Source organism: Schistocerca gregaria, chromosome 7 (assembly GCF_023897955.1).
Source record: "Schistocerca gregaria isolate iqSchGreg1 chromosome 7, iqSchGreg1.2, whole genome shotgun sequence".
NCBI classification, from domain to species: domain Eukaryota; kingdom Metazoa; phylum Arthropoda; class Insecta; order Orthoptera; family Acrididae; genus Schistocerca; species Schistocerca gregaria.
Window position 1 is genome coordinate 318,731,879 of NC_064926.1, and position 144,179 is coordinate 318,876,057.

Below are 144,179 nucleotides of genomic sequence, written 5' to 3' on the forward strand. Positions count from 1 at the left end.
TGGATAGACGCTGTTAACCAGTTTAAGTGTACTCCGAGAGAAATATGTAACCCAATTATGTGTGGCCAGATCGTAATGAGAAAATTTGCTAACGGAAAAATTCCACCTCGTTATGATACATTATAAATATGATTAATGGAATCTGCAAACAACTAAATTAAACGTAACTGCTGAGACTGGTTTATAAAGGCACTTCCTTAATTACTTTTATAGGATATTGCGTAATGTGTGTGAAAGTGCGTTTGAAGTTGAGACAGTTCCCAAATGTCATGTACTATAGGTTTTATAGTTGTCGTTACTTTCTGTTTTTAATCGGTGAAGATCTCCATGCACTGTGGCTGCCTAGGTTTCTTTGTTTTGGGTTTTCTTCATATCTCAAACCACAGATTGGTCGATAACAATTTTAGTCCTCTATTTATCACAGGCTTCCACAAATCTCTTCAATGCGGAACATTTTACCAATTTTAGATGTGCCTGAAGTGTTAGAGTTTCTCTCACACTCTTCTATCAATTACTTTTCTATATTATGTATTATAAAAGAGAAATGTCTATAAATTTATCCTGCCCACAACCTTACAGCCCAGCATTAGTTTATTCTTCAGTCTTATTAAAAAGTTGTTCATTTGTCTATCTATGAATTATTCATCAGTATTCCAAAACACATTCGTTCAAAGACCTGCAGTCTTTTCTTCGTGACCCTTACCACCCAGCAACATGAAAAATGTGGATGTAATCAAACTCGCACTGAGGGCACAACTTGAAGTTTCACTTCAAACGCAGACAGCATTGAGTATCACGGGTAACAGCACTAACCATAAATCATGGATAAACAGTAAAAAGCGTCCCATTTCTCGACAACGTAGTGTTGATCGTGTATACTAACGTTCCTACTCACTTTTTAGCTCAGACTATTCTCATGGAATTTTGAATATGTCAGTATTACAATGAGGTGACAAAAGTTATTGAATAGCGATTTTCACACGTGCAGATGGCGGTAGTATCGCGTACAGAAGGTATAAAATGGCAGTGCATTAGCGGAGCTGTCATTTGTTCTCAGGTGAGTCGTGTGGAAAGATTTCCGAGGTGATTATGAACGAACGACGGCAATAGACTTTGAAACGCGGAATGGTAGTTGTAAACTAGACCCTTGGGACCTTTCACTTCGAAAGTAGGGAATTCAAACTTTCGCGATCCACAGCGTCAAGAGTGTGGCGAGAATACCAAATTTCAGGCATGACCTCGCACCACAGATAACTCAGTGACCGACGGCCTTCGCTTAACTACCGACAGCAGCGGCGTTTGCATAAAACAGTCAGAGCTAACAGACAAGCTACACTGAGTGAAAACAGTGTGACATACGACGAACGTATCCGTTAGGACAGAGCGGCGAAATTGGCGTTCATGGACTATGGCAGCAGACGGCTGATGCGAGTGCCTTTGTTAACAGCACGGCATCGCCTGCAGTGCCTCTCGTGGGCTCGTGACCATATCGGTTGGACACCAGGCGACTGGAGGACGTGGCGTAGTCAGATGAGTCCTGATTTCAGTTGGTAAGAGCTGATAGTAGTGTTCGGGTGTTGCGCAGACTCCACGAAGCCATGGATCCAAGATGTCAAAGAGACACTGTGCAAGACTGTGGTGACTCCGTAATGGTGTAGTTTGTGTTTACATGGAATGGACTGAGTGCTCTGGCCCAACTCAACCGAGATGGCCTGGAAATGGTTATGTTCTGATATTTAGAGACCTGTTGCACCCATTCATGGACTTCATGTTCCCAAACAACGATGAAATTTTGATGGGTGACATTGAGTCATCTCACCAGGATATGGTTGTTCATGATTGGTTTGAAGAATACTGTGGGCAATTCGAGAGAATGGTTTGGCCTCCCAGATCTCCCGATATTATGGGACATAACTAAGAGGTGATTTCGTGCATAAAGTCCTACACCGGCAACACTTTCACAATTATGAGCAACTACAGAGGCAGCTTGGCTCAGTATTTCTACAAGGGACTTTCAACGAGTTGTTGAGTCCGTATCACGCCAAGATGCTGCAGTACGCTGGCTAAAAGGAGGTTCGACGTGACTTTGAATGGTATCCCATGATTTTTATCGCCTCTTTGTATTCTTCAATTGGATTGTGCTTAGCTGGTTGGGAGGATTCACACGTGTAATGATTTTGTGGTCCTTTTGTTTATTAATTCCTTTAAAGGCTGTAAGCCTATTGCAAAATAAGAAAATTACCGCTCTGTACATCAGCAACGGATCCTGTTAACAGTAGTGTTTGCGCGGTACGATTTAGTTCAGTCGGCTATAAGGAAGTTATCACGGCTTACGCTGACACGATGCACTCTTGTGCTTCCTTACTTTTTCAGTGATTCGTTGAAGCTGAAGATTCAGTTTGAAATAGTTGTCAAATCTGTGGCATGAAATAAATATTTACGTAATATTCGCATCCGCAGATTGCCTTGAATAAGTAATCAGTAAAACGCAGTCGTTACCCCTTTGGTTCTATATGTCTTCGTTGGCCATGTCATTTCCAGTTTGTCTATAGGCCTATAAACAAATGGGTGAGAGGAGAGGTCTTTAGGCAAGACACGAGTCACGTAAAGAGACCTTTGTTGTTGCTTGATCTTTCTTTCTCAAGTCAACATTGATTTTCACAGTGTATTCTTTCTTCACGTTATAGTCTGTGACAACCTCTTAGTTCCGTGTTACTAATTGCAGTTTATGTTACGGATCATCCCGAGTAACCACCAAAACGTATCAATAAATTTGTGTTAGAGGTAATGCAGACTCTTCTTCTGAGGACTCCTACAACTCGTATGTGTGAACAAGGTCCAATGTTTCTAATTAATTACACTATTTTATAAGTCGTTTCTTGATGTAAGTATTAATGTTGTCTGGTGTCAGTAGTTTCTTCTTACTGTCTTATGCTGTTTTAGTATAAAGAGTTCTGTACGGAAACTGACTGTGAGTTACCAACGAAAATATATTTTCATGTTACATATTTTTTGAAAATCTGTTATACTTGCAACCTATAGCCTTCTGAAAATTTAATTTTATTCAGCTATAACTGTTAATTTGTCTGAGAATTTAAGAACCTACATGTTTATCCTGTCTAAAACTGCTATTTTATCACTCGTTTCTTCATGTTTTTTCTTATAATTTCATCTTAGGCGTTGAGCTGTAGGGGGGAAGCTGCACCTAAGTTAAACACAGTCCCTTTAGCCTAGTTGCTGCAATAGGTGCGTTGTTTTCCTTTCTCTACTAGCCAACGTAATGCAGTTCAGAATCTGTATCGCGTTAGACTACACAGACGAAAGCGATTTCTTCGCCAAAAGAATCCGCAAAAATTTAGAATTTTTTGTCTAACGCAGTTATAGCTTACCCTGTACGTTACTCAATCATAAATCTATATTGATTTTCAGTCAAGTTTTGATGTCGAATGTATAGAACAGTGGGGGTGGTAACATTCTGTGACACATGCATGACAGTAAAGTATTAGCAGAAAACAGAACTCATAATTTACTACTAAAGGAAGCTAATACAAAAACAATATAATTCCATATCATAGTAATTCAATTTTTATTCACAGTACGTTCTTAGTAAGTTATATATTCTGAGACACTCTTCGAAAACAATGTAACATTTGGAAAATCTGTCAATCGCATCTCCCATTGTGTTGTAAATAAGAGTCATCAGTTAGTGATCTTTCGGACGAACTCGTTGAGTGCTGAAAACTATCAGGTCTTCATTTTACATAGGAATGTTCTCGTGCCAGAAGTCCATGCGCTCCTGGTCTTTGTTCTGCCTCAGCTCGTAGTCCGTCGTGATGTACAAGTAGTTTGTCGACGACACACTGAAAGGCTCCCACACGACGCTGTCGTTAGCGTAGTTTGGATCTCTGAAACATTACACTAGTGTCATTATCATAAACTGATTAGCACATAGATTCGTTCAACAAAACTCAATTTTGAGAGGAAAAGAGTTGCAGAAATGTAATCAGAAATAATATCTTTCAGGTGAAGTGTGTAAACTACGAAATTGTACTTCTCCATTCATATATCGTTCTTTTTTTTCATTCATTACATGTATAACACGTATAGAGAAGTAAACCTGTGTCTGTGACACGAACTGTAAATTAAATTTTGACGACATAGTCTACGGAGAGTTGACTGAAAAGTAATGCTTCTACATTCGTAGCTCTTCAACAGTTGGCAGCATTGGTATGCGGCAGGTACTGGCTTGTTCCGTAGCATCTTCTCTACAGCTCCAGTTGGCGGGAAGGCTTAGCATTGAACGATTGTGTTGTTACAGTGTAAAGTATGGAACCTTGAGCAGACGGTCAGTCTGTGCGATTTAAGCAGCGTGCAGTCATTGAATTCTTGACAGCAGTAGGTGTCACCCCAAAGGAGATTCGTCAGAGAATGAAAGCAGTTTATGGTGATTGTGTTGATGTGAATACTGTGCGTAGTTTAAAGATGTTGTGGCGGGAACATCTGACCTGCGTGACAAACAAAGAGTTGGACGCCTTGTGGCAGCAGCCACCGAGTTTCACAAGCAAGATGTTGACACATTGATTCAGGACGATCGTCGTGTCACTCAGAGAGAAATTGCAAGCACAATCGGCATTTCACAAGAACGTGTGGTTTAGTTATTGCTTTGCTTGGCTATCGGAAGTTCTGCGCATGATGGGTACCCCTGATGCTGACTCCTGAAATGAAAGCGCACTGACTTGAAATTTGCCAGGAGCTTCTTTTGCGTTAAGAGAATGAAGGTGACGCCCTTCTCCATTCAACTGCGACAGGAGACGACACATCATTACACTTCTGATGAAGACATTACCAGCGGTTATGTCATCCGGTCGTGAAAGCCTTCATTCTATGAACGCATGAAGACGGTTTTACTATATGGCCATAAAGCCCTATAAAGAAAAGACTAGAAAATTTCAAGAAACTGCGAAACAGTTTTTGTAAAGTATAGATGACATTTCAAACTGCTAGCAGTAGTAGACACGCTACACGAGTTGTTGATCAACCATTAACTTTTAGAAGCTTGCCGCAACACTTCCACGCGTTAATCTGTGAATAGCCATGTCCCTTCTCAAGTACTTTTAATGCACTATTTGGAAACCGTTTTCATCACAAAATTCAGAATATATGGTGTGAATATTAAACTAGAATTAAATAGATAGATTTCGGTAACTATTACGTAAGTTGACAGTGTTTGAACTTCAATATGTGTAGCAATGTTCAGCAAAGCAATACTAGGCTATCAGCTACATACTAGTGGACATGGTTTTCTGGGTTTGCTTTTTTTCTCGTCTTTTGTGTAAACGTACCCATATTTGATGAAACTGCTCCAGCTGTTCACCATTCTTTGGCTAAGGTCACCTTCTACTGTCCCTGGTTCCCATTCTATTGCACTGTCGTTTCTGTGGAAAATAAACGCTATTTCTGCTGCGTGTGGAGTACCTGCAAAAGAAATTTGAAGCACTGACTTTTCTATATATCTTACCAAGCAACTAAATCTTAGCACTTTAAACTTTGTTTTAATTTATATGAAATGACATTGTAATAGCTCATCGCTGGATCCATTTAAAAAGAGAATCCAGGATTTAGAGCCATCTATAACACGCAAATGGAAGGTGGTATCAAGAAAAATTGCTGAGTAGTTCATGACGAGAATGAGACTGGTTTCTGTTACACTCTCTCTCTCTCTCTCTCTCTCTCTCTCTCTCTCTCTCTCTCTCTCTTTCCCTATCTATCTGTCTCTCTCTCTCTCTCTCTTTCTCTCTCTCTATCTCTCTATCTCTCTTTTTCTCTCTCTCTATCTCTCTGTCACACACACACACACACACACACACACACACACACACACACACACACACACACACACACACAAGCACTCATACACAGAAAGTCAGTCTATCCACTCTCAAAAAAATGTGTATTATGTCTCACAAAATTTGTACTAAAATGAAAGCTAAAATAACAGTTCAGACACACAAGGTTTCATTATAACATAGACTGAAGCGCCAAAGATAGTGATAGAGGCATGCATATTCAAATACAAAGATATGTAAACAGGCAGAAGATGGCACTGCAGTCAGCAACGCCTATATAAGACAAGTGTCTGGCGCAGTTGTTAGATCGGTTACTGCTGCTACAGTGACAGGTTAACAAGATTTAAGTGAGTTTGAAAATTATAGTCGGCGCACCGGCGATGGGACACAGTATGTCCGAGGTAGCGATGAAGCGATGATTTTCCGGTACATCACTTCGTGAGTGTACCGTGAATATCAAGAATCCGGTAAAACGTCAAATCTCTGACATTATAAGAACGAGACCAACGACGACTGAAGAGATTCGTTCAATGTGCCAGAAGTGCAACCCTTCCACAGATTTTTGCAGATTTCAATTGTGGGCCATCAGCAAGTGTCAGCGTGCGAACCATTCAACGAAACATCATCGATACGGGCGTTCGGAGCCAAAGGCCCACTCGTGTACCCTTGGTGACTGCATGAAATAAAACTACGCCTCGACTGGGCCCATCAACACCGACAGTGGCCTGTTGATGACTGGAAACTTGTTGCCTGGTCGGACGAGTCTCGTTTCAAATTGTAGCGATCAGATGGACGTGTGCGGGTATGGAGACAACCTCATGAATCCATGGACCCTGCATGTCATCAGGGGACTGTTCAAGCTGGTGGAAGCTCTGTAATGGTGTGGGGCGTGTGCAGTTGGAGTGATATGGGAGCTCTAATACGTCTAGATACGACTCTGAGAGGTGACACATACGTACCCATCCTGTCTGATCACCTGCATCCATTCATGTCCATTGTGCATTCCAGCGGACTTTGGCAATTCCAGCAGGACAATGCGACACTCCACACGTCCATAATTGCTACAGAGAGGTTGCAGGAACATTAGTCTGAGTTTAAACACTTTCGCTGGCCACCAGACTTCCCAGGCATGAACATTATTGTCCATATGTGGAAGGCCTTGCAGCGTGCTTTTCAGAAGAGATCTCCACCCCTTCGTACTCTTACTGATTTATGGACAGCCCTGTAGAATTCATGGTGTCAGTTCCCTCCAGCACTACTTCAGACATTTGTCGAGTCCATGCCATGTCGTGTTGCGGAACTGCTGTTGCTCGCGGGGGCCCTACACGATATTAGGCAGGTGTACCAGTTTCTTTTACTCTTCAGTGTATAACACCACCATGAGATGATTCCTTGGAAGAAAGAAATGGGGTACCAAGTATACAATGGAAGGTCTAAAACTTTTTTGAAGGAGCTAGGTACTTTGAAAGGCGAAAAATAAATACTCTTAGTTTTTAAATACTTTGCAACATAGTACATTTCTTGTTGCTCCAAATGAGGTGGTCATGAGTTCCACTTCGGTCTTGCACTGGTAATTACTAATTGAATTAGTCACAGCATTCATAAAAGAGACATGCAATAGTTTAAAGAAGATGTAAAAGACAGTTTTCTACTGCATGGAGAACTAAATGTATGCTGGATTCTGACGCAAATTATCGGCTATATGTCTCATGATACAGTAATCACGCAGTTTTGTATATGTATCATAAGGAAATTACATTGTCGCCAAAATGGTGAAGGGCAATGTGTTATCCAACAATAAATTGACGACCAGGTGCAATAAGCATCATAACCTGCCGTTATGAGCAAACCTTCACAAGATACCATGAAGCATGCTCAGAAAATGAAATCCCAATGGTCTCGTCCAAATGGATCAGTCACAATCGTCCGACCGCCGAGTCGTCCGTGACGTCTGTGTCCTTGTGGAAGGACAGCAGTCAGCACTCTGCTCTTCCGGCCTGTGTCGGCTTCGTAGATCTTGGAGCCGCTATTTCTCACTTATGTAGCTTTACAATTGGCGTCATGATGCCGAGTGCACCCCATTGCAGTACTCCCATCAATCAGGAATCGAACCCGGATCCTACACATAGAACCCTGACCACTGAGCTAAAAAATAGAAATGGAGATTGCAACCAGTCACAATTTAAACAGAAGACTGTATCATCAATTTATTTGAACTTTGAGTCCCTATCCTTGATCCATGTGTGATATCATGTGTCGATATCAACTCACTGATGTATCAAGTTGGCAACAGAATTGCTAGTTTCTATCCAACACTGACCAGTTCTGCAGGATCCAGCGGACACAGTGGGGCGCACCCATTGAGCCACGCTTCCAGAAGCTTGCCACCACGAGCGCCCTCTGCCACCGCAATGCAGGAGGGCCAACAGTAGCGGCTCAGCCAAATCGCGTTCAGAGCCACTTCACTTCGTGTTGATTCGCACACGCTGCCTAGTCGGCACTATAGTTCGAACTGTAGCACAGGGAGGCAGGAAGCCTCTTCCGCGTGGACGTTATAAGCTGGACTCTATTTCTTGTTGCATCATTTACAACGAGTCTATGTACTCTTGGTGAAATTCAAGTTAAGTAAGTCTTCTGTTTGCTGACTTACTTGCTCACTAATCGTTTATGCTCCTGTCCACCTTCCCACGACGACAACCGCCGCACAACTCGGTAGCCCACCTCTCCTTACTACTGTGTGAAGTTATACACAACACCAAGGATAGTTAACACAGAACTGATCATTAAAATTGATACATAACTGGAAAATAGTGTACTACATATTTGGATATGCAGATGATCAGCATTTCACCACTAGTGCAGCTAGCAGGCAACTGTAATACCACTTACTTTCTGTGCATATTGGAAGATTACACTGTTTTTTTATCATTCAGAAACCGTATTTGATTGCTGATTGTTGACAGAAGATCCTGTTATACGTCGTATAAGAATGAAAAATCTCTACCATTTTGTTTCTGAATTCGATGTGTCGAGAGTACAGGTAATGGCTGCAAAATATTGCCGTTCGCGTTGATCAGGGTCCCATCCTATCATGCAGATATGGAACTAACGGCTCCAGAAGGACCATACCTAGTGCCATACAGGATATCAAAGGCCCACGTGACTAGCACCCAAGAGGACTGTGCAGGATCGTACAGTCACACCATTTAGCTTGAGACAGGAAATGGATTTGTTTGGAGCAAGACAAGTATACACACGGACAGTGCAACATATATGGAATACCATGGAATATGATCAAGGTGACCATTGTAGCAGTGTAAAAAGAGTGAAGGAAATAAGCCGCCGTTGGCGGTTGGCATTCGATTGCCCATCCCAATTGAAGACATAAATGTATCTAGCAAAACCTAGTCCTGCCAGTAGGTTTGATAAAAATGCGATTTAAGAAACGACGCTCTGGCAGGGTCCTAACGTTTTTTTTTTTTTTTTTTTTTAGCTGAAGCGTCAAATTGTATTCAGTTTACACCTCCACAATGCGGTATTTGTGTATTTATTTCTATTACTAGTACCTTTATTTAAACATTAAGACGTAACATGCACTTCTTGCAGACGTAAACGACCACTTTGTTTCATCCACGACACGAAAACAGCCAATAGAAAATAATACAACAACAGCAACATCTTCTGTATCCACTGAGGTACAAAAAACACAATAGTTATGCTACACTAGAATGCACATTGTGCTGATCAAGTAATCGCATTCTGTACGTTTGATATCCAGGTTTACTTCATAGAGCCGGTACGTACACGTTCGAGCAACCTTTTGTTTATAGAATATGTAAAAGCGACTCCCTTTCTTTTGCAAACACTTCGCCACTCGCTAGATCATACTTTGCTGGACCCTACGCAACACACCTGCTTCTACCACTGCCGAAGCGGCATGCACGCTAGCCATGAGATCGTGTACATCCATGGATGGAATACTATAAACTAATTCCTTTCCCTGCCCCCAGAAATAAAAACGTTGAACCTCCGTGACCAATCGATTTCTCTAGAATCACTTCATTTAAATAGTTATCCATATTACTTCCAGGTGTGGCCACGCACGGTCATGCTGAAACCGTTCCTCTCACCGTACACGAACTGGGGCGTTTTCTAATGCGTCGCGCAAAGTGATGCAAAGAAACGTACGATAAGGGGGAGCATTCAACTTGTCCAGCAATAGGTAAGGACCCGAAAGCACTCCACCCACGATTCCAGCCCACAAAGTTGTGTCAAAGCCTGCTTGAAAGCCACAGTGATGGGAGATACATGGGCCGGCCGGGGTGGCCGAGCGGTTCTGGGCGCTACAGTCTGGAACCGCGCGACCGCTACGTTCGCAGGTTCGAATCCTGCCTCGGGCATGGATGTGTATGATGTCATTAGGTTAGTTAGATTTAAGTAGTTCTAAGTTCTAGGGGACTGATAACCTCAGAAGTTAAGGCCCATAGTGCTCAGAGCCATTTGAACCATTTGAGTGATACATGGGTTGTGTTCCGAAAAATAATGGCTGTTGTGAAGTTTGAAAATACTTTCAAGAGTGAAGCTAAATTCTTCAGTCCATATCACGTTATTTAGAGGCCTATAAAATATTCGTTGTCTTCCACTTCGCGCAAAAACCATTCACAAAACTGTACCCGCTGTATGCGATTTTCTTGGCGCTGGCGTTGAGTTAACGTGTAGTGATATGGATTCAGTTCTTCTTCGTGTAACACTTCAACAACCAGTCTTTGAGATACCTCGAATTGCCTTGCAATTTCACGGGTACTTTGCCGAAGTTATTGGTGAACGGGTTCAAGAACTGTGTCCTCTGTGGAGTACGTCTACACCTTGAACGACCTCTGTCCATTACTTGCAGACGATGGTTACCAGTTCCCCGAAGGCGTTGCTCCAAACGACGAAAAACTTTCTTTGCGGAATGGCGTCTTTAATGGTACCACGCACCATACACGCGAGCGGGAGCAGCAGCTTGGTTGTCGGGTGCACCCAGCTCCAAAACGTAAGGACGTATTTTCGTTTGTGTTCTCCACTGGGAAGCCGCCTACATGAACATGATCGGACCAGTTATGGTTGTGCACTGTGCAGTTAGTAGACACATGCATTCAGTTTAATAGATCCCATTGTCACGTGCTAGGTTATTCTCATGTCACAAAATGATGTCCTGCTTATAAACGACGGGAGCGAGGGAACAGACATATAAAAGAATTTAAAAAAAGAACCTGACGAGGATTTGTACCGTAGCTTCATGATGGAGGTGTTCTTAATGTTGCAGCAGTCTACTCAGTGAGCTACGGCTGCTGGTAAGGTAGCGCACCTAACACAAGTTTGCTTGTACAGCCCGATGCGCTGCACGATGTGACAGTTGGCAGCTCCTAGTTTTCATACATGTGTTTTCAGAGTGCACCAGCTCTGATTGCACTAGATAAACGTTTGTCTTGAATCTTGATAAGGAATCGCTTGGCGATCTCCAAGTCCTACATCTTCTCTTAGCCCTGTATAGATCAGCCGAGAGAGGCACCCGAAAGTGGTGCACCCCACAACACTACACGTATTCTCAGATGAGTCCCAGTTCTTCGTAATGCATCACGATAGACATACCCGCACCGATGAGAAAAAATGTTGCCAGCGTGCATTCGTCTTTGTCATCGACTGAGAGTATGATGCGCCACTGGGTACACAACACGATTACCTCTGGTTCGCTCACACACTAATTTGGACAACTAGCTTTACATTTCTGACATTAAGGTCGTTGGTTGTGCTCTACCTTTCAGTTCTCCATGACGTTGTGTTTGAACAAGGCAACATCGGTTCGTATGTCGCCTGCACTGTGTAGAACTACGTCGATACCGTGGTATTTCCCTGATCAGCGAGTTCTCCGTATCTGTGTCATTGAAAACATCTGGTCATGGGTTACTGGCACAATGTCATTCGTCAGCCACTACGATTGATCAGCGATGGCATACGGATGCAGCAGCGTGGAATGGCGTACCAGTATCTGTTCAAATGATTCAAATGGCTCTGAGCACTATGGGACTTAACAGCGGAGGTCATCGGTCCCCTACTTAGAACTACTTAAACCTAACTAACCTAAGGACATCACACACATCCATGCCCGAGGCAGGATTCGAACCTGCGACCGTAGCGGTCGCGCGGTTCGAGAATGAAGCGCCTAGAAACGCTCATCCACATCGGCCGTCCATCCGTACCTGTTACCCAAACTCAGTTTGATTCGATGCCCAGACAGGTTAGAGCCAGTTTTGCTGCCAGAGGTGGTAACGCTTTGTCCTAATTTTTCACACACTCTAGACCCCCAAAATCACCTACAGATATAAACACATACTCTTCCTAGTACACACACGATAAGTTAAATTTCGTTACTTACTGTTCTTGTTTTAGTGGCTAGCAATGTAGTAGCTGAGGATTATAGATTTACTTAAAATATGAAAATTACAGTCCTGCCAACGAAATAGTAACCTCTTTCGTTGTTCCTTATTTTTGCTGGTATTATCCGCTATCTTCACAGTTTTGTTATGTTTATATTGATGTGGCAACATTAGTGGCAGTGGTGAGCGGATGTCCTTCCTATCGCTATCCGTAAGCCCCTCCCCCGGACAGAATTTCTGTACCCTGTCTGCGTGCTTCTAGTGTTGTCACATTTAAGAGGGTGAACGTCTTCGACATGTTTCTAACCGTATAACTGAGACGGGATATGGGTTCCAGTCCAGTATTCAGCAAGCCTAATGTGAGACGCCGACTAAAAGCCACATCCAGGCTGGCTAACATCGACCCCCGTCCTTAATCAGCCGGATGGATTCGATGCGGGACCAGCGCCTCTCCCCCAACGCCGGAGGCAACCTAATGACCCTCGCGTGGCTATCCGAGTGGTCCTCGGAATCGTCTACTGGTGCACTTGTGTGAAGCAGTATACATACCCTTAAAAATCTAGCTACACACATTATTGCCAGATGTTCGAAACATTGATGTAACAGCAAAATAAGACTTAGGGCATCGAAGATATTTCCGAACATTCTTCTAGATCCAGGTAGAGTTTCATAAATTGTAAGTAATTAAGCACGTACAATGAGGTGACAGAAGTCGTGGAATAGCGATATGTACACATACAGATCTCGATATTACTGCGTGCACAAGGTATACTCACGCGATACATATGAAAATGTTTTCAACATGGTTATGGCCGCACGACGGGAATTAACAGACTTTGAGAACGGAGTGGTAGTTGGAGCTAGACGCTTGGGAGATTCCATTTCGGAAAGACTTAGGGAATTCAGCATTCCGAGATCCACAGTGTCAAGAGTGTATCGAGAACACCAAAGTGCAGGCATTACCTCTCATCACGGAAAACGCAGTGGCCGACAGATTCACTTTATGACTGAAAGCGGCAGCGTTTGCATAGAGTTGTCAGTGTTAACAACCAAGCAACATTACGTGAAACTACCGTAGAAATCAATGTGGGACGTTCTCGGGTTCGATTCCCGGCGGGGTCAGGGTTGGAAATGGTTCAAATGGCTCTGGGCACTATGGGACTTAACATCTGTGGTCATCAGTCCCCTAGAACTTAGAACTATTTAAACCTAACTAACCTAAGGACATCACACACATCCATGCCCGAGGCAGGATTCGAACCTGCGACCGTAGCAGTCGCGCGGCTCCGGACTGAGCGCCTAGAACCGCGAGACCACCGCGGCCGGCACGGGGTTAGGGATTTTCTCTGCCTCGTGATGACTGGGTGTTGTGTGATGTCCTTTGGTTAGTTAGGTTTAAGTAGTTCTAAGTTCTAGGGGACTGATGACCATAGATGTTAAGTCCCATAGTGCTCAGATCCATTTGAACCATTTGAACGTGAGATGAACCTATCCGTTAGGACACTGCAGCGAAATTTGGCGTCAGCAGGCTATTGCAGCAGACGAGCTAGGCGATTGCCTTTGCTAACACCACGACATCACCTTCAGCGCCTCTCCTTGTCCCTACACGACTGTAAAACAGTGGCCTGGTAAGATGAATCCCGATTTCAGTTGGTAAGAACTGATGCGAGGATTCGAGTGCGGCGCAGACTTCACGAAGCCGTGGACCAAAGTTGTCAACAAGACGCTGCGCAAGTTGGTGGTGGCTCCATAATGGTGTGGGCTGTCTTTACATTTAATGGACTGGGTGCTCTGGTCCAAATGAACCGATCATTGACTGGAAATGGATATGTTCGGCTACCTACGAGACAGTTTGCAACCATCCATTGACTTCAGATTGCCATTACAGTCGCCATGTCACCGGCCCACAATTGTTCGCGATTACTTTGAAGGGCATTTTGGACTAGTCGGGCGAATGCGAATGATTTGCCCCCCTCCCCCTCCCCCTGGTCACCCGACATGAATCCCGTCGAACATTTACGGGTCAAAATCGAGTGGTCAGTTTATAAGCTCCCGTCTCCTTGGAGATTATTATGTTACATTCAAAAAATGGTTCAAATGGCTCTGAGCACTGTGGGACTCAACTGCTGTCGTTATTAGTCCCCTAGAACTAAGAACTACTTAAACCTAACTAACCTAAGGACATCACACACATCCATGCCCGAGGCAGGATTCGAACCTGCGACCGTAGCAGTCGCGCGGCTCCGGACTGAGCGCCTAGAACCGTGAGACCACCGCGGCCGGCTATGTTACATTCATCTTGTTTTAGTTGACGTGTATATCGAGTCTTCGTTCATTGTTAAATGCAATGGTGTGGTACTAACTGATGGAAACTTTAATTTATTTCCTTTATCACACTGCACAAACATAAACACACTATTATTCAAACTGTGTGCCACTACTATTAAACATAGAGCTAAATCCTTCGCTACGCAACCGCCCTTGGCTCACGCAGCCTACACCTTCCACAGCCCCTCAACAACTGCCTCTGCTTGCAACTCTTTGCACCACTGGGCGTTGTCGCTCTCCAAAGAACAACCACTTACAGAAATTTGTAAGACAGTTGTTATATACATACTGAGTAAGTAATATCTTCGCTTTAGTCCTGCAACACGTAAAGATATTCGAATATCATTTGGGTTCCATCGAGCCCGTAATTTGGCGGACTTCGAATATGATCTAAAGGTTTAAGACAGGTCGGGCAGGAGAAGTACCTACGTATACGAGAGTCTACTTTTCAAAGAGGACAGATGAGCCTGCGCTGCTTTGAAAATTTTGGTAAGGTTTCAGTACTTATTCTGGCAAGTAAAAGTATGATAGAGGACATGGTCGTTAATATCGTATTTTTACGAATTTTCTGAGAGTTTTATTAGCCAAATCGAAACTGCCCTTTTTATTATAAGTGACATTGTATGTTGCATCTGGTGCATCAGCCTCTGCTTAGAGATACTAGGTCAGTGACAGACGAATACGAGGCGAATATTTAACTGTTAACAGGCTGATTGTTTTGCTATTTCTATTCGGTAGGTCGCTGGTTTCATATGTGTGATGTCTGTTACTAACAATGTTTAGGTTCAATGGAGAGAACAGAAAAAGAAATACTAATATTCGTTCCAATAACAGTGCGCTCGAAAGGTGTACTTGCTGTTTAGCCCTGGCTTTGTCTCAGTACTTCTGACTTTTCTATGTGAAAATACCGTGCGGTTTTTTTGGCAAAGAACTGTCCTCATTCATTTGGACAACCTAGATTTGACTTGTAGAACAAACCTAGAAGGACTAACGAATAAAATATGTTTAGGGAGACGCACATTGCGTTTAAAGGGGATAGGACGTCAAACGGGCCGACTTGGAGCAGGAGAGGCACCACAGGACATTTTAATTTCTACTGTCTATACTTTTACAAATAAATTCATAAAACTTTAACAGCATGACCAGGAAGGATTCGTGATTCATACTCATAGCAGTGGAAACTCAAAACCGTAACAAAACACTTTTTTTTACATGCGAAATTACGTCATTTTTATGCTTACTACTGGCTGAATTTGTTGCTATAGTTACACTTTTCTTCCTAAGTAAGAGAGATTCTTCGATGACTGTGGCACAACGTACAAACCATAGCTACAGGTGTATGAAACTCTAGAAATTATTTAATTTATGAAAAAAAGAATGAACTGTTACATTTTAAACTTCACGTTTAGAAAAAACTCAAGTTTTATAGGTAATTATCTCAATCTTTTCCACAGTTTTTTAATAGCTTTGGAAAATTCTAGAGTTTCATACACATGTAACTACTGTTTGTATGCTATGAAAAATTCATCGAAGAATCTCTCTTACTTAGGAAGAAAAGTATACCTATAGCAACAAATGCAGCCAGTAATAAGTGAAAAAATGATGAAATTTCACGTGAAAAAAATGTATTTTACTACGTTTTTGAACTTCCACTGCGATGAGTCTGAGTCCTCAATCCTTCCTGGTCATGGTGACCAAGTTTTATAAATTTGTTTGTAAAAGTATAGACAGTAGAAATTAAAATGTCCTGTGGTGACTCTCCTGCTCCAAGTCGGCCCGTTTGATGTCCTACCCCCTTAATTATTACAGCTTTTTTTAAATTGGTTGTATTGCTCATTGCCCTCCACGAGAGAGCGAATTTGTGGACTTAATTGAGGTAAGTGAGCAATGAGCAAACCTGAAACCATTGCAAGCTTTTTCTCTAATTCCGTAATGTTCCAACATCCGGCACTAATGATTTCTATGTAATACCAATTGATTAAAAAGAGAGAGCAACAGAGGTTATGAAAGCGAGTTCGTTTCTAACGCATTTAAGTCAGCCAATCAGATCGTTCCGCGCGCAAATTCAAGCACTTGCACGCACTGAAATGCTGTAACGCACAGCCGTTTGTGGGTTAACATTTGTTCAAAAGTCCATTACCAACTACAAACAAATGGTAGGAAAAAATGAATTATGAGCTGTTTACCGTAAATGGCGTCGCTTGCATTGGCGCCACGGTAGTCGAAGAGGTAGTAGAATACTGGTTGGTCGGACAGCTGTGACACGTATCTCACCAGAGAGTCTGTCGGCTCTGCGAAGTGCTGGTCAGTCGCTAGCTGCAACACGCAAAAGTGTTTTCGTTTATTTATTTATTTTTAGCTTTGGGCAGCAAACATCACAGAGCCAACAGTGGTTACAAGAGTACCATATTAACATAACTGCAATTTCCACAGTATAACAACAAAAAAGTTCGATGTACAAACGTAAGTTCTTAATGTAAAATAAAAACACTCAAAGGCGAACACCACAGCCGTCAGTAGTTACAATAATGCCAAGTTAACATTAGTGCAATTTTCACAATAGAACAAGGATAAGAGTGTGAAGTACAATGATAAGTTCACCATATAAATTTAAAAAAAACCGCAAAAGTACGACCCAGGGTTCGAACCGGGACGGTTCCTGTGTGAAATGACATCCACATCAACTTATAATCGAAAACTGGACAACGACGTCGTTTATAACGATAAGTTCTTAACGCAAAGTAAAAACACAAAAAGATGTTCCACTTTTAGAACGAGCTGGTCCCATTACAGGACAAGATCCACAAAAGTTATAGATCAAATGTTGGGCATCGGCGTCTTTTAAATAGTTCGCGAGCAAATAATTCTTACACACTGACGGAAAAAATTGCAACATCAAGAAACAGTTGCGCGACATAATGAAAGTTGGTAGGCATGTTTCTACATCTGAAAGACGATGTCTATTCAAATTTCGCGCCAGTCGTATAAGAGTGGAACTAGTAGCGCAAATCATTCATCATCATTTTCTTTGGGCCTTTGTCCCGCTTCAACGCGGTGTCGGCCTTGTTACTACGAATGTGGCGGTGTTGGTTGCAAAGGGTGGCCAGACGGAATCACCGTACCCTAGCTGTCTGTGTCTAGTGTAAACCATGATAGTGCAAACGTTTTCAAATGTCTGCGAGTCGTGTAACTGAGGTGGAACGTGGGGACCAGCCCGGTATTCACCTATCGGGATGTGGGAAACCGCCTAAAAACCACATCCAGGCTGGCCAGCATACCGGCCCTCGTTGTTATCCTCCAGGAGGATTCGATCCGGAGCCGGCCACCTACCCGAGTCAAGGAAGCAACGCATTAGCGCTCTCCGCTATCCTGACGGTTTGGAGCTAATAGCGGAATTATGAGCATGCAAATCAGATTTATTTTAAATAAACGCTGTAAAGATCGTGAGCGTTAGTTACCTTTGAGACTGGGCGGGCTGAGTTTATGTTGGTCAAAAATGCCTTTAAGGCGACAAAGACGTCATTATCAACACCTTACTGACTTTGCAGGTAGTGTAATAGAGAAGCCGGATGGTCCGTGTGCGCTACTGCAGAAAAATTTGGCAGGAATGTAGCCACTTTATGTAATTCATGGCAGCTGTGGTCACGGGACTGTACAGTCGCAAGAAGATCGGGCTCCAGACAGCCATGTGGCACTACCAACACGGAAAATCAGCGAGTTCGGCTTACGGCTCTAGCGCATAGTGCTGCAGCTGCAGCAGCAATTTGAGCAGCTCCTGGCACCACAGTGACACAACGAACTCTTACAAATCGATTACGTCAAGGACAGCTCCGAGACCTGTGGTGCGCTATCCTCCGACCCCAAACCACACCATTTGCGACTTCACTGGTGTGGATGGTAGAGTGGAGGTCAGCTGGCATTGGCTCGGTGCCAGTGATGGCCGTGTGTTGGTTAGGAGGAGGTCAGTTGAGGACCTGTTTGCCAGACACAATGGACCTCCCCCTGGAGTTCCGGTCTGCAGTGTGATCTCGTATGACAACAGGAGCACTCTCGTCGTTCTCACACGCACCCTAATTGCAAATTTCTACGTCAATCTGGTGATTCGACCTGTCGTGCTGTCATTCATCAACGGCATTCCAGGGTGTGTTTTCCAGCAGAATAACACTCGCCCACATACCGCTGTTGTAACCCAACATGCTCTACACAGTATCAACACGTTGCCTTGGGCTGCTCGATCACCAGATCTATCTCCACTCGAGCACCTATGGGATATCTTCGGATCGCAACTCCAGCGTCATCCACAAACAGCATTAACCATTCCTGTATTAACAGAGGAAGTGGAATAGGCATGTAATTCCATCCCACAGCCGTACAACAAAATGAACGCATTTTTCCACACTCACATTCAACATTCTGGCTGTACTCCTATTTTTAAGGTACAATCATTTCACATTTGCTGTTGCCTGTCTCCCGCTTACGTTGACATGTGATCTTGCAAAGTTATTCGCTTAAATACGTTACCTAGACAAATGTATTCTCGTATTTTCGTTACTCTGTATTAATTATTTTGTTGTTGTTGAGTTCGTTTGTCAGTGTATATATCGAACAGGTGAGGAGGTAACAGCTCGTAACCAATTTTTTATACAAGGCCACCTGTGCGGCCGAGTGCTTTGTATACACCAGTACGATTTGATTCAGATCCATTGCCACCGTTATATCCTGATCACAGTGCTCAGAAGCTAAGATTTTCAGCCGTTGTAGGTAGGCGGGGTAACGCCCGTACCCAAGCCTCATGCAGATGAGAGATGTCACATGACGTCTGCAAAGCTTAACTGAGGTGAACCATGGCAGAGAAGAGACATTCGGTTGTATGTGCTGCAATGTGTGCCATTCACAATTCCGGTCGTGATAATCAGCTTTCTTGACCATGGAGATGAAATCCGTATAAGCGATTGGTGTTGCGTGGAACTGTCCTTCCGTAATACTTTTCTTAGCGAGGCGAATGCCTTGCCCCCCTTTTATCCAAAGTAAGTGGGCGTCAATGACCAATGCCTTAACGCCTATTACGTCCTATTTATCAAACGCTGGATGTTGTAGTTTCTGCAACACACTTTGGGAGTCCGTGAGGATAAATACAAGCCGGAAAGTCTGTGTTCCGGAAAAAATAGTCACCCTGATGTCAGGTAACTCCACTGTGTATATAGACGATTCAGGTGGCAGTGCAAACATTTTGCATGTGTCGCTAGAGAGGCTGAAGGGAAAAATTATTTACCTGTACTATTTGCAACAGATATTCTTAATGAGGAAATGAATTAAAGACAACTACAATGTAGGCTGAGGACAGCATCGATTTGCCGTTACAGGGATACCTCAGGTTACTAGAAACTTCTCTCTCGAAAGTGTACGAGATCTGCCAAACAAGATTCTGGTCAGATGATGACGGGGACGAGGAAAATATTATTTCGTAGTGGAGTGTTCATCCAACCGCATTACTAAAATATTATAATTATGCTAACCACATGTCTTTCGATCAATTCAGACATGTTGTGAACTAACTCTGTGGTCCAGCCATATGCCTGCTCTATCTCGTTACCAGTAGGCTGTAGTCACGCCACTGGAGAATTTCTCTGGCCGACACGTCGTACAGGGAGCTGCTGTTTGGACAATGTAGTTACATGTACTAAACCCTGAGCGGGCGTTGGCCATGTCTCAGCGACACAGGTACATCTTCGCTCGCGTGTAGTGGCCAATATGATAAGCATGATATGTTACAGCCGTCTTGAATAATTAAAGGAAAGCCATTAATTAACGTTTATTTGAGGAAGGCAAACGTACCGTCTTCCAGAAACCGACTTTGATGACTTCAAACAAAAATTAATCGTTTTGTGGCATAATTTGAAAGTCCCTATGCCCTCTATTAAGTACCGATTAAACTAACTTTACATAAAATCAAAGTTAATAACAGATTCGCCAAAGTGCCATTAGTGAAACGGGTTGTACCCAACACGCAGATTATCGTTTTATAAATCTTTTACTTTTTAGTTAAATAAATAATTAATATAAAAAAATTATTAAGAGATTTATCCTTTAGTCGACTTTTTGATCGTTGCGAATTTTGTACAATTATTTTCAAAACATTCTGTTCTGGTGCTACAACTGGAAGTGTGTTGCAGCGTCTCGGTTCTAGAGCTCCTCACGCCGACCATCTTTCTCTTTCCACATAGCCCTGTTACCGTTTCACTGACTAGCCAAAACATTATGATGAACAGCTTAATAGCGTGTTGGTCTACGGAGCTAGCGACCGATAACGTCCCAGATGTGTTCTATTATATTCGTGTCAGGCGAGTATAGTGACCAAGATATCAACATCATTACCACGCTACTCAACCACTGTAGAACGATTGTCGGCATATAACACGAATAATTATACTATTGGAAGATACCATCGTCGCAGGGAAAGATATGTCGTGAAGGGATGCAAGTGGTTCACAGTACAGTTCCCTCGGGCTGATGTCGTTTCTCGACACAACCGTCGATCTGGTGTACCAATAAAGGTGATTCGTCGAAGTACGTGACACATTTTCATTCATTCTCAGTACAATCTCAATGATCGAGCCCAATCCAATAGTACTGACGATGTCGTTGAGTCAACATACGGGTTGTCAGCTACGGGGCCTCATGATCAACAGCGTGCGCTTAGCGATGTGCTCCGAGGTACTTGTCCATGCACCAGCTTTGTACTCTATTGTCAGATCTGCCGCAAGTCGCCCCCTATCCTGCTGTACAGAGCGGGTAAGCCTCCGACATCCAACTTGTGATCATGAGGGAAGGTCGAACATTTTGTCACCTGTTTGTATTTTCACTGTCCTTCAACTACTTTCCATAAAATTTCACTTCATCCGTCCTTGCTAGGAGAGACGATGGAATGACAGCCGATCTTAGGGTGCCACATAAAAACACCGACAAGTTTTAGGGACAGGTTCCTTACACCATGACAAGAAAAAAAATCTGTTAACATGGACCCTAAAGCAGTGTAGAGTGACCGCGTGGTTCAAGGCCACATTTCACGGAGCGCGTGGCCCTCCCACCGGAGTTTCGAGTCCTCCCTCGGGCATGGATGAGTGTGTTGTTCTTAACATAATTTAGTTTAACTTAGTTTAAGTAGCGTGTAAGTCTAGGGACCGATGACCTCAGTAATTTGGTCCCGTAGGAATTCACACACATTTTTATGGACTCTAATCGCTCTGATGGCTCTGAACACTATGGGACTTAACATCTGATGTCGTTAGTCCCCTACACTTAGATCTACTTAAACCTAACTAAACTAAGGACAGCACACACATCCATTCCCGAGGCAGCACTCGAACCTGCGACCGTGGCAACAGCGCTGTTCCGGACTAAAGCGCCTAGAACCTCTCGGCCACAACGGCCGGCATGGGCTCTAAAAGGCATACCTTAAGATCGATAAGCAATTGTTCAATACAAGACATATGTCCCACACTAGTGAAATAAAGAAGTGCTCATAACTCCTAAAGCGTACATTGTAGACCCTACGTTTACTGTATATTTTTTTCTTAATTTGGGCCATACTATCTACTCCAAAATATGGGAAGCAAATTCCCTGCTGTACAAGAGATCTGTTTCAGAGTTTCGAAGATGAACAAGTGCTCATAGCTCTTAAGGTATTTATTTTAGAGTGCTAGTTTACTAGACATTTTCTCTTCTCTTCTTGTAAGGAACCAGTCCCTAAAACTTTTTTTTCCGTCAGTGTTGTGACTGGTTTGGTGCAGCCAGCCATAATTCCTCGCCTGTGCCAAATTTTTCATCTTGCCATTTGCAACCTACGTCCTCATTTCAATCGCTTTCTTCCACTGCAGTTTTTACTCTCTACAGCTCCCTATAGTACCAAGGAAAATATTCCCTGACGTTTTAACAGATGTGCTATCACCCGGTCCCCTCTTCTTCGTGTCTGTTTTCCAGATATTCCTTTCGTCGACGATTCTATACATAACCTTCTCATTCCTTGCCTTATCAGCTCACATAATTTTCAATACTCGTCTGTAGCACCACATCTCAAATGCTACTATTCTCTTCTGTTCCGGTTTTCCCAGAGTCCATGTTTCACTACCATACAATAGTGTGCTCCAAACGTATATTCTCAGAACTTCCTTCCTCAAATTAAGGCCTATGTTTGATTCTAGTAGACTTCTCTTGGCCAGGAATGCCCCTTTTGCGAGTGCTACTCTGCTTTTGATGTCCTCCTCGCGCCTTCGGTCATCGATTATTTTGCTGCCTACGTAGCAGAATTCCTTAATTTCAGCTATTCCGTGAACATCAATTCTGATGTTAAGTTTTCCTCTATTCTAATTTCTGCTACTCCTCATTACTTTCCTCTTTCTGCGATTTACTCTCAATCCATATCATGTACTCATTAGACTGTTCATTCTATTCAGTAGATCATGTAATTCTTCTTCACTTTCACTGGGAATAGCAATGTCAGCAGCAAATCTCATCATTGATATCCTTTCATCTTGAATTTTAACTCCATTCTTAAAACTTTCTTTCATTTCCACCACTGCTTTATCGATGAATAACCAGCAATAAATAAACCAACAGCTGTATTTTCATCTCTGATTTATTCCAGAGCCAACCGGTTTCGGGGTTCCATTATGCCATCATCAGGCCCTCTGTGGTAGCTTAAGGACTGAGCTTATATAGCCAGAAAAAATACAATGAGTAAAAGAACCAGTATCCGCACCAGCCTATGTAACACAGCTACACTATTGTGAAAATCTAAGGGCTCAGATTGTTAACTAATGTATAGCCGTGCTATATACGCTGGTGCACAACTCTTGGTTTTATACAGTTAATTTATGATAGCCTTGTGATACTAGAATGGTAGAGGTCGCCTGTATATTTCCATTAAAATGCACAAAAATTTAAGGAAAATGCAACAAAAAAGGCACAAAAGGAAAAAAAAAATCTGTCCTAACTCCAAGAACACTTTTTTTTTTTTTTTCATCTGTCTACTGACTGGTTTGATGCGGCCGGCCACGAATTCCTTTCCTGTGCTAACCTCTTCATCTCAGCGTAGCACTTGCAACCTACATCCTCAATTAATTGCTTGACGTATTCCAATCTCTGTCCTCCTCTACAGTTTTTGCCCTCTACAGCCCCCTCTAGTACCATGGAAGTCATTCCCTCATGTCTTAGCAGATGTCCTATCATCCTGTCCCTTCTCCTTATCAGTGTTTTCCACATATTCCTTTCCTCTCCGATTCTGCGTAGGACCTCCTCATTCCTTACCTTATCAGACCACCTAATTTTCAACATTCGTCTGTAGTACCACATCTCAAACGCTTCGATTCTCTTCTGTTACGGTTTTCCCACAGTCCATGTTTCACTACCATACAATGCTGTACTCCAGACGTACATCCTCAGAAATTTCTTCCTCAAATTAAGGCCGGTATTTGATATTAGTAGACTTCTCTTGGCCAGAAATGCCTTTTTTGATATAGCTAGTCTGCTTTTGATGTCCTCCTTGCTCCGTCTGTCATTGGTTATTTTACTGCCTAGGTAGCAGAATTCTTTAACTTCATTGACTTCGTGACCATCAATCCTGATGTTAAGTTTCTCGCTGTTCTCATTTCTACTACTTCACATTACCTTCGTCTTTCTCCGATTTACTCTCAAACCATACTGTGTACTCATTACACTGTTCATTCCGTTCAGCAGATCATTTAATTCTTCTTCACTTTCACTCAGGATAGCAATGTCATCAACGAATCGTATCATTGATATCCTTTCACCTTGTATTTTAATTCCTCTCCTGAACCTTTCTTTTATTTCCATCATTGCTTCCTCGATGTACAGATTGAAGAGTAGGGGCGAAAGGCTACAGCCTTGTCTTACTCCCTTCTTAATACGAGCACTTCGTTCTTGATCGTCCACTCTTATTATTCCCTCTTGGTTGTTGTACATATTGTATATGACCCGTCTCTCCCTATAGCTTACCCCTACTTTTTTCAGAATCTTGAACAGCTTGCACCATTTTATATTGTCGAACGCTTTTTCCAGGTCGACAAATCCTATGAACGTGTCTTGATTTTTCTTTAGCCTTGCTTCCATTATTAGCCGTAACGTCAGAATTACCTCTCTCGTGCCTTTACTTTTCCTAAAGCCAAACTGAACGTCACCTAGCGCATTCTCAATTTTCTTTTCCATTCTTCTGTATATTATTCTTGTAAGCAGCTTCGATGCATGAGCTGTTAAGCTGATTGTGCGATAATTCTCGCACTTGTCAGCTCTTGCCGTCTTCGGAATTGTGTGGATGGTGCTTTTCCGAAAGTCAGATGGTATGTCGCCAGGCTCATATATTCTACACACCAACGTGAATAGTCGTTTTGTTGCCACTTCCCCTAATGATTTTAGAAATTCTGATGGAATGTTATCTATCCCTTCTGCCTTATTTGACCGTAAGTCCTCCAAAGCTCTTTTAAATTCCGATTCTAATACTGGATCCCCTATCTCTTCTAAATCGACTCCTGTTTCTTCTCCTATCACATCAGACAAATCTTCCCCCTCATAGAGGCTTTCAATGAATTCTTTCCACCTATCTGCTCTCTCCTCTGCATTTAACAGTGGAATTCCCGTTGCACTCTTAATGTTACCACCGTTGCTTTTAATGTCACCAAAGGTTGTTTTGACTTTCCTGTATGCTGAGTCTGTCCTTCCGACAATCATATCTTCTTCGATGTCTTCACATTTTTTCTGCAGCCATTTCGTCTTAGCTTTCCTGCACTTCCTATTTATTTCATTCCTCAGCGACTTGTATTTCTGTATTCCTGATTTTCCCGGAACATGTTTGTACTTCCTCCTTTCATCAATCAACTGAAGTATTTCTTCTGTTGCCCATGGTTTCTTCGCAGCTACCTTCTTTGTACCTATGTTTTCCTTCCCAACTTCTGTGATGGACCTTTTTAGAGACGTCCACTCATCTTCAACTGTGTTGCCTACTGCGCTATTCCTTATTGCTGTATCTACAGCGTTAGAGAACTTGGAACGTATCTCGTCATTCCTTAGAACTTCCGTATCCCACTTCTTTGCATATTGATTCTTCCTGACTAATGTCTTGAACTTCAGCATACTCTTCATCACTACTATATTGTGATCTGAGTCTATATCTGCTCCTGGGTACGCCTTACAATCCAGTATCTGATTTCGGAATCTCTGTCTGACCATGATGTAATCTAATTGAAATCTTCCCGTATCTCCCGGCCTTTTCCAAGTATACCTCCTCCTCTTGTGATTCTTGAACAGAGTATTCGCTATTACTAGCTGAAACTTGTTACAGAACTCAATTAGTCTTTCTCCTCTTTCATACCCTGTCCCAAGCCCAAATTCTCCTGTAACCTTTTCTTCTACTCCTTCCCCTACAACTGCATTCCAGTCGCCCATGACTATTAGATTTTCGTCCCCCTTTACATACTGCATTACCCTTTCAGTATCCTCATACACTTTCTCTATCTGTTCATCTTCAGCTTGCGACGTCGGCATGTATACCTGAACTATCGTTGTCGGTGTTGGTCTGCTCTCGATTCTGATTAGAACTACCCGGTCACTGAACTGTTCACAGTAACAGACCCTCTGCCCCACCTTCCTATTCATAACGAATCCTACACATGTTATACCATTTTCTGCTGCTGTTGATATTAACCGATACTCATCTGACCAGAAATCCTTGTCTTCCTTCCACTTCACTTCACTGACCCCTACTATATCTAGACTGAGCCTTTGCATTTCTCTTTTCAGATTTTCTAGTTTCCCTACCACGTTCAAGCTTCTGACATTCCACGCCCCGACCCGTAGAACATTATCCTTTCGTTGATTATTCAATCTTTTTCTCATGGTAACCTCCCCCTTGGCTGTCCCCTCCCGGAGATCCGAATGGGGGACTATTCCGGAATCTTTTGCCAATGGAGAGATCAGCATGACACTTCGTCAACTACAGGCCACATGTCCTGTGGATACACGTTACGTGTCTTTAATGCAGTGGTTTCCATTGCCTTCTGCATGCTCATGTCGTTGATCATTGCTGATTCTTCCGCCTTTAGGGGCAATTTCCTACCCCTAGGACAAGAGAGTGCCCTGAATCTCTATCCGCTCCTCCGCCCTCTTTGACAAGGCCGTTGGCAGGAATGAGGCTAAGTCTTTGGCCGCCAATGCTGATTATTTATCAAAATTTAGGCACTGGCGGGGATCGAACCCGGCACCGAAGACGTTTTTGATTATGAATCAAAGACCCTACCTTTTTTTTCTTTCTTTTTAATCTCATTTTGTTCGTTTCAGTTCGCTGCAATTGTTCGTGGCGGACGTCCCCTGACGCCCATTGAAGTTCGTTGTTGATCCATTAACTCAGTTTTTTTATTACAGAGGGCAGCTAGCCCTCTGACCGAACACGCTGAGCTACCGTGCCGGCTGACCCCTAGACCACGGGGTCACACACACACTGCAGCCAAACTAGAGGAGTTAGTGCACGAAGAATGCATAAGTAACCTGCAAGAGTTTCATTAAGTTGCACGAAGTATTTCTTCAGAAAATGGATCATCAAACTGGCAAATTTAACACTAGCGGGGTAGACCATCCATACTCCCTTAAAATCCTGTTACTCATGACTAAAGTAATTTTATTTGTCATAAAATGATTAAAATGCAGAAAACCGCGCGGCGTTTTCGCGACGAGAACCGTCCCAATGCCATGAATGCGACTTTCACAAACGCATGTCTATATACTTCCGAACGAAACCCAATGCTCAACTGTAATGATTACAGTCTGAAGGTTTTGGGTGTTTGGAATTATGAAACGTGAGGTTCTGAATAGGCTAGGCTTGGTATTGTATCTGTGAAGTGTAAAAGAAGTCTTAAATATGCTTATGTCCTGTCGAAGTACAGCACCAGTAATCCATCGGCATACAGTACCACTTTGAATTCTACAACTTCGTCAAAGTAACGGCCTATCTCAACAGTATGACTCTTAGTTCGAAGGGTTGATATTAAATGGCGCACAAGGACATCTCGCCAGCTATTCGCTCGGAACAATTCCGTATTTTGCACTCTAGGTGATCGCATTCACCTCTAATGCACCTTCTATGTATTCGACTGACCCATAAGTGTAGTTTGATGGTCCGATGGAAAAGAGAATCGGTGGCACGCTACTGTCTGAGTTGATGAAACTTTGTAGCTGGAGGCATCTTTGTCTTGAAATTTTGAATACCTTGAAGAGTCAGGTAACTTTTATCAGTGGCGTACATTGACAAACTTGTTCTACATCCTAACACCGCCATTAGGTGCACTGTCGCCATCAGCAAGCATTGCTACTATGAAACTCAAACCAAAGACAACATTGGTGAGAAACTCTCGGGTTTTCAGCCAGATGGCAGCGGCTGGACTCCAGTGACACTTGTACGGGCTGTTGAAAATCCACAAAGAAGGCCTGTGGTTAATACTCGATTCCACGAATTCAAGCAATTACAGACTGACGAATTATCCGGCGACATTCTAAAACCCTTTCTTTGACATTGAAGTCATAACGTTAAGAACTTGGCTGATTTCGTGAAAATACGAGAGATATTCGGAAATTAAGTTCCGATCGATCAATAAATGGAAAGCACTGTGAAAATCTAATAAAGCTTTGGCAGATGTGTTGGACAGTGTCTCTAGTATGCCTGCCGGTTACATCACTTTGCTCTTTTCATTTCTGAGCGCATGGTGAGCACATAAAGACGCGTAGAAAATAGTGTCTCCCGCCAAGTATGAAGTCCTGGTGAGAGATATAGCCTGATGTTATGCAGCCCACATTGCACAACTGTCATACGGTTCCTACTTTGTGACAATTCTAAGGTCGCAATTTGCAGGGGCAATGAAAATGTTTGATCACAAGCACTACAGCCCGTAATTGGCTCCTTCTGTGTTTCATCTCTGCTCACATTAACTACTGGCTATGAAGACAACATTTTCGCACAGACAACGAGCTGGCGATGAGCGTAGAGAATTGGTGGGAAGCACAGGCTTCTGCCTTCTATGACGAGGGTTCTGGAAAGTTGGTACAACCCCACGACAAATGTCTAAGTCGGAGTGTTGACTATGTAGAACAGTGGCTGGAAGCTGTAGCTAACTGTTGCAAATAAAATATTTCTGATTTTCAAAGTTTTTTCCATTTCACGATCAATCGGAACTTAATTTCCGCATTGCCCTATTACTTAAGGACATGCGTTTACAAAAAGATGACTTACTCGTTAGGTCTTCTTGGCGCTCCTGTCTCATCATTTGGAGCCGCTGATAGTTATACTCTTTGAACATGCACTGACGACCACCTGCTTCCTGTACAATGGAGAATTTTATGAACAGATAGATGAAGTGGACATGGGATCTCCACTGGCTCCAGGGATCACAAACCTCAACATGCAGGTTCGAGTCCTCCCTCGGGCATGGGTGTGTGTATTTGTCCTTAGGATTATTTAGGTTAAGTAGTGTGTATGCTTAGGGACTGATGACCTTAGCAATTTAGTCCCATAAGATTTCGAACCTCTAAATGGAACTCTTTTGAGGACGCGGCTCTTCAAAACTTTCATCAGAAACCCAAGGACTTCTTCCGCTATGTGGATTATACTTTAGTGGTATGCGAGCATGGCACACAGGCAGTGAATGAGTTTATGGACCATCTTAACAGGGTACATCAAAACGTTGCTGTCATTATGGAAATAGAGAAGAACGGTAATCTCTCTTTTCTGGGCACGCTAATACGAAAAGAGGTAGATGGTATGCTAGACCATTATTTATAAAGGGTGTTCGATAACTTCCGTTACAAACTTCTAGCGCTTGTAGAGGGGAGTGAGGCGATAATATTTTGAATTGGAACCCATGTCCAGAAACGTACCGTTTCCGTGCTACAACCGTTTGAGAACACCTTGGTAAGGCGATCTCCTTTACAAGTTACTGATTACGCGTGACCCAGTATATCACTTGTTTTGTAATTCCACACATTAGTAGTCAAAGAAATTGCTCGTGTACTAGTTGACATATTCTCTTCGACGTGATACAGTACGGCTTCTTACAGTTCGGATGTGTGGTGTCTCGTTAGAGCACCACAGTCACGCCTGCTCACGGTAAAGGACCCCCTTTCTCGAATTCGTTGCGAAATTGGGGCGAAAAGGGTATGCGACGGAGTCGGACGTTGTTTCTTCGCCATTCAGAAGGACCATGCCGGTGTATTCTGGAAACGTGTAGTCAACCGTGCCGATCTAGCACTCACAGCCACGCGAATAAGTCACGAAGCGGGTCAAAGAGGTAAGATACACGTCAAATGACATCAGATGATCCGACGAAACCACCTCCCATCATGCCTACCTCCCAACATGACTACCCTGCTGCATACTCATCTAGGAAACGTGTTTTAAACGATGCAGCACGGAAAGGGTACGTTTCGAGACATGGCTTTCTGTTCAAAATGTTATCTACTCACTGCCCTCTACTAGTCACAGAAGTTTGTAACAGGAATTTCCGAGTACGCTGAATAGGAAGAAGACACATATAGACGTGTGCCAGGAAAAATCTACCACGATCCAGTGCAATAGTAGACAGTGCTGACCACCCTGCTATATAGAGCAGGCGTCATCTGCGATGAAAAAAGCCTGTCAGACGAACTGCAACATCTGAAGGAAGCATTCCGCAAAAATTGGTACAGTGAAGTGTAGGTTAGTGGAGCATTCAAGAAGATACAAGAAGCTTGAAACCGCGAAGAGGAAGAAGAAGACAAGATACCTGCTTTCCTTAGTACTTGGGGCTGCTCTCGGCCAAAATTGCGATGCTGCTTCAAAAATATACCACAAAAACCCCCTTGGGTCCAGTAACCTCCGTAGTGGCCATACACCATATTAAGAACCATAGCGCGCCGTTTATATTGTTCAGGGGACCATCATGAGTAGCGTTGACATGAATGTAATAATCGTCTCTGAATAAAAGTGTCAACTCTGTTCGTGTCATTGCGTATTTCTTTCAGTAACGTTCTGTACCTGACCGCAGGAATTCTTTTACATATTGTCCAAGTTTCATCGACATCGGCCTAGGTTACTTGACAGTGAAACATCATGCGAAAGTTGCTTTAATCCTTGAGTTTTGCTCACCAGTATACTAAATACTAATGTAAGCCAGTTATTATCATTATATTAAAACATTTTATATGTATTACCATTGCTATTATTAAATTCTAGGAACAGTAAAAGTAGGAGTGACAGAGAATTATGTTTTGGGTGTGGGAGAGGAGAAAGTAAGAAATTGTAAATCCCAGCTCTCTTCCCGCTTTGCCCCGTTCTCCCCTTTTCAATCCCTCCCCTCCTCAACCGTCCGCTCCTCCTACCTCTCCCTTCCCAACCCCACAGAACCTAACCCTCCATCCGTGTCTACTGTGATTGTCTTCGCTCGTCGCCGAAGAGATTTAAGGGAGTCGCTTCTTTCTCTAATGTAGCCGCCAATTGAACAATTGCTCTTTTCGCCGTGTGGGCACACTCCACAGTGATTGGCAGAGTATAAATGTATCCGCATTTCTAGATTTCAGGCAACACTTGCTTGACGGTCACCACGCGGCTAGAGGGAGGTGAAATCTCTGTTAGAAAGATAGCTAGTTTTGACATCGTGTCAATTGCCCATCGGCAGATTCAAATACGTAAGAAGATACGACAGTTTCCCTCCGTGGAATCAATGGGCATTCTTTATAAGATGGTCACGTAAAGTAGTCCATGTCTCATATAGTAATAATTAGGACCATCTCTCGCATTTTTTCCTATATTTAGTTATTTGATAAAATATAGAATCACATTTCATTGCCACGGACATGAGCAGAAAAAGATGAGACCAGAATCAACTATACATCTGTTTCTTTTCACGTACTAAGTTTGTTAAGTTAGGAATTGTCCTGAATGTTAGTAATTTTATCTGTTTCAGTATTTTAAGATCAATATTTGCTCTTTGCTCTCTTAATATAAACCTACTTCTGTACTGAGAGCCGGTCGGTGTGGCCGAGCGGTTCTAGGCGCTACAGTCTGGAACCACGGGACCACTACGGTCGCAGGTTCGAATCCTGCCTCGGGCATGGATGTGTGTGATGTCCTTAGGTTAGTTAGGTTTAAGTAGTTCTAAGTTCTATGGGACTGATGACCTCAGAAGTTAAGTCCCATAGTGCTCAGAGTCATTTGAACCATTTTTTTCTGTACTGGGAGTACATATATCTCTTGGTTCTATATTGGGCTCTCGAATTTTTTTAGTTGTTGTTACTATACCTGTTCTCCATAACTAAACACATTGTAAATAAAAATATTTATGATACGTAGACTTCAAAAGGTTCAAATAGCTCTGAGCACTATGGGACTTTACTTCTGAGGTCATTAGTCCCCTAGAACTTAGAACTACTTAAACCTAACTAACCTAAGGACATCACATACATCCATGCCCGAGGCAGGATTCGAACCTGCGACCGTAGCGGTCGCGCGGTTCCAGACTGAAGCGCCTAGAACCGCTCGGGCACACCGACTGGCACGTATACTTCAGAACTCAATAATCAATCATCAAAGGCCATTCGAATCATCTCTAAAAATTTGCGAGAAAATCGACTTTGAAGATTTCCGAGAGTTTTTAATACGGTATCTTAAATGAGAGTGGTAGAATGCTCGCGTGCCACGTAGGTGGCCCTGGTTCAATTCCTGGCTGTGAAATGCAAAATACGTAAGGATGAAAAACAATTTAATTTGTAGTGTTTCTTTTAATTTAAAGAATCCTTACTAACAATCTTTTATAAAATATTGGTAATTAAGTTTTTGTATTTGTTACGAAAATTTTATTTTTGTTTGAGACACGTAATTAGAAATAAAAAGATGTGCATCTTTCATAAAAATGGCAATTATATGTGTTAATAAGCATATATTCAGTGAATTTTATATTTAAAATCTTAGGCATTCGAACTGAACAGAAGAGAAAACGGAAAAAGTAATGATCCCAAAACGAGGCTTGTTCCAACGTTCGAGTGATAAGCAGTCTCGAGCGCTACTGATTTTTTCGATATTTATGTGTATCATGCTTACTAAAAGCTCATAAAAAATGCACCTTTGTTTCAAAATTTGCATTGGTCCGTAATCGGATCCAGAAACCATACGGAACAGGCGAGGATTCCACCACAGAGTCGAAAACTCTATCTTACTTTCGTGTGTTAGATGCTCTCAGAGACTTCCAAGTCGATTTTCTAGAGAATTTGTTAGAGTTACATCGCCATGCTTCGGGGAACTCAAGTCTCAGTTCTGGACTTCACGTACCATAAATATAAAAAATTAGAAATCCCGATTGCTGTGTGGCCTCGTTGGTAGTCAGAACCTCGACACAGTACTGCCGTACCTCAACACAGGACTGTGCTGCGAGATTCTCGGGACACCTCTACAATCGACGCCAAGAGGATCCAAAGTGGATGTTATACAAGTGATGTCAGTCACCGTTCACTGGATCTAGCACTATGATAGTGTTAAAGACAGAACAGTGCAAGTGAACACTGACCTATATTGACACGCGCAATTTTCACACTCCAGCTAAGTATTTTAAAAATTATTTCGATAAATCATTGCAAGTTGTTGCCTATCTGCATTGCCATCTATTTTTTTCATAGCTGTTGCCTAGCCTTATTTGTACCTGTGATGAGGCTGTATAGTTGCTGCAAGCGAGCTGAAGATTTCATACCAGTAACTATTTTCGTTGGTAGGGATCCAAGTGCATTTGATGAATACAGTAATAGTGATCAGAGCAACTACAGTCCGATCAAAATTACTTTATAGCTAACATTTCATGCGTTGGAGCTGGTTTCCTCCTATTAGGACGCTCAAGGTAGTACCAAAACTGTTCACCGTTGCCAAACTGCCACAATAATTATTGGCCAGTTCACCTCCAATTCTTTGTTTGACCAGCTTTCTTTCCCAAATCTGGTCCTTTTATTTCCTATTCCATCACACATGATAAACACAACTAAACCACACCTAAAACAAAACATCCACAAAGATGCTAGTGAAATTTACACGTTTCAACCACAGCAACAACCAACACTACTCGATCCTTTCGCACAAAACGATACTCAGCATCACATGTACATTTATTATAATCACAGGATTGGCTTACATCAGATCAGTTTCGCATGACACTAACAGAAGAATTTTTGAAGCCTGCAATTCATCGTTGCGATTGAGTCACTAGAGTCATAAATACTACTTTGTGGCGACATTAATATTTCGCCACAAAGTAACGCCTAAAGAAACGAGAGTAGTGCGTTTTAGCGTCAAGGACTTGTAAATCTGATGAACAGTTTTCGTTGTTTATTCCTTGGTCGTTTAGTCCTTGCTAGAATGTAAAAAAAAATGTAGCATGTTAGGTTATCTCGTGCCTTGATATTCTCACTTGTCGTAATTGGAAGAAAGTAACCACCAAAGTTTCCAACCACGTGGTAGCGTAGCGTAGTGAATAGCGCATATACCTGATGTGTAACAGATCGTGGGTTAGATTTTATACAAACGCGGCGAATTTTTCTTTTATTTCTAAATCTAATCAAAAGACTTTTATTACAATTTTTATTCAATGAATTCATTTAAATATTTCTTTTTATTATTTCGAACACTTTGGCGCGTCATTTTCATATAGTACTGACTTTTTTGTTCTTTCTAATTTTTCTTCCTATCTTTCCTTTTCACTTCGTATCTGCCTGTGTAGCAACCAAGTGACAACCAGGACTGCAAATTGGTTGGTAATGCGACATGTCGTGCACCCAAAGTGAGCATAGTCTCATGTAACCAAGATAACGAAAAATTGCAGTTTGCTTTCAGCACAGTGTCGTGTGACTAGAGCCAACCGTCGGGTAGACCGTTCGCCATGTGCATGTCGATGGGGATGAAATGTTGATGATTATGACAAAGCAGCACACAGTTCCTCAGCGGGGAAAATCTTTGACCCAGCCGGGAATTGAACCCGGGCCCTCAGGATTAACATTCTGTCGCGCTGACCGCTTTTCTTCTTTTTTTTGTTGAATGTTGTGGTTGTATGTTGCGGACGTCGCATGACACCCGTTTAAGTTCGTTTGTTGACTTTCGACTCAGTTTTTATTACAGAGGCCAACCAGCTCTCTGGCTGAACACGCTGAGCTACCGTGCCAGCTACCACTCAGCTATAAGGGGCGGGCGCTTTCAGTAGAATGTGCATCCATGTGCAGGGCCGGAATGGAAAGTATAAAAGACTCAGTAATATCGCTCCACCATATGATGTCCCACGCTGAAAATTATGTTGCTGCACAAATAAGCAAGGTTAGTCCAAGACGTGTAGAATAATAGTGTAACAGCGTGCCACACGAGAGGCTTCCTGACTCGTATTTACAATATGCCAAATACGAGTGCGAGGAAAAAACTCTGCCACATTTAATCGACAGAACTCGTCAAGCAGCGCGACCAGTAAAGCTTCGAGAAAATGCGATGTATGCAAAACTATCTTTCGTTTACTTCATTACTTTATCGTTTCGTGTATTTTGCGACTAGAGTACTTCCTTTAATCGAAGAAGCTAGGTGAAATCTTTATAAGGCAAACATTTTGCTTTAGCGTTAGTTTCATGTTTTCCTGACTTGTCTTTACAGAAAAGCACTGATAACATAGTAGTTATATCCGGTTTGCGTGAAAAATGCCACATAAGTTTTCATTCATTTCAGCGTTATCTGTACGCCCTTTGACTTTCCGTATACACTGAAAAGTCAGCCTGTATACGGTACTTGATCATACTATCCTCCAGACAGCATGTAATATGAGCATCATCTGTGGGATTATCTACATCAACATCTACAATTATACTCCGCAAGCCACCCAACGGTGTGCGGCGGAGGGCACTTTACGTGCCACTGTCATTACCTCCCTTTCCTGTTCCAGTCGCGTATGGTTCGCGGGAAGAACGACTGCCGGAAAGCCTCCGTGCGGGCTCGAATCTCTCTAATTTTACGTTCCTGATCTCCTCGGGGGGTATAAGTAGGGGGAAGCAATATATTCGATACCTCATCCAGTAACGCATCTTCTCGAAACCTGGACAGCAAGCTACTCCGCGATGCAGAGCGTCTCTCTTGCAGAGACTGCCACTTGAGTTTGCTAAACATCTCCGTAACGCTATCACGCTTACCAAATAACCCTGTGACGAAACGCGCCGCTCTTCTTTGGATCTTCTCGATCTCCTCTGTCAACCCGACCCAGTACAGATCCGATACTGATGAGCAATACTCAAGTATAGGTCGAACGAGTGTTTTGGAAGCCACCTCCTTTGTTGATGGACTACTTTTTCTAAGGACTCTCCTAATGAATCTCAACCTGGCACCCGCCTTAGCAACAATTAATTTTATATTATTATTCCACTTCAAATCGTTCCGTATGCATACTCCCAGATATTTTACAGAAGTAACTGCTACCAGTGTTTATTCCGCTATCATGTAATCATACAATAAAGGATCCTTCTTTCTATGTATTCGCACTACATTACATTTGTCTGTGTTAAGGCTCATCTGCCACTCCCTGCACCAAGTGCCTATCCGCTGCTGATCTTCCTGCATTTCGCTGCAATTTTCTAATGATGCAACTTCTCTGTATACTACAGCATCATCCGCGAAAAACCGCATGGAACTTCCGACACTATCTCCTAGGTCATTTATATATATTGTGAAAAGCAATGGTCCCATAACACTCCCCTGTGGAACGCCAGAAGTTACTTTAACGTCTGTAGACGTCTCTCCATTGAGAACAACTTGCTGTGTTCTGTTTGCTAAAAACTGTTCAATCTAGTCACAGAGTTGGTCTGATATTCCGTAGGCTCTTACTTCGTATATCAGGCGACAGTGCGGTACTGTATCGAACGCCTTCCGGAAGTCAAGGAAAATGGCATCTACCTGGGAGCCTGTATCTAATATAATAAGAGTATAATAAGATAATAAGAGTAGAAACTGCCGTCAGCGTCTAGTATGAAAGAAATGAAGACCAAGGTCGCACAGAAGATGAGCAACAAAGAGCAGAGAAGATTCGCTGGAGTCTGCTCACATCGACAAGCGACTGCGCATCGTCTAGCGTGATGTCTCCTTCCCCAAAGTAGAAGTCGTGCAGCAGCCACGTGGCGTTTATCCGCTCCTCCTCCGTTGGAAGATGGATGTCCGGCGCCGTGGCTACCTCGAACTTCTCGTTGAACGTCCTCAGGACTTCCGGGTCTGTCAGGTAGCCGTCACCTGCAGTGCAGAGGACGGGTACAGTACACTGCTCATATTAACTTCAGAACCAAAATAATTGGTAGGAAGTTCAATACGTTGTATTTAAAAAAAGAAAAGAAACATTCACATGCAACTACGTTTCTGCACAGAAATTCGCAGACATCTGGCCTTATCTAAAGTGTTTTAGAGGGAGTGAAAGTACGACTGCTTTTTTTCCCTCCGATCGGTCGCGAAGTGGGAATCACAGTTAAAACCAAAAATGTTTTATTTGCCACATTTGGCTACAACCTCCCGACTGCTTCTCTAAGTAGTCGCCTCCCTGACTTAGACATTTGTCGTAGCGTGGTACCACCGTCATAGAACGCAGCCACCTGTGCTTTCCGTCAATTTCCTGCCCTGGTCTGCAGTTCGCTGTGTTAGCCAAAATTATGTCCTCGCAGACAGCAGTTCATGTGGGCAGAAGCGAACATCAGAGGGAGCCAAGTCCAGGCTGTATGGTGCGTGGTCAAACATTTCCCATCGAAAACGCTGGAGAAGTGTCGTTGTTCCACCAGCAGTGTGCCGCCGAACAGTCTCATGAAGAAGGAAACACATGCAATTACGTTATGTAGGCTGCACGAAATGAGATGGAGCCCCTCAGTACCACTTCACACTTCGTGGGGTACTCTACGTACTCACTGAGCGCTCAGAATTGAAAATTGCGACGTGGCGCGGTCGAGGTGAGGCGAGGCGAGAGAGAGAGAGAGAGAGAGAGAGAGAGAGAGAGAGAGAGAGTTTATGCTTTTGTTTTCCGGTATAGCTCTGAATTAAATTCAACCTAACATGGTATGTATACGACACAGTATTAGAACACGATTACCGTAAGGGAACGACACCCAGTGGACCCCCTACAGGACGGGATGGCGCAGTGGTTAGCACACTGGACTCGCATTCGGCAGGACTCGCATTTGGCGGTTCAGACCCGTGTCCCGGCACTCAGATATAAGGTTTCCGCAATCTCCCTAAGTCGATCCAGGCAAATGCAGGGATGGGTCCTTTGAAAGTGGACGACCGATTTCCTTTCCCACCTTTGACAACCCGAGTTTCTGCTCTGTCTCTAATGACCTCGACGTCGACGGGACGTTAAACCATTCCTTCCCCATGAGAAGAGGTCAAAAACTGATGACGAACACTCATAACTCGAGAACGTCCTGAATAATTTGAATTAAATCTAGTTTAAGTGTTAACAAAAAGTCGCACTGGACGCCTGTGACCATTATGTGAATACTGATTACGCCTTTTTCACCGATTTTTGGCCGCTGAAATTTCGAGTCAGGTTAAAACTGTATGCTAGACCGAGTCTCGAACACAGGACCTTTGTCTTTAGCAGATAATGGCTTTACCAACTCAGCTACCCAAGCACGATGCACGATCCGTCCTCACAGCTTTACTTCCGCCAATACCTCATCTCCTACTTTCAAAACTTTACAAAAAATCTCTTGCGAAACTTGCAGGACTAGCACTTCTGGAAGAAAGGATACTGTCGAGACAACGCCTAGCCATAGTCTGGGAACTGTTTCCAGTATTAATTTTCATTCTACAGTGGAGTGTGCGCTGATGTGGAACTTCCTGGTAGGCTAAAACTGTGTGCCGGACTCTACTCGAATTTGGAACATTTTGTTGTGGTTGGCAGGAGACCCAACACCGTGTTACTAAAGGAGGCCGAAATGCACGCGTTTTAGCTAACGCAGGCTGGCGTGAGGTCTGGAACATGACAAGGGAATTAGAATTGAGAAAAACGGACGTAGCTGGTGGAATACTTAACTTTAATCCCTTAAAGATGAACGTCGCTCGTGACAGTACATGATTCACAATATCAATGGTAACTGAATATGGCGCCTTGCTAGGTCGTAGCAAATAACGTAGCTGAAGGCTATCCTAACTATCGTCTAGCAAAGTCGGCTGTACAACTGGGGCGAGTGCTCGGAAGTCTCTCTAAACCTGCCGTGTGGCGGCGCTCGGTCTGCAATCACTGATAGTGGCGACACGCGGACGTATACTACCGGACCGCGGCCGATTTAAAACCTACCACCTAGCAAGTGTGATGTCTGGCGGTGACACCACACTTTTCCCTATGCACACATAACACTCGAGTGTGAATACGTTAAAATGTGCATAACAATTCATAAACTGATTATTTTGTTCATATGTTACTGCGATATATCTCTGTAACGTTATTTTGTCAAATACAGTTTTGAGGAGAAAACAAATTTTGTCTGCAAAAGTCAAAGGTCCCGAGATCGAGTTTTAATCTACCAGGAAGTTTCATATTTGCGCACACTCCGCTACAGAGTGAGAATTTTTCATTTATGCGTTTCGGGCATATCCTCTGCTCAGAATATCTGGCAAAAGCATCACCAATTGTTATAAAAGTGCAAACAAAACTTCTGGACAACATTACAATTAACGTAGTGTCAAAACAGTTGACTTACCAGACAAAAGAAGACTTCACAAGGAATATGATGTCACATATGACACTGACTGGGCGTATTAGCGGTTGAACCGGTACCTAGAACGACAGAGAGGCTTCGCCTGCCATAGCCCTCAGTGGTTCACAACCCCACAACAGGCTACAGCAGTCCACTCACCCCACCGCCGCCCCACGCCGAATCCATGGTTATTGTGCGTTTCGGGCGCCAGTGGACCCCCCCCCCCCCCTCCCCGTCCCTGGGAATGTCTCATACCAGACGAGTGCAATCCCAAATGTTTGCGTGTTTGAGGAATTATGGTGTACGTGTACGTGGAGACAGTGCCTGCGCAGCAATCGCCGACGTAGTGTAACTGAGGCGGAATAAGGGGAACCAGCCCGCATTCACCGAGGAAGAAAGAAAACCACCTTAAAAACCATCCACAGGCTGGCCAGGACACCGGACCTCGACACTAATCCTCCGGGCGGATTCGTGGCGTGGACCGGCACGCCTTTCCGCTAGGGAAGCAGTGTGTTAGACCGCGCGGCTAGCCCGGCGGGCAACTGCCTGGGTACTGCCATTAGAAAAACTACATATTGTTACACGTCACCTGGTGGTGTAGTGGTAGTGGCGTTGGGATGTTGGAAAGGTCAACAGACCGTTATTAACAAAAATATTCGCAGAACACGATATAGCAGTGACCTACTCTAAAGGAAAATTAAAAATTACAGTTTAGAGTGGACAAACAGAAGTACATCACTAAATCATGTGATCTGCGTAAGGGAAGTGACGGAAGGAAGGACAGAAGGGTTGCTTCGTGATCTCAACCATTCTAAGAAGGAACAGCCTGCACAAAATTTATCTCAGTACTGTTTTAAGTATGTATCACTTTGTCGCCAACTTTATCTCTAATGATGATTGTATGAATTCCACATCATGAACGTGTTTAACCTGGCTCTCTATGCTCTTCCAAGACACCCTAAAGGCAGTATATACCAGCGCCCATGTGATGTCGTGTTTTTGACACAGACACTCGATACATTGCCGTACTATCGCTTAATGAACAAAATATCAGCGTATAAAATATTAGTTCATGTTTGTAATTGGATTGAGGAATTCCCAGCAACTAGAACTCAGTATATAATTCTTAACGAGCATAAATCACTGGACGTAAAACTTCTGGCATGTCTCAAGAGAATATTATAAGAGCATTTCTGTTCACAATATACACTGTAGTCCAAAATTAAAGATGTTTCCCCGCCCTATGTCTAATTCACGATGTAATCATACTAACTGTCAACCAGATGTCCGTTCGATCGTGTTCTGCGTGGAAGTTGGCATTCACGTCAACGGACAACCGTGCCAACGATTATGTCAGGGCACCTAGCAAACCAGATAGTGTTGCACAATCCACAATCGCTGTGTACACAGTTACAGGCGGTGCAAGACGGCTCAGAGAAGATTCCTACCAGACTCTCTGCAGTAGGAGGCCATACAAAGAAAGGAAGGAGGACAGTCGCAAATTGATTTGGCCTCATGGCTTAATGTGAATCGTTCTTTGTTCCTCGGATGTGGCGGCAGTTTATAGAGACCGAAACTGTGTCCCAAAGACCAGGATAGGGCCACCACGTGTGACTTCAGAAGAGAGGACCGTTTTGTGGTTGTAAGGGCAGGACAGTACCGACTTAATACTGCACGGCACCTGGCATATGACCTCGCAGCATCTACTGGACGTGTTGTATCGAGGTAAACGGGTTTGCAGAAGGCTTCAGTAGAACAACCTTTACTTTCAGAGGCCCTTTGTATGTGTTCCTCTTACGCGTCTTCACAGTCGGGAACGTCTAGCATGGAGTCATCAACATGCCACTTGGACAATCTAACAATGGACTGGAAAGTGATTCTCGAGGGATTCGCACATAGAGGGAATGTGGAACACGATTTCGGGACCCAAATATTGTGAAAGGAGACTGGTATCGTGGAGGATCCCTAATAGTGTAATAGTTACCTCTAGAACCCCTCTTCACAAAATTGTACGGGTGAATCGGCAAGGTTTAACTGCTCTCCGGTATCGTGACGAGATCTTGCGATCTCGTTTTCGGTTGTTGCGAGGTGCTGTGGGCCCAGACTTCTTACTGGTGGACCATAATGCTCGACCTCGTATGGCACGGGTGGTTTATTTTTCTTGGAAACGGAAGATGTTGCATGCATGGCGTCGCCTGCTCGCTCTCCCATTTTGAATTCCATATACGAGTAGCATGCCTGGAATTCACTAGGAAGATGGTTTGCATCAAGTCAGCATCCACCAACCACTCTCCAAGATTGTGAGCAGTTTCTACAGAAAGAATGGGCGTTACTGCCTCAACACGAGACTAGTGACATCATTCGCAGCATGGCCCGTCATTGTCAGGTCTGTGTATTGCTGCCATCATGTCAGTGCAAATCCCTTAAGTTGGAAAAAAACGAAGAACATTTTTGTCTATTCTGTATTCTTTACAGTGTTTCCACTTTACTATTACCTGTTTATATCCTTTTGTTACAAAATAAAACCAACCTTGCAAACTTTCCGTTTGTCGCTTTAATTCTGGACAACAGTGTATACAATAATCTACTGGAAAACGTCGTAAATTCCATGTGGTTCTTCTCGGAGGACACTGTTATATACAGAGATGTCGCAGCGCTAGGAAATTATATCAAAACGCAAGAAGACCTGCAGAGAGACGACCCTTCGTGCCGGTATTTTCACCCGACCCTCAACATAAACAAATGTGCTGTGTTGCGTACAAATAGGAGGAAAGAGCCGTTATTGTACGATTACGTGATTGCCGAAAAACCTCTTGAAACAGTCGCAGCCATTAAATAGGGGCGAGTATGCGTATGGAGTGCCTTGAAGTGGAACAACCACATAAAACTTATCTTAGGAAAGGCAGATGACAGGCTGAGATTCCTTGGGACAATCTTTGGTATATGCAGTCCACCAACGAAGAAGATTGCTTACGAAACGCGCTTTCGATCGATACTTGAGTACTGCTTATCCGCCTGAGACCCGTACGACGTAGGATTGATAGCGAAAATAGAGGATATCCAAAGATGAGTATTGTGTTTCATCACAGGTTCGTTTAATAATCGCAAAAGCATCAACGAGATTTTCATCCAACTGCAGCGGTTCTAGGCGCTACAGTCTGGAGCCGCGTGACCGCTACGGTGGCAGGTTCGAATCCTGCCTCGGGCATGGATGTGTGTGATGTCCTTAGTTAAGTTAGGTTTAAGTAGTTCTTATTTCTAGGGGACTGATGACCACAGCAGTTAAGTCCTATAGTGTTCAGAGCCATTTGAACCAACTGCAGAGGCAGATGCTACAAGGGAGACATTGTGCGTTACGTTTTGGTTTATTGTTAGAATTCCATCAGTGTGAGTTCCTAGAGGAGTCAAACAACGTGTTGCCTCTTCCTACGTGCATCTATCGAAAAGAACATGAAGGTAAACTGATAGAGATTCGAGATTACACGGAAGCTTATAAAAATTTGATCTCCCAGCGCACCGTCTGAAACTTTAACGGGAAAGGGGAGAAGTAACAGTAGAACACAATGTATCTTGCGCCAGACACCTCGAACTGCCCGGTGGTGTATTGATGCAGATGTGAATTTTTGGAGTAGCTTCACATGTGTTAAAAACAATTCTTACTTCTAAATTTGTTTCTTACTATTTGCTTGGCGTGTTCGATAGGTGGTATGTCCCACTCAAGCAGTTAGGATACGTAGCTCGACCTCTGGAAGCAGCTGAAGAGGATGACTCAGTCAGTCGTACAAATGTAAAGAGCAAAGCAGGGTAAATAGCAAAACTGGCTGGGATGATAGCAAAATCTTTAAGGGTGGGACACTGAAACTCATGGGAGTACCTCTTTCTTAGGCTAAGATCAGTGTCCAATGATTCAACTTTGAATGAAATTTAGCTTAATGAGAAGTTCAGGCTGGCAGTTATTAGAGATGTTAAAACATCAGTAGATTTTCATAAAAGTACAGTAAAAAATAATGTTAGCATGTCACGAGATTCTCGTAAAACCACAGTGAAAAATAATGTTAGTATATTTCATCAGAATATCAGGGGATTGAAAAATGAAGTAGGTGAGCTTCTTGTTTGTTTAGAAGATTTGGAAACTAAGGGGCTGTCTGAATATCATGTAATCACAGGTATGGAAAAGGTAAATGTAAGTGAATATATGCTTTCAGCACATGTAAGTAGAGACACTATGGAAAGAGGAGGTGGTTGCCATATATGTTAAAATCTGTCATAGTTTGAAAAATTTAGAAACTAAGAAATTTTGTGTAGGGCAACATATAGAAGCATGTGCGTATGAGCTTCAATTAAATAATGGTAATTTTATAACTGTAGCCGTGTACAGGTCCCCATTGGAAAATTTTCAGCTATTTTTGAAAAACTTGGATTATTTGTTGTGCTATCAGTCAAACAGAGGGAAGAAAATGATAGTTTGTGGGGATTTGAATGTAGATTTTCTGTAACAGTTCGATAGAAATATTGGCACTGAAGTATTATTTGGTTCTTTCAATTTGTCGTCAGTTACTGACTTTCCTACTGGGATGGTACAGGAAAGCACCGCAGTGATAGACAATGTTTTTATAGATCAAGATAAATTTAATCAAATAAATACTTTTTCTGTTAAGAATGGTCTGTCTGATCATGATGAACAGCTTGTTACAATATATGAGATAACTCCATACAGTACTGCAAAACAGTCCTCCAAAATACTGCGTTCAATTAATAATATAACAATTGAAAATTTAGGGTAAGCTTGTGACAGTTAGACTGTGATGAGGTGTACAGCGAACCTGGTGCTAATTTAAAATTTAACCTACTTAATTATACGTTTCTGAGTATAATTGAAAACAATTTCCCTAATAAGAAAGTGAAATATAATTGTATGAAACCATCTAAAAAATCATGGCTTACTGAAGGGATGAAAATATTTGTAAACAGAAGAGGGAAATGTAGCTTATAGCTATGAGGAGTAATGATCCAGAAATATTGAAACATTATAGAAACTACTGCACTGTATTAAGAAAAGTTATTAAAAGTCCAGAATTATATGCATTATATCTGAGAAAGGCACATCTGATAATAAAATTAAAAGGGCAACAGACAACTGAGGGCACAGGAAAACCGTATTTTTCTCAAACTCAATGAAGAGATTGTTAACAAAAAGTAAGACGTAAGAACATTTTTAATAATCATTTTTTAAGTCTTGTAGAGAAAATAGGATCCAGCTATTCATCAGAAAATGCAATACTTATGGAATTTATTAAAATTGAAATTCAACTCACCTCACCTACAGAAATTAGGAAAATAATAAATTCACTCAACAGTAAAAGCTCACACGGAATTGATGGCATTTCTAACACAGTACTAAAAGCTTGTTCACAACAGATGAGTAGGATTCTCAGCCACTTATATATATAGTAGCTCACCGAAATAGGGCATTTCTTCGGATAAATTGTAATACGCTACTGTTAAACCGTTGCATAAAAAAGTGGACAGGTTGATGCTAACAACTATGGCCATATTCCACTTCTGATTGCTTTATCCAAAATCCTTGAAAAAATAATGTATTCAAGAGTAGTGTAATATATTTTTGTAAAAATGAAGTATTAACAAAATGTCAGTGTTATTTTCAGAAAAGCTTTTCAATAGAATAAGTTATATATATTTTTTCACTGATCAAATATTAAATGCTTTAAGTAACCGAACAGCAACCACTGGAATATTATGCAATTTCTCAAAGGCATTTGACTGCATGAATCATGAAATTCTTCTAGATAAGCTTAAGCATTGTGATATGAGTGGGACAGTGCACAAATGGTTTAATTCATAATTAACTGGAAGAACGCAGAAGGTTGAAGTTAACAGTACAGGTAATGTGCAAAAATCAACGTTCTCTAACTTGGAAGTTATCAGGATTCAGTCGTGGGTCCCTTATTATTCTTAATATACATTAATCACTTACCACGCTATATTCATGAGGACACAAAGCTAGTTGTTTTTGCTGATGATGCAAGTATAGTAATCACACCCAACAAACAAGAACAGCTTAGGAAATTGTAAATATCGTCTTTCAGAAAATTATGAAGTTGTTCTCTGCAAATGGACTCTCACAAAAGTTTGAGAAAACACAGTATATGTAATTCTTTACAGCAAATGCCATATCACCAGTGATAAATGTAGATATGAACAGAAGACTTTTGCTAAGGCAGAATATACAAAATTTCTTGGTGTGTACATTGATGAGAAATTGAATTGTGAAAACATATTGCTGATCTGCTGGAACGGTTAGGTTTAGCTACTTATGCTGTTAGGGTTACTGCAAATTTTGGTGATAAACATATCAGTAAAATAGCCTACTATGCCTATTTTCATTCGCTGATTTCATATGGCAGGGTAATTCATCATAAAGAGAAAAAGTAATCAGAATAACAGCTGGATCCCACAGAAGATCATCTTGCAGACATTTATCTAAGTAACTTGGAATATTCACAGTACCTCCTCAACACATACAGACATCAAAAAGTTTTGCATCACCCTGGTTCCCAGAACTTCTGAAGATAGACGTTGACTCTGTATATTGTATCACAGACACAGTCCTTCTTACTATTCAGAGATGTCACTAAACCTACCCAAAGATGTAAACAACCATGCTTGAGCAGCACCTATTAGACGGAGGGGGTCCGACAGCCGATCAGTTCCAGTCATTCAATCAGGAAGGAGGTACACGGTTCGTGTTGCCTGTAATTCAACCATGCCTAGACGGTCAATATCGCGGCTCGATCGCGTCCGCATTGTTACTTTGTGCCAGGATGGCTCTCAACAATGGAAGTGACCAGGCGCGTCGAAATGAACCCAAGCGATGGTGTTCAGTTCGGGCATGGAGGAGATACAGAGAGACAGGAACTGTCGATGACATGTCTTGCTCAGGCCGCCCTAGGGCTACTAATGCAGTGGATGACAGCTACCTACGGATTATGGCTCGGAGGAACCCTGACAGCAACGTCACTATGTTGAATAATGCCTTTCTGGCAGCCACAGTAAGTCATGTTACAACTCAAGCTGTGCGCAGTAGGCTGCATGGTGCTCAACATCACTCCCGACGTCCATGGCGAGGTCCATCTTTGCAACCACGACGCCATGAAGCGCGGTGCAGATGGGCCCAACAACATGCCGAATGGACCGCTCAGGATTGGCTTCACGTTCTCTTCACCGATGAGTGTCAACCAGAGATTCGTCGGAGACGTGTTTGAAGGCAACCCGGTCAGGCTGAACGCCTTAGACACACACAATTGCCCCCCCCCCCCCGCAGCTCCCCCCCCCCCCCCCCCCCCCCGTGCACATCTTGTGAATGATTTCACAAGACATCGCTCAACTAGAGTGGCCATCATGTCCTTCAGACATGAACCCTATCGAACATGCCTGTGATAGATTGAAAAGGGCTGTTTATGGACGTCGTGACCCACCAACCACTCTTAGGGATCTATGCCGAATCGTCACTGAGGAGTGGGACAAACTGGACTAACAGTGCTTTAATGAACTTGTGGATAGTACGTCACGACAAATAAAGACATGCATCAGTGAAAGAGGACGTGCTACTGGGTATTAAAGGTATTGGTGTGTACAGCAATCTGGATCACCACCTGTGAAGGTTTGGCTGTATGGTGGTACAACACGCAATGTGCGGTTTTCATGAGCAATAAAAAGGGCGGAAATGATGTTTATGTTGATCTCTATTCCAATTTTCTGTACAGGTTCTGGAACTCTCGGAACCGAGGTGGTGCAAAACTTTTTTTTTTGATGTGTGTATATTCACTTAGGAAATTTGTTATTATTAACCCATCCCAGTTCAAAAATAACAGCCAAGTGCATAACTACAATACTAGAAGAAAGTATGATCTTCTCTACTCTGGGCTGAATCTGACTTTGGCACAGAAAGGGGTAAATTACGCTACCGAAAAAAATCTTTGGTCATTTGCCAAATACCATTAAAAGTCTGACAGATAGCTAACCAACATTTAAAAACAAATTAAAAGAATTTCTGAATGACAATAGAAGAATTTTTAGATAAGAAGTAGTAAGTGAAAAAGAAATAATAATTATATTGTGCAAAGGAAACTTATGTCAAAGTGACACGTTCCAAATCATTACGAAATGTCATATTCATGATCTATGGAACAAGTATTATGGTAGTGTATTATAATGTAATGTAACATAAAAATTTCGCCAATGGTTTCTTTATGTCACAATTTTTTTATCTTAGTATCAAAGCAGTTCCCTAGAATTCAAGATTATTCCAGTAAGATGTCCCCCGATGACAAGTGAATATAACCCAGCTTTTTTATTCAAACTGGTTTTTAATGTGTTCAAAAGGTGTCATACAATTAGTCAGTTAATGATTATGCTTACAAATATATGTGAAGAAAAAATTAGTACTTCATGAAAGGGAACACTCAGAATGAAGGAAAGATATTTGCCAGTTGTAACATAAAGACGTCAAAATTAGAGAAAGCCCATATTTACAGAAATTTTATGACTTCTATTACAAAGATCTTTTCATATTGTTAAGGACCACAATGTTACCAGTCGCCATCAGCATTGTAAACTGTTTGGGCCTGAGGCTGATATTACATATTTCTTCCCAAAAGCTATTTTTCCATCACTAATCGTATTCCCATCTCGACATTTATCTCATTTCCAATGCAGATTAGTATTATATACAGGTATTCAGTGGAATTTATTCCATAGGAATGTGAAAGCAAAATCATTAAGCCATAATTTCGTTGTTGGTGCTGAAGTTTCTTACGTTTTTATTGTGCTCTGTGTTGTCATTGTAACTTCTAACCGGGAAGTAAATTTTGTATGAAGTCCAGAGACACAACGATATTAGTAATTACAAACAAGTCACCACCTTAAAATTATTACACGAAAATTAATACGTCGACACATGGTTTTAATCAACTATTAAATTTTATACCTCAGCAAATTATTCTGACAATGTTTATTCATGTGTCGTTGATAATTACTAATATGTCAGATGTTCCTTGTGATTTCGAAAAATTTGAGGTGTGAGGTTCTGTTTCACCTGAATGGACATTGTTGATGGAATCAGTAGTGTCCATGACCAACCAATAATTGCAGAAAAGCCTTGTAGAACGCTCATCGGCCAGGATTCAGGATTCTAAGTCAATGGTCTGAGTCCGACACCTCCACAAAGCGTATCCAACAGCAGACTTACGGAATATGAAGAGAACGCCCTCGCCCGAGTCGACTCCAGTGAGAACCGGCACCTTGTTGAAGCGACCCTCTTTGAGTACAGTGATGGGGTGCTCTCTCACAAAAGCATCTTCCACCTCTGGTTCGACAACCGGAGCGAAGGCCAGATGCGATAGCTTCACCTTCTCCTGAAACACCAGCCATAAATGAAATTACTTCAAAACAAAAAAAAAAAACAAAAAAAACAGAAAGAAATTTTATGTAAAAAGTAAGTCAGGAACATTATCACAAACTTGTGGTATGCCACATTGTTTCACATCCTAAGACACACCTAATAGAAATCTACCTATAGTGTCCATGTAGTACTACGCGCCTTGAAAGAATGACTTTTCGGAACCCCGTAATTGTCTCCCATTGCGAAAAATAAGTTTTAAATTTTGTTGAAAGGTGCCTACGATCTTCTACCCTAATGGTGCATCACTTCAGGGCTCGACGACGGCCTCTGCTGACACCATCAGAAGTTCCAACCCCTCCCTAAGGACGTCGTGAGGCTGCATTCGCATTAAACGTGCTCTGACAACTTTGGACGGCAGCACGACCGTAAATTAAGCCCTCGTGTACAGTTTGGGGCCTTTAGAAACTGTTCAAAACCACTCGACGAAATTTGGACGTGACCTGTGGTAGGAAAGGGCACTTATGCATTTGCATCCCTTCTTTTTCGCTCCCTCTTGTGGCGTCATCAAAGGAGGAACGGGGGATGTAGGGATGCACCATTGAGATGTGCGTGAATTAAATGTCCCTCTAACACCCTCAAGTTTGGCAACACCCTGGGTGCCATTCACGCACCTTAGTGGACCACTTTACAAATGTACCTGTCAAAATCCTCCGCTCTCGCTCTTGGAAGGCGTTCAACAGACATGGTGCACCATACAGATTCTTCATTCTCCGATAAATGCCATGTGTCCTCCACCAGCCAAGAAAAGGATAACAGCATGCTGGTCCTGTTTGAACGCTTTTGGTAATAACGTCGGCGCATTTAAGAAACGTATGACGAAAGACACGAATGCCAAAGTAATCCCTTGCCGACACGTCGGTGTTTATTCACTCTCATTATAATTGCTCTACGTTGCATATACGCTGCAGGAATGAACCCAAACCGAAACTTTTTGTTTGCCTTTTACGAGGTGTGTGAGAATAGTAATGAGAAAGGTAACACTACGAGCGATCTGGCAACGCTGCGTTATTCTATTTGTGTAGACCGTTGTGCTCATTCTTCTTAGGTGCTCAGTCCGAGTTTAAGCTCCATAGAGCCATGTGTGATTTTTGAGAGCGCAACCAATGAAGTTGTGTTTATGTTGTGTGTGTAAGTAGGCTGTTTAGGTTTTTTTTATTGGTAACGCCGCCGCCAATTAGCGCTCTGTATGAAAATCACTGGTTGTGCCGTGTGCAGTCTGTGGCTGGTTGGCATTGTTGTAATATTCGCCATTGTAGTGTTGGGCAGCGGCAGCTGGATGCTAACAGCGCGTAGCGTTGCGCAGTTGGAGGTGAGCCGCCAGCAGTGGTGGACGTGGGGAGAGAGATGGCGGAGTTTTGAAATTTGTAAGAATTGGTGTCATGAACTGATATATATATTATGACTATTAAGGTAAATACATTGTTTGTTCTCTATTAAAATCTTTCATTTGCTGACTCTGCTTATCAGTAGTTAGTGCCTTCAGTAGTTTGAATCTTTTATTTAGCTGGCAGTAGTGGCGCTCGCTGTATTGCGGTAGCTTGAGTAACGAAGATTTTTGTGAGGTAAGTGATTTGTGAAACGTATAGGTTAATGTTAGTCAGGGCCATTGTTTCTTAGGGATTTTTGGAAGTCAGATTGCGTTACACCAAAAATATTGTGCTTCAGTTTAAGCACAGTTATGTATAATTTTTCTAAGGGGACGTTTCATGAGCGCAACCAATGAAGTTGTGTTTATGTTGTGTGTTATGAAAATGTAACAGTGGAATTTAGAGTAATGCTATGCAATCAAGTTTTGTGTTAAACCTGGGGAATCCGCGAGTGTGAGCTTTGAAAAGTTGAAACAGACCTATGGCGAACATTCCTCATCAAGAGCACAAGGTTTTCGCTTGTGAAGATCATTTTGGAAAGGCCGAAAACACAGTGAAAATGAACCTCGCTCAGGGAGACCTTCAACTTCAAGTTGTCGGAAGTTCCATGCGGCTTTTCGTGGATGATGCTGTAGTATACAGAGAAGTTGCAGCATTAGAAAATTACAGCGAAATGCAGGAAGATCTGCAGCGGATAGGCACTTGGTGCAGGGATTGGCAACTGGCCCTTAACATAGACAAATGTAATGTATTGCGAATACATAGAAAGAAGAATCCTTTATTGTATGATTATATGATAGCAGAAGAAACACTGGTAGCAGTTACTTCTGTAAAATATCCGGGAGTATGGGTGCAGAACGATTTGAAGTGGAATGATCATATAAAATTAATTGTTGGTAGGGCGGGTACCAGGTTGAGATTCATTGGGAGAGTCCTTAGAAAATGTAGTCCATCAACAAAGGAGGTGGCTTACAAAACACTCGTTCGACCTGTACTTGAGTATTGCTCATCAGTGTGGAATCCGTACCAGATCGGGTTGACGGAAGAGATAGAGAAGATCCAAAGAAGAGCGGCGCGTTTCGTTACAGGGTTGGTTGGTAACCGTGATAGCGTTACGGAGATGTTTAGCAAACTCAAGTGGCAGACTCTGCAAGAGAGGCGCTCTGCATCGCGGTGTAGCTTGCTATCCAGGTTTCGAGAGGGTGCGTTTCTCGATGAGGTATCGAATATATTGCTTCCCCCTACTTATACCTCCCCAGATTACGAATGTAAAATTAGAGAGATTCGAGAGAGCGCGGAGGTTTTCAGACAGTCGTTCTTCCCGCGAACCATACGCGACTGGAACATAAAAGGGCGGTAATGACAGTGGCACGTAAAGTGCCCTCCGCCACACACCGTTGGGTGGCTTTCGGAGTATAAATGTAGATGTAGAACATATGCGTGCTCTTGTGAGATCAGATCGACGTTTAACAAAGAAGATAACGGGTGACCTGTGAAAGATATTCATCATAAATCAAATTTTCACAGAAGTTTTGCGCATGCTGCAGGTTGTAATATTATTGGATTTCAGATAATTTGAAGATGAGATATTTGTCATAAAAGAGAGGAACAGCCATCGGGCTGTATTTAGTAAATATATTAAGTATCAGATCGCATGTGTAAAGAGACAAAATACTTTACAATGTGCGCCTACACCAAGACGCGCGTCCAGCGTTAAAATATTTCAAATAAACAATATGACCCGCTGGGTGCAGATATTTAAATCATTGCCACAGCGCGCGATAGCAATAAGCTGCGAAACATTTGAAAGAAAACTCCATCATTTGTTAAGAAATGTTCTAGAGATTTCACTACCGTATTTGCGTTTGGTTGCCGACTTATTAAGACGTGTTATGTAGCACCGCTACAAGTTATATGTTATTTAGTGTCAAAAACGCTGTAAATCACCAAGCAAAACGCTTCGGTAAGCTGTGCGCACGCCAGAACACTTAATTTTCAAGAAAACTCTGACAGACAAAAGCAGCAATTGTTGAACTGCTCCACGTGTGAGAAAATATCAAAACGTTAGTTTAATGCCTTTGTTCTTTGAGAATATATTGATGCTTCACTTTACAGAAAATCTCTGCTTATTCTTTTCTTTACGCTCACCATGATTTTTCAGTATATGTAAGCTTTGTTACAGGTTCGCTCTTCATCGCGGTATCTCGATTGTATTCGGGAAGACATTAATGTGTTCAATTTTCAATGTGATAACTTTTTACAAGATTTCACTGTTTTGCATTCATTTCCATTTGTTATTATTCAAATAGGTCCCTTAGGTATTTTCATCGAAGATTCTGATTGCGTGAAGGCAATCTGGGTCAAAGGTCAGTCACGAAACCACCTTCACGTAAACAAACTTTACGTCTCCTGAACACAATCGGGAACCGACACATTGGCGATCATCCATTAATTTTTTTCTCTTTCCAAGTCATACCAAAAACGGTAAAGCAGAACTGCAGTGAGTACGCAATCTAGTGTTATAGATTGGATTCTTTATCTTGTCGGCAAACATTGCCAGAAAAAATAATATTCTTCTCGGGTGTGCAGCCGGAGCATAACGTCATCTGGACACAATATTTCAGCCGTCCACCTGGCCGACATCTTCAGGTCAGAGTGCTGGTACACGATCTCGCCAGAACTGACTTCCGGCTAGATCGCGTACCAGCACTCTCACCTGAAGATGGAGGCCGGGTGGACCGTTGAAATATTGTGTCAATATGACGTTACGATCTGGCTGCACACCCGAGAAGAATTTTATCAATTATTACGCAGGGAAAGCCTTCGTAGTCACATTGCCATGCATTATCATAATTACTGTTATATTTGATTAAATGTGTGTGAATAGCAAAATCTATAACACCAGAAGGTCTGTGGCAAAATGGTGCCGTATATGCTCACAACTGAGCAGAAGGACAGTCAAAGAAATGTATGCTTTGAGCTGCTTGAGAAGATTGTCAATGACCACGAATGGTTTAGTTGAGTCATCACAGATGATAAATCCTGGATTTTTCAGTAAGATCGTCAGACAACACGGAAAAGTGAGAAATGGCACACTTAAAGACTTCATCGACCGAAAAAAGTTCGAATGAGCAAATCAAAGATCGAAACAATGCTGATTTTCTTTTTCGACATTAGGGGTATAGTGCATAAAGAATTTGTTCCTCCAGGACAAACTGTCTACTAAGTGATGTCCTCGAAAGGCTCAGCAAAATCGAGAAACGAGTGAGACCGAACACTGCGGACAATTGGATGCTGCATCATAACAATGCCCCATGTCACGCGGCCACTTCATCACGGAACTTCTGGCCTCGAAAAGCATTCCTGTTGTTCCACAGACCCTCTGTTCACATGATCTGAGTCTTTGTGACTTCTTCTTTTCTACGAAATTCATAAATATCTTAAAATGACCTCATTTTAGGACTCTCAAGAACATTCAAAAGAAGTGTCTGACATATTGAATGCCCTACTAGTTGAAGCCTTTCAGTGCGCCTGTAAAGACTGAGAACGACTCCGCCGGTGTAAAGTTGCCGAAGGGAACTACTTTGAAGTGGACAATATTTTTGGTTGAAAAAAATTACAACTTAGGTAGATAAAAAGTCTGCCTCATTGCTTTTCACACACATTGCAGCGACCGCAAGTCGCTACACTTCCCTCCAGCCTACACTCTCAAGTGAAGCGACTCCGGCAGCGAATTTCAGCGGCCTGGTACTGAGGTCACTAGCACCGCGGAATATGTTTCACATCACGCATCACGCGGAACTGATAGTGCGGAACTTAGTACCACTGGGCCCCAGGTCACGTGTCGCGTTCTGCAGCTTAGGCCGAGAGAGTTCCAGTGAGGTTTAGATTGACCGCCAGTTCCAGTTCCAGTTCCAGTTGTAGCCTCCACTACAAATCCAATCATTGCCCCTCAGCCATCTCAAAAGTATCGACCGCTCTTCGACAACACCTGACCCTCCCACAGCAGTGCCTACGCTGACTACTAGACTGTACCGTACAACCAATTAACTTAGCCTCAGACCAGGACTGTCACAGGCTAGGAATATTGTACAACAATCTCTTGAAGATAAGTATTTCTGTCTCACTGGATAAAAATGTGTTTTTGGAAATGGAGTTGCCGTTTCACTAGTTGTGTTTGTAGACAAGCGTGCCTGATATCTGACTGGGAGTACTGCCCTTGGCCGGCCGCTGTGGCCGAGCGGTTCTAGGCGTTTCAGCCCGGAACCGCGCTGCCGCTACGGCCACAGGTTCGAATCCTGCCTCGAGCATGGGTATGTGTGATGTCCTTAGGTAGGTTAGGTTTAAGTAGTTCTAAGTCTAGGGGACTGATGACCTCAAATAAGTCCCATAGTACTTGGAGCCATTTGAACCATTTTTTGAGTACTGCCCTTGTTTACACTCACATCAGTGACAATTCGGGGTTTGTTGTCAACATCCTTCGGTATTCACAAAGTGTGCCTACAACAAGCAAATCACGATAATAATGTTCGTAAATACTGTTTGTGTTTGTCACTCTCACAGATCCCTGCTTACCAACGAAAGTCAACCACATTTTACACACCACTGATTGTAATACCTCATTACGTATACATCAGAGACAATAACGGCAGAGTTATCGACTCAAAGATCCTTGAACGTTCGTTTGTCTGTCATGGAAAAATCTAAAAATAATCTGTGTACAATATTTGTATCTATTGAGATTTTCAGAAACATAATATTCACTGATGTACAGTATCATCCGACATACGCAGACCTTAGTCACCATTCAAATCCTCATGACAAAAAAATCAATTTAGAAAAAAACTCATACAGGATCTCCTCTCTAAGAGACGTCAGGCGTATTTCCTCTAATGTTTTGGTATGTATCTGAAATCTCGACTTTGCAGTGCGTATATGGGGTCAGCCAAACAAATACTGCTCATCACATCTTTCAAGCGAAGCCCAGCGCGCCGGCCGCGGTAGTCTAGCGGTTCTAGGCGTTCAGTCCGCGCGACTGCTACGGTCGCAGGTTCGAATCCTGCTTCGGGCATGGATGTGTGTGATGTCCTTAGGTTAGTTAGGTTTAAGTAGTTCTAAGTTCTAGGGGACTGATGACCACAGATGTTAAGTCCCATAGTGCTCAGAGCCTTTTTTTTTTTTTTTTTAAGCTCAGCGTTGACGGAAAATATCGCTTTGTTTTGCGTTACAAATAAAAGGATTTTTAAAGGGGAATTTGATAGAACAGTTCAAAATTAGTCTAATTTGATATTAGTTTTATCTACATATATTAACTGGTGCAGCAAAACACCAAGAATAACCAGGACTCTAGCAGCGACAGTGCCGCCCTGGCCTGTACTGACTGCAACCGGCATTAGGACGTTCCTTCTTTCCCCCAAAAATTTTTCTTTTCGAAAAAATTTACGCTCATCCTTTAAATGTTTTTTCTTTGGTTACATCTACTACGGAAAAAAATTCATCTCAGTGGGATGACACCCTTGTCGACTAGAGTGACATGTTTCAATATTGGAATTTTAGGTTTGGTAATTTTTCGTTAGTGTAATAGGTAGTAATGACTGGATAAAATGAAAATTAAACGCCTTTTTACCTCTTAGGATACGTTTAATGTTTTCTTTTCAGTGATTCTTTCTTGCCATCTAGTTACAGTGTACAATGTTCTTGAACGCAACAAAATATAAATTCTTTTTGCGCCACGTCTACAGTCAATAGTCCGTATAAATCTTGAATTAATATAATGCTCGTTTCTGCAGAGTCATCAACAACCTACAAGTCCTTAACTACACCTTTACCATCCAATTCTGAGATGCTGCTCATCCCTGTCGAAGGGCATTCTTGAATAAAATTAGTGTTCATGATCTTCAGGCAAGAGAACAGACCTCTGCTCTTGATTGACACGAAGTCGCTAATGTTTTCTCTGAAATGAAGATGAGAGTGCATTACGACAAGGAAATTGGCGAATTAAAACCACTAATAAATGGTAATTAGAATAACACTAAACTCAGTGCACTCAAGTCGGCCGGGGTTATACTGCTTCGATCTCAGCAAAATTTTATATGTGTATATATATATAGAGAGGGAAACGTTCCATTGGGAAAAATATATCTAAAAACAAAGATGCTGTAACTTACCAAACGAAATCGTTGGTATGTTGATAGAGACAATAGCAAACACAAACACACACACCAATTTCAAGCTTTCGCAACCCACGGTTGCTTCATCAGGAAAGAGGGAAGGAGAGGGAAAGACGAAAGGATGTGTGTTTTAAGGGAGAGGGTAAGGAGTCATTCCAGTCCCGCGAGCGGAAAGATTTACCTTAGGGGGAAAACGGGACAGGTATACACTCGCACACACACACATATCCATCCGCACATACACAGGCACATGCAGACATATCTAAAGGCCAATATCTCTGGTGGTGTCTGTATATATGCGGATGGATATGTGTGTGCGTGCGAGTGTATACCTGTCTCGGGACTGGAATCACTCCTTACCCTCTCCCTTAAAACCCTAAAACCCACATCCTTTCGTCTTTCCCTCTCCTTACCTCTTTCCCGATGAAGCAACCATGGGTTGCGAAAGCTTGAAATTGGTGTGTGTGTTTGTGTTTGTTATTGTCTCTATCAACATACCAATGCTTTCGTTTGATAAATTACAGCATCTTTGCTTATATATATATATATATATATATATATATATATATATATATATATATATATATATGAAAAATAAGGGACACCATAACCACCAAGCAGCAGAGCTGCTTCGTCGCTGTTGCAGTACCGGTTATTTTTGGTGTTTTACTGTCCCTGTTAATATGTATGTCGATAAAACAGATCTCGCGCTATACTAATTTGGAACCGGTTTATCGAATGACCACGTAAAATTCCGCATTAAAACTCATTTTGTTTGCAACTCTAAACAAACAGACGCTTACCGTCGACACTGAATGTCTCATGAAATACCGACACGAGCCGTATTTGCTTGGGTTGATTCCAGTGACACTCGGCAGAAACGACACTGTCGATGGTTGCTGAAACATCACAGAAAATACGCCTGAACGACTTAGGAGGGAGGGTCGGTACAAAATGTTACAGACTGCGCTGAAGCTTATGTAAGGAAGGAATGAGAAGGTTCTTCGTAGAATTGTCGAGGAAATGAATGTCTGGAAGAAACTAGAAGAAAGTAGAGCGTTAGTTAGGACATTAGGGATTAGCTTCCATCAGTACGTAACCGGCCGGCGAACTGATGTTCCCAACAGGATGCAGGACCTCCTGGGACGCCAGTGGGCCCAACGACAGCCAGCGCTGCGCGCCCTGGCTGCCAGCTATACTCACGTCGTCAGTGAGGATCTCGTTGCCGCGGTCGACGAGGTCGCTGGCCTCCTGCGCCCTGAGGAAGGCCGCCAGCTCCTGGGAGTCGTTGGTCTGCAGGCCGAGCAGAGCGCCCAGTCGGAAGGCCATGTCGCGGGCGTTGGGGAAGATCCCCCACGGCGACACCGACTGCCCGTTCTGGATGATCACCCCGCGGAACAGACCTGCGTACACGTCCGGCTTCTAAGGCAGCCGCTGCTTCAGCCCAAACGACATACTCCAAATTATCCCCGCAACCCACATCGGTTTACCACACGCCGTGAAACAAGGGTGTCCGTTAAGTTCACAGAAATTATTGACCACAAGGTTTTTGTAGCGAGACTGAGTACCCCGACATCAAAATCCATCAAAAACAAACGGAAGGCATATCAGTTTATAAAATACAGGTAAAAGCTCTCTCGACTGCTTCCTAAGAGACAATCGCCATTTCTTCCAAACTGTGTAAGCAGAGACCAAATGTGGCTCCAGGAAAAACAAAGCTCGCAGACATTTTGAAAAATTTCCCTTTGTTTGGATGCAAACCATGCGTAACGAAACATTTTCGTAAATACTGGTACCGTAATTTGTCGACCGTGCAGCTTCTCTAGAATAAATGATTATGAATCGAACCCCTCAGCTGCCGACAGGTGTTGTTGATATACCTCAATGGGGACAGCTGAAAATGTTTTTTTTTTTCTTCTCAATAGTTCGTTGCAGACGTCCCCTGACGCCCGTTGAAGTTTGTTATTGATTCATTCACTCCGGCAGCTAACCCTCTGACCAAACACGCTGAGCTACCGTACCGGCATACATCTGAGCACCGAGGACACAGATGAACAGACTTCAGGGACTTATCCCTTGTACGCTTCTCGTGGGACCCACATTCCCAACTGTCTACAATCTACATAAGTAATGTTCCCAATTGATATTTACCCATCCGCTCATTACTAAGGTGACGATTCTCGTACGAGTTCGGCCAACCTGTGCGCATTCGCACAGACGAAGGTCATTGGCTGGGTAGCCTTTAACTATATATGAAGATAGTTACTGTTGCCGAAAGAACAGATACCATAGATGACCGTGCACCTTCTCTAGAATAAATGATTGTGTATCTGAACCCACAGCTACCGACAGGTGTTGTTGATACACCTCAATGGGGACAGTTGAAAATGTATGCCCTGAGCGGGACTCGAACCTGGGATCTCCTGCTTACACGGCAGACACTTTATCCATCTGTCGGCAGCTGAGGGTTTCGATTGATAATCATTTATTCTAGAGAAGCTGCACGGTCATCTATGGTATCTGTTCTCTCGGCAACAGTTAATATCTTCATATATAATTAAAGGCTACCCGATCATTGACCGTCTGTGCGAATGAGCACAGGTCGCCAGAACTCTTATGCGAATCGTCACCATAGCTGGCGCGAGTAATGAGTGGATGGGAAATATCCATTACGAATGTAGATTGTGGACAGTACGGAATGTGGGTCTCACGGGAAGCGTGCAAGGGATAAGTCCCTGCAGTCGCGCTATTCATCTGTGTCCTCGGTGGCTCAGATGGACGCCGGCGCGGTAGCTCAGCGTGTTCGGCCAGAGGGTTTAGCTACCCTCTGTAATAAAAAAAAAAAAAAAAAAAACTGAGTGAACGGATCAACAAACAACTTGAACAGGTGTCATCGGATGTACGCCACGAACAAATTCAACGAACAATATAGAACAAAATGAGAAAAAAATGATGGATAGAGCGTCTGTCAGGTAAGCAGGACATCCCGGGTTCGAGTCCCTATAAGGGCATACATTCTCACCTATCCCCATTGAGATATATAAACAACACCTGTCGGCAGCTGAGGGTTTCGATTCATAATTATTTATCCAAAAGAAGCAGTTTCTCGTTCGTTGTCAATCAAAGATGTACAAGACTGAAGGATCTGGATAAAGCTTTTAGCTTGCCTGTAGAAACAGTAGTCGTATGATATTTCTTGTATCGATAAAAATTAGTAAACAACGAAATAACATTGGAAATTCAATAAGAGTTAGTGCGAATACACATGTGTTTTCATCGTATTACCTTTCAAATTAAATATGTGCGAAATAATACGAATAGTGTTGAAAATAATAATATAAATTAAAAGATGAGCAGAACTCGATCCAGCGATCCACCCATTACGAAGCTTCGGCGCTAAGCACATAACCGCTGCCAGTTCGTGGTCAAAAACTTCTCTTGTGATTTTCTCGAAACTATCTAACTAGTACGTCTTACTACTTGCACATTATGTTGTCCTAATGGAGTACTAAAAGTGTACAAAATTTGAAGTAAATCTATGATGCGAACGTCGTGGCCTTCCATTGTTACATGCACCAAAAGTGACTGAAGATACAGGGGGGGGGAAACGTAAATTAGTTACAAACTACTGCCTGAACACACTTTGGTTGGTTGGTTGGTTGATTTGGGGGAAGAGACCAAACTACGAGGTCATCGGTCTCATCGGATTAGGGAAGGACGGGGAAGGAATTCGGCCGTGCCCTTTGAAAGGAACCATCCCGGAATTTGCCTGGAGCGATTTAGGAAAATCACGGAAAACCTAAATCAGGATGGCCGAGCGCGGGATTGAACCGTCGTCCTCCCGAATGCGAGTGCAGTGTGCTAACCACTGCGCCACCTCGCTCGGTGAACACACTTTATTCAACATGTAAACGTCACTACAGATCTTCGGATTTAGGTTATGTCATGTTCGATATGCCTGCGATCATTGGCGATGATGTGGCGCAGGCGAATAGCGAAATTCTGCATGGCCCGCTGAAGTGTCGGAACATCGATGCTGCCGATGACCTCCTGAATGGCTGTTTCGGGCTCAGAAGTGGCTTTTGTTTTGTTGCTGCACACCTTGTCTTTAATATAGCCCCACAAAAGTGAGTCGCGTGTATTCAGATCCGGAGAATATGGTGGTCAATCGAGGGCCATGCCAGACCGCATTCTGGCTCTGGGGTCCCCAGAACCCCAAAGCCAGAATGCGGTCCCCAAAGTACTCCTCCAGACATCAAACCCTCACTTGCGTCGAGGGGTCGTGCTCCGTCTTGCACGAACCAGATGTTGTCGAAATCACGGTCACTTTGGATAATGAGAATGAAATCATCTTCCAAAACCTTCGCGCACTGTTCGGGAGTCAAGGAATATTAATTACACCGATTATTTCTTGACTGGATATTGCACACCACACAGTCACCCTTTGAGGGTGAAGAGACTTCTCGATCACGAAATGCGGATTCTCAGTCCCTCAAAGTCGCCAATTTTGCTCATTGACGGACCCATCCAAATGAAAGTGGGCTTCGTCGCTAAGCCAACCCATAATGTGCATACTACTTCCCACCATGACCGGCCGCCAACCGTGCAGTTTGAACGGCCGAACACAAATCGTTCAGGAGCTATGACAATTTTATTTCATTTAGTTCTGTAACTGTCACCCTGTATTACTCGCGAGCGTAAATCTTGATAGTGCTTGTGCAGTGTCGGCTGCCCCAACATTTACGTGTAGACGAAAAGTGATTCTGTGTTCGATGTTTAGAAATTAGGTGCGAAGTACTGAGGTTCAGTATTTTAAATTGTGTTCCTTTTATAAAGAGAATGCCAACGGTAACTTGTGCACTCCTGCAATTTAATTTAATCTGTAGATATTGCACCCATGGGAGAGATCTTACCGCAAACTTTTCTTTCTTTTGAACTGGCTGAAGTGGTCGTTAATTGAGGTGAAGTTCCTTTTTCTTTTGTCGATATGAATTATCTCTAGAGTTGAATTTATTTAACGGCATCGTTTGAGAGACAATTCCCCAGGTACGGTTCCCCAAGTACCACCTGATACCCTATTTAAATGTGCGCGACTGGGATAAAGGGACCCTGTGATCTATCGAGTTACCGGAGCTCTGATATAATGAATTGATTCATGCTACTGATTTGTGGATAAGGTGCACATTGGCTTAAATTACATGTAACTGTTTTAATATGTTATGGCATGCGTGGTAATAGGATCTTTTCTCTCTTTTAGGGCTCTAAAACCTAAACGTTTCTTTACACCTGTCTAAATCTGCGAAAGGCCTGCTTAGACAACATTCTGAAGGTTTTCAGGATGAGGCTGTTAACTTCTTTTGTCAGATATTGGTTTGCTGTTCTGATGCTGTAATTAAGTTGTTGACTGCAATATAACACTTGTAATCGGAATTTTGTCAGCTACTAGTTCTGAATTAATTGAACTCTGAGGCACAGACATCCTTTTCATAAAAAAATATTGTGATATTTAAGGCGTCTGATGTACTTGTTAGTTATTTTAAACTACTCAGTATTTACCTTATGAGTATTTAAAACCAAATATGCTCAGGCTACCAGCGTGTGCCTTGTATGAAATTATTAGTGTGAAATAAATTGTGAAACTTCATTTGCACTCCCGTATACCCGCATCCTCACCATTTCACTCTGATACTAAACGTAATCTAAAAAGTACCTCAACGTTATATAAGCATGTATCTAAAAGATGTACCCCTGAAAAATCGGGTGATTCTGCTGAAAGTAACTTTGCACGATCGACAACTCGCGCCTCGTCTCCTCGAACAGAATCTTTGGCGTGGAGATGGACGTGGCACGTTTGCCGCAAATGTCATGGAGGCCGTTTCCCAGGAGAGGCAGTGAGTGAACCAGCACGGACAGCGCAAGTATGCAAAACAACTACCCAGCTGTTTGTTCCACAGCCCGTGTGACTTCCAAGTTGACCTGGCTGAGCATCTTCCGGACACGAGAGACGTGCACCGGAAACAGGAGTGGACACATTATTCCTTTTGCCGACCGGGTCTGGAGGCGAGCGGTGGCTCGTCGTCCTCCACAAGTCTCGTGGAGTCTCCAAGTTTTTCCACTGTTCGTCGTCGCACAGCGGCTTTGCATGCTCGTTGAGCTACATTTAGTTCGTTGCTTCGGGTCGAGACCACAAGGCATTCGTAAAGACTGATCTTCCGCCCCAGTGACAGATGTGATAATTGTGGCTTTTCGCTTGCTGCACATTTTGGTGCCCTGCTTCTTCTACACTCCTGGAAATGGAAAAAAGAACACATTGACACCGGTGTGTCAGACCCACCATACTTGCTCCGGACACTGCGAGAGGGCTGTACAAGCAATGATCACACGCACTGCACAGCGGACACACCAGGAACCGCGGCGTTGGCCGTCAAATGGCGCTAGCTGCGCAGCATTTGTGCACCGCCGCCGTCAGTGTCAGCCAGTTTGCCGTGGCATACGGAGCTCCATCGCAGTCTTTAACACTGGTAGCATGCCGCGACAGCGTGGACGTGAACCGTATGTGCAGTTGACGGACTTCGAGCGAGGGCGTATAGTGGGCATGCGGGAGGCCGGGTGGACGTACCCCCGAATTGCTCAACACGTGGAGCGTGAGGTCTCCACAGTACATCGATGTTGTCGCCAGTGGTCGGCGGAAGGTGCACGTGCCCGTCGACCTGGGACCGGACCTCAGTGACGCACGGATGCACGCCAAGACCGTAGGATCCTACGCAGTGCCGTAGGGGAGCGCACCGCCACTTCCCAGCAAATTAGGGACACTGTTGCTCCTGGGGTATCGGCGAGGACCATTCGCAACCGTCTCCATGAAGCTGGGCTACGGTCCCGCACACCGTTAGGCCGTCTTCCGCTCACGCCCCAACATCGTGCAGCCCGCCTCCAGTGGTGTCGCGAGAGGCGTGAATGGTGGGACGAATGGTGTGGGGAGCGATCTCCTACACTGGCCGTACACCTCTGGTGATCGTAGAGGGGACACTGAATACTGCACCGTACATCCAACCGTCATCGAACCCATCGTTCTACCATTCCTAGACCGGCAAGGGAACTTGCTGTTCCAACAGGACAATGCATGTCCTCATGTATCCCGTGCCACCCAACGTGCTCTAGAAGGTGTAAGTCAACTACCCTGGCCAGCAAGATCTCCGGATCTGTCCCCCATTGAGCATGCTTTGGACTGGATGAAGGGTCGTCTCACGCGGTCTGCACGTCCAGCACGAACGCTGGTCCAAGTGAGGCGCCAGGTGGAAAAGGCATGGCAAGCCGTTCCACAGGACTACATCCAGCATCTCTACGATCGTCTCCATGGAACAATAGCAGCCTGCATTGCTGCGAAAGGTGGATATACACTGTACTAGTGCCGACATTGTGCATGCTCTGTTGCCTGTGTCTATGTGCCTGTGGTTCTGTCAGTGTGATCATGTGATGTATCTGACCCCAGGAATGTGTCAATAAAGTTTCCCCTTCCTGGGACAATGAATTGAAGGTGTTCTTATTTCAATTTCCAGGAGTGTATATCGAACTCAGTTTAGCCTCCTGTTGTTCCTTGTTCCTGCGTCTGGTCAGGATATTTGAGGAGCGTGTCACTCGTATCAGAACATAATAGCTTCTGTTTGGTACTTGACATAGAGCTGTGATTTGATTGTGTATTTTACAATATTGGGGTTTTATACATTTCTTTTCTGTTCAGTGTGTTATTAGTAAGGGCTTCCAATATACAGGGTGGTCCATTGATTCTGACTGGGCCAAATACCTCACGAAATAAGCGTCAAACGAAAAAACTACAAAGAATGAAACTTGTCTAGCTTGAAGGGGGAAATCAGATGGCGCTATGGTTGGCCCGCTAGGTGGCGCTGCCATAGGTCAAACGGATATCAACTGGGTTTTGTTAAAATTAGGAACCCCCATTTTTATTACATATTCCTGTAGTACGTGAAGAAATATGAATGTTTTAGTTGGACCACTTTTTTCGCTTTGTGATAGATGGCGCTGTAATAGTCACACACATATGGCTCACAATTTTAGATGAACAGTTGGTAACAGGTAGGTTTTTTTAAATTTAAATTTTTTTTCAATATAAAATAAAGAAATATGAATATTTTAGTTGGACCACTTTTTTCGCTTTGTGACGAACAGTTGGTAAAAGGTAGGTTTTTTAAATTAAAAATCACAAAGCGAAAGAAGTGCTCCAACTACAACATTCATATATCTTTACGTACTACACGAATATGTAATAAAAAAACGCGGATTCATATTTTAAAAAACGCCGTTGATATCCGTTTGACCTATGGCAGCGCCATCTAGCGGGCCAACCATAGCGCCATCTGGTTTCCCCCTTTAAGCCAGACGAGTTTCGTTCTTTGTAGTCTTCTCGTTTGATGCTTATTTCGTGAGATATTTGGCCCAGTCACTATCAATGGACCACCATATATATATATATATATATATATATATATATATATATATATATATATATATATATATATATATATATATATAGGCAAATATTGTTGCTCGTATTTTGGTGGGTCACATCGTACTTCCAACTTCCAAGCCAAGCTTGTGTTTAGGTAGTTGAGGTTCACCAGCCAATCGTTCGCGTCTTCAATCCACCTATGTTTTCATTCCCGCGCCAGTTCAGTATTTACCGTTTCCACCTCGTGGCGTGATTTGAAGCTGAATCTCGGTTGGCCGCTCAACTTCTTTACTATCAGGTGTAAGTGGGCGTAGAAGCCTTGTCCAATTGCTCTGTTATCTTTCAGTAACTTTTCACAGCTATTTCGTCTACGCTGCCGGCGTGTAATCCGGTAATTTACGTTTTTTACTCGTTTTGCTTAAATATTCGTTGTCTCTTCATCAGCCTAACATTGTACGTTTTTGCCTGAGGTTTGTTCTCACTGGACGCTTAGGAAAGGAGTGTGGTAAGCAGCGTATCGGGACTGCCCTAAGTAATTTCTGATCCATTCATCCTCACCATATTATCCGAAGCATGATGGCTTCATATCAAGCACCTTTAATTATTTTGGTTTCCTTTCAATGAAATCCTTTTTAGGAAAATTTGAATTATTTGTTCTGTTTTGGTCAAATTCATTCTAAAGATCTTATTGGCCTACTTGTTTTGAAGATTGTATGCTTAGAACTTTTAAAGAGGATGTTATCTATCTTAATTTGATGAAATGTTATCTTGCTTCTCTTATTGATATTTTTCTGTAAATATTTCAACAATAGTAACTAGTGACACACACAATTTCCATACTTTTGTAACGAGAATAATATTTGTTGTAAATTTATACTTTCATACTTCATATTCCCATGAATGGCTTTTGGAGAGTTGAGAGCAATTATTTCAATTAACATTACAACCGTTTTGTTATTTAGCCTCACAGAAATATTTGCTAACATTGTTGCTCAATTATCAGCAGTTGTTCTTAAATTTTTATGTAATTATTGGGTTGACCTAATTGATAAAATTATTTATTCTGAGGAGCACTAATAAAAATCTTAATATCAATAATGCTCAATCCTTATTTTGCACAGTCCTTCCACTCCCAGGCAACCTTATTCCAGTAATGCATGCCAATATTCCTATGTCTAAGTTCTGATTTAATCAAAGTTTCTATCTTCATTTTCGCACAACTAGCCATCTTGAAGAAATACACCCTCTGTAAACAGATAACCTGGAAGCCATTTCACTGGACAAGTAAATGGCTAGTGTAACGGTAAGACCCAAGAATCTGATATTTGAAACGCAGAGGAAGGGCTAGTAGTCTTATGCAGCTTGCTGAGCATCCTAATCAACATAGACAGTGATTGACTAAAAGCAGTGCGCTTTCAAAGTGTGTGTGGCAACGGGAGCCGGCATACCCGCAGACTGTGGAGAGATGAAGTGGTGCGAGGCGGAGCAACCGCCGGCGCTCTCGCCTCCAATGGTGACCCTGGCAGGGTCGCCACCAAAGGCCGCAATGTTGCGCTGCACCCACTGCAGCGCCATCTGCTGGTCCTTGAGGCCTGCGTTGCCTGGTATCACCTCATCCTCCAAGCTCAGGAAACCTGTTGGCAGATGGCGACAGAAACGTTTTACATAAAAGTGAAAGAAACATCCTTTTCTTGAAAGATGTTGGACTGTACCAGTATAAACTCAACGTCTCGGAAAATCAATCATACAGACATAGACGAAAAGGGATACTTTAGTGCCCCAGACAAAATCAGCATAGTTTTGGTCTTTTTTTAGCTCATTCGAGCTTTTTGCTGTCGAGGAGATGTCTCAAAATGCCACTACTCCTCACTTTACCACTTTGTCTCAGGATCATACTCAGAGATCAAGGATTCATCACCTGGGAACACACAACTGAACCATTCGTGGTCATTGGCAATCCTCTCAAGAAGATAGTCACACCCATTTCTTCAATTGTGGTTCTGCTCAATTGTGAGGTTCTTTGGCGCCATTTTGGCACAAACCTTTTGCATCTGCAAATCTTCAGTCAAAATCTGATTTACAATGAAGGTGTTTAAGCTTAACAGGTCTCCTATAATCAAATGGCTCTAAGCACTATGGGACTTAACTTCTGAGGTCATCAGTCTCCTAGACTTAGAACTACTTAAACCTAACTAACCTAAGGACATCACACACATTATTGCCCAAGGCAGGATACGAAACTGCGAACATAGCAGCAGTGCAGTTCTGGACTGAAGCACCTAGAACCGCTCGGCCGCATCGGCCAGCTGTCCTGTAATCCTTATCGATAAATATTTGTTGAATCTCACAAGAGCACGCACATGTTCGTCTGTTTTTGAAGTTGAAGGTCTCCCTAAATGAGTTTCATCTTCAACGTATTCCCTGCCTTCCAAAAATTGTTTGTGACAGCGAAAAACGTGTGGTCTTGATGAAGAATGTTCCCCATAAGCCTTATTCAACTTTTCGAAGGTCGCACTCGCGAATTTTCCAAGTATAACAGAAAATTTGATTGCATAATGTTGCTCTAAATTCTGCTGTTCCATTTTCGTACATACAATAATAACACAACTTGACTGATGGTGCTCTGGAAAATCACGTGATGGCTGCATGGAGTTGAAATTCTGAGTGAGCATCTGGAAGGAGCGAACACACCAGTCTACACAAGTAGAACAACACAGCATTGCCATATCGCTCGCAGTGTTGTCGGTCTCATTACTGTTGCCAGTACTGGCGCAAAGCGGTGATGACAGTGCAGTGGTGCCCAGTTGACTGTATGGAATCGTAGCAGTAAGATCAGTCGACTTGGAGATGTGGCACAGTAGCGCTATCGTGTTTGGACGTTCTCAAGACCACACAGTAAATAAAGTTTTTCAGCTGGTTTTTGTTTCGAAATGTACTGTCCAATACTGGGTTACAGTTTCAGAGTATTTACATTTCATTAGCAAGTAGATCGACTCCTACGTAAAAAGATTACTTATTACTGGTTTAACACAAATTGCAGTCTAATGTTCCAAGAAGAAAGGGGTGAGTCCTCATTAGTTACAAATTTTCTTTATTGTTTCTCTCCTTATTTATGACTCTTTGAAACAAATGTAATTATCGAATTTGAAGTGTCACTCCACCTATTCATACTGGGTACAGGAGAAACAAAGGAAAAACATTTATTCTATGTCCTTGAGTAATCACCGAGAAGACATTACATATAAGTGAAGAAATGCTATCCACTTTCATTGACATGCAGAAAGCTTTAGATAATGTAAACTGGCTGGTAATCTTTTATGCCCTCAAAATTGAAGGAAGCTACAGGTACTGAAGTTTACAGGTGGACATCGTGAAGGAAACTGCATGCAGTCCACTTCTGGACTGAAATACCTCGAAAAACTCCAGTACTCAACAATGGAGAAACTCAAAAGCAGCTGAGTGGAGGTATGTAGTGTGGGCTAACGAGTCGCTGCCGGCCGATGTGGCCGAGCGGTCCTAGGCGCTTCAGTGTGGAACCGCGCGACCGCTACAGTCGCAAGTTCGAATCCTGCCTCAGGCATGGATGTGTGTGATGTCCTTAAGTTGGTTAGGTTTAAGTAGTTCTAAGTCCTATGGGACTGATGACCTCAGATGTTAAGTCCCATAGTGCTCAGAGCCATTTAAAACTTTTTTTTTAACAAGTAGCGACTTTGCTCCTTTTCAAATGTTGTGGGGCGTCGAGTGCACCGACAGACTGATGAGACATTTTACCAGAGTGTGTAGAAAATGTATTTCAAGCCAGCCAGTTTTTTGGGAGTGTTTTTTCTGACCATGGCTTGAGTTTACTCATTTAGCTTACCATGAAAGTCAATTATCAGAATGTTTATTGCAACTTTTTCGATGACCAAGTGCTGCCCTTTCTTCTGCGTCTTCATTATGAGAATGCTCGGGGCTCTCCATCTTCCGGTATGACGACAACCGTGTGAAATAGGTTTCGCGCTTATGCTTCCAGTTTATGGAACACTCAGGAACACTATTGCAATTCGACTCACCCACTAACTCATCCAGTATTAGTCCCATAGAAAAGATTGAAAGAATGTGTGATGTTATAAAAGAAATTACTCATATTATTAGAACACTTCGTCATCAGGCCACAAGTGGCCCATCGGGACCATCCGACCGCCGCGTCATCCTCAGATAAGGATGCGGAAAGGAGGGGCCTGTGGTCAGCACACCGCTCTCCCGGCTGTTACGACGGTTTTCTTTGACCACGGCCGCTACTATTCGGTCGAGTAGCTCCTCAATTGGCCTCACGAGGCTGAATGCACCCCGAAAAATGGCAACAGCGCATGATGGCCCGGATGGTCACCCATTCAAGTGTCGGCCACGCCCAACAGCGCTTAACTTCGGTGATCTGATGGGAACTGGTGTATCCACTGCGGCAAGGCCGTTGCCCTCATATTATTAAGGGAGAATAACATTTAATTGGGATTGACTTTAATAGTAGCAAGAGCAAGAGAAGGAAAAATACTGGAGAAATAATAGTGGATTGATGGCAAAGAAATGGAACAGGAAGCGCAAGAAGCTGGTGGTGATAGGTTCCTATGGGACCAAACTGTTCAGATCATCGGTCCCTAGTAGGTTTACACACTACTTAATCTAACTTAAACTAACGTACGCTAAGGACAACACACACACCCATGCCCAAGGGAGGAGTCGAACCTCTGACGGGGGGGGGGGGGGGGGGAGGGGGGGAGCCACGCAAATTGTGGCAAGACGCCTAGACCGTGCGGCTATCCCTCGTGGCAGCACAGGAAGGAGTTTTGAACAGAGGGTAATTTAATCATCGCTGTCACTTGGTTAAAGAATCATGAAAGATGGCTATATACGTGGAGGAGGCCAGGAAACACGGAAGGTTTTAGACTGCTTATATAATGTTAAGATAGAGATACCGGAACAAGATTTGAAACAGTAAGATTTTTCAATGGTAAAGGTGAGCTCTGACATAATTTATTGGTTATGAGCTGTACATTACCAGTAAAGAGTTGGTAAAAAGGTAGGAAATCAAGAAGATGTGACCTGGGTAAGTTTCTTTTCACTTATGGACTTCGGTTGCATGCAAACAGCTAGTCCAAACACACAGTATCTTAAAAAGATAAAAAGCTGCAGGTCCTTGGTGAATGATATAGAGTACATTGTCATGGACAGTTCCAGCATAATAATACAGGCAGCAATACTTCGGCCCCTTACGATAACAGTCAGATTTCAGACACAAATAAACACCAGCACACCACACGCTTATACACGACTCGTGCCCAAACTCAACAGTTACAGTCATGGGTACTTTTTTATTTTTTGAATCATCAGTCTTCTAACTGATTTGATGCGGCCCACCGGGAATTTCTCGCCTGTGCCAACTTCTTCACCTCTTCACCTCTTCGCCCTCAATTACTTGCTGGATGTATTCTAATCTCTGTTTTCCTCTACAGTTTTTACCCTTTACATCTCTCTCTAGTAACACGGAAGCTATTCCCTGATATCTTAGCAGATGTTCTACCATCCTGTCCCTTCTTCTTGTCACTGTTTCCCACACATTCCTTTCCCCACCGATTCTCCAGAGAATCTCCTCATTCCTTATCTTATCAGTCCACCAAATTTGCAACATTTCTCTGTAGCATCACACCTCAAATGTTTCGATTCTCTTCTGTTCCGGTTTTCCCACAGTCCGTGTTTCACTAGCATGCAGTGCTGTGCTCCAAATGCATATCCTCAGAAATCTCTTCCTCAGACTAATGCCTATGTTTGACACCCGTAGACTTACTTCTCTTGGCCAAGAATGCCCTTTTTGCTAGTGCTAGTTTGCTTTTTTATGTCCTCCGTGCTCCATCCGTCATGGGTTATTTTGCCGCCCAGGTAGCAGAATTCTTTAATTTCATCTACTTCGAGATCACCAATGATGTTAAATTTCTCGCTGTTCTCATTTCTGCTACTTCTCATTACTTTCGTCTTTCTTCGATTTAACCTCGATCCATATTCTGCGCTCATTAGACTGTTAATTCCATTCAGCAGATCCCGTAAGTCTTCCTCATTTCCACTGACCAATGTCACAAGGGAATCTTACGATTGATATTCTTTCCCCTGCAGTTTATACCACACTTCTTCTATTTCAGTCATTACTCGTTGATGTAAATACTGAATAGTAGAGCGAAGAACTACATCCCTGTCTTACAGCCTTTTTAATCCGAGCACTTCGTTTTTGGTCTTTCACTCTTATTGTTCACTCTTGGCTCACGTACTTATTCTATATTACCGTCTCTCCCTATAGCTTACCCCTGTTTTTCGCAGAAATTCGAAAATCTTGTACGATTTGATCCCTATTTTTCCACGTCGACAAATCCTATGAATGTGTTCTGATTGTTATTTAGTCGTTCTTCCGTTATCAACCGCAATGTCAGAATTACCTCTCTCCTGCCGTTACCTTTCCCAAAGCCAAACTGACCGTCATCTAACACATCTTCAGTTTTCTTTTCCATGTTTCTGTACATCATTCTTGTCAGCAAATTGGATGCGTGAGCTGTTAAGCTGATTGTGCGATAATTCTCGCACTTGTCGGCCCTTGCAGTCTTTGAAATTGTGTGGAAGATGTTTTTCCGTAAGTCAAATGGTATACCGCCAGATTCATATATTCCACACATCTGTGTGGATAATTGTTGCTACTTCCAGCAATGATTTTAGAAATTCTGATAGAATGTTATCTACCCTTCTGTCTTAAGTCTTCCAAAGCTCTTTTGTATTATGATTCTATTACTGGATTGGCTATTATTTCTTCTTCTGTCACGTCATCAAACAAGTTTTCCCACTCATACAGGCCTTCAGTGTACTCTTTTCACCTATCCGCTCTCACCTCAGTAGGTAACAGTGGAATTCACATTGTAGGCCTTAAGTTACCACCCTTACTTTCACGTACATTAAAGGTTGTTTCTAATTTTCTGTGTGATTAGTCAGTCTTTTTGATAATCATTTCTTTTTCGATTTATTCCCATTTTATGCAGCCATTTCGCCTTAGCTTCCTTGCACTTTCTATTTATTTTATTCCTAAGCGACTTTAATTACTGTATTCCTGAATTATCCTGAACATTTTTTTTTTTTTTTTTTTTTTTTGCATTCTTCTCTCATCAATCAACTGAAATATTTCTCCTGTTACTCATACTTTTTCTCAGTTACCTGCTTTGTACCCATGCTTTTCTTTTCGACGTCTGTAATTGCCGCTTTTAGAGATCATTCCTCTTCAACTGAACTGCCTATTACTAATTTATAAAAGTCTAAATTGTTAGGAAAAAATAGTATTAGCATATGAGAAGGAAGCGTCTGATGCATCTGTAACCTACCATTCATATTCCGTTCTGTATCGAGGGCAGCTGAAGAAAATGTAATTTCCTGCAGCTCCGCAGAGTTGCAATATGGTGATGGTACGAGGAGTAGTCTAGAAAGGTGGTGTCAGTACCAGCTGTGATCGGGCTTCAACCTGGCAGTGACACTCCCATCTCATCTCCTATCCTAGATGCTCGCTATTCAACATACCACTGGGGCTTCAGTATATGCGAATGGACATGTTTGTACTTGATGCCCCAATGCAGATCTTCGGTCTCCCATGCCTTGTTCCATTAGTTTTTGGCTATGTCTCTAACTACTGGGAAGACACTGACTTGTGGGATGCATCGCTCTTGTACTCCATTTGTCGTTGCGTCCTTAGTAGAGATGTGGAACTGCCCTAGAGTGTCGTAAGTAAGAGCAGAATATGATAGTTTTCCTGGTAGCTTTGGTCAGTTAAGATCGCAACCGCAGCACCTGCTCATAGTAATGTTACATACAAATTGTGCGCTACTTCATTTCGATCGCTCCGTTTGCGAAAGCGATCAGTCTTTTACTATGTTCCCCTAAAAACTGAGAGCGGCGAGTGAGGATATATACAGGGCTGCATAACCTAAAGAACATTTTTCTCCTGCAAAGTTATCCTCCTGATAGTTATCGTCATACAGCGGTAGAAAACGCAATTTCCTCAGAAAATAGTAAAATAAATAAAATAAAAAAGGCAAAAGATATATATATCAAACACTTCAGTGCTTCGACGAGCTTAAGCATACGCACCTTTCGCACTTATCGATAGTATCAAGGAACTCTCACCTTTGATCAAAAAGAAGAATATTCTACTGAGTACAACACAATGACAATAATAACATACATTTTTTTATGTTTGCCCATCTAAACTGCACTTGCATCAAAAATAATTGCTTTGGTTACTTAAAAGCGCAGAAGTTACGCAGTCAACCAAGTGTATTACACATAAAATTCAATTTATATTGTATGAGGGAATAAAATACTCAATAGACTAACATCGTAAGATATGCGGTTCTAATTACGTGCAAAACAAACAAACAAAAAAGGAGAGAAGCGGTCGGATCAAAATTTCTCTCACGTACATTCTTCTACGTTTCTTTGCCTGCCAATGCTATTAATACTGCTGGTAATCCTACCATTTACCACGTCATCCAGAAATTGCCGAACTGTAGTTTCGGTAGAGCGCAACTCTAGTCCTTAGTCAACAGCTCGGCTTTCTCGTTCGCCATAATCCCAGCAGGGCTCTCGATCCAGCAAAATGACATCTCCGTAACGGTGTTGCGCATCTCTGATACATCAGCAGCTATTTGGTAACTCATATGAAAATCAATGCTACATTTTCTACGTGCATCCCGAGCCGCACGCTACGGACAGACGCGGCAGATCGAAGCTAGTTGCTGGCGTGTCACGTGGTACACTGCCCCTCTGTACTACGCATCGCCACACTAGTCGCCTCCTTTCGGCAACAGCTCAGCCGATGGGGACGCAAAGGAAAGTTTGCAGAAGTGACTCACCGAACGCGGCGAGCCGGTAGTTGATGGTGACCACGATGATGCCGTGCTCTAAGAAGAAGTCCGGGCCGAAGTCGGCCTGAGTGCCGCCGCCAGCTTCGTAGCCGCCCCCTGGGATCCAGACGAGCACGGGCAGCGGCTCGCTAGCGTTGGTGGCCGCCTCGTGGGGCACGAACACGTTCAGGTAGAGGCAGTCCTCGGAGCCGCCGCCCGCCTGCAGGCACACCGGGAAGTCGCGCTGCACCCTGCGGACGCCTTCCCAGCTGGCTGGCGGCCGAGACCTCTGCACCAGAGACGACTCGTTGGATTATTCAGGATGTGCGGATTATTCGTAAGGTGTTAATTGCCACCTCAAAAAATATGGAGTAAACCGTGAAAGGTGTGTGCTAAGGTCTGATCAGGGTAGATCCAGAAAATAAAGTCGGTAGTTGCCAATGCAAGGTGGAACGAGTATAATATCTTTGAGTAGGGGGGTCTTTGATGGTTAAGAGAGCCGGGCGTGGCAGTAAAAAACCGGGGAGTCGCAGATAGGTGCCCGGAGGAAGCAGACGTGTGGTGACAGCTTTAAGGTAGGACTCGCGCTCTCTGTGTAGTTACCCTAAGCAAACTTTAGCACGTACATCTACATCTACATCTACATCTACATCCGTACTCCGCAAGCCACCTGACGGTGTGTGGCGGAGGGTACCCTGAGTACCTCTATCGGTTCTCCCTTCTATTCCAGTCTCGTATTGTACGTGGAAAGAAGGATTGTCGGTATGCTTCTGTGTGGGCTCTAATCTCTCTGATTTTATCCTCATGGTCTCTTCGCGAGATATACGTAGGAGGGAGCAATATACTGCTTGACTCTTCGGTGAAGGTATGTTCTCGAAACTTTAACAAAAGCCCGTACCGAGCTACTGAGCGTCTCTCCTGCAGAGTCTTCCACTGGAGTTTATCTATCATCTCCGTAACGCTTTCGCAATTACTAAATGATCCTGTAACGAAGCGCGCTGCTCTCCGTTGGATCTTCTCTATCTCTTCTATCAACCCTACCTGGTGCGGATCCCACACTGCTGAGCAGTATTCAAGCATTGGGCGAACAAGTGTACTGTAACCTACTTCCTTTGTTGTCGGATGAGAGAAGATATATAATGATTTCAAATTGGTTTTTGTTACATAGTGTTCAGAGTTAGGATTTGTATGTCCAAGGTTCGACGCAGTAAGCGTTTTGTAAATTTTTTTGTAAGAGTGATTCGTGCTACAAAAATGTTGGAAATGGTAGGTTTTGTGTATGACTTAAAATTTTAACAATATATATATATTGAGATCAACATTGTGTTTAAATCTAACGGCCTGAATCATAATCCACATCCTTTGCTTCTACTGAATATGAAAATGAGTAGTAAAGTTAATGTAAAGAATGTAAATAAAATGAGGCCTCTAGGCAATCAATATATATGTGTAGTTCATGGTTTGAAATCGATTTTGGTATAACTAACGTTATCAGAGCAAAGTTATTTTAAATAATTAATTTTATGCCTTTGCACAATTGGCATTATTCAAGTAAAGATATAATTCATCAGGGCCAAAAGTTAACTTTCCAGTACCATGTTAATGCCATTGCACAAACAGCATTATTCTCTTAAACTTGATTGCCGAGTCAGATACGTGTTACATTTCTGGCAAAATTGAGGAGTGCAAGAAATAAGTTCACAACATACAGGTTTGTTGAATAATTAAAATTAGAACAATCTTATCATTGATACTTTCACAAATAAAAAAAAAAGGATACAATTTTGGTTAGATACTTTCAACCTAAGTCTGCATAAGTTCGTAGCGTTTTTCAAAAATGGCTCTTAGCATTATGGGACTCAACACCTGTGGCCATAAGTCCCCTAGAACTTAGAACTACCTAAACCTAACTGACCTAAGGACATCACACACATCCATGCCAGAGGCAGGATTCGAACCTGCGATCGTAGCGGTCGCGCGGTACCGGACTGAGCGCCTAGAACCGCTAGACCACCGCAGCCGGCTATGTAGCGTTTTTCCATATGTTTAATGAACACAACGGATATACATAACAGACTTTAGTCATCAATAACATATTGTAGTTTCCTTCACTATTTACAACAGCTTGTCAAAGCTGGTGTTACTTTTCGATTAGCGATTGTAGAAACCACGTGATTTTGAAGCGAAGAACTCTCTTAGCCATATTCGAAGAGCATTTTCATCCAGAAAGGATGTTCCGTGAAAGCTATTCTATAGACAGCAGAAAAGGTGAAAATCTGAGGTCAAAAAATTAAATGAATAAGGTGTGTGCCGAATGACTTCCCAACACAACTCCTTTGTATCTTTTTCTTTCACTCTACCAGAATGCGGGCGGGCGTTATCCTGAGGTAGCTTCACTTCACTCAGTATTCCTGATCGTTATCTTGGATTTCGACTGCGAGACGGCTCAGTTGCTGACTATAAATGTCAGCAGTGGTGGTTACACCTCGTGGAAGCAATTCGTGGTACTTAACACAGTCGCTGTTCAACCAGATGCAGAACGATATCTTTTGTGGTTGCGGGCAGGTCTTTGTACGGGAAGTTGCTCTTTTATTTGGGCTCTGCCAATTACTTTCTTATACTTACATTAGCTTCAGGAGACCATTTCTCGTCGCCAGTAACAATACAGGATAGGAACGTTCGATGTTTTTCACGAGCCAGTTAATGACAAGCAAACAGAGATGCACATATAGCCAGCCGCTGATTTATGTGATTTTGGCTTAGAGCTTGCGGTACCCACACACCCGATTTTCTAACCTTCGCCATTGCATGCAAATGTCGCACAATGGTGAAATGGTCACAGTTCGTCACATTTCCCAGTTCTCGAGTACATTGACGTGCAACATTGTGGATAAATGCGTTTAAACGATCTTCATCAAACACCGACTCACTAGTGTCAAAACGATCCTACTAAAGACGAGAATCCATTTTCTTGCCATCCTCTGTCCAATGGCAGTATTCCTATACATGGCGCAAGTGTTTCTAGCTGATTCCGCTTCTCTCACCCCTTTATTGAACTCAAACAGAAGAACATGTCGCAAATGTTCCGATTTCTCCACTTGTCACTCAATTTTCTAGCGTCCAGAGCTCTCCTCACTATCTCCAAATGACAAAATGACAGTACATAAACTCAAATAGCAGCAATATACTACATATTAAAATGACAAGCGATAAATAAACTCTTAGTAACCGTAATATCAACATGCAAAACAAAAATACTACGAACTTATGCATCAATATAATATTTGCCGTCTTCTGTACAGGGTATCTGAAGGGTTTCTTTTGAACTGTCTTTATTTCGTAATCCATTAAGACGGGACGGGCAGGTTTCATGTCTAAAACGAATGGCACAGCACAACTTAGCCCATTCCATAGAGGGCGGACTTGAAACAGGTGACGCCATCGGAGTTATTTTTACTACGCTATCTTCAGCCTATGATGCAATTCAGTATTGTATAGTGCTCCAGAGGACCTACATTATGACATTATTATGGCTTCACAAATATAACTGACACTTTATTGCACAATAAAAATTTCTTTGTTGGGTTTCAAAGAATACGATATCGTTGGAGGAACCAAGGATCATTTTTGTGTCCTGTACTCTTTAAGCGAGCGAGATGGCGCAGTGGTTAACTCATTGAACTTGCATTCAAGAGGACGATGGGTCGAATCCGCATCCGGCAGCCGCATTCAGCCATCAGATTTAAGTTTTTTGTGATTTCCCTGAATCGCCTTAGGCAAATACTGGGATGATTCATTCGCAAGGGTACGGCCGATTTCCTTCCCCATCCTTGCAACACAACGAGCTTCTGCTTCGTCTCTGATGCCTTCAGTGTCGACGGGACGTTAAACCTTAATCGTCCTTCCTTTCTTGTATTCCATAATGTATACACCAGCAACCAACCATGGCCTAAGGTGTGCAAAAGCTTCATATGCGTAGACGACCTTGTGTCAACAATCCAGGCAAATAAGTTTGAGGAGGCATCGCAAGAAAATATTTTGTAGTACAGGGATAAAAATACAGTTTTCATTCTGCATGTGTGAAAGTTTTACAGTGTGTAGATACATCCTTCCCGCTTGTTTTCAAACTTAGTTCAACCTGTTCCCGTGAGTGGGGCCGTCACAGCATGTCTTCAAGATGGCTGCTACACTTGACGTTCGTCAGAAGCAGTGCTGTGAAAAATAGACAGTGGGAAACATCCACAAGAGGTTGAAAAAGGTGTATGGAGATGCTGCTGTCGATCGCAGTACAGTTAGTCGGTGGGAAAGCAGGTTACGTGATGAAACCGGGCACGGCAATATTGAGGGTTGTCCTCGCAGCGGCAGACACTCCACACACTCCAAACAATGTGCAGAGTGTTAACGAATTGGTGACTGCTGACAGACGCATCACAGTGAACGAGTGAACGTTGGGATAGGGGAAGGAAGTGTTTGCAGGATACTGAAAGTGTTGGCGTTAAAAAAGGTTTGTGCCTGGTGGGTTCCCAGGATGTTGACAGTGGCTCACAAAGAAACAAGAAAAACGGTATGCAGCGAACTTTTGGAACAGTACGAGAATGGTGGATATGAATTTCTTGGAAGAATTCAGACAGATGATGAAACATGGCTCCATCATTTATCACCAAAGACGAAGAGGCAATCAATGGAGTGGCATCACGCAAAATTCAAAACCACACCTTCTGTTGGAAAAGTTGTGGATACTGTGTTTTCCGATTCCGAAGGACTCTTGCTTGTGGACATCATGCCAAGTGGAACCACCATAAATTCTGATGCATATATGACGACACTGAAGGAACGTCAAGCTGGACTGAGTCGTGTACGATCACATCGGCAAAAGCAGGATGTTTTGCTGTTGCACGACAGTGCACGGCCACATGACAGTAAAAAAAACCTGCCACAGCAAATTTGTGTTCGTGGGGTCTCTATTCTAATTCGAACGTTTGACTTACGCTATACGCATTCGATCGGAAAATCGTTTCTACGTCTTCCGTTAACTATACGTGGTTAACATTATAACAATTAATAACATTTGTGAAATACAACTTCGTTTGCGGAAAACATAATGATGTTCGAAGTCGACAGTTTTTCTATTACAAAAGACTTTCAACAACTTATTATATGCATAATTGTTGCAAATGATTGCCGGGAATTATATATATATTTGAATTACAAAAAACAAACACTAAAAAAAAGTTGCATGGCGCGAGATTCGATCCGGCGACCTTCGAGTCACAAACCCGAGCGCTTACCGCTGCCCCACAACACTGTAGAAAATTATTATTCGAAGAGAGTATTTACCGCAACGGTTTCTTTTAACTGTCGATTTTCTCGACAACGGCTGAGAAGTGCATTTTTGTGCTTTGCCACATTACACCTCTGGCCATGAGCTTTTATTATGCGCAGTATAAATCGAATCTAAATTTTACAATTGTCGGCCTCCCCTTGTAAGATTAATGGCCAGTTCTTGATTTCGTCGAGCTTATAATAGTACAGTCCAGTCACACTAACGTGACCACCTGTCAAAAACCCGAAAAATCACCTGTTGCAGCACAGACCGCTGTGTGTGAATTCCTAAGGGACCAAACTTCTTAGGTCATCGTTCCCTATACTTACACACTACTTAAACTAACTTATATTAAAAACAACACACACACACCCATGCCCGATGGAGGATTCGAACCTCCGGCGGAAGTGACAGACCGCTGCAAGACGTGCATGAAGAGAATCAATGAAGTTCTGGAAAGTACTGACAGGGATGTCGAGCCAAGTCGACTACAGCGCCGTGGCCAGTTGGAGGATCAGTGTCGCGAACAGCCGGATCGAGGTGGTCCCACGGATTGTCGACTGGGTTTAAATCCAGAGAGTGTGGTGACCAGAGGAGCACGCTAAACTCATCCTGGTGCTCTTCGAACTGTACATGTATACTGCGTGCAGAGTGACGCCATACGCTTCCTGCTGGTAGATGCCATCGTGCCGAGGAAAAACAAACTGCATATGGGGGGGAGGGGGGGGGGACATGGCTCCCAGGAATAGATGGACTCTTGTGTCGGTACACTGTGTCTTACATAATGACGAGATCACCCAGGGAACAGCACGAACATATTCCTCAGACCATAACGCATACAGGCTGTTTTCTTTCAGACGTTTCGCGAAATAGATGCCAACGATGGATCATAAAAAGTGGTTCATCTGAAAAAGCCACCTGCTGCCACACCGTGGACATCCCGTTGCGGTACTGGTGTGCAATTTCCAGCATTTGTCGCCGATGAACAGTAGTCAGCAAGGATGCGTATAAGAGGTGTCTGCTGCGGACGCCCTTAGGCAGCAACGTTTGTAAGTAGGCTGTTTAGGTTTTTATGTTGGTAACGCCAAGCAGCGCTCTGTATGAATATCACTGACTGTGCTGTGTGCAGTCTGTGGCTGGTTGGACTCATTGTTAGAATATTCGCTAGTGTAGTGTTGGGCAGTTGGATGTGAACAGCACGTAGCGTTGGGCAGTTGGAGGTGAGCCGCCAGCAGTGATGGATGTGGAGAGAGAGATGCCAGAGTTTCGAGAGGTTACTATGAACGTACGATCTGGACGTTTGTCTGTCAAAAAAAGGAAATTTGTAAAGATGGATGTCATGAATTGATAGATATATGTATGATGACTTTTTAACATTATTAAGGTAAATACATTGTTTGTTCTCTATCAAAATCTTTCATTTTCTAACTATGCCTATCAGTAGTTAGTGAATTCAGTAGTTAGAATCTTTTATTTAGCTGGCAGTATTGGCTCTGTATTGCAGTAGTTCGAGTAACGAAGATTGTTGTGAGGTAAGTGATTCATGAAAGGTATAGGTTATTGTTAGTCAGGGCCATTCTTTTGTTGGGATTTTTGAAAGTCAGATTGCGTTGCGTTAAAAAATATTGTGCGTCAGTTTAGTGAGGATCAGAATAAGTAAAGAGAGAACTGTCTGAGTACGTTCAGTTTTACTCAGCTACCTTTGTATCAAATAACGTAGAAGTTTAGTAGCACAGTCATTCATAATTATTCTAAGGGGACGTTTCACGTTATCTAGACGGTTGTTGAGGAGTCGTTGGTTCATCTGGACGGTTAGTTACTCAATAGTTGCACTTTTCCCGAAAATCAATAGTCCCGACCATTTCAACGTCAAATAAATCGCTCGGTTTCCACATCACGACAACGACTGCACTGTTTCCCGCGTCCTCTTGCACTTTATATACGCTCCACTGCTAGTGCTGCCAATTGCCGCCTGTGAGTGGCTATTGCATGTTGACTTATGTCATAGGTGGTGGTCACATTAATGTGACTCCACAGTGTAAATCTTTATAACTAACGCTCGTACACGAACTCACGAAGACTGATATTGTTTTCCTCTCTATAAGGCCAACCATGAGAGTAAATAAACAAGTAAAGGCTTTCTTTAAAATGAATTTTTTATTGCAGAAACACATTGCAAGTAATTTCATTTCTCTACATAGTCTCCGCCAAACTCTTTTCACTTGGTCCATCTCTAGTCAAGTTTCCAACACCGTCTTCTGAAGAACACTTGGATTCCTCCTACAGGAGCACCTTGATCTGGCACACATTGTGAAAATCACTTCAAGCTAGGTCAGGTCTGTATTCCAGGTCGAAGATTTTGAACGCAATGGATTGTTCTTTCAACTGAATGATGGCGGGTCTTATTCTGAAGCGAAATCACACCTTTTGAAAGATTCCCACACCTCTTTGTTTTGATTTTGGGTTTCAGATCTAATGCTAGCTCTCAGTACCTGCCACTAACCACCATTTAACCTTTAATCATGTAATGAACCAGCCAAGGATCTTTAATGTCCCGAACCACTGTCACCATCAACTTTCATGGAGAAGCTTAACTTTAGAAATTTCATTCTGAAAGCAGAGATGGAGGTTTTAGTTACATATTCTGTCGCTTACTCTATAATCTGCTTAACATACCCATGACTAACGACGTTTATTACGAGACTGAGAATGTCATCCTTCCTTTTCAAATCCCTTTAAATATGACTCCGACATTTCCATACGTTCCTGTTTGTGCTTGTACGTCAGTTGATGTGGTACCCAGAAATTACAAACTTTACAATACTTACAAAATTCACGGAAAACTGCATATGATGAAGTGTGACAAACGATCATCTGACTGCGCTATATCAGCAATTCTGGCACGACAAACATTTGCTCAGCTGTCTCGAAGTTACCGTCCGTTTTCTAAGTGGAGGTCTATCAGAACGCTCTTCGCGGCGGATACACCTCTAATTTTAAAGTGATTTGTCCACTGGTAAATTTTTAATCCGCTAACACAGCTCTCATCAGCCTTCGTATTCATTCCGTGTACAATGTCCACAGCTTTAATCCTTTCAGATTACGGAACACGAACAACTGACGCACATAACGAAATACCCTGAAATCTTTATAAATGAAGATACTCGCTGTACCGATTCACCTGACGCACGAGAACGATAGCAAGAGAAGATATGTAATTATTGAGACTTTGCTGTCAACCCGTGGAGCAGAAACATAAACTGCCCTCACTTACTGACTTGCCCTCATAGAACTTGTACAGAAACCAGACAGAATTTACAAGAGAGTTGTACGTAGGACATGAAAGGGAGGCGGTGGTTGAGGAGGGAGTGAGACACAGCTCCAGACTATCCTCAATGTTACTCAGTTAGTGTAATGAGCAACCAGTAAAGGAAACCAAGATAAACTTTGAGCCTAATTACATGTGGACTTATTCGAAAAGTTTACATTACAAATACATTTGTATTAACTCCATACTGAAATTAGTGGAGCTCTTAACCACATATGTAGAATTTTCACGCACACTACGTGTTTGAGGGCTCAGGTATATTGGACCGTTATTGTATAGTTTCACCTTTGTCAGTTATTGCTATGGAGTACGATAAAAACTTGCTTATTATAATGTCGTGAAATATATCTTCTGGTGAACAAAAATTGTTGGTTGAATGTATCACTAGTAAGGGGCGTATACTGCACTTAATCTCGCTGTCAATTTGTATTACCTCATATTTTATGCTTATTTTTGCTATAATTAATTTCTTAATCTGAGCCCGTAGTTCTCTTTTTCTGAAGGTTTATCTCCGAATCTCTCGCGGACAGTTATTTAGCTATTTTGTTTAGCTTGCGCCACAGCTATTAAACTCATGCAATGTTCTACAGTGAGGTTAAGGAAGTCACTGAATACCTACTGGTATAGGGTCCGACCTTCTTTTTCCCGGCTTAGTGCAGCAATGCGACATACCGTGGACTCAACAAGTCCCTAGAAATCCCCTGTAGGAATATAGAACCATGCTGGTTATATAGCTCTCCATAATTACGAAAGTGTTCTTTGTGCAGGATTTTGTGCACGAACTAACCTCTCTGTTATTCCCCTTAAAACTTCGATGGGATTCACATTGGGCTATCTGGATGACCAAAGCAATCGCTCAAATTGCCCCGATGTTCTTCACACCAATAGCGAACAATTGTTGCCCGGTGACGTGGCACATCGACATTCATAAAAATTCCATCGTTGTTTTGGAACATGAAGTCCATGAATGGTAGCAAATTATCTCCAATAACCGAATAATAGCACTTCGAGTCAATGATCGGTTCAGTTGGACAAGAACACCAAACCCATTCCACGTAAATATAGCCCACACCATGATGGAACCACTACCAGCTTGCACCGTCTATTCTTAACACTTGGGTCCAAGGCTTTGTGCGACCTGCGCCATATTCGAACCCTACCAGCAGCTCTCAACGACGGAAATCGGAACTCGTCTGACCAGCCACGGTTTTCCAGTCGTCCAGAGTCAAATTGATAGGCCACTGTCACCAGCCCAGGAAAGGCGCTGCAGGCGATGTCGTCTGTTACCAAAGGCACTCAGGCTGGTCGTGGGCTGCCATAGCCCCTTAACGTCAAATTTCGCCGCACTGTCCTAACGGATACTTTCGTCTCACATTGATTGCTGCGACTATTTCACACAGTGTTGCTTGTCTGTTAGCACTGACAACGCTACTAAAACACCGCTGCTCTCGGTCGGTAAATCGAAGCCGTCGGCCACTTCGTTCTCCATGGTGAGAGGTATTATCTGAAATATGGTATTCTCGGCACAATTTTGACACTGTGGGTCCCTGGAAAACTGAATTCCGAGATGAAACGTCCTATGCATTTAGCTCCATCTACGATTCCGCGTTCAACGTCTATTAATTCCCGTCGTGCGGCCATAATCACGTCGGAAACCTTTTTGCATGAATCAGCTGAATACAAATGACAGCTCCGCCAGTGCACTGCCCTTTTATACCTTGTATACGCAATACTACCGCCATCTCTCTAAGTGCAATTCGCAATCTCATGACTTTTGTCACCTCAGTGTATACTGTTCCACTCCCTACTTTAGCTCTTCCATATTCGGTAATGCGCCTTAAATGCATACAATCCCGGACAGTATGGTCTGGCGTTTGGACTTATCGAAGTCACAGTTACCTAATAATTCTCCGTCCTGTTCTGTTCAAGTACATGATGTAAGGCCAATGACCCACACGAAGTGCAGGGAAATAATATGCCATTCTGCCGAATATACCTCCGGGAAAGCCAGAAACAAGACCCAGAGCCAGACCATCCGTTGTAGTGCAGGTATTGTTACTCACCGCGAACCGCAGCTCCCCGACGGGCGGCTCAGCGAACGGAACGGCGATGAATCGGCGGTAGGTGGTCCCCAGTATGGTCTGCTGGAGCTCGCCTTCCAGTTCACCCTGCTCCACCGTAGCGTACACGTACTGCGCCTGGAAACGAATAAGCATTGCGTTTTACATGACTACCGCAACTGTAATCCGCTATCACACTGGTTAAATACCTGAGAAAAGTCCTTTAATAGCTTGCTTGATAGTGACCAATAAATGACGGTTGAAGCGTGCAAAGTTCTAAATAAAAATCCGTGTGAACTTATCAGCCCATGCAATACCTGACACTCTAGCATGAAAAAATATTTATTGTGACGAAAAAGAATACAGACTACTCCGTGAAAAACAATTAAAGCGTCACGTTTTCAAAACCACATAATTGTCTCCTGTTCCGACGTATAAGTTTGAAATTTGACTAAAAGTTGTCTACAATCTTCCTCCTTCATGGTCAAAAGTCTTGGCGTTATGATATTCACCCTTGGCCTCGGTGACGCTGCAAATAGCGAGCTACCAGCACGGGCAAATGCACAAAGAAAGGCCAGAGCAGTAACGTGGGTTAATGATGCCGCACTGGCACTAAATTTCACCACAACTCTCCCAAACGCCACTACGAACTTGTCACACATGGAAAGGTCGTCCCATCCTCTCTTTCCCATATTTTACCCCGTCTTTTGATGCTCCTGGGAGTCAGAACCAGGACATCCAGAACTGAAACCACGCTGTTTTCTTACAGGTGCCGAGGAAAACATCTCAGACAAGCCGCCACTCAAAATCGACACGAAAAGGCCTCAGAGGGAAGGTATGAAGGGTATCAATGAAATCATCTCATCACTTGTGGCGTTGGTTCCCAAACATTTTGAGATCGAAAACAACAGTTCGCAATGTAAGATTATTGAAATCTTTGAAAACATGGTAAGCGATATTAAAAATAGCTCAAATTAACATTTAAAACAGTCTTGATCGCAATCTTGTTAAATTATTTTTTTATTGGAGTGAGTGACCAGTTTCGACTCTATGAAAGAGTCATCTTCAGACTCCAGAGCGGTGGATGGACACTGCTAGATGAGTACTGCAGTTGCACGAGCGTCGAGGGTCGATGGAAGTCATCTTGCAGTGTCCATCCGCCGCTCTGGAGTCTGAAGATGACTCTTGCATAGAGTCGAAACCAGTCACTCACTCCAATAAAACAATAATTTAACAAGATTGCGATCAAGGCTGTTTTAAATTTTCATTTTAGTTCACAATGTGATAAGCATCAGGACGACGATCTTGACAACCTTTGACACTGTTGACATCCGTCTCCCCCCCCCCCCTCCATTCCCCCCTCCCCCCTCCCCCCCCGCCCCGGCCACCCCTGACAACTCAATACTTGTCTAAGGGCATCATGGGCCAGCAACTACACTGAATGTGGTCACACCTCTTTGGAGTGCAGTGCGACCGCAATTTTTGCTCTGGTGTACAGGGTGCAACCACTAGGGACCATCCAAAACCATTCGATGAAATTCGAACGGGTTCCGAAGCAGCAAAGGCTACTTTGCGTTTCCAGTCCTTCTGTTTCGTGCCCTCTTGTGGCATCATCCAGGAGAGTGCGACAGTGACACATGCATGAACAAAATGCCGAAAGGTCACTCGAAGAGCATCCAGATCGGCAGCACCCGTCCACGTTTTTTGAGTGCTTTAAGAATGTACCTACCTCTACAGAGACAACCAATTATGGAAGTCCTAGGTCCTCGCAGGCTACGCTGCTGCCCTTGCGCTTGCTGGTATGCATGTTGAATAGCAAGGATATCAAAGGGTTGCGTATATCCGAGCTTTATTCATGCATATGTCAACGTCGCACCTTTCCATTGCCAATCCGCAGGAGGGTACGAAACAGCAGGGCCGTGAAAGCATAAACATCTTTTGCTGCTTCGCATCATGTTGAAATTTCGTCGAATAGTTTTTAACGGTCCCTAGTAGTACCATCCTGTACAGCAGACCAAAAATTACGGTCGCCCTGAATTCCAAAGAGGTGTGTGATCACATTCAGTGTGGAAAGTAATACAGGTATTACCAATTCTTTAAGCATATGCCACAAATTCGGAGCATATCGTTCCAAGACTTACGTAACATAGTCGAAAACGATATCTTCTGCGTTTTTGGCACATGCTTAAAAACTAGTAATACCTGTACTACAAATGAGCTTAAATTTGGTTTTCTGTCCTGTAGGATGATTTGAAAATGGGTCTCGACCAGAAATTAGTCATCGAGTGAATAAAAAAAAGTAAAATTTGCAACTTTGGACTGGTTTTTCGTTGTAGTGATTAACGGACGTTCCTTACGTGCAGGTACTCCAGCAGGGTGGAAGTTCGTACGGAAATCTTTCCTGGAGGTGTTGTCGGAGGGTAACTTTTTACAGAAGTGAACTTGGACAGTGAATAGTTCAGACAAGAAGAGAATAGAAGCTTTTGTAGTTCATGATACAGAAGAAAGCTGAAATTTATAAGGGTAGATGAAGAAACTAATGTGGAGGTACTAAGTCGAACTGACAAAAAAAGAAATTTATGGCACAACCAGGTTAAAAGAAGGGATCAATTGATAGGATACATGCTGAGTGATGGAGGAGTAGTCCATTTGGTAGCGGAAGAAAGTGTGTGAGATGAAAATTGTAGAGGGAGACGAAGGTTCGCATACAGTACGCAGGTTCAAATGGATCTAGACTCCAGTAATTATGCAGAGATGAAGAGACTTGTACAGGATAGATTAGTTCGGAGAGCTGCATAAAACCAATCTTCAACGGAAGATCACGGCAACTATCTACTGGTATCATTCCATGTATTTGCTTCACATCTGATATAAACGTAAATCGCTAAATGCGGCCCCCAAAAGACACATGAAATAAAATATGAGTAACATACCATACAAACGAAGTGAATCGTGGTATGAACTATCTGTAGCTGAGTCACAGACCAAGAATTCTATGAAGGAGATGTGGCCCATGTAAATGAATTCAAGCATTTAAATAAAAGACTAGATATTGTGTAGTAAAGCATCGCCTTTTATTCACTGTAAATACGCATTATCAAAAACTCTATAGAGTATCAATGGACAGATGCTGGAGAAGGATATATCACGGAAGTCTAATTGTGAGAAAATCAAAATCCAGACAGAGATTCATTCGAAGAAACGAAAGTATAATTCATCCACGAACTGAAGGGAACCGATTAACTCTCGTAATATTGCTGTTGTTAGTAGTGCGCTTTGCAGGCAGCCATTCTGGTAATCGCTTGTAGTCGCTTACGGAAACCAATCAAATCTTTACTCTAGTTAGGGAGTCGAGATAAAGCAGTTTCATCTCCAAGTACGATAAGATAAAAGAAATAATTCGACGTGGCAGACAGATACTTCAGTAATGGTCAGAGATAGAGAACTGAATGACCTAACGACAAACAAGTAATTGAGGCAACTTCAACGTTACTAAAATCAGTGGAATTTGTGGTAGCTAGATGGCCATTTGATTTGTTATCCATCACCTGTGAGATAGACCTGTCACCGTCATATCACATAAGACAATTCAAGCCAATAACACATGTAAGTACTTTTTTATATTTCAAACTTTTAAATTACTGACTGGAGTAATAGACAAAGGAATACCTTTAAAAAAACAAAGAGTAACAGGACGGATATACTTGCGGCATCATAAAAACAATGAGTAGAAAGTAAAGTATGGCGTTTATTGACAAACGGAAGACAAACTAAAATTAAAGATGATTTTATAGCATCCGTTGACCTAGTGAAACACTTCGACTGTGCAAAGCTCAACACGATGAATCAAATCCTAGAAAGAATCACGGTTAAGTGCAGAGATCATCTACGATATCAACAGAAACCAAACTGGTGTTATTGCAGTGGACGAGCCTGTAGGATAACTTTCTATAAAACTACAGCGATCGTATGGCAGCTTCTATACAGTTCCTTTTAATTTTTATGCTTCAGGGAGAAGAGAAAAAAAAATGCATAGAATGGTATTCGGGCTGAGCTTTTTGGGTCAAATCCACATTCAAATAGTGATCTTTTTTCTCGGTAAGGAATCTACGATCGCTTGGTTCAGCAGCGGAACAATGAAAAGAGGCTGAGCTCAGAGAGAACAATAAATCTCGATCAAATGTGAAATGAACATTCTTATCCGTCGTCAAGTGATCTGGGGGCCAGCAGTACTGATGGATCCGACAGTGTGGCCATTCTGGTACAGAAAGAGTAGAGTAACTTGTATCACTCCTAAAACGGAATGAAGTGAACAGATAAAGATTTTCGTGAGGCAAGGCAGTACATTAGTAAACTATACATCCAGGAGAAATAGTCAAAACTAAATCAAATGATAATAAGGTAAAACAGTTGTTTTAAAGGTATAGTATTAATAATAGCAGCCTACATATCATTCGTGGTTACTGATGTAATAGATTCAATAAAAAGAGAGTCTTCTGTGGCATTTTCAGTAGCATTAGTAGAGGTAGTACTTGTAGTAGTAGTAGTAGTAGTAGTAGTAGTAGTAGTAGAATGGCTTTAGTCGTTACTTGCGTAATAGTCCCGACAGTAATAGCTGCCAAAACTTAATGTAAAATACATAAAAACGGATAGCTCAGAAAGAAAAGTCGTGGCTGTTTTTCTGTGAAAGGAAAATGACCTCCTTGTGGGAATAGAAAAGGAAAATGGTAGGAATAGGGGAAATCTGGGGAAGAAATAAGCTGTGTCCAAATTACAGAAACTATCCCAGAATTTGCCTCATGTGTTTTAGGGAAAACACGGATGACTGGACGGAGATTTGAACTGAGTCGACAGTCAGTCCAGTATACTAACACTGCACTACCTAACGGAAAATAAAGTGATACAGAACTGTATGTAGAGGTGTTCGGAAATTCCCGTTACAAACTTCTAGGACTTGTAGAGGGGAGTGAGTACGAATATTTTGAATAGGAACCGATTTCCCGAAGCCTACCGTTTCCGTGCTACAGGGTAGCCATGGTGGTGATGGAGAGGGGGGGGGGGGGGGCGTTACATCGGATGGGCTGGCGTCTTTTGATATCCATCCTACCTCTCTGACCTGGTTAGACCGCCATTCACGTGTCTGTGAGTGTTACACCTGAATTGGAAGAGGCCGTACTGCATTATGTTGAAGAAAGCTCAATAACAAGCACAGGAACAATTTCTTTGGCTATCAAAGAGCGGAATTGTAAAGCAAGTGATGTACCAGGCCACGCTTAATCAGTTACTTGTAAAAGTGGTCACATTACCAACATGTTTTCAAATGTTTGTAGCACGGAAACGGTAGATTTGCGGACATGGGTTCCAATTCAGAATATTTACCCACTTCCCTCTACAAGTCTCAGCAGTTTGTAACGGGAATTTCCGGGCACCCTAGAGATTAACGTGAAGACAGTAAAATGTTGGAAATACAATGCATTCAATACGAAAAAATACTGCATATTCAGGTTAAAATTTAGCACACAACTAATCACATTAAAATGAAAATGTAGTATTAAACAATCACATATGTTAAAATTTGAACTGCAATAGTCCATTATTGTTTTTGAGGAATCGTACTTCATTGAACGAATAGTAGTAAACACAAAGCAAACACATACAAACGTACCGTTTCTGGATGAAGAAAGGGAAAAACTAAATAGACCCACTGAATAGAGTAAATGGCTTAGCATACTGGCGGAAGTGGAGAAATTCCACATCAAAAAACTGCGATAATCTGTTACGTTAATATTCTGCCTCTCCCACCAGAAGACTTTGCAGAGAAGTCACTCCAAGCTGATGCAAGAAGCCACTGTTCAGGACGAGTTAGATGTCTTTTTCGTAAGACACTGTAAGCTGATTGTGCTGACACTGTAGAATCCGTTTCTGAGAACACAAGATTTGGTACGCAGGGCGTCCGCAACTGAGAGGCATCTGATTCAGTTGTACTAACATTTATTTGTACCACAAAGTGTATTGGCAGAACTGAAGAAGATCTCTATAAATTAATTATCGTTTCTGAACGGCTAAGTTACTACACAGCCAGAGCTACGGAGACACTGACACGACGGGGAAGCTGGTTGCGCAATGATTTTTCTTTGCGCTTTAATCCTGTTTTGACTTCGAGGGCAAAAGCCCCAGCTTGTCAAAAAGAACTACAGGCCAGCTTTGCATATACACTGACGGAAACTACACTCCTGGAAATTGAAATAAGAACACCCTGAATTCATTGTCCCAGGAAGGGGAAACTTTATTGACACATTCCTGGGGTCAGATACATCACATGGTCACACTGACAGAACCACAGGCACATAGACACAGGCAACAGAGCATGCACAATGTCGGCACTAGTACAGTGTATATCCACCTTTCGCAGCAATGCAGGCTGCTATTCTCCCATGGAGACGATCGTAGAGATGCTGGATGTAGTCGTGTGGAACGGCTTGTCATGCCATTTCCACCTGGCGCCTCAGTTGGACCAGCGTTCGTGCTGGACGTGCAGACCGCGTGAGACGACGCTTCATCCAGTCCCAAACATGCTCAATGGGGGACAGATCCGGAGATCTTGCTGGCCAGGGTAGTTGACTTACACCTTCTAGAGCACGTTGGGTGGCACGGGATACATGCGGGCGTGCAATGTCCTGTTGGAACAGCAAGTTCCCTTGCCGGTCTAGGAATGGTAGAACGATGGGTTTGATGACGGTTTGGATATATCGTGCACTATTCAGTGTCCCCTCGACGATCACCAGAGGTGTACGGCCAGTGTAGGAGATCGCTCCCCACACCATGATGCCGGGTGTTGGCCCTGTGTGCCTCGGTCGTATGCAGTCCTGATTGAGGCGCTCACCTGCACGGCGCCAAACACGCATACGACCATCATTGGCACCAAGGCAGAAGCGACTCTCATCGCTGAAGACGACACGTCTCCATTCGTCCCTCCATTCACGCCTGTCGCGACACCACTGGAGGCGGGCTGCACGATGTTGGGGCGTGAGCGGAAGACGGCCTAACGGTGTGCGGGGCCGTAGCCCAGCTTCATGGAGACGGTTGCGAATGGCCCTCGCCGATACCCCAAGAGCAACAGTGTCCCTAATTTGCTGGGAAGTGGCGGTGCGGTCCCCTACGGCACTGCGTAGGATCCTACGGTCTTGGCGTGCATCCGTGCGTCGCTGCGGTCCGGTCCCAGGTCGACGGGCACGTGCACCTTCCGCCGACCACTGGCGACAACATCGATGTACTGTGGAGACCTCACGCGCCACGTATTGCGCAATTCGGCGGTATGTCCACCCGGCCTCCCGCATGCCCACTATATGCCCTCGCTCAAAGTCCGTCAACTGCACATACGGTTCACGTCCACGCTGTCGCGGCATGCTACCAGTGTTAAAGACTGCGATGGAGCTCCGTATGCCACGGCAAACTGGCTGACACTGACGGCGGCGGTGCACAAATGCTGCGCAGCTAGCGCCATTCGACGGCCAACACCGCGGTTCCTGGTGTGTCCGCTGTGTCGTGCGCGTGATCATTGCTTGTACAGCCCTCTCGCAGTGTCCGGAGCAAGTATGGTGGGTCTGAGACACCGGTGTCAATGTGTTCTTTTTTCCATTTCCAGGAGTGTATACGCAAAACCAAGAAGTGGTTGTGCGACGTAAACAAAAGTTGGTGGGCGTGTTTCTACAGCTGAAAGATAACGTCTATTCATATTTCACGCTACTACCATAAGAGCGGCGTTAGTAGCGCCCCAATGAGGCTGCAGACCAGGTTTGCTTTAAATACGCTCTGGACGTGGTGAAGTAACGTTACCCAAGAAAGCCTTTAAGATGACAAAGAAGTAGAAGTAAATATCCTCGGAGCAGTGAAGCAATTTAAATCAGTTAAAAAACGCAAGTCGTGTGGCCCAGTCTGCATACCAATTAGGTTCCTTTCAGTGTATGCGGACGCATTACTTCCATACTTAACAATCATGTACGACCGTTCGCCCGACGAAAGATCCATACCCAAAGACTGGAAAGTTGCACAGGTCACACCAATATTCAAGAAGGGCAGTAGGAGTAATCCACTTAATTACAGGCCCATATCATTAACGCGATGTGATGCAGGATTTTGGAAAATATATTGTGTTCGGACAATATGAATTACCTAAAAGAAAACGGTCTATTGACAAACAGTCAACATGCGTTTAGAAAACATCGTTCTTGTGAACCACAACTAGCTCTTTATTCGCATGAAGTGTTGAGTGCTATTAACAAGCGATTTCAGATCTATTCCGTATTTCTGGATTTCGGAAGGCTTTTGACACTGTACCACACAAGTGGTTTGTAGTGAAATTGCGTGCTTATGGAATATCGTCTCAGTTATGTGACGGGATTTGTGATTTCCTGTCAGAGAGGTCACAGTTCGTAGAAATTGACGGAAAGTCATCGAGTAAAACAGAAGTGATTTCTGGCGTTCCCCAAGATAGTGTTATGGGCCGTTTGCTGTTCCTTATCTATATAAACGATTTGGAAGGGGGTTTGGTTGATTGGGGGGAGGAAACCAAACTGTGACGTCATCGGTCTCATTGGATTAGGGTAGGATGGGAAAGGAAGTCGGCCGTACCCTTTCAAAGAACCATCCCGGCATTTTCCTGAGGCGATTTATGGAAATCGCGGGAAACCTAAATCAGGATGGCCGGACGCGGAATTGAACCGTCGTCCTCCCGAAAGCGAAAAAAATAGCTCTGAGCACTATGGGACCTAAGATCTGAGGTCATCAGTCCCCTAGACTTGGAACTACTGAAACCTAACTAACCTAAGAACATCACACACATCCATACCCGAGGCAGGATTCGAACGTGCTACCGTAGCAGCAGCGCGGTTCCGGACTGAAGCGCCTAGAACCTCTCGGCCACAGCAGCCGGCTCCCGAAAGCGAGTCCAATGTGCTAACCACTGCGCCCCCTCGCTCAGTAGATTTGGGAGACAATCTGAACAGCCGTCTTAGGTTGTTCGCAGATGACGCTGTCGTTCACCGACCAATAAAGTCGTCAGAAGATCAAAACAAATTGCAAAACGATTTAGAAATGGTGCGAAAATTGGCAGTTGACACTAAATAACGAAAAATGTGAGGTCATCCACATGAGTGCTAAAAGGAACTCGTTAAACTTCGGTTACACGGTAAATAAGTCAAATCCAATGGCCGAAAGTTCAACTAAATACTTATGAATTACAATTACAAACAACTTAATTGGAAGGAATACATATAAAATGTTGTAAGGAAGGCTAACGAAAGACTGCGTTTTATTGACAGGGCACTTAGAAAATGTAACAGATCTACTAAGGAGACTGCCTACACTACGCTTGTCCGCCCTCTTTTAGAATAGTGCTGCGCAGTGTGGGATCCTTACCAGGTAGGACTGACGGAGTACATCCAAAAAGTTCAAAGAAAGGCAGCAAGTTTTGTATTATCGCGAAATATGGGAGAGAGTGTCACTGAAATGATACAGGATTTGGGCTGGAAATCATTAAGAGAAAGGCTTATTTCGTTGCGACGGAATCTCTCACGAAATTCCGATCACCAAGTTTGTGGTGTCACCGCCAGACACCACACTTGCTAGGTGGTAGCCTTTAAATCGGCCGCGGTCCGTTAGTGTACGTCGGACCCGCGTGTCGCCACTATCAGTGATTGCAGACCGAAAGAGAGACTTCCTAGCACTCGCCCCAGTTGTACAGCCGACTTTGCTAGCGATGGTGCACTGACTAAATACGCTCTCATTTGACGAGACGATAGTTTTGCATAGCCTTCAGCTACATTATTTGCTACAACCTAGCAAGGCGCCATGTTCAGTTACTATTGATATTGTGAATCATGTACCGTCAAGAGCGACGTTCATCATTAATGGATTAAAGTTAAGTGTTCCACCAGCTACGTCCGTTTTTTTCAATTCTAATTACCTTGTCCTGTTCCAGACGTCACGCCAGCCTGCGTGAGCTAAAACGCGTGCCTTTCGGCCTCCTTTAGTAACACGGTGTTGGCTCTCCTGCCAACCACAGCAAAGTTTCTCCTCCGAATGCGAAAATATTTTGTTGACACCGACCTACGTAGGAAGAAACGATCACCGCGGTAAAATAAAGGAAATCAGAGCTCGTACGGTAAGATATAGGTTTTCGTTCTTTCCACGCGCTATACAAGATTGAAATAATAGAGAATTGTGAAGGTGGTTCGATGAACTCTCTGCCAGGCACTTTAATTTGATTTTGCTGAGTATCGATACAGATGTAGATGTAGGAGAAGCCATTGCCAGCACCTCACTGAGTTTGAACGAAGTGGTATAATAGGGCTACGAGAAGCTGGATTTCTGCGACACAGCAGAAACACTTGGCAGGGATGTAATCACTACAAAGGATTGCTGGCAGTGGTGGCCACGCAAGTGTACAGTCGCAGAGGGAAGACAATCGTGTTCGGCGAATGGCTCTCGCGCATAGTACTACATCTACATCAGTAATTTAAGCAGCACTTGGTACCACAGTGACACAACGAACTGTTAACAAATCGATTATTTCAAGGACAGCGCTGAGCCAGGCTCCTTGTAGCGTGCATTCCACCGACCACAAATAACCGCCATTTGCGATTTCAGTGGTGTCATGCGAGAGCTCACTGGCAGGCACGATGGAGGACTGTTGTGTTTTCCGATGAGAATTGGTTTTGCCTCGGTGCCACTGATGGCCGTGTGTTGGTTGGACTGAGACCAGTTGAGAGCTTGCAACAAAGCTGTCTGCGTGCTAGAAACACTGGACATACACCTGGAGTTATGGTCTGAGGTGCAATTTTGTATGACAGCAGGGGCACTCTGGTGGTTATCCCAACCACCCTGACAGAAAATTTTTACGTGACTCTGGTGATTCGGCTTGTTGCGCTGCCATTCATGAACAGTATTCCTCTGGGTATTTTTCAACACAATAACGCTTATCCGCACACCGCTGTTGTAACCGAACATATTCTACAGAGTGCCAACATGTTGAGTTGATCTACACGATTACCAGCTAGGTCTCCAATCGAGCACGTAAGGGACATCATCGGACGACAACTCTAGTGTCATCGAAACCAGCGTTAACGATTCCTGTGTTGACCGACCAAGTGCAACTGCATCCCACAAACTGACATCCGGCACCTGAACAACACAGTGCACGTACGTTTGCATGCTTACACACAGCATTCCGGCAGTTACACCGCTTATTAAAGTACCAGCATTTCGGATTTGCAATGGCTTTCCTCGCGCTTACGTTAACCTGTGATCTTGCAGTGTTAATTGCTTAATCCTAGACAAATGTGTTATCGAAATTTCAATAACTATAGTGTGATTTTGGGGTTTTTCTCCGTCAGATTATATCGCCAGTTTTGGCATTATCAGTCACCACGTGGAGAGGGTTACAAGGGGAGGTTTACGTCAGCCTACGAGTTTCGTCCAAATTTATGGTATACGCAGGGGTTGGGCAGAAATGAACGTGATAGAATCTGGAGCTCCAAATCGCCAAGCGTCTACAAAAAAATTTTGGCGCGGTTTGGGCGTACTGTGAGCTATTGATGCTAGCGTAGTTCCCATGCAGCAGTTGGCGCAGCGTAAAAGGTACAGAACGATAAGACAAGCAACACTTGCTCGAGTCCCTCTGTCGAAACTTCTTTTTATTGTCAGAGTTTAAGTACCACCACAGACGTTTCTTGAGAATGACTTTTAGTCTCATACGGCTAGTTTCAGCGGCGCATTTTCGCCATCCTCATGCCCACTGCCAAAAGAGTATTAGATTTAATACGTTTGTTCTTTTTTTACAAGTAACAGAAGTATTAGATTTCCTTGGCGCATTTATTGTGGAGTCCAATGCTTTGGAGACAACAAGATGTTCAAGTGGTTCAAATGGCTCCGATCACTATGGCACTCAACATCTGGGGTCATCAGTCCCCTAGAACTTAGAACTACTTAAACCTAACTAACCTAAGGACATCACACACAGCCATGCCCGGGGCAGGATTCGAACCTGCGACCGTAGCGGACGCGCGGATCCAGACTGAAGCGCCTAGAACCGCTAGGTCACAGCGGCCGGCGACAACAAGGTGTCGAGCGGAGACTCCTGAGGTGAGTTAGCCCAAGTGTACCAGTAACATGCCGCTAAAAGTAGTTGTGTGGGACAATAAATTCATTCTCACGATACAGATATGTCAGCAGTTGAAGTCCCTCGGCCATGCAATAAGATGGACATCCAAAAATTAAAATTTAATCATTTCATTATTTTACAGCTGATGGCTTACAATGCTGGGGTGATATTCATCGTACAAACAGGGGAATCTATTCTTCGTGTGCAGCTGCTGAGGGCTGCTCGATGATCAAAACGAAACTAACATAATACAAAGGCCGTAATTACTATCCCCTCTTAGAAACTTATTTGCAAAGTCCTCGTGGGTGCTGTAAGTACAGTTCTCAGTTGGAAATTATTTGCTATTCCGAACTTTCTTCTGCCTTTCCTTTTCATGCATTTTATGAAGATGTTAAGTAGCACGATTTGTTGAGCATTATTTCTGTTTATCTGCATCGCAAGGAACGTAAGAATGGAAAGTAGAAAAAAGAAAAACGTACGTTTCCACACAGAGTTTCAAATCCAGGACTCAGGGATTACCGTTCTGCATTCTTTCGGTTGCTCGAACTGCTACCTTGAAACTACGCTAACATAAAAGGCTTGTGCTTCGCCTTCTCGTATCAAAAAAGTGTGCAGTTTTTCCTAACAGCTTCACCCCAGATCACTTGATCTGGGGATTCACCATCTAGAGCTCCGACTTCCGTCACTTTCATTTCTGGCCAACTCTTGCATGTATCATAAATCGATAGTGACGAGTAGGCTTGGATCCCTTGTAAGTCTGAATGGTGCTCATTTCGTGCCTCCCAGCCGGTGGGCCACATACTGGTTATCTTTCGACGACTGCTGGCCAAGTCTCACTACCTGTGCAGACAAACTCCGTGCGGGCAAACGCTGTTCCTGATCTTCATCGCCTGTCCATGTGTACCTCACCACCGTGAACTGCTGTCGGCCACGTTGGGGATTACAATTCGATTCTGCACTCCCCGATGAGCCTCACACCCGGGACTTCATATGAGAGGATATATAGTTATATTGCTTCCCTTAGGACTTCATTAGATGACTTATGAAATAATTAAGCGTCCTTAAAACGTTTTCCACTTAGTGAAATGAAATGGCGTGTGGCGAGGGCCTCGCGTCGGGTAGACCACTCGCATGGTGCAAGTCTTTCGATTTGACGCCACTTCGGCGACTTGCACGTCGATGGGGATGAAATGATGATGATTAGGGCAACACAACACCCAGTCTCTGAGCGGAGAAAATCTCCGACCCAGCCGGGAATCGAACCCGGGCTCTTATGATTGACAGTCCGTCGCGCTGATCACGCAGCTACCGGGGGCGGACTCCACTTAGTTATGAAGCATGTGCAACTCTGGGCGAGAGGTTGGAACTAGCAACGGCCTGAAGCGCGTGACAGATACGGAAAAGGCTAAAGGACAAAGTTGTTCCAAAAGTTATCGCTTTACACGTAAGACTGAGACTCAGATAAGCACGACGTGACCATCTGCTACCCTATCACATCAGATCATCACTAGATAACTAGAGTTTTCACATGCATCACACTTTCACTTTCTGATAACTAACGGGCTATGTAGCTGATAATGGCAATGTCTCTAGTGGGCCAGTAATTCTTTAGGAAATTATCTTCTTCGTTTTCTTCAGATATAACTCTAGCTTTCTTAGATTAAAAAACTCGTCACAGAAATAACTGCGTATTACTTTGTTACACAAAATCTATCCTTTTTTTTACGTAAGAAAAGTGCGCTGTAGGAACTGTCTTCATTGTTGGCATTTTTTATTTGGTGCAGTTACTTAGTTGCATCTTTAACCTTCAAAAGAGAAACGGTTGCCAGTACGAAAAAGTGAACGGTTCCGTTTGTTCAGCAAGTGAGCATTTTATTTAAAATGTATCTTGCGTCTTGCCATAATACTCAAATCAACGATGTGCATAAATGTCAATATTTTATTTAATCTATTACGACCAAATCATTCAATTTCGATTTGACCACGAATGAGTTCCTAATTTTTGTTACATCTAAAAAAATGCTGGGTACATGAAAAGGGTTCTCTCGTATAGACAGTTGCAGATTGTGCTGTGTCAAAACGCACGGGTTACGTTCGCCCTTCCTAGTGCTGAGCATCCTACCCCAAAAATTAATAATAACACCTGGTGCTTACTATAAATATACGTGTACGATGTGTTAAGAAAAAAAATATTTTGTTGATGATCCGAGAGCGTCGAAGAAAACACAGGTGGTGAGCGCGTGCGACTTTAGCGATGCAACAACTCGTCATCGCTGGGTCCTGAGATGCTGCCTGAGCTACGCGCGGCAGCCGGCTGCAGTGGTAGAGAACCGACAGCAACAAAGAATAATTAATTAATTGTCAAAAGTTGGCGTGGCGCTGCTTATTTGTTCGTTTTAAATGGTTCCTATGGTATGACATAAAGAGTTAGTTAGTTCCCATGTAGACCTCTCACCGACTAAGTAGATATATCCGTGTGCGTCTAGGTTTGATAGTAGAGCGACCCACTCGTGGTGTAGTGAGGCGCGGCAGCTGGCGGTTAAGGCTTGGGAGAGGGAAAGGAGTTTTGATTGGTACTTCCAGTATTTTAATTTGGGTATAATTCGCGGAGGCAGCATGGTTATTTTGCCTGTTAGGCCCCTGCTCATATACGCGGCTGTGACGGTTGTTTCCTCCCAACGCTGAGCAACGGAGTATACAGAGATTCTGTGGGATTTTCTGAATATTCGCTGGTGATACACTGGTTTTGGCGAATTTAGCTGCACGAGCTATCAATTGATTGTCGTCTTGTGGACAGTTTCGGTCGTAAAGTTTGCTGTGGTAAATCCAGCGTAAGCCTGGTTAGAGAGAGATGTTGAATGTAGGTGCTGAGTTTTTGGGAATCGGTGGAACCGATATCCTGTCCGTGTTCTACGATTAGTGGTCACGACTCGCCCAGTTGTAATTGGGTTGTTAGCGGTTTTGTTGAAGTGGGTTTGTGTGGTCGGTGTGTGAGTCGAGAAGGAGCCTCAAACACATGTTCGTAGTTGTTATTTAAATACCACTGTCTTACAGCGGACCGAGAATTGGCTCGAATAAATACGAACTGTCTCACTATATTGTGATAGAGTGCACCAGTAGTTGAGTGGATAAGCGACGAGAAAATGAAGGAACCATTTTACAAGCAGCACGCAGCTAAACAAAAACTTGATTAGTCAAAGTGACGAGTGGCCGAATTCAAGTAGGGAACTTAGCGGGTCGCGTTTTGTCAACGCCTGAAGAAGTTCAGGATGTTTTAAATTGTCACTTAAGGTTAGATTTCAAGTGGCGGTGGCACTTAGGGCTTTTGTTTAATTTTTTTTATTACTGAATTTCCGTGTTGTGGGGTGTAGTCTTTGATGGCATTCGCTCACTTAACTTGACTGAAATTGTATTGAAATACCTAGAGAAAATAAATTCAAGTGTTCTTGCCTTAACATAAACCTTAGTGTATTTAATTAGTATCTGATGTGTGCATATATATCTTACGAGAAAAGAAAAGGGTGAATTCCAGAGATCTTAATACCACGTTGCAAGACACAAGTATACGCTGGTATTTGTAAGTTTGCCTAATCAAAAGTTCATTGAGTGGAACCACGATAAACCTATAGAGGGTAGATACTCTAAAAAGTTAAAACGATTTCATTGATGGAAAGAGTGTCTAAGTAAATGCAAGTACAACTGAGGTTGTCGTAATTTGTTACGTAAAGGTAAACGATTACATCAAGGACAAAAATAAGTAAATCTGTGAAGTATGTGACGTCGTCTTATTTACATAGTAACGCTGGGCTAACAAGGGGAGGACGCCAATTGTGAAATTCACATTCGATTCATACTGCACATAATAAAAACTCATGGCCAGAGGTGTAATGTGGCAAAGCACCAAGATGCACTTCTCAGCCGTTGTCGAGAAAATCGACAGTTAAAAGAAACCGTACCGGTGAAATACTCTCTACGATTAACTAACTACTATGTAAGTAGACTGTTTAGGTTACTTTATTGGTAACGCCACACAGCGCTCTGTATGGAAAATCACTGTCTGTGCCGTGTGCAGTCTGTGGCTGGTTTGCATTGTTGTCTGCCATTGTAGTGTTGGGCAGCGGCAGCTGGATGCTAACAGCGCGTAGCGTTGCGCACTTGGAGGTGAGCCGCCAGCAGTGGTGGACGTGGGAGAGAGATGGCGAAGTTTTGAAATTTGTAACAATTGATGTCATGAACTGATATATATATTATGACTATTAAGGTAAATACATTGTTTGTTCTCTATCAAAATCTTTCATTTGCTAACTATGCCTATCAGTAGGTAGTGCCTTCAGTAGTTTGAATCTTTTAGTTAGCTGGCAGTAGTGGCGCTCGCTGTATTGCAGTACTTCGAGTAACCAAGATTTTTGTGAGGTAAGTGATTTGTGAAACATATAGGTTAATGTTAGTCAGGGCCATTCTCTTGTAGGGATTACTGAAAGTCAGATTGCGTTGCGCTAAAAAAAAATATTGTGTCAGTTTAAGCACAGTCGTGTATAATTGTTCTAAGGGGACGTTTCAACTACAGCGTCGTGGCGCAGCAGTAAGCGCTTTGGTTCGTAATCCGAAGGTCGCGGGATCGGATCTCGCCCCATGCAAATTCTTTAATCATATGCTTATGCATGTTTGTGAAGGCGGATCGCTCTCCATTTTTCCGTTTGTTTAACAGGGTGTACCAAAGCCCTCACGTCCGCACTGATTTTCGACGATGTTATAAGTTGCCCTAGGGACCGCATCTACCTTCTTTCGAAGGTAGCAGGCAACTACGCTGTTATGCGGCGGCTCGTTTCGGCCCATTCAACATCTGCCCTTCAAGTGTAACGAGCGAGTAACGGAATTTATATTTCATACCTGCCACAGAAAATTTGTGTTCGTGGGGTCTCTATTCTAATTCGAACGTTTGACTTACGCTGTACGTATTCGTTTCGGAATATCGTTTCTACGTCTTCCGTTAACTATACGTGGTTAATATTATGAAGACAATTAATAACATTTGTAAAATACAACTTTGTTTTCGGAAAACATAATGATGTTAGAAGTCGGCAGTATTTCCACTACAAACGACTTTCAACAACTTATTATATGCATAATTGTTGCAACTGATTGCCGGGAATTATATATATATACATATATATATATGAATTACGAAAAACAAATACTTAACAAAAGAAGGTTGCATGGCGCGAGATTCGATCCGGCGACCTTTGGATTACGAACCCGAGCGCTTACCACTGCGCCACGACGCTGTTGAAAATTATTAATCGTAAAGAATATTTCACCTCAACGGGTTCTTTTAACTGTCGATTTTCTCGACAACGGCTGAGAAGTGCATCTTCGTGCTTTGCCACATTACACCTCTGGCCATGAGCTTTTATTATGCGCAGTATGAATCGAATCTGAATTTCACGGTTGGCGGCCTCCCCTTGTAAGTGGAAAGAGATTTAGTGATAGCATAACCTATTTCAGTTCTTATCGATATTGGTGGAACCGACTTAATACAAACTGGTCATAACACGACGGTAAATGGAATAGGAATTTTGTAAGTAATGAAAAAGTTACAAGTCTTTTCCAGAGATAATGTACTGCGTTGTGAGAATTTCGTTGTGTGGAAGAACAATTGCAAACTAGATGGGGCATTTATCTCGACATAATATAAACAGGTACTGTACTTAAAGAGATTTGATGCTTGGTTTCGACCAGTAGCTTAGATCTACATCTACATCCATACTCTGCAAGCCACCTGACGGTGTGCGGCGGAGGCTGCTTTGAGTACCTCTATCAGTTCTTCCTTGTATTCCAGTCTCGTATTGTTCGTGGAAAGAAAGATTGTCTGTATCTCTCTGTGTGGGCTATAATCTCGAGATAACGAGAGTTGTTATCTAAATTGCCCTACCTCGTAATTACTGCTTGATATTGGTGATCGTTGTCATTAGAATCTTTGGATGTTTTTATTCTTAGTGTAATAGCGTCGCCGGCCGGAGTGGCCGTGCGGTTCTAGGCGCTACAGTCTGGAGCCGAGTGACCGCTCCGGTCGCAGGTTCGAATCCTGCATCGGGCATGGATGTGTGTGATGTCCTTAGGTTAGTTAGGTTTAATTAGTTCTAAGTTCTAGGCGACTGATGACCTCAGCAGTTAAGTCGCATAGTACTCAGAGCCATTTGTAATAGTGTCATTGTTCGATCTCGACGTTGTGTAAAGTAAGGGTGCTGTCTTTCATTATTCGATATTCGAGCCGGCTGCATAGTCAGCGGCTGAGGCTGCCGCAGCAGTAATTATACTAAAGGTGATCTGTCTTCAATTTGTTCCTTGAGAGTGCGATTACGCCAGGCGCTCCACTACGTCTGGAATCTTCTAAAATAAGATAGCGATCCGCAGTCGTAACGTCGACTGTGAAATTAAAAACTGTACCTAATTAAAGCTGTAGTGGTCCATTGGCTCGTCCGAGTATTTTGGGTGGCAGGAAGCCATACATTAACGGCATAGCGACGTTGGTAAAGTTCGATCCATTGTCGTAAGTTCGATTTTGGGTACCGCCAGTCGGCGCATTACAGTCTGTGGCGACCTTGGCGCAGAATGTGCCTAGTCTGCGGCCATCCTGAATAGTAGGACGTAGTGAGCGGGTGCTGGATGACGGAAGTTTCTTTCTCGCACGTCGTTGCGTTGTTAAAGGTTATTTTGAGGAGGTTTCTGTTTCTAGGAGACGGTATAGGTTCGCTAAGCAGATTCAGCTGAGCCGAGTGGAAACCTAATCCAGTCGTCTCTGCTGTTGAACCAACGCCGCAGTGCAGACATCGCTTGAGCCGAGGCATCTAAGGTGGCCTGCCAAAGCGGACTGGCCGGTAACATTCCAACCAAGTATAGGTTCACATTCGCTGTTTGACCGTAGCTGATGCCAACAACAAATGCGCCACGGTTTTTGAGTCAAACCACAGTAATACATGTATGTAGTTCCCGTTCTTTCGGACATGTCCGAAAGAACAGACACCATTTTCGTCCAGCAACCAGAATGAATTAAGGCACAAAGAATTGACGGATCTCCTGTTTAAGAGCCATATGCGGTGACCACTGCGCTATCTAGACACAGTAGACATCGCAATTGCGCGGACTACTTTAGCACATCTACCGTCAGACCCAAATTCCCTACCTATCCACACACTACTCATGTAGTGCTCCTTGCCCATTATCCTCATTACTCACGGGATATTGCCGATTCCCGTAAGAGTTTGAGCCCGGTGTGCTTGCGCACGAAAGATATCATTGAACGTCCTCGCCTTTATTATATATACGCTACTGGCCATTAAAATTGCTGCATCAATAAGAAATGTAGATGATAAACGGGTATTCATTGGACAAATATATTAACTGACATGTGATTACATTTTCACGCAGTTTGGGTGCGTAGATCCTGAGAAATCAGTACCCATAAAAACCACCTCTGGCCGTAATAACGGCCTTGAAACGCCTGGGCATTGAGTCAAACAGAGTTTGGGTGGCTTGTACAGGAACAGCTGCCCATGTAACTTCAACACGATACCACAGTTCATCAAGAGTAGTCACTGGCGTATTGTGAAGAGCCAGTTGCTCGGCCACCATTGACCAGACGTTTTCAACTGGTGAGAGATCTGGAGAATGTGCTGGTCAGGGCAGCAGTCGAACATTTTCTGTATTCAGAAAGGCCCGTACAGGACCTGTAATACGCGGTCGTGCATTATCCTGCTCAAATGTAGGGTTTCGCAGGGATCGAATGAAAGGTAGAGCCACGGGTCGTAACACATCTGAAATGTAACGTCCACTGTTCAAAGTGTAACCAATGGCACCCCATACCATCGCGCCGGGTGATACGCCAGTATGGCGATGACGAATACATGCTCCCAATGTGCGTTCACCACGATGTTGCCAAACACGGATGCGACCATCATGATGTTGTAAATGAACCTGGATTTATCCGAAAAAATGACGTTTTGTCATTCATGCACCCAGGTTCGTCGTTGAGTACACCATCGCAGGCGTTCCTGTCTGTGATCTTCATGGTGTAACAATTTTAATGACCAGTAATGTATGTGAAGTCTGTTCTTTCGGACATGGAAAAGGGGCTCTGCATCTGTAGTGAGTGAATAAATTAGGAATTTGGACCTGTCGGTTGTCGTTGCACATGCGATGACTACTGAGTCTGGTTGGCGCAGTGGTCAGGGCATCTGCTTAGTAAGCGGCAGACCAGGTTCGAATCCCAGTCCGGCACAAATTTTCAACCTTCCTCATTGATTTAAATGGATGCCCGGTCACTGCCAATATCTGTCATTCCTTTGTGTCTTCATCCAAGTGACTTGAATAAGGAAAGAGTGGAAGGAAAAGACCTTCGAGTAGTAAAACGATGGGGACTCCAGGCCACAGTAGCGCCTCTCCTGCGCTCGTGACCATCTGGGTTGGACCCTAGACAACGAGAAAACCATGGCGTGGTCAGATGAGTCCGGATTTCAGTTGGTAAGAGCTGTTGATAGGGTTCGTGTGTGGCGCAGACCCCACGAAGACATGGACCTTGAATTTCAGCAAGGCAAGTGCAAGCTGGTAGTGGCTCCATAATGGTATGGACTGTGTTCAGCCTGAATGGACTGTATCCTCTGGTCCAACTGAACCGATCGTTAACTGGAAATGGTTATGTTCGGCTACTTGGAGACCATTTGTTCCCAAACAACGATTGCATTATTACGGATGACAATGCGCCATGTCACCGGGCCACAATTGTTGGTTGGAAGAACATTATGGACAAATCAGGTGAATGATTTAGCCAACCTAGATCGTCCAACATGAATCGTATCGAACATTTAGGGGGCATAATCGAGAGGTCAGTTCGCACACAAAATCCTGCACCGGCTACACACTTTCGTAACTATGGACACCTATAGAGGCAGCATGGCTCGATATTCCTGCAGGGGTTTTCTAAGGACTTGTTGAGTCCACGGTATGTCGAGTTGCTGCACTACGTCGGGAAAAAGGAGCTCCGACGCGATATTGGGAGGTATCCCCTGACTTTTCTCACCTCATTGTATGTCTGAATCTTGTTCAAATTTAATGATAAATCTTCGATGTTTCAAGTCTCTACTGTTGCGATGCATTGGAACTCCCGCGCGCGCCTCTGCCGCTGGCTCTTCTGGTGGTGCGACTATCGCGCGTCCTAAATGGTGCCGCCTGCCGTCTGCCGCAGAGTGACGTCACGAGTTATCTTACAGCCACCAGTTGTAAACCCGCAGCGACCATCAGCGGAATCCTCCCCCCCCCCCCCCCTCAAATGGGGCCCTAATTGGACATATTTGTTTTCGGGGACTCAGCACCATTAGTGTTGTCGTCTACCATCGGGTGATCCTAGTGTGCTAGAAGTCGCCTGCTCTGGTCTCTGAACCGTAATGTACCTCGCTGCAGGACTGATGGGTGGCTTCATTTATTATCCAGAAACACTTCGTTCGTGATTCAGGGAACAGTTGGTATGGCTGGCCAAAGACAAGTTGGCTGTCTTAAGTTTATGACTGTGCTGTCTCCTATCTTATCGGTTGCTGTATTTCATCGGAGTCCAATTTGAGGACAAGATATAAATTTTATTGACTATGTTCATAAATGTGAATGGTTCTTTTTTTTTTTTTTTTTTGCACAAAGGAAATTTTATTTAATTGAGGCTTAACGTCATTCATGTCACAGGAGTATTTTTCTGTAAGTGGATAATCACAGATTTATAAATTTTTGTAACAACCTTGGGTTGAAACTTCCTGGCAGATTAAAACTGTGTGCCGCACCGACTCTCGAACACGGGACCTTTGCCTTTTGCGGGCAACTGCTCTACCAACTTTTTTTTTTTTTTAATCTCATTTTGTTCGCGTTTGTTCGTTGCATTTGCTCGGGGCGGACGTCGTAAGACATCCGTTTAAGTTCGTTGTTGATCGATTAACTCAGTTTTTTTGTTACAGAGGGCAGCTAACCCTCTGACCGAACACGCTGAGCTACTGTGTCGGCGAAGTTATCACTGGAGGAGGAAGACTTGAACCAAGGACATCCAATTCCGCAGCTGCTCACGCTAACCACGGGACCAAGGCGCTCCTAAAACTTTATGCACTGTACCAACTGCACGGCACACCAACTGAGCTACCCAAGCACGACTCACGCTCCGTCCTCACAGCTCTACTTCCGCCAGTACCTCGTCTCCTACCTTCCAAACTTCACAGAAGCTCTCCTCCGAACCTTGCAGAACTATCACTCCTGGAAAACCTTGTTTTACCATCGTGTCTTTCACAAATTATTGTTGTTACATTTCGTAATTGATGAGGAAGTTAATGAAATACATCCATTTTACTGTTTTAAAATTATCCACTAGTGTTTTGTAAATAACAAGACACACAGAAGCAATGGTATGCAACACGCCACGATAAGAGGACGTGTAAAACAGAGGAAGCGTAATAAGTGATTTATATGGCAGAAAAGTGGCGTGCACGTGGGTCCAACAGCGCCCTCTTTTGTGTGACCGGACACGTCAGGGTTATGCAACGCTCAGTCGGTGCGGAGGCATCATAAGAAATGGAATCCTGTAATCAAGTACCACCATGGCTCGCCGACATCACGGGGTGGAGTACCGGCATGTCAGTGCGTTCGAGCAGGACAGAATGATTTTTCACTCGGAGGTGGGTCTGCCATTCTGTGGCATTGCGGCCTGCACAGGACACGCTGCTCCAACAGTGAGGCGTCTGTGGAACCAGTGGAGAAGAGAGCGCCGACAGGGTACTGGACGACACAGCACGAGATCAACGTCATCTTCTTCGCTTGGCCGTAACGGACAGAAGAGCTTCGTCCCTACATTTGGCGCGACATTGAAGCACTGCAGCGGATGTGGACACGTCTTCTGAGAGTTGATGGCACGCATGTCACTGCGACGGTTTCAATCTCCCAGAACCCACCAACGCCGCAGACATCAATGTACACGTGAACACCGGAACTGGCATGCTAAGTGGCAAAATGTAGTGTTCTCGGACGAGTCCCGCTTCAGCTTGTCCTACAATGATGGCCTCATACTGCTTCGACGCCGCTGTGGTGAACGCAGTCGGGCGGACCGTATTGTTGAGCGGCATAGCGGACAAACGCCAAATGTGAAGGTGTGGGGCCCATTGCCTATAACAAGAGATCCCGCTTCCCACGTCTGGTGGGAAATCTGAACAGATACAGCCACTTCAGGGAGGTTTTATAGTTTAAGCCACTGCCCTCTCTACAGGTCGTTCCACATGCCAGATTTCAGCAGGAGAACGCCCGGCCCCATGTAGCGAGGAATGTGCAGGCCTTCTTCGAAGAAAGAGGGGTACCACTGCTTCCCTGGCCTGCTCGTTCGCCGGACATGTCGCCCTCCCAGCATATCTGGGATATGATCGGTCGGCAACTTGTTCGTTCAGGTCCTGTTGCAGCTACAGTTGAAGCTTTGTGGTCGCGACTAGAAACCGCGTGGCAAAAAAAGTACTCCCCAACATCATATCCTGATGCTCTCTGGTACAATGCCACGACGTCTAGCGTCTCTGATTGAAGCGTTTGGTGCCGCTAGTCCGTACTGAATTACCAGAGTCACTTGCATGTACACGTCTGTAAATCTTATCATTTGTGTAGTGTCATGTTCCTAATCAGTGGAATAAATTTTATTGTGATCACATCTCTCTGCCTTGGTGTTTCACTTTCACCAAAGAGTAGTGCATTTAAATTGAGCGAGAGTTTTGGAAATACAATTTTAATGTGTTTTGAAAAAAAAAGTATCACACTCACTTCAACCTAGCCCCCATTCACTTACTTCTTAACACAAATGTTTTATAATCTCTCTCTTTAGCTAGAGGACTGGTATTATTTTCGTTTCTATAGTTGAACCGTCTGCAGAAAAGACAAAATTTTAATCCTCTGACAACACAAATGTACGATATGTCAGAAACAACAAAGGGCCCAAATAAGACCCTTTGTTATATCACACCTTATCACTTTAAAGTCTGGGTAACCACTGCAGTGCGATCATCATGAAACTGGTGCATTCTACTTTCTATCTCACATCTACCTTTAAAGCTACAAACTTGCCGTGTTCACTATTCCAACACCTTTCCATCCTTTATATGAGAATATTGTAATTGAAACATTCAAAAGCCTTAGACGAGTCATAAGATATTGCGAATAATAACAGATTCAGGTTTATTGATTCTACTTCATTATCCCTAAGGCAAATAGATCTCGATGACTGTTCCATCTACAAAGGTACAGCAATGTCTTTGGATGACAGAAAAACAGATATAAATTATGAAATAATGGAAGAATTGCAGTCTGTGATTTTTTTGCCTCAATTGCACGTGTCTGGTACTATGTTTATGGACAGAACCATAATTTGTACCAATACTGGGACATTCTGCACATGCCATGACATATCTCTCCGCCCATATGCTCTCAAAGACTTTCCTACGACCATTTCTAAAAACTACGAAAGAAAAAAACTCGTACATGCTTGTTTTTGTGGCCTTATGAGCGTGCTTGTTGTTTTACCGTCAGTTGCGTGTCAGTCCCGCCATGGACTCAAAATCATTCGAAAAAATATTTTGTATATTGCGTTGAATACTCACATTACAGGATGCAGCAAGTGCCAAGACGAAAATGGCACCAAGTGACAACCAGAAACCGTCCATTTTGCGTGAAGTGTTCCTGATGGTGGGAAACTTCAGACTACACTGACAAGGAAGATTTCTCAAGCCCTTTATAACTGTAAGTCAACCTCATAAGAGCGCCGCGTTCTAACGATGTTGGACACTTGAAGCTGATTCAGTGAAAAATGTTGCTTGGTGATCAAAGAAGAGATAGGAACGAGTGATATCCTTTCTGACGCAACCGCATATATATGGTCGTTACATAAAGGTACCAGGATAAGAAAATGTTATCTCGGCTTATTTATCTCGTGCTCACACAAGTTCACTCTTGACCCGGATGAGTTTGTATCTACTCTACTGGCCATTAAAATTGCTACACCACGAAGATGACGTGCTATAGACGCGAAATTTAACCGACGTTAATAAGATGCTGTGATTTGCAAATAATTAGCTTTTCAGAGCATTCACACAAGGTTGGCGCCGGTGGCGACACCTACAACTTGCTGACATGAGGAAAGTTTCCAACCGATTTCTCATACACAAACAGCAGTTGACCGGCGTTGCCTGGTGAAACGTTGTTGTGATGCCTCGTGTGAGGAGGAGAAATGCGTACCATCACGTTTCCGACTTTGATAAAGGTCAGAGTGTAGCCTATCGCGACTGCTGTTTATGGTATCGCGACATTGCTACTCGCGTTGGTCGGGATCCAATGACTGGTAGCAGACTATGGTATCGGTGGGTTCAGGAGAGTAATACGGAACGCCGTGCTGGATCGCAACTGCCTCACATCACTAGCAGTCGAGATGACAGGCATCTTATCCGCATAGCTGTAACGGATCGTGCAGCCACGTCTCGATTCCTGAGTCAACAGAGGGGACGTTTGCAAGACAACAACCATCTGCACGAACAGTTCGACGACGTTTGCAGCAGCATGGACTATCAGCTCGGAGACCATGGCTGCGGATACCCTTGACGCTGCATCACAGACAGGAGCGCCTGCGATGGTGTAATCAACGACGAACCTGGTTGAATGAATGGCAAAATGTCATTTTTTCGGATGAATCCAGGTTCTGTTTACAGCGTCATGAAGGTCGCATCCGTGTTTGGCGACATCGCGGTGATCGCACATTGGAAGCATGTATTCGTCATCGCCATACTGGCGTATCACCCGGCTTGATGGTAGGGGTGCCATTGGTTACTCGTCTTGGTCACCTCTTGTTCGCATTGACGGTACCATGAACAGTGGACGTTACATTTCAGATGTGTTACGACCCGTGGCTCTACCCTTCATTCCCTGCGTGCAGGATAATGCACGACCGCGTGTTGCAGGTCCTGTACGGGCCTTTCTGGATACAGAAAATGTTCGACTGCTGCCCTGGTCAACACATTCTCCAGATCTCTCACCAATTGAAAACGTCTGGCAATGGTGGCCGATCAACTGGCTCGTCACAATACACCAGTGACTACTCTTGATGAACTGTGGTATCGTGTTGTAGCTGCATGGGCAGCTGTACCTATACACGCTATCCAAGCTCTGTTTGACTCAATGCCCAGGCGTATCAATGTCGTTACTATGGCCAGAGGTGGTTGTTCTGGGTACTGATTTCTCAGGATCTATGCACCCAAACTGCGTGAAAATGTAATCACAGGTCAGTTCTAGTATAATATATTAGTCCATTGAATGCCCGTTTATCATCTGCATTTCGTCTTGGTGTAGCAATTTTAATGCCCAGTATTGTACTTCGTGAGTGTTGTTACCTGTTACACCACCGCCGTCAATATTATGTTTTCCGGGTATGGACTGCAACTTTTTGAAGCTACAAAGTAACCACCTGTGAGCGTTCAGTATCACCTGGTGTTAGATGCTGGAAATACAGTATGTGTATAGATCGTTAACTACAATTAGACTTTGTAAACATATACTTTCGTCGTCACTTGTAGTCATATGATGATGTGCTGACAAGTAAGGCCACCTAATTTTTTTGTGTGAAGACTCTGAAAGCTTTTTAAATAAAAAATGTACTTAACATTCAACATCTTTACTCCTCTGGATTACATGTTTATTTCGCTACACAGTCACGCTAGGCGGCCGCTGTGGCCGAGTGGTTCTAGGCGTTTCAGTCCGGAACCGCGCTGCTGCTAAGGTCGCAGGTTCGAATTCTGTCTCGCACATGGATGTGTGTGATGTCCTTAGGTTAGTTAGGTTTAAGTAGTTCTAAGTCTAGGGGACTGATGACCTTAAATGTTAAAGCCCATAGTGTTTAGAGCCATTTGAACCATTTTTGAAGCAAATGTGGTAGGTTCGCAACTTCAAAACTCTGATGATAGGCACAAAGCCTCTCCATACACCCCGCTCTGGAAGTCCTGATGTCTGGTTTTCACACAGTTTGGAGGCCAAACAAAACCAGTGGCACAATGAAGGTCCAGATATTTTCATGGCACATGAATGCGGCCTTTAATGTTCTGTACTGTCGCTCCACCATCCTGTTACTCGATGGATGGTATGGTACAATGGCGCCAAAACCCAGACAATTTGGACATCTCTAGGAACAGAACTGAGTCAAACTGCCCTCCTTGGCCCATGTTGATCTACGATGGGCAGCCGAACCGTACTATTCATGTTAACAAAAAGGTTCTTGCTGCCGTTTCTGCTGATATGCGTGTGATGGTTCTGCCTTGGCCAATTGAGTACCCCTGTCATTGGCAGTCACTAAGTAGCGAAAACCATTAGAGGGACGCAGTGGTACCACAATATTTAAATGAACATATGAGAATCGGTCTGCCAGCTTTGGAAATCTCCGACCTGCTTATGCAGACATCTGTCCACCTTGCATTGCCAGCATGCTACTCACCCTCGCCCATCTTGACCAGTCCTTCTTAATGTTGGGCCATATGAATCTCTCATAGGTTGTACGCTTGTGTTCACGCCAGGATGAGTCAAGTTATCAAACCGTCTTGCACAGTCCTTCGGATATGAAAGGTTTGGGTTTGGCTTTAGACACATTGCACCACATCATAACATTCGCACAGTAGCCGTACATGCTTAATCTGCAGTCCCGTTGAGCTCTTTTGCAAAAGGTCCTTCAATTGGCCATCGATAGCCTGTTCCTTGGCGAGTTGCTCATAATCAACAGTGTTTGTAATGGCTCCAATACGCGTAAAAAATCGGGCACTGCGTTGTCGACTCCTCTAGCATGCGTCAGTCATGTCGTGAATTGGCTGATACGTTCTAGTGGTCGGTATTGCTTTGAAGAGGAACTGTCTTTGCTTTTACCAAAACCAAAAGTTATCAGTTTGTGGTCCATATATACACGGTGAATGGTTTGGCTTCCACATAGGTCGAAAGTGTTACATTTTTTCATAAACAGGTAGTAGCTGATGGTTAATATCTGATTCATCTTACCTGTGACACCGTGAGCCTGCGCGAGAAAAACTCTAATGGTTGCCTTTGATTTTGCACCAATTGATGAAAAGTGACTCAAAATGCCTGATGCCTGTTGCCTGTCGTCTACGAGGTGCGACAATAAAGTAATGAGACTGATTTTCTTTGCAAGATGTGGCAACCCTGCAGGCTTGCGTAGGCACAATATCTTTGACCGTGGTCTATAAGCTGCTTCTAGTGCAAACGGCACCTCGATACAACTGCTCAGTTGTGAGTTATGCTGTAATAAGTTAACACGTGTTTGTGTCTCTCGTCACGGCAATGTGGCAGCCGATCTGTTAGAGCAAACGAAAATCAGTCCAGAATTGTTGAGCCGCGTTATCACTGGTGGTGAAAGTTGGTTTTTTCAGCACGATCCAGAGACAAAACGCCAAAGTTCCCTTTGAATTTCTAACCACGCAAAAGCCATCTTAGAAAAATTAGTTTTCTTGGACCGTCCTTTTCATCATGTGCTGCTAGCAGTGATAGTGCGAGGAGCGACAATAAAGTAATGAAACTGATGTGCAAAAATGTTGCCTACCGTTTTAGTCAAGTTTAGTGTTTTCTCATTCAAAGTAGTTCCCTTCTGATTGTACACACTTTTTCCAGCGCTTCTGCCATTGATGGTAACATTTCTGGAACTCATCCTCTAAGACCCTCGTCACAGCTTTTTGGACATCTTGTGTTGCTTGAAAATGGTGTTCAAAAATGGATCAAATGTCTCTAAGCACTATGGGACTTAACATCTGAGGTCATCAGTCCCCTAGACTTAGAACTACTTAAACTTAACTAACCTAAGGACATCACACACATCCATGCCCAAGGCAGGATTGGAACCTGCGACTGTACTAGCAGCGCGGTTCCGAACTGAAGCGCCTAGAACCGCTCGGCCATATCGGCAGCCTTATTTGTTTTAATATTTGGTGTAAAAACAACTTATTAGTGGATTTTTATTAATCTCAGCCTTTTTCCTGTGTTATTGACTCAAGTGGTCTGTCATTCGTGAGTGTGCTTGCGTCGTTCGTCCAAGCCTCACGCCTCAGTAGTGTGTTTACATTTTGCGGCGTGCAGTTGCAGCTGTAGCGGCTAGAAGGCTAAGTACTGTTCTATAGTTATACAGTTATTAAATTTAATAGCTTTCAGCTGTGTTTCGTGCTGTTTTTGGCAAAATAACTATTTAATAAACTTTTGGAAACGTTCGTTCGCTGTGTTTTTTTAGAGTATCCTCCGCGTTGAAGTCGTTATGTAAAGTTCATGGTTTAGTTTTCAGCTGACGTTTCTTATTGTTTCTACTGAAATATTTCAGTAAACTCGTATTTTAACTTCGTTGAGTGTTCCAGTGGCCGCTTGAATTTTTGGTTTTAGCTAGAAATTTTGTGAAGTTTTGTTGGTATTGGTATTAGTTGTAATTTAGTAGTTTTTATACAAGTAGTTGCTTTCTTAGTAGAGAGAGAATTTCGAGACCGCTACTGTTAGTTCTATAAATAGTTCTACTGGTGTAACGTAATGTAGATGTGTAGTTTTGTTTCAGTAACTGTAAAATTCTATCATAAGTGAGAAGAGTGGGCTCTGTCGTAGGTTTGTGAGTAGTGGGTTACGGTGTGGGATTTGTTCAAAGTATTTACATTAGGGGGAATTCAGTGGGGAAACCAGTGGGCATTCCAGCGAGATCTGTAGTAGAAATAAGTTGATAGAGGAGCAGAAGCATAAGATCTGTGCCCTTCAAGTGCAGTTGCAACACGAAAAGGAGAAACTAGATAAGTTGAGGAGGTGAAGGGTGCTGGGGAATGGGAACTGACAGTTTGGAAGAAGACAGCTAGGAGGAGGAGGTATTCAAACAGTTTGCGTATATACAAGAGATTTAACCAACAATAGATTCGACCAACTGTCAGAGTTGAGTGGAGAGGAGCCCTTGTAGCTGTACATGTAGGTAACTTGCAGCAGTCCTCAGCAGTTAGGAGGCCCAAGTCAGTTGCAAAGTCTAACAGAAAGAAGAAGGTTTTGCTGCTAGGTAGTTCGCAAGTTAGAGGTTTGGGCCAGCAGTTGCAGAAAGTGTTGGGGAGTGAGTACCAGGTCACCAGCAATGTGAAGCCTAGTGCAGGGTTGTCTCAGATGACTGACAGCATAGGGGAGTTACATAGGAATTTTACGAAGGAGGTTCAAATGGCTCTGAGCACTATGGGACTTAACATCTGTGGTCATCAGTCCCCTAGAACTTAGAATTACTTAAACCTAACTAACCCAAGGACATCACATACACCCATGCCCAAGGCAGGATTCGAACCTGCGACCGTAGCAGCCCTGCGGTTCCGGACTGCACCGCCAGAACCGCACGGCCACCGCGACCGGCGAGGATCAGATAGTGATAGTGGATGGAGCAGGGAGCAATCTTGATAGGGACGGGAATATGATGTAGGTGGTGACCTGGTGGAGATAGCTACTCAAACTGGTGGCACTAATGTGCATTTCTTGCAACTGTTTCAGCGTCATTATTGGCCTCATCTTAGTGCTGCTGTTAGGGGTGTTAACATGGGTCTGGAGAGGGCACTGATGGCAGAGGACATAGGTCACATTTCAGTGGTGCCAGTTGAGTCCATCAGTAGATCGGATTTCACTGGGCATGGCCTGCACCTCAATAGGTTTGGGAAGGGGAGGCAGGCAAAGCTTATAGGTGACAGTGTAGTGGGTGGTAGTGCGATCACTCATGGAAAAATTCCTGTAGTAGTTGGTGTTAGAGCTGCACCTTTTTTTAGATTGAAGGCAGCTGATAGGTATATCCGCTTAAAGGAAGTCCTTCTAACTAAGGGCTCACCTTCAGAGGACTTCATCGAAATATAAGAGAGATAAAGTTAGTGAACTCCTTGTCGAAGTTGACTCTGAAATTATTGGCATATCGGAGCACGACTTAAATAATTTGACAATTCAGAGGCTACCTTTACAGGATACAGATTATCTGGCTGTTTTTCAAGGAGTTCATTGCGGTGTGGGGGAGTGACCACGTACAGTATTCCATTTGATTCCATGGACGTTCAAAAAAATGGTTCAAATGGCTCTGAGCACTATGGGACTTAACATCTATGGTCATCAGTCCCCTAGAACTTAGAACTACTTAAACCTAACTAACCTAAGGACATCACACAACATCCAGCCATCACGAGGCAGAGAAAATCCCTGACCCCGCCGGGAATCGAACCCGGGAACCCGGGCGTGGGAAGCGAGAACACTACCGCACGACCACGAGATGCGGGCCATGGACGTATTACGGCACTACACTGAAAAGATACTTGAATGTTGTGCAGGGACAGTTGAATTTAGTAAAACTAAACTTCTAATTGTTGTTATTTATAGGTTCTTTAACTTTGAATTCAGAGCATTTCTGCTCAAGCTAGAGAGGGTCCTAAATTCACTTTATAGGAAGTACCAGAAATTAGTTATATGCGGTGACTTCGATATAAATTTTGTATGTCATAGTGCAAGAAAAAGGATGTTAGTAGATCTCCTAAATTCATATGATCTGATACAAACTGTTTTTCCAGCTAGGGTGCAAGGGAACAGTAGCACAGCTATAAACAATATTTTTATTCATTCTTCATTACTAGATGGGCATTCTGTTAGTAAAAGGCCTTTAGACGATAATGCACAAATTTTAACACTAATAGGCTTCTGTACTCAAACAAATGTCACATATAATTACAAACTAACTGAGGTGACGCAGTGTTTAGCACACTGGACTCGCATTCGGGATGACGACAGTTCAATCCCGCGTCTGGCCATCCTGATTTAGGTTTTCCGTGATTTCCCTAAATCACTCCAGGCAAATTCAGGTAATGGTTCCTTTAAAAGGGCAAGGCCGACTTACTTCCCTGTCTTTCCCTAATCCGATGAGGCCGATGACCTCGCTGTCTCGTTCTCTTCCCTCAAACAACCCCCAATTACAAACTATGTAGGAAAGTTAATCCAACAACAATAAAGAGTTTTTTAACCTCGTTAAGGAACAAGAGTGGCAGGATGTTTGTAGTGTCGATAACAGAGATGACAAATATGATTTCCTGAACACATTTCTCATGCTCTTTGAGAGTTGCTTTCCATTAGAACGTTCTAAATGTGGCATTATCAGTAAAAGGCAGCCTGGGTGGCTGACTAGTGGGATAAGGATATCATGTAGAACCAAACGGTAATTACGAGTATATCGAAATGTTACAAGTAGTCACAATCAAGCTATAGTAGCCCAGTACAAACTGTGGTGTCACCGCCAGACACCACACTTGCTAGGTGGTAGCCTTTAAATCGGCCGCGGTCCGGTAGTATACGTCGGACGCGCGTGTCACCATTATCAGTGATTGCAGACTAGACTTCCTAGCACTCGCCCCAGTTGTACAGCCGACTTTGCTAGCGATGGTTCACTGACTTCCACGCTCTCATTTGCCGAGACGATAGTTATCATAGCCTTCAGCTACGTTATTTGCTACGACCTAGCAAGGCGCCATTATCTGTTGCTATTGGTACTGTGAATCATGTAATGTCAAGAGCGACGTTCGTCATTAATGGATTAAAGTTAAGTATTCCACCAGCTACGTCCGTTTTTCTCAATTCTAATTCCCTTGTCATGTTCCAGACCTCACGCCAGACTGCGTGAGATAACACGCGTGCATTTCGACCTCCTTTAGTTATACGGGTAGGCTCTCCTGCCAACCACAACATTGGCGACGAGAGTAAAAGTGTTCTTATCTAAATTGTCCTGATTTACTTGTGTAATGGCTTCGCCACAATCTCCAGATGTGCTGTCCGAATTTTATCGCTTACAGAATCAGCAGACGCAGGCATTACTGGATGCCCTTGGACAGCTCGTCCAGGGTCAATGCAAAACGATGCGGCAGCAGCCGCTTCACCGGTAACGCAGCCACAACACGCTGTTGCACCAACTTTTCGACCTTTTGATGCTGCACTGGAAAGCTGGACGGAGTGTTCACGCCAATTTGGATTCCATCTCGCCGCCTACAGAATAAAGGTAACGAGCGGCAGCCTTTACTACTTTCTTCTGTAGGGGTGACCATGTACCGTGTGATAGTCAAATTATTTCCCCGACGCGACGTAGCAACTCTGTCCTGCGAAGAAATTTTGTCTGCATTAGATGCTTATTTCAAAGAATCAGTCAATGTAGTTGCGAAAAGGTATACCTTCTTTCGGACAAAACGTACGGCAGGTCAGACTAATCGGGAGTGGGTTGCAACCTTGCAAGGCCTTACAAGGGATTGTGCTTTTGAGTGTCAATGTGGACTCCCTTATTCAGATACTATGGTGTGTGATGCAATTGCACAGAACGTTTCTCACGTTCGTATAAGGGAACAGATTTTGAAACTAGTAAATCCCTCCCTTCAACAAGTGATGGACATATTGGATCGGCAGGACACACTTGACTTTGCTCAGGAATCATTTGAAACTTCGCCAGCAGTGTGTCAGGTTACCCGGCCCGCCGAGCGAGCTGCACGGAGCAGTAAACAACCCTTGCACCTGGCCGCGCCGCTGCCGCCAGGCTTTCAGCCACATGTGCCGCGCAGGCAAGCAAATGCAGTGATCAAATCATGCCCGCGGAGTGCTACTAAACATTCGCGTGAGAATTGCCCGTCACGCCAAGCGATTTGCTTTTATTGTAATAAAAAAGGACATGTTCAGAGTTTTTGCCAGAAAAATCCTTGGTTCAGATCGGAAGCTCAAAACCGTTCCAGGCCCTTTGCTTCGCGCCGGAATCGGAATCGAACCAAGGATACTCAGGCTCGGGAAACTTCGCCCATGGAAATTCATGTAGTTCACTCCATTCCGCCCAGTGCCACTCTCTCTAACAGTGACTGTGTTCGTCCCAAAAATAGCGTGCGTCGACATCGCCGGAACTCCCGTCAAGTCGCAAGTGATTATGTACCAGTGTCAGTTCACGTTGCACGAGACAGTCGCTCTTGTCGTCAGCAGGACAATAAACTTATTGTAGACTTGGACATTAACGGCAGAGTGATACCATTCCAGCTCGATACCGGAGCTGCAGTTTCACTGATCAATCAAGACTGCTGGGCACACATCCGTTGCGTGGCGCAAATGTTCAGTTAAGTCATTATTCAGGTCAAGAGATCCCTGTGTTAGGACAGTGCAGCCCTCTTGCAACATACAAAGGACAAACAAAACTTTGGCATTTTACGTCCTTCGTTCTTCTTCTTCTTGTTTGGTTTCAATTTATTTCAGTTGTTTAACTTGTCTATAGTAAATCAGGTCCTATCAGTGAACCAGACGGTGCCTTCAGACAGTGTTTCTCGTCTATGTGAAGAATTTGCAGACATTTTCGCACCTGGCCTCGGCTGCGCTAAGAACTATAAAGCACATTTGGAACTGAAAGTAAACGCGCAACCGAAATTTTTCAGAGCGCGCAATGTTCCCCACACATTGCGTGATGAGGTCGCAAAAACATTACACGATTTGGAATCACAAGGTATAATTGAACGTGTGCAGGCTTCTCTCTGGGCATCACCCTTAGTAATTTTGCCCAAACCTTCCGGAAAATTGAGACTTTGTGTGGACTTCAAGGCAACAGAGAATCCACAACTAGTGATTGCAACTTTTCCTTTACCCCGCCCGGAAGATCTTTTTGACAAACTGTGCCCGGGTAAATATTTTTCGAAGTTGGACCTAGCAGATGCCTACTCGCAAATTCCGGTGGACGAAGAATGCCAGCGCGTTTTGGTGGTTAACACGCATCTTGGGTTGTATCAATTCAAACGACTGCCATTCGGGTGTGCATCCGCCCCTGCATTGTTTCAGCAATACCTACAAACTGTTTGTGCGTCGGTCCCTACTGCAGCAAATTATCTGGACGATATTGTGATCTCTGGAAAGACGGAAGAAGAACATTTGGCCAGTCTCAGAACATTATTTCAGGTCTTGCGACAAAATGGTCTTCGCTTGCGGAAGGACTAATGTGTGTTTTTTGCTCGTGATTTGCCATACCTGGGACATGTAATCAATGCCCAAGACATACATCGTAGTCCCACGCACCTTCGTGCCATACAAGACTTGCCTTCGCCGCAGAATTTGAAGCAGCTACAGAGTGTGCTGGGAAAAATCAATTATTACCACTGCTATGTGCCGAATGCCTCTTCCATTTCAGCTGCGCTTCATCGCTTACGCCTTAAAGGTGTTCTGTTCGTCTGGACGACGGAATTCGAACGCGCCTTTCTCCAGTTGAAATCGGCGTTGCTTTCCAATGCTTGCCTTACGCCATTCGATCCCCAGAAGCCCCTTTTGTTGATGGTGGATGCATCGGATTTCGGGATCGGAGCTGTGTTTGCGCACAAAGATGGATCGCACGATCGCCCTATTGCCTTTGCGTCCAAATTGCTCTCGTCTGCGAAAAGAAATTGTTCACAGATCGAGAAAGAAGCATTGGCTCTCGTATTTGGTGTTACGAAGTTTCATGATTTCTAGTATGGTCGTCACTTTACCATAATCACAGACCATAAACCTTTGACATCGCTGTTTCATCCGACCAAGCCTGTACCTCCAAGTACAGTGCAGAAATTCATTCGCTGGTCTATTTTCCTCTCGCAGTACCGCTACGATATCTTGTATCGGTCCACTGCTAAGCACGGAAACCCCGATGCGTTGTCCCGCTTGCCTGTTGCTGAGGACAGGGCATTCGATTCCTCCGATCTTGCTTGCATGTTCATTGATGCGGAAACCGATGACGTAGTCGAATCGTTTCCGACTGATTTTCCTCGTGTAGCTACAGCCACAGCTGCCGACCCTGTCCTTGCTCCTGTTCTGCGTTTTGTTGCTACGCAATGGCCCTTGTCAAAGTCACGGATCGGGGACCCGTTGGTTCGCCGATTTTTTGATCACAAGGAGAGACTTTTTGTACGACGTGGTGTTTTGCTGTTGCGTTCTGATAATGATCAGTCCAGAGTCGTGGTACCACGTTCGTTACAGTCCTCTGTCTTACAGCTTCTCCACCAAGGACATTGGGGTATAGTAAGAACGAAACAACTTGCTCGTCAGCACTGCACTTGGTTCGGAATCAATGCCGCGATTACGAATATGTGCTCTTCTTGCATGGTGTGTGCCGAACAACAGTCAGCACCACCGCGGAAATTCTTTGCATGGCCAAAAGCCACTTCCCCTTGGCAACGCTTACACATCGATTTTGCTGGTCCATTCTGGAATGCTCGATGGTTGGTTGTGGTAGATTCATTCAGTAATTTTCCTTTTGTTGTCCGAATATCTTCCACCATCCAAGCGTTATCTGCTATCTTTTGCATTGAAGGTCTTCCACAAACTATTGTTTCCGACAATGGCCCACAATTCATGTCCGCAGAATTTCAGTCATTCTGCAAGGCCAATGGTATTCAACATCTGACGTCCGAGCCGTTTTCGCCACAGTCAAACGGTGCCGCTGAACGATTGGTCAGGTCTTTCAAGTCACAGATGTTGAAGTTGAAAGAGTCGCATTCTCGGGAGGACGCGTTATTGCTCTTTTTGTCCTCGTATCGCTCTCAGCCCCGAGATGGTCGCTCGCCGGCTGAGTTGCTCCACGGTCGTCATAATTGAACCTTGATGTCTTTGCTACATCCGCCGCATCAGGTTCCTGTGCCGCGGCAGACACCTGCTTTTGCTCCAGGCGAAGTTGTCTACTATCGCCACTATCGAGGTTCACGGCGTTGGCTCGAAGGACGCATTCTTCGCTGCCTCGGACGTGTTATGTATCTGGTTTTGGGAGCCTCTGGTGAGGTGCGTCGGCATCTCAATCAGCTGCGCCTCTGTCGTCGCACGGGATCTGCCGCTCGCCGTCTGCTTTCAGCGACGGTGCCGTCCGGTCAGCGCCCCGGGGACCCATCTACTGGCTCACCTCAGCCCCAGGTAATACCGACGCTGCCTTCCATTTTTCCCCATGGCGACGCGCCGCCGCCGTCGCCGCCGTCACCGTCGCCGCCGTCACCGCCGCCGCCGCCTGTTCTCCCGCCGGCGACGCCCGCAGTGGACGCGTCGCAGCAACCGTCGGGCGCCTCCCTGGGTCACGCGCCGTCGATCGCTTCCCGTGACCAGTTGTCCTCCGACATGGAACTCTTGGCCGCTCCGGACCATATGTCGTCTTCGCCCGTCGGGTGCGCCGGCCCGATGGAGGTCGACCCATCGGCCCCTCGGAGTCTCTACGGGCGCATACAACGCATGTTGGCGTGCACCCTGGAGCAGGTTTTCAGGCGTTTCCTAGCTCCTCGCGGTCCGAATGGCAGGGTGCGGGTGGCACAGCGTCGCCTGTTGTTAGGCTCCCCACCTCGTCGCATACGTCAACATGCGGTCCTCCTCACGGCGGGCGGAAGCCTTATGCCACAACCGTACGCCGATTTGCGGGGGAGGAATGTGGTGTCACCGCCAGACACCACACTTGCTAGGTGGTAGCCTTTAAATCGGCCGCGGCCCGGTAGTATACGTCGGACGCGCGTGTCGCCAGTATCAGTGATTGCAGACCGAGCGCCGCCACACGTCAGGTCTAGAGAGACTTCCTAGCACTCGCCCCAGTTGTACAGCCGACTTTGCTAGCGACGGTTCACTGACTTCTACGCTCTCATTTGCCGAGACGATAGTTATCATAGCCTTCAGCTACGTTATTTGCTACGACCTAGCAAGGCGCCATTATCTATTGCTGTTGTTACTGTGAATCATGTAATGTCAAAAGCGACGTTCGTCATTAATGGATTAAAGTTAAGTATTCCACCAGCTACGTCCGTTTTTCTCAACTCTAATTCCCTTGTCATGTTCCACACCTCACGCCAGACTGCGTGAGATAACACGCGTGCATTTCGGCCTCCTTTAGTTATACGGGTTGGCTCTCCTGCCAACCACAACACAAACAATACTGCGAGGTGCTTAAAAATGTTATTACTAAGGCTAACAGTATGTGGTATGCAAATAGAATAGCTAATCCACAAGATAAAATTGAAACCATAAGGTCAGTTGTGAAGGAAGTGTCTGGTCAGCAGCACAAGGTGGACTATATAAAGTCAGTTCGTAGTAAAAATATTTCTGTTACTGATAACTCAGATATATTTACAGTATTTATCAATCATTTTCTGAGGATTGCTGGCTAATTAAAAAAATTAGTTTCTACATTGTATCATATAACTCTCTTCGCAAGTACCTTTCCGAGTTTTATGTCTGAAATACTCCTGTGTGATACAGACAAGGGGGAGATTGAGACAATAATTAAATCACTGAAGACTAAGGACTCTCATGGGTATGATGGAGTGCCTTGCAGGATATTAAAGTACTGTGGTGCACATGTTAGCTCTGTATTTAGTCGTATTTGTAATTTTTCCTTTAGGAATGGTCAGTTTCCTGAAAACTTAAAGTATTCAGTAGTAAAGCCACTTTATAAAAATGAAGAAATGGATACAGTAGACAATTTTAGATCTGTTTATATGCCATCAATGTTTCCTAAAGTTATTGAAAAACCTTTGTATGTTAGGTTAATTGATCATTTTATATCACACAATTTGTTATCAAATGTACAGTTCGGCTTTAGGAGTCGTTTAACAACTGAAAATGGTAGGTTCTCTCTTCTCTGTGAGGTACCGGATGGGTTAAACAAAAGGTTTCGAACGTTAGGCATTTTTTTATTTAACTAGGGCGTTTGATTGTGTTAATCACAAAATATTGCTCCAGAAGTTGGACAATTACGAAATACGGGAAGTACCTCACAATTGGTTCAGCAACAGATAGCAAAAGGTCATTATTCACAGCGTTGAGAATGGCTGTGATGTGGGGTCTGAGTTGGGTACAGTCAAGTGAGGGGTGCACCAGGGATCAGTGTTTGGGCCACTCCTGTTCCTTATTTATATAAATGACATGCCCTCTAGTATTACAGGTAACTCTAAAGTATTTCTGTTTGCTGATGACACTAGCTTGGTAGTAAAGGGTGTTGTGTGCAACATTGGCTCAGTTACAAATAGTGGAGTTCACGACATAAGTTCATGGCTTGTAGAAAATAAACTAATGCTAAATCAAAGTAAGACTCAGTTTTTACAGTTTCTAACACACAATTCAACACAACCTGACTTTTTAAATTCACAGAATGGGCATATTATTAGTGAAACTGAACAGTTCAAATTTCTAGGTGTTCAAATAGATAGTAAACTGTCGTGGAAAGCCCACGTTCAGGATCTTCAAAGACTTAATGATGCCATTTTCACTATTCGAATGGTATCTGAAGTGAGTGTTCATTCGACACGAAAATTAATCTACTTTGCTTATTTTCATTCGCTTATATCGTATTGTATTATATTTTGCGGTAACTCTCCCCATTCTAAAAGGATATTTTTGGCTCAGAAACGGACAATTTGGGCAATAAGTGGTGTAAGTTCACGAACCTCTTGTCGACCCCTGTTCACGAGTCTCGGTATTTGGACCATTTCTTGTTAATAATATTAGCTTACTGCCAAGAATAAACAGTTTTCACTCTGTTAATACCCGACGGAAATCAAACTTGCATTTGCAGCGGACTTCCTTAACTCTTGTGCAGAGAGGTGTGCAGTATACTGCTGCATTCATTTTCAATAAGCTACCACTAGAATTCAAATATCTTAGCAGTAATCCACTCGCTCTCTAAACTGAAGAGCTTCCTCATGGGTTACTCCTTCTATTCTGTCGAGGAGTTCATTGGAAAAATTAAGCTGGTTCTTGTTGTATTGTTGACTGCGTTTACTTAATCTTCTGGCTTGACTTTTTAGGGTTCGTAAACATTTTATCTGTTAGCACTTTTATGTTATAATTTCATGTACTGACACGTTCCATGACCTTGGAGATTTGCTCCTCAGTTTGGTCCTACGGAACTTGACGTGTAAGTAAATAAATAACCGTAGGTTCCATCAACAAATTGATTCTTGTTGCTTCTTTTGAAACCGTTTATCTCTGTTCTTAGTGTTCTACTCGGACGCAGCCTTCTCATCCCGCACCAGTGCGTTTATCTTTTTCTGCAGTGCATTTACCTGCTTTTTCAGACTGCTTAATTGGTTAGTGCTATTTGCTTGTTGTTCTTTCCAGATTGCTGAGGTCTGTTAGACATCGCCTTCCCTGGTCGTTTGCTTCACGCTCGATGTGATCGCCAGGCCCAGCCTGCCTGCTACTGTAAACAGCGATTTATCGTTGGTTCGTTCACACGTGACCACAACCGCTTTGGACGTTACTGGAAGTTCAGCCGTCCGTACTTGCCGTAACGCTACATCTGACAACTCAATTCCTCGTAAGTGGCGCCAGAACTCTGAAAATTTCCTGTCCCTCATCTGCTCACTAGTGCCGCGCCACGAATAATTACAGGAATGGATTTGCGGAATTCTTGCAAATCTCGTGCAGCTGTTGCTGGAAGGCAGTAGTTTAAGGACCGATTGGCACATCGGATAGCACGCGAGGGCAATGTTGATATGTTGCAAACGATTCTGCGGAGGCCGGTTTATGACACGGAACGGCGGACACTGTATACAAATGTGTAGTAATCAGCTCAGCACAGGGCACCGATGTCCTGTGCAGAACCCATACGTTGCAGTCACAACAGAACCTAACGACCAATTTTCGCGCATGATGCTGTAGTATATAGAGAAGTTGCAACAATTGAAAATTACTGCAAAATGTAGGAAGATCTGCTGCGGATATGCACTTGGTGCAGGCAGTAGCAACTGGCCCTTAACATAGACAAATGTAATGTATTGCGAATACATAGAAAGAAAGATCCTTTATTGTATGATTATATGATAGCGGAACAAACACTGGTAGCAGTTACTTCTGTAAAATATCTGGGACTATGCGTACAGAACGATTTGAAGTGGAATGATCATGGTAAAGCAGGTGCAATGTTGAGATTCATTGGGAGAGTCCTTAGAAAATGTAGTCCATCAACAAAGGAGGTGGCTTACAAAACACTCGTTCGACTATACTTGAGTATTGTTCATCAGTGTGGGATCCGTACCAGATCGGGTTGACGGAGGAGATAGAGAAGATCCAAAGGAGAGCGGCACGTTTCGTCACAGGATTATTTGGTAAACGTGATAGCGTTACGGAGATGTTTAGCAAACTCAAGTGGCAGACTCTGCAAGAGAGACGCTCTGCATCGCGGTGTAGCTTGCTGTCCAGGTTTAGAGAGGGTGCGTTTCTGGATGAAGTAACGAATATATTGCTTCCCCCTACTTATACTTCCCCAGGAGATCACGAATGTAAAATTAGAGAGATTCGAGCGCGCACGGAGGCTTTCCGGCAGTCGTTCTTCCCGCGAACAATACGCGACTGGACCAGAGAAGGGAGGTAATGACAGTACCACGTAAAGTGCCCTCCGCCACACACCGTTGGGTGGCTTGCGGAGTACACATGTAGATGTAGATGTAGATTTAGGGACCGAAGCGAGCTCAGGAAAGCTCATGTTGTAACTATCGAAGACCACTCCACTTGTCCCCTGCAGAAGAACTGTCAGAGGCGTAGGAAAAAGACGCATAAATAAGCGTGCCCAGAGGCTCAAGTTCGGCAGCCGCGTCGCCATTTTGTCCGTGTCTAGAACCGGAGAGGATGATGATTGTTTAAGTTGCAGGCCAATAACGACGACCTTTGGTGATGGATATCGGCGGCCAACCGGCTCACTGAAGCTACCTCGAACCTCCCTGCACGGACGTGTCATTGCTGTGGCGGGGCGCGCATCATCTTGGAGCTACACCGGCGCGAGGAGCGAGAGGGCTGCTGGCCTCCGCTCCCAGGGTGGTATCATCCTGCGGACTGCAAGCTGCCGTCGGCAGAGGCGAGACCAAGGCGCGAACTCGCGACCTCCCAGGTGCAGAACTGTCTGCGGGCAGTGAACGAGCTGCCCTGGGCGGACGGCCAGAGCTGCTAAGGCTCACCACAACGACGGCGGTCGGATGCTTCTCTTCGGCGCTCTACATGGGTTCCACGAGTCGCACTTAAGGGAGCAGTCAGCCGTGTTCTGGTCCACGGGCCCCAGTAACGCACATGACGGGCCACAACTGTTACGTGAGTAGTAGCGCTACGACAGCAAGGCTGGCCGACCAGTTGCCATGCTGCGGATTCTTGCATTGGCACGGCGTACGGCATCATCGCCGAGTACACCAGAAGACCTGCTGTGTACCTTCAGTGTAATAAAGTCAGTGACACACTTGCCAGCGTTTCTGTGCACGCTACGGCGTGAGTCAGCACTCTCTCCTAGACCATAGCTCTCGGCCGTTCTGACATATTACAACCCCTGAGCACGGAGGTTGTAACATTATTTAGCACTTGGTACAGCCGTTGTTTGCACATACGGCTGATTAGCATTTTCGTCAGGTGGAAGTATTGTCGGTCCGGTGGCGGCTTCAATAAGACATCTGATGCTATAGTTTCTGATGTTGCATCTACACTGTTCACCGTCACTGCGAATTTCGTGCGATCATCGGTCAGGCCATTCTGCACGAACGCCAGATCTAGCATGGCAAACCGTAAATCTGGTTTACCTGGTAATAACTGTGGGACTTTTACATTGGTAGCGTTCTCGCTCCCCGAGCACGAGGTCCCGGGTTCGATTCCCGGCCCGGTCAGGGATTTTCACCTGCCTGGAGATGACTGGGTGTTATTGAGTCATCATCATCATTCATCCACATTACGGACGAAGGAAGGCAATGGCAAACCACCTCCGCTAGGACCTTGCCTAGTACGGCGGTGCGGGTCTCCCGCATCGTCCCCTACGCCCTGTCGAGGAGTATGGGACTTCATCATCATTAAACTCTGCTGTCCTATTCCGCTCGTCAGCTTTGAGTAATGATGTCATACCAGGGGCGTATGATATCCGTAAACAAAGGAATGTAGCTTACAATAAAATTACAGTCATAACTCACGCGATTATTTACTTAGCCACCAATTATACCGAAACGAATTTAGGATATCGGAAATGAATAAGAACATAAAAAAGTGGTTCAAATGGCTCTGAGCATTATGCGACTTAACTTCTGAGGCCATCAGTCGCCTAGAACTTAGAACTAATTAAACCTAACTAACCTAAGGACATCACGCACATCCATGCCTGAGGCAGGATTCGAACGTGCGACCGTAGCGGTCGCTCGGTTCCAGGCTGTAGCGCCTAGAACCGCACGGCCACTCCGGCCGGCAATAAGAACATAGCAAAAGAGAAGTATATATATAGATATATATAATATTATCGTAATTTAGCCGCGTAAGAAAAGCACAGAGAACCTTTAAATTTCATTACAGTATAGCGCGTGGCGGAGGCGTAATATTATAAAATAGCGTTGATTTATAATAATAATTACTGAAACTATCGAGACTATAGCGGGAAAGTGGTGGCTTTGGGCAAGGCAAAATGTAACAAACAGTGGGAAAATGAAGTAAATAATAAGGAATATGAAACAGTAGCATAAAGTTTGGAAAAACCGAGACAGAAATCCTTTAAAAAAGCAGTATACTAACAGCTATCATTGTTTTAAGTTCTGTGCTGCACTTCCAGTCGGTGTCTATCCTGTTTCCAACATACTTAAAATTTTGCACCTATTCGAATGGAGAAACATTAGAACAAGTACAAAATTTTAAGTATCTTGGAAGCAGGATAGACACCGACTGGAAGTACACCATAGAACTTAAAACAAGGATAGCAAAGGCGAAAGAGGCATTTTGTAAGAGAAGGAGAATTTTCTGCAGCAGTCTGGACAGAGAACTGAGGAAAAGACTCATAAAATGTTTTGTATGGGCTGTTCTTCTGTATACCTCTGAACATGGGATTTGAGAAAGAAAGACAGAGAAAGGCTGGAGCCTTTTGAGATGTAGACATGACGGCGGATGGAAAGAATAAGTTGGATGGATGGAGTAAAAAATGAAGAGGTGCTGAGAAGAGTGGGAGAGAAAAGACAGCTACTACATATAATAAAAAGAAGAAAAACAAGTTAGATTGGGCGTATTTTAAGAAAGAATGGCGGACTGATAAAAACAGTTTTGGAAGGTTATGTATAAGGGAAAAGGAAGCGTACAAGGAAGAGACTTCAGATACTGGATGACATGATGGACGGTAAAAATACAGCAGTCTTAAGAAGGAAGCAATCGATCGCAGGAAATGAAGAGGCAAAGGACCTGCTAATATAACAGAAAACTGATGATGATGATACTAATAACAACAGTTCACAAAAAAGTAACTAATATTGGAATCAGTAACTAAAATTGACCTATAAACGTTAATTGCAGTTGCCGGTTCCAATATTAGTTACTTTTTCGCAGCTGTTCAGAGAGAAATCGCAGGTGCAGAAATCTTATCACATTTCAATGTACACACGAGCTGCAAAAACGATCTAAATAAAGAAGCATGCATGGTTGGAATCGGTGACCATAATTGACCTCTTATGTAGCTTAATTGTAGTTATCGATTCCAATATTTGTCATTTTTTGAAGTATTTTAGAAAACAATTACAAATCTATAAATCCTACTACTTTTCAGTTTACACACCTGCCAGAAAGACGAGCTAAATAATGAACCATTTATTTATTGGAATCGGTAACTAGAGCTGACCTGTACATGAGGTCAATTCTAGTTCCCTATTCCAGCCATTCGATGATTCATAGTTTCGGACATGTCTGCAGTAAGCGTGTGAACCTGGTTTTCATAGGATTTCTTGAGTTCTTATTGATCTATGAACTACTGCGAAAAAGTAACAGGTATTGTAGGTACTAACTCCAGGATTTTTTTCTTTGGCTTAGTAGTGAAGAGAATAATACCAAACGTAGGTATCTTATAACATTCAGACACTTGTTGCAAAAACTGACAAAGTAACGATCAGTGGAATGGCTGACTCGGTAAATAGTGTTAACAATATAGTTTATTCCGGTTACAGATTCAAATATTTGTTACTTTTTCGCAGAGTTCAACGAGCGATTACAAATGCTAAAATTTTATTACATTTCCGTGCACACCCCTGCTACAAAAACGATCTAAATAATGAAACACAGAATGGTTGGAACCGGCAATCTGAGATAACCTATACAACTTAATTCTAGTTACCGATTCCAGTATTTGTTATTTTTTGTGAATTTTTGTTACTTGTGAAGAGGCTGTTGTTTTAGGATTTCTGGGTCAGTTTTTCACACATTTCATGCTACTGTTCTTTTTATGTTTCATATATCTACTACTATTTATTTCACTTTTCCGGTTTTTGTGTTACATTTTAGTGCCTCTACGCTCGGAACCACCACTTTTCCGCGATAGTCCCATTAGATTCAATAATCACTATTAAAAACTAATGCTGTTTCATAATATTACAACTTCACCATGTGATATGCTGTAATGGACTTAAAGATTCTCTGTGATTTTTTCACTTGCATTTATTACGATAATAATCTATTTCAGACAGGTATATTTCTCTTTTTCTGTTCTTATTTATTTTCGTCAGCTTCAGTACTTTTCGATACAATTCGTGGCTAAGTAAATAAGCATGTGAACTGTAATGGCAGCTTTATTACATTTGTTTGTTTAAAAATATGATCAGCTGCTTTCAAAGATCACGTCTATGTAGTCACTGCTCCAAGCTGACGGGTGGAATCTGACACTAGAATTGACCGTGTACCTTCACCAGCAGCTTGACTGTTGCTACATATTCTTCTAACCCTTCATTCGTCGAATTTCTTTTTTGCCCCATTAATCGCAGAGCCGACTCTCTATTGCCCTGCGTGTTTAACTTCGCTTGTGGTTCTTCTGTTTGCTTTCGCAATTCTTCTTGCATTTTAAGCACCTGCATTTCCATTTGACTTCGCTTAGTGTCTTGATGCGATGATTCCGATACGGGTCAACTGAAGAATGGGATACAGCTCGTCGCTTTCGCCAAAGACGTCGTATTTTAGTAATAGGTATCAGATCCTTTATTTTCGAGCCGCAGATAACAGATAGGTTTTATTGTGTGGTAAAGAGCCATAATAATAAATAAAAATAAATTAATGTTATTAAGACATAGATACTGCGAACGCTTTTTGTCGCTTGTGGTAATTTTAAATATAGTATGTAGGTCAACTGAAGAATAGGATACCGGTACTAGCGAAAGTAAAAAACCGACATCCGTAACGTTGTCATGGAATACCTCAGTTGGCATATACAGGTTGTATCCTGTTCTTTAGTTTATCTATATAGGTCAACGTAAGTACAGGATACAAATTTTATGTTTGTCGCTTTCTTCGTCTTCGCTAGTACTGCTATCCTATTCTTCAGTTGTCCTATATAGTGCAACTAAAGTATAGGACACAAATTTTACCTTTGTCCCTTCTTTCGGTTTAGCTAGTACTAGTATTCTATTCTTCAGTTGGTACTAATATTAGCGAAGGTGAAAGCATCGACATTCATAAAAATTGTCCTGTACTTCAGTTGGTAGTAGGTCAACTGAAGTACAGGATTATAAACTATCAGAGTGTCTTCGTTAGAGCGTGCAAAAATGTAACTGAACAATTTGAGATAGGGAAACTGAGGACAGAGAAGCTAGCTTAAATAGATATGGAAGTAAACTTGTCAACCGATTTGTCTAGCATTACTCTTTTCCAGCTTATTTACAGCTAACATGCGTACAAGTTTACAATGACCATTTGATACACGTTCACAGTATTTCATGGTTTACACCAGACGCAGACAGCTGGCGTATACAGATTCCATCCTGGGGGGTATGGAGTGGCGGTAGGAAGGGCATCCAGCCACACCTTTCAATTAACCATGCCAAATCCAACTGTAACGATGCCGACCCTGCGAGAACTGTGGGACAAAGGAAAAAGCAAAAGAAGAAGAGGAAGAATGAGTAAAAGTTTACAGGGGTGTGCTGTTTATTTACATGTGCATTCTTCATTTCCTGCAAGGAAAAAGGACGAAGCTGATTGTTAGGAAGTCTGAATGGCCACCTGTACTTGAGGTTCGTGCAAAGAGTTCTACCTGAGTTGTTTGAGTACGGACCGTTGGCAGTTTGTGTGATAATATGGATACAACATGACGGCGCACCGCCTCACTTCAGTGTGGATGTCCGCAAAAATCTCAGTGCTTTATTTCCTGGTGGCTGGATTTGAAGGGGAGATCCTATTCCATGGCTTGCGAGGTCACCTGACCTCAACCCACTTGATTATTTTCTATGGGGATGCCTAAAGTGTATGAGACCCCAGTGGATACAGAGATAGAATTAGTTGCCAGAATTGTAGCTGCCTGTGATATGATTCGAAACACACCAGAGATATTTGTCAAAGTGCGTCAGAATATTGTTCGCTGATGTTATGCTTGTATTTAGCTTGATGGCCGTCAGTTTCACCACACTTTGTAAAATACTGTACAAATTGTACGTTCATTGTGTTAATGGTGGTATTTGCAGTTAAGTGTAGCCAATAGAATAAAAAAATTACACAGTAATGTTGATTTTATTCCGATTATCTCCTTAAGATGGCTTCTCCGATCCCAAGTACCCTACATCAAGTTGTTCAGTGGAGTATCCTGCACGTTGTAAGAGGTCCATAACTAAGGAATTTATTGCTAGCGCACGCGACAGATGTAATTTCGATGCACTGCTCACGCGCTGCTTGCGATATGTAAGCTATAAGAGAATCTCAGATGTAAGAACAGTGTCAGTACTACTAGTAGCTAGCAGTTGTGTTATGAAGTTGGCTCGGCCGCTCGTGGGGAGCAAAGGCACTGCATGAGCTACGTAATATAAGGTAAAAGCAGCCACTCGCATGTAGTTTGTTACAAGAAAATTTGTACTATTGTTATATTAAATCCCATACAAAAGGTTCCAAAAATCTTTTAATAATATTCTTTTTAAAAAATTAACGTTTTCACAATCTTTCATATGAATTTAAAGAATTTATTAATTTCTGCAATCCATGGTCATCCCGATTGTCGTAAAGAAAAATTTATCGTTTCCTTTTATACATGAAAAATCTAGCGACCAGCATTGCACTGGGGTGTGCCAGAAAAAAATTCTTATAGGAACAGATATATACGCGTTATCCGGCGACATCACTGAGGTAGGAATTTTCAGAATATTCAGAATGATCTTTCAGGGCCATGATGCAGCACTGCTGACGTCCAAAATTTACCAGTTTAGATTCACAGTCAGTTAATTGTTGAAAGGTTACATATGAGTCACATTTTGTATTAGGAGGTTAGTCACATTGTATTATTGGCAGGTTACGGAATATTTTTACTGTTGGGAGGTTACACAAAAATGTGAATGGTATAATTATTTTAACTGTTGGGAGGTTACACTTGGCGACAACCGGCCAGGATCGTATTTTTTGTGAATTTCTGTGAAGTAGTCAGTTATATACCTGCTCTTATTTACCAAATGTTAAATGTAGTTTGCATCTGTCGCAATGCATTTTCTAATTTGTCACTACTTCTTTCACAGATAATCCGCAATTTATTGCTCTTTGTTGTTATTGTATTTGTTCTGTTTTGCTTTGTCTTTGACTTTGTGCCTACCTTTGAGTCGTGAAAATGCGCGAAAAACTGCTTGTAAGGTGTCAGGAAAATCCAACACCTTCCATGAAAACCCTGACATGATAAGCAAATCCAGTAGTATGTCACATACCTCTGAATAAATCGTGACATTAAATTAACCAAAGTAATACGAGCAACGAGTGAGCAAATGGAATACCACAGACTAACACAAGAATGCCTAAATGCATGTCATACCTTCCCGCCGTGAGACAGACGCAGTTCTGAGGGGAGAAACGAGAACAGAAGCCGAGAGCAGAACCGTGTTAAGCTAGAAGGCCTTATGATAAGGGACGGACACCCACGTTTCCAGCTAATCGCTAGGACCACCCCTCCAGCCCATGTTAAAAGCTGGAGCCCTCCAAAAGAACAGTATAGATCTTATGATAACACTAAAAGGACCACACCAGCTGCAAGTTTTAGCGTGAGACTTTTTCGCGTCTCTGTTACGTTGCAAATTTTAAAAACATAGCCCCACCACGAAAAGTATAACGTTTCTCATTGGATAGACATGAGTTTTGTAGGCAGAGCTTAAGGTTAACATTGAGACCCTGATTGGTCAGATGAAAACACAGCCAGATAGTTTTTTTAAACCAACTTCGGTAAATTGTAGTAAGGAGAAGTTAGGAGAGAGTTGCTTCCAAGACGGCGAGGTGCTGTCCGCCGCCCCCCAGACGAACACTGACAAGGTAATGAATGCACGCGATGCCGCATAACTGCGCACAAAACTTCACTCAGAACTGCAGAAGTCTCATCTGTTACACCCCCTTTTTGCGTAATACTAGTGTCGATCGTCAATTAAAGCTCATGGTGTTCACATTTGCCACTTGAAGTAAAGTGGTAGGGAGACACGATATAGAACAACACACACCACGCATAATGTTAGAAAACGGAAACCCTGCCAGGATGGTAAAATACCATGATTGAAGGTCGACCACATGCCTAACTAGGTCAGAAAAATATTCTGTTAAAAAATTTTCGTAATAAAAATTTTTTTTTGAAAGGCATAAATAGTTGAAAACAGTAGCTCGAGCGATAGATAGTGAGACATTCTAGCAGAGACAATAGCATAGTTAAGTTATGAATTTTAAAAATTGTTAGTATTAAGTTTTCTCCTCAATAAAAGTGCACAGGTGGCGGATACATCGTTGACAAGTTGGTTCTGACCCAACAAGTAAGTGAATGGATTGTCAGTCTTGGGTATAATAAGTGTCAAGTCGTGGGAACAAAAAGTTTATGAAACGCGTGAGATCGTATGAGCGCATTTTGACTCGAAGCAGGGCGCGTGAATTGCTTTTAAAACAGAAAATAAGGGATTCGGAAATATTAGCAATGGCAAATCGAGACCTTGACCGAATTGAGGAAGAGACCCAGCATGAAAATTGACAGAGAATAGAGGACAGTACAACAGACGATGCAGTATCGCGAGAAGTAACGCACCATAACGAGGATAATGTACGCCAAGGCACCGAAAACCTAGGTCAGCGTACGACAGAGGAGCAGGAGAGTAGAGAGACAATCGATGAGGATTCTAACTTGCGTCTTGAATACGTAGAACCCATAGTATAAGTAATCAAAGCTCCCTCACCACAGAGTACAAGGAATGCGAGCAGAAACGTGTCACAGCAGAGTTCAATGCAATCGGTTGCGAACCAACGCTTGGACGAAAACACAGAGCGTAGGACGTCGGAAGAAAGCGCAATAAGACCCACCAATCTGGCAGAATTATTACAACAAATTACGGAAACCATGACAAGGCAAAATAAAGACATAGCGAACCAAATTCAAATGCACAATGCAGAAACCACGAGACAAATGCGTGCAATTTAAAAACAAAACCCAAAAATTCAATTACACCTAAGTCATATTGAAGACGAGGCAAAAGAATCTCGAGAAGTGGTAGGAAACTTAATAACAGGTTACAATCAATTGAGAACAGACATTGACAAGGTACAAGCGGACGTACAAAAATTGCGTAATGACATTCAGTACGAGATCAAAACATTACGTAACAACACCCAGGGAGAAGTCACGAAACTAGAGAAACAGATAAACGAAATTACTAGACAAGCAGCAGGTACAGCGCGTTAAGTTTTTGAAAGTAGTGTGTTACACAAACGTATCGCAAAAGCAGCGCTGAAAAGATATGATAACCGCATAGTCAAAATAGAAGCGCAAACGAAGCGACAATTTCAGAAATTGCGAACAGAGTTGTTGCAAACCATTGAAAAGCGTAGTGAACAGGATCGAACAAGTACAGAGTCTGCAACCACATCCGTATCTGTAACAGCACCGGAAAAATAAGCAATTAACGAAGATGTTACGCATTTGCGATTCGAATCACAGGCGGAAAGTAACATACCTGAAATCAGACAGCCTGCACAGCAACAAACGCGTTTCGAAATTCTTGATGAACAAACGTCATCACAAACATATGCGGAACCACAAATGTATGTTTCAAGACAGTTTGGATCATGCAATGAAGCAGCAAGGCTAGCGAGACAACATACCGAACCAATACCTGACAATGGAAAGCCAGGTCGCAAAGAATACAGTGCAATACATTCAGCTACACGTTCACACCCGATGGAAGAAAATTATTGCGTACCACTCCAACGATTCTACGCAAGGGTAGGCGAAAGTTACAGTGGACAATATCCAATGGATCTACCACAACCGGAAAGAACGTCGGGAGAAATGATCAGAAACAAAAGTGGCGAAGAATCGCGAATTTCATATGGAACTATGACGAAGTACGACAACGATCATTTCCTCACAGTCAGAAAATTTCAACACTTTCGAGAAGGAGACTCATTACATCCACGAACTTTTATTGATCAATTGCGAGTAGGATTACCAGAACACTGGACGCTAGCACACATATTAGACTTTATATGTGCACACATGTCAGGAACAGTCGCAGAAACCATGCAAAATGTTGCAGCGACATGGCGATCGTACGAAGATTTCAGAGAGAAGTTTCTCTCACGATACTGGTCCAGCGAAGCACAGAACAGAGTGAAGTACGAATTATTACAGAACCCATATTTTGAAAATTTAGGAGAGATGAGTCCCGTGAAATTTTTCGAATTAATGGCAAAGAAAAATCAACGCTTAGATGTACCATACAGCGACGGAGAGTTGATTAAATTATGAGCGATGAAGTTACCATTGAAATACCAGCAATCATTAGTAGGTCGCGGAGGCAATGACGTCAAAGCATTTAAAGGTATTCTAAGGGAACTAGAGTTCATATTTTCGGAAGATGACGCAAGAAAAAGACAAAGCGCACGTGAAAACGAAAGCAAAAAGCAGTGGAATCCACAAGGCACAGTACGAAGAAATAATAATTACGAACCATGTGATAACTTCGCACCAAGAAACGACAATAGATTTCAACAAAAAGCCGGTTATGGATTTAGAAGAGAATATGGCCATAACTATAATTCACCCAGGAACGGCAACAACTATTACAGAGGGAATAACGACAACCGGAACGGGTACTGGAGAACCAATAGACCGACAAATTATCAACAAAGAAACCACTATCAACAAGCTGAACAAGAAAAGGGAATACAGATAGAAGAGGTGGAGGTAAGACCACCAAACCCCGATAAACGTTCGAATTGGCAGCTAAGCGCCCATGCCAAAGAGAATGACGCACCACCGACCCAGGACAATTGCAGCACCTTGAACAGAGAAGTAAAAATCTTATCACGAGAAGAGAAGAAGGAAGAAACAAATCCGCAGGGACCAGATGAAAACGAAGACAAGAAAATAACAATATTGTGTTGGGACGAAATTAATTGGGAGAATACTGACGAGGAAGATGAATTACCAGAGGCATGCACAACGAATGTAGGAGGAAACTACGAAGTAATGAGTATTGCAGAGCTATTTGAGATGGAAACCAGGGAAAACGAATTCAATGAGAATAATGCGCAGTCGACAGAAGTTGAAAATAAGTTACGAGTGAGCACACAACCTAACGTATATAATGAAGGAAGTTATGAAGCGATGATTAGAGCATTTAAATGCGATTATGTGGAAGTAGCGACGAAGAAGGAGAAGATAGACGAGGATGAAGAAAGCATATCCCAGTCAATATTGTAATTGATAGCGAAAGTAAACTGACTGCGATCTCAGAAAATTTATTCATGCAGTGTAATGCCAATGAGGAATTGCCAGTTCTGAAAACACGTAAGATTAAAGTAAGAGGTCCTATAACAAACAATGCTGCGGAAGTTACGGGACAAACAAGGCTAACTCTTCCGTGTCAAGGTCAAAAGATCGAAGCCAACTTCGCGATTATACCTAAACTAACTGTAGATTTGATTATAGGTTCAGATTTTTTAAATGAGAGACGAGTGATTACAGATATGGGGAAAGGTAGCGTAACATTCGGCAATGTCACACTTCTCTTTGAGCAAAAGCTAAAATTAGAAGAAATACCAGTTATAAACAAACAATTAAGAATGACGCGAGATAAAGAGGATGAAGAATTAGAATGATATGCACAAAGGGGGGAATCGCCTCAACTCATGTTAGAAGTCCATAAAGAAATTGCAAGAAGTTCAAGGTATTTCGGAACACAGTAAAAGAGAATTAGAGGGTATTGTACGAGATAAAGCAGAGGTATTTTTACCTAAGACTGGCAGTATTAAACACTTTCAGTACAAGTTTGAAGTAAAACAGCACAAACCACTTAGAGTGCCACCCTATACAATCCCATTAAGCTACAGGAATAAAGTATTCCAGGAGATATCTAAAATGTTAGATGACGATATTATTGAACCAGTTACCTCCACATATAACAGCCCGCTCCATATTGTACAAAAACAAGATGGGAGCATCAGGTTAGTGCTTGATTCCAGACAGATCAACACAATCATAATCACTGAGACAGATCGCCCAGAAAAATGAGAGCAATTGATACAAAACGTCCACGGTGCTAAGATATTTTCATCAATTGATTTACGGAGTAGTTTCTGGCAAATAGAATTGGCCCCAGAATGTAAAAAATTTATAGCATTTATCGTATTCGGTAGATGTTACCAGTTTAAACGATTGCCATTTGGTTTAAACATATCATCAGCAGCGTTTATTAGGGGATTTAATACTATACTCAGTCCTGAAATTTTACAAAAAATTACTTGTTATGTTGATGATGTGATTATAGCAGAACCCTCTTGGGAACATCACAACGACACATTAAATCAGTTTTTACAGATCATGAAAGAGCATGGGATCACAGTAAATATAACAACATCCAAATTTAGAAGGCGAGAGGTCAAATTTCTAGGACAAATAATTTCAGAGAAAGGGGTAATGCCCGACCCAGAAAAACTAACGGAAATCAAAGAATTCTGTACTCCATATAATAAGAAAACTCTCAGAGGATTTCTAGGTCTCACCAGATTCTATAAAAAATTTATTTGTATCGACTCTCTCGCAACACCACGCCTATGTGCATTGACTGGAAAAAAACACGCCGTGGATATGGGATCAACAAGCCAATGAAGAATTTTTAAAAGTGAAAAACGCTCTAAAAACAGCACCGATTTTAGCACATCCTGATCTAACACAAAATTTTTGTATGGCCACTGATAGCGCGAAAACAGGTTTAGGAGTTGTTTTATTCCAAGAATACGAACAGCCAGGGCTAAGATCATATAGGACAATTGCATTTGTTCGTCGGGTACTCACAAAAAGCGAGAAAAACTATTCAGTCACCGAGCTGGAAGCATTGGCCATTGTATGGGGCTTCCAACGTTTTCGATACTTCCTATTCGGAAGAAAAACAAAAGTATACACTGACCACAAAGCATTAGAATTTCTGTTATCCGCCAAACTAACTCATGGGAGGTTAGCCAGGTGGGTGTTAATACTACAAGAATTTGACTTCACTATTGAACACATACCAGGACCAGCTAATGTATTAGCAGATGCTTTATCACGATGTCCACAGGGTGCATCCAATAACATAGGTTTGGAAGCAGCAGAAGACCTGTTTACAATGTACTACATGAAAAAAGTACCTTTCGAAAACTACATTACGACAGCATTGAAAAACATAGGCAAAGAACAGGACAAGGATCCCAAAATACTAGGAATCAAACACAAGTGGAGAAGTAAGGATTTTCCAGACACTCGACAGCACTGTCTCGTAAAAAACAATGTTTTATTTTTTAGACGAAATGGTGCAGCGAATGAATGGTTAATTTATATCCCAGATGAACTAATTAATAAGTACATATGGTATACACATTTAAGTAATGGCCACTTTGGACCAAAGAAATGATTTTTAAAAATAAAACAAACAAGCCATTTTCCTAATATGGAAAGACGAATTAGAACAGTATTAGTCAAATGCAAAAAATGTATGAGGGCTAAACACGTCACTTTCCAAACCAAACCACCTATGTTTCCAATAATCCCTAAAAGATTAAAACAAATAGCTGCATCAGATTTGATGGGGCCCCTCCCACGCACAAAAAATGGATATGTTTTCATATTTGTCGTTTTGGAACTTACTTCTAAATATGTTACCTTGACACCTTTAAAATGGGCAACAGGTCTTACTATAAGTAAAGCATTTAGACAAGATTTTCTCAGAAAAGTAGGTCGAGTGGAACGAATAATTTCGGATAATGGCCCACAATGCAAATCAGCGCAATAGCAGAACACGTTAAAACAACACAAAATAAAACTCATCTACATATCTAAGTAAAAACCTAGCATAAATCCAGCAGAACGATCTATGAAGGACATATGCACTTTATGCTGATTATATGGAGGCAAAAGACACAGCACTTGGGAAATATACCTTAAAGATTTTCAAGAAGCTATAAATGAAATGACACATAGCACTACACTACCACCTCCAGTTACTGTACTAAAAAATATTCAACCCCCAAACATAAACAGAGAAAATGTTAGATTTCCTATTGTACCACGTAGACAGCACAAACAAGTCATAGCAACAGCGCTCTCCAACATCAGAAAGGCAGCCATTAAAAGAAAAAAAAGAGGAGATAGAACATCAATTAAAAGAACGAACATTCTCAGTAGACCAGAAAGTATTTGTAAAAACACACCATTTCTCCAGCAAAAAAAACACAAAATACATAAGTTTTACACTGCATACAAAGGACCTGTCATAATTAGCCGAATTGCTCATGATAATGCTGTGGAACTAATGAACCCAAAAACAGGCAAAACCTTAGGACTTCGCCATGTGATAGTCTAACAGCATGAAATACTAAAATGCTATACACCACGACACTACATAAAAATAAAAATCGAATTTGAGTATTCTTGTAGACGTTAAGACTCAAAATATCTTAGAATTGTAACATGGAAAGGGCGCCAAAATTTGTAAAACTTTTAAGAAGGCGTAAAACAATGTAGGTACTAGACATATGTTAGATGATTATAAGTAAAACTTATGTAAGAACCATTGTAAAAACTCCAGCAAGAACGAGTTGCAACGACCCACAAGTTGCAACGCTAGAAGTATCAAGAAAGGAAAGGACGTAATTAGCAAGACACGATTCCTACAAGGCAGAAGTGTCGAGAGAAGGGAAAGGACAGCGAGACCAACAGAAGGCCCTTGTAGCGGAAGAGGACAGTAAATAAGGCTGCTGCTAAGCTGAACCACAGGGTGGGAGAACCCTGCTGGGACAGAACACGGAACCACACAGTGGCGAAACCCTCCAGAGACACGACACGACACCAAACGCCAGAAGGGTCTCCGAACGCCCTGACTCAGCGGAGCGAGCAAAAAACGGCCTGACGAGAAGACTGCTTGGGCAAGCCACAACTAGTAAAAAAATATTTGTAAAAGTCACACTACTGCTATTAAATAGCACGCTGATGCATGAAACTGAAGAAAACTTCCACAATGTAAAAATGACACACCCAAACAATTTATCAAACTGTTACTAAGAGAACTTCAAAGCGACTAGTTATCAATAAATATTTCCATATCCTGCCCAGAGAAGAACCAAGAAGCAAGTAAGAAGCAGAGAAAAAGAAGGAAGAACAGAAGTTGAAGATTCGCAAGATCAAGACCAAGAAAGATGATGATGGGTGAAGAATAGACGATGTACCTTCCCAAATCCCTATCCTATTGTAAACTAGTCGTCTGCGAAGAATTACAGCGAAAAACGACCGCTTTCAGCGACGCATAACGATGACTTTCACACATACAAAACCAGTAAACCACAAGATTCTGCACTCACAGCTCCATTCCATTATGGAACCTCCACAACAGCAACGCACACTTGCAAAGCCAACAAGGAATAACGAACGAAGCTGTACATCAAATACTTGCCCACATCCATCTCGCTCAAGTCCATCACCTTTGTACAAAAAACATTCGCCTACCTCATGCATAAACATTCCTAGGATTGTGTGAATGTGTGAAATCAAATTATGTGATGTAGGAATTGTGCAAAAGAAATGTGTGAAAAACTAAATACATTAACCACACCAGACAGCTAATAAACTACAAAATAACAGTCATTGATTATGGACTATAGACTATCGATAAAAATAAGGCATTAGTTCTGAAATGGACAGTATATAAAGAACAAAAGTAAGGCATAATAAACACTAAAACTATATCCCATTTATTTTCTCCTCATAAAAATAAAGGAATAACTATATTTTACTTATTTTCTCCTTATAAAAACAAAGAATAAAAAATTATCTTGTTGGATGTTTTCCCTTTTTTTTAACATTTGTACCATTTGTTAGGATAATATCTCAATACTTGTGTACATACATTTCTTTGTCAAAGCAATTCTTGGAAATAATTCTTATTTGTTAGTGTAACAATGTTGAAATTATTGTCTAGAAACTAAAACATTTTACTTGTACATGATATTTAGAAAATGTGTTAGGAATAGATTTTACTTAATTACTACATTTATAAAAACAATATTTCTAAGAAAATCGATGTGAAAGACTCCTCACTTTCGATAACAAACTTCTTAAAAAACAAACTTCATAATTAAATAAAGAAAGAAAATAATTAAAAAATAATAATTATAATAGAATAAAAATATTCTTCCCTTGTCAATATAAACATATTTTTGATAATAATGTGGCAGAATATAAAAATATAAATTAGTAATACAAACTAGCATAGAACAGAATAATGTGGCTGAACAGTAGGCAACAAAATTTAGATAACGGAATAATTTTTGACTGGCTTAGACAACGATTCAATCATTGCCTAACTTCAGTACAAAAATTAATTTCGAAGGGTGGTGATATGTAAGGTGTCAGGCAAATCCAACACCTTCCATGAAAACCCTGACATGTTAAGCAAATCCAGTAGTATGTCACATAGCTCCGAATAAATCGTGACATTAAATTAACCAAAGTAATTCGAGTAACGAGTGAGCAAATGGAATACCACAGACTAACACAAGAATGCCTAAATGCATGTCATACCTTCCCACCATGACACAGACGCAGTTCTGAAGAGAGAAACGAGAACAGAAGCCGAGAGCAGAACCGTGTTAAGCTAGAAGGCCTTACGATAAGGGACGGACTGGACACCCACTTCGCCAGCTAACCGCTAGGATCACCCCCCAGCCCATGTTAAAAGCTGGAGCCCCCCCCCCCCCAGAAGAACAGTATAGATCTTACGATAACACTAAAAGGGCCAGCCCAGCCGCAAGTTTTAGCATGAGACTTTTTCGCGTCTCTGTTACGTCAGGACCACCCCCCAGCCTATGTTAAAAGATAGAGCCCTCCAGAAGAACAGTATAGATCATACGATAACACTAAAAGGACCACACCAGCTGTAAGTTTTAGCGTGAGACTTTTTCGCGTCTCTTTTACGTTGCAAACTTTAAAAACAGTGCCCCACCACGAAAAATATAACGTTTCTCATTGGATAGACAGAAGTTTTGTAGGCAGAGTTTAAGGTTAACATTGAGACCCTGATTGGTCAGATGAAAACACAGCCAGATAGTTTTTTTAAACCAACTTCGGTAAATTGTAGTAAGGAGAAGTTAGGAGAGAGTTGCTTCCGAGACAGGTTAGGTGACGGAGCTGTGCTGCCCGCCGCCCCCTGACGAACACCGACAAGGTAATGAACGCACGCGATGCCGCATAACAGCGCATAAAGCTTCACTCAGAACTGCAGAAGTCTCATCTGTTACACCCCCTTTTTGCGTAATACTAGTGTCGATCGTCAATTAAAGCTCATGGCGTTCACATTTGCCACTTGAAGTAAAAATCTGAAACGCGATGATTTCTGTTATATAGTGATTGAGAAGCCACATCAGCCACTGTAATTTACAACAAGTTAGATAAGTAATTAAAAATAATTGAAGGTCACTGTAGACCATTTTGATAGTTTTCTCTTTTGTGAAACTTAATTTAAACCTAGATTATAGATGTGATATGGCATAGGTCATCCTTCGATGCATTGTAGAACTTGGAAACCCATTCAGGGAATATTCGTTCACATTTTTGTTGAGCCCAGTTGCTTTTATACCATCCTGTATTAAAACATTTCCTTTTATCAATAGTGCAATTTATAAACAATGTTTTGTGAGTAGAATAAAATTTCCATTGGTAAACTTAACTGCTTTTTCGACGTTATTTTACCAGCTAACTAAAAATAGGAAAGCCTTGAACCCCTTCCACTAAATTTAGTTAGTATTAAGATTCTTTTACAGAGAGTGCAGTGGAGCTGACGCTGAAATCATTAAGTATTTGGTTATATCATCGCTGGTCTCACTGAACTCTTCTGAACTCTACATGTCATGTGTGGTCTGACGTCTCCTTACCAGCAACAGGTCCCAGGTTCAAACTAGTCAGTTCCCTAAAAAACACGCTCAGAGCATCGTTGCGTGAAAGTGGTAGGGAGACACGATATAGAACAACACACACCACGCAGAATGTTAGATGCTAACAGGACATCGCAA

The 144,179-nt window shown here is 43.1% G+C and overlaps 1 protein-coding gene and 1 pseudogene across 1 annotated transcript; both read right to left on the reverse strand.

Annotated features, from left to right (window-relative positions):
* Nucleotides 1-3,562: 3,562 nt before the first annotated feature.
* Nucleotides 3,563-109,516, reverse strand: LOC126281847 (acetylcholinesterase-like). The gene is made up of 10 exons (XM_049981096.1): nucleotides 109,274-109,516; nucleotides 84,461-84,595; nucleotides 73,756-74,035; nucleotides 66,292-66,477; nucleotides 57,583-57,782; nucleotides 48,630-48,795; nucleotides 36,730-36,911; nucleotides 16,780-16,909; nucleotides 5,343-5,475; nucleotides 3,563-3,905 (listed from the first exon to the last, which is right to left on the reverse strand). Exons 1-10 carry the CDS (start codon nucleotides 109,334-109,336, stop codon nucleotides 3,758-3,760), a joined length of 1,623 nt encoding a protein of 540 aa, XP_049837053.1. The 5' UTR covers nucleotides 109,337-109,516; the 3' UTR covers nucleotides 3,563-3,757.
* LOC126282709 (5S ribosomal RNA) lies at nucleotides 69,181-69,298 on the reverse strand (annotated as a pseudogene).
* Nucleotides 109,517-144,179: the final 34,663 nt, after the last annotated feature.

Excerpts from the sequence above, each read along its gene's own strand:
- LOC126281847 (XM_049981096.1), bottom strand. The coding sequence starts at position 109,336 with ATGGACGGTTTCTGGTTGTCACTTGGTGCCATTTTCGTCTTGGCACTT. Across the intron at positions 57,783-66,291 it reads CATCTCTCCACAGTCTGCGG|GTCTGTTCCGCGGGGTGATC; the intron begins GTATGCCGGCTC and ends ACGTGTACGCAG. Across the intron at positions 36,912-48,629 it reads GGGCGTTCTCTTCATATTCC|GTGACGGCTACCTGACAGAC; the intron begins GTAAGTCTGCTG and ends TCTGCACTGCAG.